Source organism: Oryctolagus cuniculus, chromosome 11 (assembly GCF_964237555.1).
Source record: "Oryctolagus cuniculus chromosome 11, mOryCun1.1, whole genome shotgun sequence".
Taxonomy (NCBI): domain Eukaryota; kingdom Metazoa; phylum Chordata; class Mammalia; order Lagomorpha; family Leporidae; genus Oryctolagus; species Oryctolagus cuniculus.
The window spans coordinates 10,724,566-10,830,475 of NC_091442.1; the positions used below are offsets into that span (position 1 = coordinate 10,724,566).

Genomic DNA, 105,910 nt, shown 5'->3' on the forward strand with positions numbered 1-105,910 from the left:
GGTGCAGGGGCCCAAGCACTTGGGCACCTTCTACTGCTGTCCCAGGCCACAGCAGAGAGCTGGGTCGGAAGTGCAGCAGCCGGGACAAACCAGTGCCTGTGTGGGTCACCGCAGGCGGCAGCTTTCCCCGCCCCGCCGCAGCGCCGGCCCCACGTTCAGTTCTAACGCTGGGACCCATCGGCAGCTCTGAGGCACGCGCGGGTGCTCGGCCGGGAACCCGACGCTCCACGCTCCACACTGGACGCGCTGCGTTCCCTGAGTGCTGTCAGGATCCCCGTCTCCCAGATGGCCAGACAGGCACACGGAGCTCAGCGGTGGTGCCCGAGGGTGGCGTGGTCGAGTCCAGGGGGAGTGACGTGGGGCGGGGAGGACGAGGCACAGAAGCATGTTTCGAGTTGTTTCTGCGGTGTTGTCTTGAGCACAGACGGGTCAGGCTCAGCCCGCGGGGGCTGCGGCGGTTCAGGCCATTCCAGTCTTCGCTTACAGCACTGATAGTCTTGAGATCTGTGAACGCTAAAGGTCCGGCAGGGAGGGAGGGAGAGAGGGCGAGGTCAGTCGTCCGTCTGCTGTCCACTCTCCAAACTGCAGCGTCGGTCGGGGCTCGGCCAGATGGAAGCCAGGAACCTGGACCTCGAGCCATCCCCCACCTGGGCGGCAGGCGCTGGAGGTGGTGTGCTGTCGCATCCCCCTCCCACAGTGTATCCATCCTCTGGCGCGCACACGTTCTCCTGCCTGCAGTGTGGTACTTGCCGGCGTCCCCTGGGGCAGGGTGGGCGGAGCGTGCCCCCCCCCCCCCCCGATGTCCAGAGCACCGACGCCGCTGGGCTTCCCGGGGGCCAGGCGGGTCCCTCAGCAGCGAGAGTCCGTCTGACCGCCGCACTGACAGTGCGGATCTCTCTCGGCACAGATTTGACTTTCCTCTCATTCCACGGCAGGAAATACTGCTGTGATTTTTCCAAGATTTCAAAATGTAAAAAGAATCCTCATTGTCCCGAGGGGCACCACAGAGGCAGGAGCAGGCAGGTGTAGGACTGGCACGGGCCTGGCAGAGGAGGGACACGGGGCAGGGCTGCCACGGCCCGCCGCCAGCGCCGTTCCACGGTGCTCCGAGTGCCCTCCGCGGGCACCAGGCTGCTCCGGGCACGCATCGCTCTAGTCTTGGTGCTGTGGCTCCGTGGGGGCCGTGGCTCCATGGGGGCAGTGGCACCGTGGGTGTTGTGGTGCCGTGGCTCCGTGGGGGCCGTGGCACTGCAGCCGTTTGCGACGCTGGCACCCGCACGGCAGTCCTGTTCTGAGCCCCAGCTGCCCTGCCCCGTCCAGGTCCCCGCTGACGTGCCTGGGAAGGTGGCGGAAGGTGGCCGGGTTTGGGGCCCCTGCTCCCTAAGTGGGAGACCTGCGTGGAGTTGTGGGCTCCTGGCTTTGGTCCGGTGTAGCCCTGGCTGTTGCAGATGTTTGGGGATTAAACCAGTGGATGGAAGATCTCTATTGCTCTGCCTTTCAAACAAGTACATCATTTTTAAAAGGAAAAGAAAATCCATGCAAACAGCAAGTGTTTTTTTGTTTGTTTCTTATGCCTGCGGGATGCTGTCGTTGGGCCAGGAGCTTCACCCGTGTGGGTGGTCGGCTTCCACTGCCTTCCCAGGCACATCAGGAGGGAGCTGGGTCGGAAGGGGAGCAGCCGGGACTCACAGGTGCCCTGATGGACGCCGGCGTCGCAGGCAGCGGCTGTACCTGCTGTGTGCGCCACAGCGCCGGGCCCAGCGGCGAGGCTGTAAAAGTCACCTAGAACCCTGCCCCTCGGAGCCGAAGCCAAAACTTGGCATCTGGCCTTGCAGATCTTGTCCTACATATACACATACCGCTGATTTCATTTTTTTTTTAAATATTTATTTGAAAGAGGAGCGACAGAACTCTTCCACCGCTGCTTCACTCCCCAAATGCCACAATGGCTGGGGCTCGGTCAGGTCGAGGCCAGGAGCCGGGGGCTTCATCGGGGTCTCCCACACAGGTGCAGGGGCCCAAGCACCGGGGCCGTCCTCCGCTGCCTTCCCACGCGCACTGGTAGGGAGCGGAGTCGGAAGTGGAGCAGCCGGGACTTGAACCGGCGCCCGCAGGGATGCCGGCACTGCAGGCGGGGGCTTAGCCTGCTGCCCACAGTGCCAGCCCCACGCACTCACGCTGTGGAGGCGGGTGCTGCGAGGCTGTCTTTCACCGCGTGGAGCTGTAGTTGCGGCATAAGACCCAGCCCGCAGAGCAGAGCCAGGACGTGTCCTGTCTCACACGCCGAGGGTCCCGGAAGGCCAGTGCCTGTATCGCGGGTTCACTGGCCCGGCCGCGTTAGTACAAGCTCCAGGCCTTGTCTTGCTGTCCTGCTGCCCTCTGCACGCTGGCCTCCACTTCCTCCTGGGCTCAGAGTGGCTGCAGGGGTCCAGGCATTACTTCCTCAGGTAAGGGAGCACAGGCCTGAGCGGCCAGAGGGCGCTTTCCTCCCTGACAGCAGCTCTGGAAATCTGCAAGGAGGGCCCGGCCTCAGGCCAGTGCTGGACTGGGAACCTGCCGACCCGCGAGGCGGACGGGCCGCAGGGCCGCCGCGCTGGAGATGAGTGGGCTGGGTGGCCACTGGGGGCGGGGCTGTGTGTGTTTTATGAAGCAGGCGCTAACATGTCTGCTTGTCATTCCGAGAGGGTAAAGTGTTGATGTCGCTAAGCTGACGAGACGCTGCCCAAAGCATCCTGGTATCCATGTCCTTAAGTCTTCCGGCGGCCTTCACGCCCGCCGCCCCCATGGCGAGAGGGGCGCCTGCATCGGCACTCATGGCGCCAAGATGGCTGCCCCGGGGGGCCGAGTTCCCGCCTCCATCTCCACCTCCACGTGCGGTCACCGCGGGCCTCGGCTGGCAGATGGCAGCTTCCGTCTGTCTCTGCCACGAAATCAACCACACTTTGGGGCCCAGGAGCAGCGACCTGTCTCCTTCCACGTCGGGGTGTCAGCCGGCAGCTGCCTAGCTGTCCCGGGGCCCAGCCCCAACCCCAGTGCCTCCGGGTTTGCCAGGCGCCCCCCAGGCACTGGCCGTGACGCCTGCCCTCCCTGCCTGCCCTCTGCACCAGGCGAGGTCGAGCTGCCCCCCCCACCCCCTGCAGACGGGGTGGGGATCCAGGGCCTCGACTTGGTAGCGGCCGTTGCCTCCTTCCCCAGCTCCCTGGCCTCTGAGGACGCTTCTCCCCAGGCTCGCGCCCTCCTCCCTGGAGCTTCTCCTAGGAGCCAGATGCGAGTGGCAAACGCCCAGTTCCCTGCCAGGAATCTGGTGCCCCCGCCCTCGGGCAACTGGGGCGATCCCACTGTCCGTGGCTGCCGTCCCCGTCACCCGGGGGCCCTCGGCACTGCGGCCACCCGCAGTCACTGCTCGCCCCGCGGTCTTATCATGGGAGAGAAATCCACCCCCAGACGCAGGCTCTGTTCCGAGTGGGCGTCCCCAGCTGGTTCCACGCCTGTGGCCACGGGCGCTGGGCCAGCCCAGGCCAGGTGTCGTCATCACCCACTCCTCTGCCGGCGACAGGGGCGGGAGGGAGTCCCAGGGCTGGAAGGAGGAGGGCAGGTCCCCTGCCTGGTTGGCCTGCGCCGCACGCACTTGGTGCTGTCAGTGCGGGAGGCCCTGGCGCCTGCGCACACACGCCCCCCACCCCCCGCTCCTGCAGGTGGGGGTGAACGGGACCAGCTCCCTGTGTCACCATGGCCACAGCCCTGCAGGGCTCAGCTGGAACAGAACCAGTGGGAGACAGGCTCCTAGCACCCATTGGGAAAAGCCATGGCCCTGCTGGGGCTCAGCCCAGCTCCTCCCTCGGCCTCACCTGCTCCTCACTGAGAACCAAAGGCAGGAACCAGACCCAGAGCCCACGCCCCTGACCACTGCGCTTCCCAGCTACTGGACGCTGGGCTGGGGCGGGGCCTGGAGGGCACAGCCCACACCACCGCAAAGCCCTGTGAACAGAACTCAGGAGCCGGCTCCCGTCCAGCGGCTTCCACCTTTATTTCTAAACGAGGATCCAGTGGCGTGACTGACGAGGTAGCGTCCACCTCTGGGCCCTGCCCAACCCAGAGCCCATCAGGAAGAGCAGCAAGTACAGCTCGGGCTCATGCGGCCCCACAAGCGCCCCTCAAGCTCGCCGGGGCCTTAACAGCAAGCCCACCCCCCTTAACAGTCCTTAAGCCAAAAGCCAGCCCTTAAAAACGCCGGTTTTACACAGAAAACGAATGCACGATTCCGATCAACAAATCAAGCTTCGCAGGAGGCAGGAGGCGCAGGCGGAGCGGCCGCGGGCCACAGCGCAGCAGGAGCCTCCGGCCGCGCCTCTGCCGCCCCCCCCCGCCCCGCCCAGCTGGCACGTGGCTCCTCCTGGCCTGGGGCTTGCAGATCCTGCCCTCGCACCCCTCCGCCCTGAGAAAGCTCGCGCGGAGCCCGGAGAAGCCCCGCTCCTGAGGACGCGGGCCCCCCACGCTGGAGCAAGTTCTGAAACACCTGGCTGCTCTGGGGCTGCTTCCCACTTGGTCCCCAGCCCCTCATCGGGGAGACACAGGGCACTGGGGGGCTGCTCTTAAAGCCCTCCTGGGTGGCACAGGACTGCCGGGAGCCCCCCCACCCCCACTGCAGCTGCCGCAGCTCGTCTCAGCCAGAGCCAGAGCCGCGGCAGCCCCGGGCGCCCGCCACAGGTGCTCCCAGAGGGGCCGCCCTGGCCCACCTAGCAGCAGCGCCTGCACGCACACCTGCGGGCGACACCAGCCCAGGCTCTCCCCTGCTTGAGGTCAGAGCACCAGAGACAGGGCTGAGCCACTGAGCCCGGCCCCTCCCTGCCTGTACCCCATCCCCCAGGCTGCTCCAGCCACGGAGGGCACGCGAGTGAGTCTAGAGGGGTCTTAGTCGCAGGCCTGGGTGGCACATCCCGGTGCACGGCTGAAGGGCCGGCACCCCCAAGGCACTGCCGCCACAGCCTGCACCTGGCTTGAAGCCCCCTGCTGCGCTGCGTGCTCCTGGCCGTGGCCTAGACCTAAGGGGGGGGCCTCACGGGCCGGCCGTCTTCCTGCCTCCTCGCACTCACTCTCCCCCACGTGGGAGGGCGGGGTGTGCTCAAAAGTGGACAGCAGCGAGCTGGGCTCCCCAGGCAGCCATCTTAAATCAACTCCACCAGGAGCAGCTGTTGGGAACATTCCACCAGAAGGGCACCTCCTCGGCCTTTTGCTGGTTAAAGGCCAGCGAGATGGCTGAGGGCCGACTCCCAGGGCTAAGCCCACACTCGGCCAGCAGGGGGCGGAGCCGGCTCACGGGAGATCCCGGCGGCCTTGGCACCTCCCAGGCAGGGCGCCCGAGCCCTGAGCAGTGACGAGGGGCCGTCTGAACTGAGAAGGTCACTTTTCATCGCTCAGTCTGTGGAGTGAAGGCTTGAAAGAGGAGAGAAATCCCGGCAAGCCGCGGGGTTTGCACAGCAGCTCCCATCCGCCGTCGGGCTCTGGCTCAGGAGCTCCGAGCTGGGCTGAGCGCGCCCTGCGGTCCCCGCGCCCTGAGGCCAGCATCCTGCAGGCAAAGGCTTGCGGGTGCGGAGAGCAGACGGGTCACTGTTGAGTGCTGCCAAGTGCAAGTTCACTTCTCATGCGTGGAAGCGGCAAGGCAGGCTGAGGGCTGGGGCCTGAAGCCCCGAGTCCTGAGGTGACTCCTCCCTACCACCCAGAGCCACGCCCCTGAGGGGGGGGCGGAGATGCCACCACACCTGCTCCACCCGGGGACTCTAGGGAGAACCAAGGATGTGCACCTGATGGAGGAGACCACCCGCAGGAGCCAGGGCCACAAGTGGAGGCTGCCAGGGCCCACGGAGGGCAAAGCGGAGCGGCGTGGGGAAGGGCGGAGCGGCAGGGGAGCGGGCGGCCCCCGCATGTCACCAGGACACGGCTGGCAGCTCCCGGCCCGCGATGGCCATGGAGGCTACCGGGGCGCGTGTGCTACGCTGCAGACCCCAGGATTCCTGCGTGGGGACAAACAGGACCAGGATGGCGGGGGCCCAGTGGTGAGTGGCACCAGCGGGTGGAAGGCACCCAGGCCCTCGCTGCTTTGTTCAGCACAGCCCTGGCTGCAGGCTCAGCCTGTAACCTCGCTTCTCCCTCGAGGGCATGGTGGCCCCGCGGAAAGGCCGCCCCCACCCTGCTTCCACGGCGGGGTGGGCACCTGAGGAGCACTCCCTGTGCAGGGCAGGAGCGGCCGCCCAGGGAGCACACGAGGCGGCCCGGGGTTCCGGGCCCAGCCAGAGGCCCCGGCACCTTGAAGACGCAAGGCAAACGGCAGCTGACCCTGGCCCCGGGGCGACGCCCATTCCAGAGGGGCAGGGGCTGCGGCCTGGGGCGGGGCCGAGGTGGGGGCCGTGGAGGGGCGCGGACCCAAACTCGCACTCCCTCGCTCCCGAGCGGTCCGGGCCGGCGCTCAGTGGGCCGCTTCCTCCCGCGGGCAGGTGCCTGCTCCCCTGGCTGCTGTGGCGATGCACGCGTGGCCACTTGGCCTGGCTCAGTGGGGAGAGGACACACGTTTCCCAAGAGGCCAGTTGGCTCCAAAGGCCTGGAAAGTTCCAAGTTCAACTTCTCCCGCTGCCTTCTATCCCGGCGAGGCTGCCGACGCACGCGCCTCCGAAGGCCGTGCCGGGCGTCTGCGGGCAGCGACTGCCCGGGCTGGCCTGGCCCTGCCGCAGCCTGGGCGCCGTCACAGCAGCTCCTGCTCGTCGTCCTCGGAGCCCGAGGGGCCCTGGCGCACCTCCTCATACCACTTGTTGGTCAGGGTCTTCATCTGGATGCGCCCGTGGTGCAGGTCCTGGGGCGGGAGACACGGCCAGGCCTTCCTTAGTGGGCGCGGTCACGGCAGACGGAGCTGCACCTCGGGGTGGGGGGAGGGGCGGGGGGTGGCCACAGGTGCTCCAGACCGAAAGCCACCAAGTGCAGGCGGCACTGAGGGGGCTTGAAGGTAAAACCGTGGCCTCCGCTCCCAGCTCTGCCTGGCACTGCTGCCTGTGTGGCCTCGGCCTCCCCCTGGAGGTGCGGACGCTGGAGAGCAGAGGAGACCCGCCCACGGACGTCACGGAAGGCCTCCGTGTGCTGCCTGGCGCCACGGCTGTGACCACCCGGGGACCCAGCCTACAGCCTCCAGACTCCAGCCTCCAGACTCCGCAGCCAACTGGCGTCCTGAGCTGATCACCCGGGGACACCAAAGTGCGGGAGCGCATCTGGCATCAACCAGCTGCACAGGCGGCACTGGAGGTCAAACAGCAGGCGCTGAGCTCCATGCCCCGCCCCCCGCCCCGCCCGCAGCCTGGGGGAAGGAGGCAAGGGCCCCGCTGACCTCCTGCGTCAGCCTGCGGGTGAAGAAGGGGTTCAGGTACTTGGCGTCCAGCCACATGAAGCCCTTGAGGTCCTGCCGCCTCACGTAGTGGGCTTCGTACTCCTCCTCGGTGAGCTCCGACAAGTGCTCCGACTCGATGGTGTTGCCCTGGCACGGGGGAGGCAGCCGGGATGCTGTCAGCTGGCACCGAAGCGCCCGCACCACCCAGGCCTACCAGCAGCAGCGTTCCCACCCCTAACTGCACAGTGCAGGCGACCAAGGCCCCAAGGGGCTCCCGGGAGCCCACAGGGAGGCAGGAAGGTCCCCAGAGCAAGTGGGTGCCTGGGGCCCCGCCTCGTGACACTAAGTCAGGCCTGGGGGCACTGGGGCTGATCCAAGCTCTTCCTGGGACCCTGGTGTGCAGCCAGGACAGGGACCGCCGTTCTAGGCACTTTCCCCACCACAGATCCACAAGGGCGCCGCCTCGTGTCGCTCTGTGTGGCGGCTCCAGTCGCCGCGGTCCCACTGTGCGCAGGGGAGGGCGGGGACAACCGCCAGGGCCTGCTGCAGTTTCTGGCCCAGTTGGCCTAGGGTGACGCCCAAGAATGTGCAGAGCTGGCAAGTCCCGGGGACACTGCTGACCCCCCCCCCCCGGTCCTCCCGCGAGAGCCCTGCAGAGGGGCTGGGGCGGAGAGGGCGCACCGAGTCTATGCGACCTCAGCGGTCTGAGAGAGTCTTCCATCTGCTGGTTCACTCCCCAAATGGCCACAATGGCTGGAGCTACGCCGATCCGAAGCCAGGAGCCAGGAGCTTCTTCCAGGTCTCACGCATGGTCGCAGGGGCCCAAGGACTTGGGCCATCCTTCACTGCTTTCCCAGGCCACAGCAGAGAGCTGGACGGGAAGTGGAGCAGCTGGGACTCGAACCTGCGCTCATAGGGATGCCGGCACCTCAGGCAATGGCTTTACCTGCCACGCCACAGCACTGGCCCCTGCTCCACGTCTGATCCAGCTCCCCGCTGACACGCCTGGGGCAGCAGTGAAGACGGCCGATGTGGTCGGGGGACCCGGGTGGAGTTCCTGGCTCCTGGCTTCAGCCTGGCCCACCTCTGGCTGTTGTGGGCACTCGGGGAGTGAACTCCGAGGACAGAGGACCTCTCTCCCTCTCCCCTGTTCCTCTGTCCCTCTCTCTCTGTCCCTCTCCCTCTCTCTCTCCCTCTCTCTCTCTCTCTCCCTCTCCTCTGTTCCTCTGTCCCTCTCTCTCTCTGTCCCTCCCTCTCTCTCTGTCCCTCTCCCTCTCTCTCCCTCCCTCTCCTCCTCTCTCCTTCCCTCTCTCCCTCTCTTCTGTTCCTCTGTCCCTCTCTCTGTCCCTTTCTCCCTCTCTCTCTCCCTCCCTCTCTCCCTCCCTCTCCTCTGTTCCTCTGTCCCTCTCTCTCTCTGTCCCTCCCTCTCTCTCTGTCCCTCTCCCTCTCTCTCCCTCCCTCTCCTCCTCTCTCCCTCCCTCTCTCCCTCTCTTCTGTTCCTCTGTCCCTCTCTCTGTCCCTTTCTCCCTCTCTCTCTCCCTCTCTTCTGTTCCTCTGTCCCTCTCTCTCTCTGTCCCTCTCTCCCTCTCTCTCTGTCCCTCTCCCTCCCTCTCTCCCTCCCTCTCCTCCTCTCTCCCTCCCTCTCTCCCGCCCCGCCCCCCTCACTCCGCCCCCCCCCCCAAGGCCGGCACTCACCATCTTCTCCGTCTTGCTGAGGTTCACGTCCTTCTTGCTGCGGCGGCGCGCCCGGGCGTCCTCGATGTCCACGAGGCGGATGAGGGGCATGGTGCTGCCGCCCAGCAGCAGGATGGTGAAGAGCACGATGATGATGGTGGTGGTGCCCACGAGCTGCCGCTTCTCCATGGGCTCCAGGTCCAGGTGCAGGCTCAGGGCGTAGGGGATGGCCCCCCGCAGGCCTGGGCAGGGACAGGGACGGACAGGAGAAGGCAGAGGCCAGGTCGCCTGGGGAGCTCGGCCTGGCCCACACGTTCTCTGGCAGACCACTGAGCGCGCTCACTCCAGGGAGCCCCGGGGAGTGAGGGCGGCAGGGTGCAGAGGAGGGGGCCCAGGCCCCTGGTCTCTCCCCTCCCCCTTTGCAGGCTGGCTGGGCAGGTCGGGTCGGGTAGCCTGGGCAGACAATACTGCCCAGTGCCCGTGGGGGGGGGGGGTGTCTGTGGGCCGCTGGCCGCCCCAGGCAACCCCGCAGGTGCTGCGACTCCGCACGGCAGACAGCGACTCTGCATGAAGACAGCACAGAACCTAGGACCGAGCCCAAGAGTACAGGGTGTAGCCGGGGCTGCCGGAGCTCTGGCTGCGGGGACGCAGGCCACGTGGGGAGATGGCAAATCCCCAGTCAGAAGTGCCCCAGCTGGGGCCAGCGCTGTGGCACAGCGGGTTAACGCCCTGGCCTGCAGTGCCGGCATCCCATATGGGCATCAGTTCAAGTCCCAGCTGCTCCACTTCTGATCCAGCTCTCTGCTACGGCCTGGGAAAGCAGTGGCAGATGGCCCAAGTGCTTAGGCCCCTGCACCCATGTGGGAGACCCGGAAGAGGCTCCTGGCTCCTGGCTTCGGATTGGCCTGCCTCTGCCATTGTGGCCATTTGGGGAGTGAACTAGCAGCTGGAGGATCTCTTTCTGTCTCTCCCTCTCTCTGTCTGTGGCTCTGCCTTGCAAATAAATAAATAAAATCTTAAAAAAAAAAAGATGGACATCTGAGATAGTGACAAAGGCGCTGCTGGCGAGAGGACAGGAGCGGCCCCGCCCAGCCCCGCGGGAACGCTGTGCACAGGGAGGCCTGCAGAGCTGGCGGGCAGGGCGGGCGCCGGGGCACAGCAGGCTAAGCCGCTGCTTGGGAAGCACGCATTCCGCATGTGAGCACCGATTTGAGCCCCGGCTGCTCCACTTCCCACCCAGCTCCCTGCTGACGCGCCTGGGAAAGCGGCCGAGGACGGCCCGGTGCGTGGACCCTGCACCACCTGGGGGGCCTGGATGGAGTTCCTGGCTCTTGGCTTTGGCCTGGCCCAGCCCTGGCCATTGGGGACGTTTGGGGAGTGAATCAGTGGACAGAAGATCTGTCTCTCTGCCTTTCAAAATAAATGAATAAATAAATAAACAAACAAACCAAAACACAACACCTCTGTGTTGCTCAAAAATAAACGTAAAGATGCAGAAGGATTTATGAAATCATCCCCATCGTGGGAAAAGCAGAGAAACAGGATAAAACCGCGGCTAAAGTAATGCGAGTCAAACCACCAGAGCCTCACGCCAGAAGGGAACCGAGGACTCAGACTGGCATGTGGACAAAAACTGTCCCAACCTGCACCTGTCTGACTTGGCGCCCACGACTCCCCCAGGCTGCTCGCACCGTCCTCCAGGAAACGGAGGCCGGGGAGGCAAACCCTGGCTCCGCCTGCGGGATCACACGATCCCCAACGAGGCCTCTGCTCTCTCTTTGAAGCCAGGCTCCCTCATCTGTAGAGCGACCATGGAGGGGCACCGCTGAGTGGGCGCGCCCATGGTTCCGGGCCCTCTGTGCACGGGGTCCTTCCTCCAGGTCTCGGCGCCCCCGGGGCGGTCAGGAGGGGCTTACCACTGAGCCACATGATGAACATCATCTTCGGGGTGATCTTGTGATCGCGGAAGAAATTCAGGAGGTAGGAGAGGGGGAAGATGTTCACGGCTCTGCCGAACAGCACAAGCACCTGTTCACGGCAACGGAGCGAGTCTCAGGTGAAACCGCCTGGCTCTGCGGGCGGACGCCTGTCAGCTAATGCCGAGCGCGCCACGCGCCCGCCGCCAGGGCAGGGCGGCCCGCAGCCGGGGGGTGTGCTGCTGGCGACGCCTGCTCCCAAGGTGCACCTTGCGTTTCAGTGAGGGAAAGAGAAGGCTAACAAGGTGTCCGTGAGGGCTCCAGTGAAGACAGCAGAACAAAGCGAGGGCCGAGAGGCCGTGCAGAAGTGTCCAGAGGTTAATTTAAGGCACCCTGATTCCAGAGGTGCCCCGGGGGACAGGCCTGTGCTGACCCCCCCACAGGCTAGCTGTGCAGGGCCAGGCAAGGTGCTTCCAGCGCCCCCGTGGCCCACAGGAGGAGAGGCTGCTACGGGCCCTCCCAGGCATGGAAGGGAACACGTGGGAGGTTCTACAGGAGGCCGGACACGGGGCCTAGCTGGTGGCTGCTACAGCTTTTGGCTCCCACCACCTGCAAAGGTGTGGCAGTCGTAACTGGGGCAGGATGTAGCTGAAGTCACGTCCCGGTGGATTCTCAGGCCCATTTATCAATTTGCTTTCATCTTCTTCCTCTTGGTTCTCACCAGGACTTGAAAAGGATGCCATTCACCTGTGTGTTCTTTAGCTTCAAGTTAATTCTTTGGGGCCGGCGCCGTGGTGTAGTGGGTAAAGCCGCCGGTCTGAGTCCCGGCTGCTCCACTCCTGATCCAGCTCCCTCTACTGCACCTGGGAAAGCAGCAGAGGCTGGCCCGAGTGCCTGGGTTCCTGCTCGCATGTGGGAGACCCAGAAGAAGCTCCTGGCTCCTGACTTTGGCCTGGCCCAGCCCCAGCCATTGCAGCTATCTGAGAAGCGAGCCAGCAGATGGAAAATCTCTCTCTCTCTCTCTCTCTCTGTGTAACTCTGCCTTTCAAATAAATAAATAAATCTTTGAAAAACAAAAGGTTAATTCTTTAGCGAGTGAGACTGGAGCATGCCTTGGGCAGCGTGCTGGGCAGAGTCGAGTCGGCAGGGACTGCCACCCAGTGCGACATTTCCAGGCCACGCAGCGGGCGCTGGCTTTCCACCTGTGCTGTGCTGCTAACTTTAACCCTTATGACGCCCTTACACTGTGTAAGGTCCGTGTTATGGCCTCCATTTTACAGACAAGGAAGCTGGGGCATAGACAGTGTAAGGAAAAGGTCCCAGCGGTCAGGAAGGCGGTGGCAGATCCAACCAAGTCTTTCAGCCTGGGTCAGAATCAAGGCCCCAGCTGTTGAGCGCGGGGCAGAACCTGGAGGGTGGGACCAGGACGTGTGACGAGCATGGGTGCTCCCACGCAGGGCCAGCCTGGGCCCAGGAGCTCAGGGAAACTGAGTTTCCCCCCAGGGCGGCCTCTCCCCTTCCTCCCCTTCCTGTTCCGGCACTGAAATCCCATCTCCCGTTGCCAGACTTGCGTTTCAGGTTTGACCGCAGGTGGCCCCTTTCGCCCAGTGAGCACACTAAGGACCACTGTGCTTCTGTGAAAGACACCCCCGACCCTGAAGTCCTGGACCCCGAGCCTGGACAGGTAACAGAGACAGGCAGCGCGGCGGCCCAGACCGCAGCGGGAGCGACTTCCCCCGGCCCCTCCTCTGGTCTCAGTGTCCCCAGATGCAAACAGCTGGGCACACAGGTGACAGCACCACACAGAACCCCTGCAGCTATGCTTGCTAAGGGCAGCTGGCAATAAAAGCTAACTGACGACAAGTCACAAGTCAGGACGCTAGGGAGCAGCCATGGGCCTCCATGTGCCTTCAGGGAACAGAGGGTACAAAAGGACAACACGGAGATCCACTTAGGGACAAGGGCGGGCATTCAGCGGGAGCAGACCGTCAGGAAGGGGGGCTGGGAGCCCTGGCGGAACCGAGCTTCCGTGGGAAGCCTGGGCAGAGTGGCGCCTTCCGTGGGACGCGCACTATCCCCACTGCACTCCCCCAAAGCGGGGACTCTGTGGCAGTGACTCCATTACAGGCCTCCCTTTGGTCAAGGGGCGTGAGGCCAATCACACTGCCCCGTCACAGCTTCCTCTGGGCTGACCCTGCAGCATGGATGTAATCTGTTTTTTAAAGATGTTATTTATTTGAGAGGTAGAGTTACAGACAGAGAGGAACACAGAGAGAGAGTCTTCCATCTGCTGGTTCACTCCCCAAAAGGCTGCAATGGCTGGAGCTGGGCTGATCCAAAGCCAGGAACTAGGAGTTTCTTCCGGGTCTCTCACGTGGGTGCAGGGGCCCAAGTGCTTGGGCCATCCTCCACTGCTTTCCCAGGCCATAGCAGAGAACTGGACCAGAAGTGGAGCAGCTGGGACTCACTGGCACTGCAGGCGGCGGCTTTACCCACTATGCCACAGCACCCCTCCCCCCGCCCCGGACTTAATCCTAAACCCGGCGTCCGGGGTCAGGCTTTGCAACAGACAGCTCGGAGGAGCCGTGCTAGGATGGCCAGCACCTTCACGCTGGATCACCCGGGAAGGATGGAGAAGAGAAAGGAACGGTGCCCAGCTGCACGGCCACTGAGCACGTGGCTCCCTGCCTGGCATGGCTCCGCTCTTCTACACGGAGTATTTCTGCGTGGTTGTGACCACTCAGAGTCAGTTCTGAAATCTGCCTTTACACGTGAACTTGTACTTCTTAGAAAGACCCTCACACTAGGGATGTTGAAAATTACCTTTCCCCCCTTATATGTCTGTGACTTTTTTTTAAGCAAAAGAAACATTACACAGAAGAGTGTCTATGTAGCTGTTGACTCTGGACAGTTGACAGTTACATAAGGAATCTGGAACGCATGGTTATTGACCTACAAATCAGTAGTTAAATAAAAAACAAGCAAAATACTCACGATGCACCAGATGACAAAGGAAATTTCAAACTTGTGAGGGAAACTAAAGATGGACAGGCCGAGGAACGCAAACACGCACGTCTCTGAAACAGACCAAAGGTGGATTACCCAGCCGCCCGCGCCCTTCCACGTGGCACCGAGCCGCTCCGTGAGCGAACACCCAGCAGTCAGGGTCTCGTTTTCCGGGAAGCCCTGCAGCTGCCATCTCGGTCAGGCTCGTACTCCCAGTCCACCTCCCTGCTGGTGAGACCCTCCCAGTGCAATGCACCAGCTGGCAAATCCCTCGGCAAACGCGCACGCTCCCCCCGGGGAAGACGATAAACACGGGAATCTGCCCATTTGCTGATCACTGTGATTAGCCAGGATTCCCGCAGACGGCGCCGCCGCGGGAGGAGTGGGAACGCGCCCTTGTCACTCTCCTGCCAAGGACGGCCGTCCTGGACGCTGCCGCCAAGTTTAGAGCGGGCTCCAAACCAGGCAGAGACGTTTCTGTCTCCTGCCTCCACCGCGCGAGCCAGAAGAGCTGAGCAGTGGCCTGTGTGGTCTAAGAACACCTCACGCGTTCCTCGGCTCCGCTTCAACCACGACGTGCCCAGCCCGGCCCAGCAAGTCTGGGGACAAAGGCTGTGTCCGAGCGGCCCAGCCGCGCCAACGGCAGAGCTTCGCCTTCCATCGGGGGTCTCCGCACACAGATCCGCCAGCTTCCTCAGTGGAATTTTTTCCTATCTGGTAAATATTTGTGTGATCTTTCCGAATTGGCACATTGGGAACACACTCCATTCTTTATGCTTCTCCCGGCAGCATGAATCCTAGGACTTCAGACACGGCGTAACCAACCCTCTGGGGCTGGGCGGTTAGGTGGCCCGTATTCTTGCTACTACGAGCTCTAGCTAACATCCCCGGATGTTCCGGGTGACCTGCTGAGTAAAGGGTGCACATGCAAACGGCATGGTGCTGGCACACGCCCGTCACCAAGGCGTGACTCCTACACCCCAGTGCCAGAGTGGCTATCACCAAACCGCAACTCCGCCAATAAGATGGTTACAGAACAGCACTGGGTGCCATTTGCGGGCCATTAGCTACGGTGAGGTCAGGGTCCAAATCTGGAGTCCCGTTTTGAGAGAGCAGGTATGGAAAAATGACTGGCACGGAAACAAAGCCCTGGCTTCCAGACCTGCTTCTCGGCCACGAGACCGGGCAGGTCACCTGCGCTCTCTTCACTTAAGGTTCCGCGTGGCCAGGCCCTGCCTGCAAGCCTGGACCAGCGTGTGACAGGGCTTCAAAGTGAGGCAAGCCGCTCGGAACGCAGGGCAGATGCTGTGGTGACGGCCAGGGCACAGCCACATGGGGCCCGCCTGAAGGGACAGTGTCAGTGGCTCTTTCACCCCCACGCAGAAACTGGGGGGAGGGGCGGGGGGAGGTCCGAGTGTGGAGGAAGTAAGAGCTCAAAGAGAAGTGGCTTAAAAGCAAAATGTGCCATGGTCTACGCCAGCCCAGTAAGTGATGCCTCCAACACAGACTCCCCCAAGGTCAAGTTTGCAAGGATGCTCTGTGAACCGGGAGCTCTGAGGCCAAGTCTGGGGAATGCCGGAACTTCACCCCCCTGGAAGTCCCACTGCCCGGTCACTGCAACATCTGCAGTTGATGACTTTGTTAACTCGATTTAACCCAGGATTTTCAACTCCTTTTTTTTTTTTTTAACTCTGGAGCCTTTTACATGCAACCTCACCAGTGTCCTTTCCAAGGAATATGTTTTTGGAAATGTTTCCTGCATACGTGACAAATGCACATCTAAGACGTTCGCGGTCAGTTGCGCTCCTCATTTTGGGTCTTAAAATCCCAAGTGTCGAATGTCCCACTTCCGGGTGTTAGGCTTGCTTTACAGAACTGCAAAGCCAGGGAACAGAGCAGCGTTTGGCCCCGAGGGACTCTGCTGCCAGGGAGAATCTCGGCAGCGCCGAGGACAGGGCACGGGCAGGCGACTGCCCTGGGGAGGCCACGGCCAGCACCAAGGACAGGGCACGGGCAGGCGACTGCCCTGGGGAGGCCACGGCCAGCACCAAGGATGGGGCGCGGGCAGGCGACTGTCCTGGGGAGGCCACGGCCAGCGCCGAGGACGGGGCGCGGGCAGGCGACTGCCCTGGGGAGGCCACGGCCAGCGCCGAGGGGCGACTCACCGCACAGGAAGGCCACGGTCCGCAGGGTCTGCTGCATGAGGATCTGGGTGACCGGGGAGAGGTTGTGGTGCGTGTAGTGCGACATCACGATGCCAGAGAACAGGATGGCCATGATGCCTGCAGGGGACGGGGCAGAGCGCAGACGTGAGCAGACCAAGGAGCACCTGCCGCCCGACCCCAGGTCACACGGCCCCGCAGCCCGAGGGGCTCAGGAAAACGCCCAGGGCCCCCGCTCTGCTGGCTTGGCTGGCGGGCGGTCCAAGTTACGCCCCTCCCCCAGCCTGTTTTCTCATCTGTACGGTGGAACCAATAGGACCCGCTGGTGCTCCCGTGGGGAGAGAAAGCAGAGAGAAGCTGTGTCCGCGCCCTTCACGGCACCAGGGCTGAACAGGCGTGTGCGGGCGCTGGCGCTGGCCCCGGCAGACGCGGGGACAGAGAAACCACTCGGGGGCTGACGCGGAGCATTAAGAATCTGGACTCGGAGTGCAGCGAGATGCCGATGGCCTTTTTAAACACCTTACCTTCCGATTTTCCCTTAATCACGCGTTACTGTTATACTAGAAAAGGATGCCATTTTGTTTTTAAAGCTTATTTATTTATTTAAAATTTATTTCTTTTTCTTTTTTTTGACAGGCAGAGTGGACAGTGAGGGAGAGACAGAGAGAAAGGTCTTCCTTTTGCCGTTGGTTCACCCTCCAATGGCCGCTGCAGCTGGCGCGCTGCGGCCGGCGCACCGCGCTGATCCGATAGCAGGAGCCAGGTACTTCTCCTGGTCTCCCATGGGGTGCAGGGCCCAAGCACTTGGGCCATCCTCCACTGCCTTCCCGGGCCACAGAAGAGAGCTGGACAGGAAGAGGGGCAACCGGGACAGAATCCGGTGCCCTGACCGGGACTAGAACCCAGTGTGCCGGCGCCGCAAGGCGGAGGATTAGCCTAGTGAGCCACGGCGCCGGCCCAAAATTTCTTTCTTATTTATTAGAAAAGCAGAGATTTTCCATCTGCTGGTTCATTCCACAAACCCCAACATGGCTGGGGCTGGGCCAGGCTGAAGCCAGGAGCTTCATTTTGGACAAACACTACTATACATACTGCCCTACATGGCCTGCTGTATGCACACTGCCCTACACGGCCTGCTGTATGCACACTGCCCTACCACAGCCTATTGTATACACACTGCCCTACACAGCCTGCTGTATGCACACTGCCCTACATGGCCTGCTGTATGCACACTGCCCTACACGGCCTGCTGTATGCACACTGCCCTACCATGGCCTATTGTATACACACTGCCCTATACAGTCTGCTGTACATTCACTGCCCTACATGGCCTGCTGTATGCACACTGCCCTAACGTGGCCTGCTGTATACACAGTACCCACACAGCCTACTGCATGCATACTACCCTACAAGACCTACTGTATGCACACTACCCTACAGGAGTGCAGGCAACCTGCTCTTGGTGTCGCCCAGCACGTGTGTGCTGGCCGGGTGATAGCAGAAACTGGCACACTTCCTCTCCCAGCTTCTGAGGACACGGCAAACTCCTCCGCTCTTTCGTGTTCCCTACAAAGGAGTCCAGACCAGGAGCCTGGGGCAGCGCTTCCCCTCAGACCGCAGGGCGGCGCAGGTACGTGGGAGGGGCGGGAGGCGCTCACTGGCTCCGGGTACCGCGCAGACAGCCAGGAGCTCGAGCGGGCTCCGGAGCCCTGCGCTACCAGCAGCAAAGCCACTCCCGACGGCGGGGACCTTCAGCCTGGCTCTGAATTCCTTTGTTCCTCTCTGCCCATTCCTGCAGGTGACCGCAGGACAGCTGACCCTTCCCGACCCTGCAACACCAGGCGAGTACGCACGCCATTAAAAATACAAGGGGGGAGACCACCATCGGGCCTGGACCTCACCCGGTCGGCAGGGACCCGGCTGACAGCACGGCTGGGGCTCACTTCCAGAAACACGGGGCTTGCACGTGGTGCAGGGAGTTAAGTCGCAGCCTGCAATGCTGGCAGCCCATTAGGGATGCTGGTTAGAGTCGCGGCTGCTCTGCTCCTGATCCTGCTCCCTGCTAAAGCACCTGAGAAAGCAGCAGAGGACGTCTAAGTGCCTGGGCCCCTGTGCACACGTGGGAAACCCAGAATGGAGTTCTTGGCTCCTGGCTTTAGCCTGGCCCAACTCCAGCTCTTGCAGCCATCTGGGGAGTGAAACAGTGGATGGGAGACAGGGTGTTATTAACTCATCCTGCTGGGAGACAGAACGCTGGACCAAGGGCAAGCCGGGGCCTCTCGTGGCCGCCCTCTCGTTCACCTGCCTAGGCCTGCCCCCTTATGGCGCCTACGCTAGGACCCAGGAAGTGGATACGCAGAGTGCTGTGTCTGTAGTTTGAGGTCACACAGCTAATGAGAACAAGAGCCGAGACTCACCCCTGGCTGTCTGGCTCCGGCAGCGCCTCAGCCCTGACATTACGTGCTTAGCTAGCCCGTGATTCGGGACCCCAGTGGGGAAGTCCTGCGTGGGGCCACTCACCACTGGTCCTTTGTGATGGTCAGGAAAAGGGGCAGCCGATAGGCAAGAAACAGCAAAACCACCGCGCTTCCCACTCGCATGCTCCTGCCACTAGGAGGCGCCTCTCCACAGACTCTGGATGACACTCTCCCAGGGCCAATGTGGCTGCTTCCTCCCCCAGGCGCCGCCCCTGCTGCTGGCCTGCGTGGCTCTCTCTGTCCCCAGTGTGGGCAGCAAGGCGCCTAAGGAAATGGGATCTTGCTGACAGAAAGCCCGGCTGCCCAGAAGGAAAAACAAGAAAGCCCACCCCTTGTCTTCCTCACAAATCCCAAATGGGGCCGGAGTACACACGTCCTTGCCAACAGGTGCTCACGGATCATCTCAAGGGCGGGAGACCGCACAGACCGCGGTAGGACAGCGGGGCTGGGTGGGTGACTCGCGGGTGAGGTTTACCGAAGTCAACCTAAGGGGGAGGCTGGTGGAGGACCCTGGATGAAACGGCCAGCGAGCTGGCTCAGGCTTAGAAACACACCCCACGGGACAGAGCTTTCTCCAGTGACAACAGCCAGTCCCCTCTGCTTCCTCCTTGGCAAGACCTGCTTGCAGAGGGCCCTGGGTGACCCCAGACGGAGCTGCAGCAGAGAGTACTCCGTCTGTCTGAGGCACAAGAACCACCGGGACTCTCGCTGAGCCCAGGAAGATAATTGCTACGCAAATCGCTGTGCCGCCAGAAACAACGAGGAGCGCTGGCAGTTCTCTGACTCTGGACAAAAGGGAAGCAAACAGGGTGGCCACTCTGCTGCGGCCCCTTGCTGGGCTTCCGGCCTGCGGGCAGATCACAGTGGGGCTCAGTGCCAGTGTCCAGGGGCCCACAGCCTGTGTGGCTGCGCCAAGGGGCCCGGCGCTGGGCCAGCAGCCTGGGACCAGTGCTGGTCTGCACGCGTGGGGGATGCACACACACAAAGCTGGATGAAGAAACACCCAAGGCGGCTCGGGGCAGGAGCAGTCTGGGTCCCCCTCCGCCAGAGTGGGGCGTGAAATGTTGGGGCTCAGAGAAATGACACCCCAAGTGTGGTTCTTGGGTGTGCCTGAGAACCAGTGTTCCCCCTCCACTCTCACCTCCTGAGCCTCTCCCCCGTGCGGGTGGGGAGGCCCCTGATTCTTGTTTCTGCCTTCACACTGGACCGGCCAGAGGACGCAGAGGACACAGCTGTCCCCCACCTGCCCCTGAAGTGTCAGCTCCCGCGGAGGAGACCGAGGCTGCAGCCACACTGAGCCCACCCGTCACAGGTAACGACCGTCCCCAGACGGCAGATCCGGACGTCAACTCCGAGCTACTTTCTCACGCCTCCAGCAATCTCTCCCCCCTCCCCTTCCCTGCGAAGAGGCCGTTTAAGCGTCAACCATCTGGACCCCCTTGGAGTCGCACACTGTGCACGGGGCTCCCGCACGGACCTCCCACTCGGTGGTCTGCTGTCAGGTCCCTGCGGGAGCCTCCACACAGCCACACTTCACTCCCGCGGGGAAGCCGCGGAAAGAGCTCTGGAGGTCAGCAGCAAAGCGCCCTTGAATCTCTGGCTGAGTGACTTGTGTGCGAGGGACAAAATCCCAGCAGCTGGGGAGAATGCGGCGGGGCCCGCAACCCAGGGGAGATGGCGGCAGGGACCGCGACCTGGGGGAGAACTCAGCAGGGCCCGCGACCCGGGGAGAACTCGGGGAGAACGTGGCAGGGCCCTGTGACCCGGGGGAGAACTCGGGGAGAACGCGGCGGGGGCCCTGTGACCTGGGGAGAACTCGGGGAGAACGCGGCGGGGCCCTGTGACCTGGGGAGAACTCGGGGAGAGCGCGGCAGGGCACTGCCTCAGCAAGTGCTGCTCTGGACCCGCTCGCCCTGCGTCCAAAGGCAAACCTCAAACGGATTCACCTGATCCCGAGGGACTTCCGTACGCACGGAAAGAAATGGCCAGAACTCACAAACAATACGAGATCTCACGCTCAGCAGCAGTGCCTGGCATCCAATCAAAAGTCGGATGCAAAATGCAAAGACCAGGAGTAGAAGAAAAGTTAACGGACAGAACGCGTGTGGGATTGACGCAGATGGCGCAGGTAGGGGACGAGGTATCTGAATAGCTGTTACACGGATGCTCCCGGGCCCAAGGATATGGAGGAGCGAGACGTGGAGGCTGCAGCAATGACCCGGAGGGCATCTCTGTGTGTGAACGCGAAAGCTGAAATGAGATTAACAGGAGACCCCGCACAGCACAAGAAAAGCTCAGCGAACTTGAAGACACAGCAAGAGACGCTAAGCAAAACAAATCACGCAGCAAACAGTCACGGACGTCATGGGTCAGCGGGAGACCACCTTCAAAGCTGGACAACTAACAGTAAATGCATCAGTGTCCAAATCTGGAAACACCCAATGTCCTTCGAACGGCCACACGACCCATCCGCTGTGCCGCAACGAGAAAGTAAGAACTCCGAGATGCGTGCAAACATGGCATCCTCACCATCAATTTAAGAAACTGGGTGCAGACTTGCCCGCCCACTTGTGGGTGGGGACACCGACTAAGCCCAGTCTGGTGGCCCAGGGCTGAGCGGCCAGCCGGGAGCTGGTGCGCACTGTCCTCGCCGGGCACCAGCTCTGACGCAGGGCACTGCCAGCCTCCTCCCCAGGTGCAACGCAAGGCACCGGGCCACACGGTCCACCCCGAATCTCACTGCCCCTGCACCCTGAGCGCATGTCACCTTCTTAGGATCTCAGGAATGTTACGTCAAATACAGGGGCAGGCGCTGTGGCGTACCGGGTAAAGGAGCTGCCTGCAGTGCCGCATCCCATGTGGGTGCCGGTTCAAGTCCCGGCTGCTCCCCTTCTGATCCAGCTCCCTGCTAATGCACCTGGGAAAGCAGTGGAAGATGGCCCAAGTGCTTGGGCCCCTGCACTCTGGCTCGTGAACCAGTGGATCAAAGATCTCTCTCTCTCTCTCTCTCTCTGTAACTCTGCCTTTCAAATAAATAAAATAAATCTTAAAAAAAAAAAAAAAAAGCCGACTGCAGGCCAGGTGTGTCCCACAGACGCCACCTTCATATCCTTGGGCTGCCGCCACCCCCTGCCTGCCCCTCTGGGTTTTGGAGGGAGCTGTGTTAGAGGGGCTGGTGGGTGCCAGTTCATGAGTCAAAGACAGCGGGTGAGAATGCAGCTGTGACCTTGTGCAGCGTATTTCCGCTCTCTTGGCAGGGGTTTTCTCATCAGTAAACGGGGTGGGGGGGACTTCCCGGGCTGAACCTCCCGCCCACGTCGTGCAGCTGACGAGGGGAAATGAGAGGAGGCGGGAGGGACAAAACGTGGCCACGACACCAACGACACCAACGGAGTGAGCGAGCCCCCGGATCCGGCGGCCCTGCCCCCAGATGTATCCCCCCTCTCCGGCTTGCGCTCTTCTGAGCTCTGATTGGCTCTGGCGACCGGGAGTGACCCCGCCCACAGAAGCCCTTCTATCCGGCCTGACAGCGCAGTTCCAGGCCTCTGTCACCCACCTGAGAGCGAGATCCCTTCCGCGAGCCCATATGGCAGGTACGCGAAAATGATCATCATGCCGAACTCCAGGGACGGCGTCTTCCTCAAGTCGATGTGCTTCAGCACGTGGGCCAGCGTCAAGGAAAGAGAAGCGAGCGCCAGCCGGCGGCAGACAGAAGTCACAGACGGCTGTCTTCGCAAGCTAAACAACAGGTACCAGGATCCTGGGACACCCTAGGTTGCGAGGGAGGACTCGTCCCTATGGGGCTTTCTCTGCAGGGAGCCCGTCACTAAAGCAAGGGGATCCGACAGAACACTGAGACACTAAAGCCCGGAGACAAACACTGGGCAGAATGAGAATCAGCCCAAGTTGACTCATTTGAAGATGCTGACTTAGGGCGGGTGTACGGCGTGGCGGGTACACGCTGTGTGGGACCCTGCGTCCCGTACCAGAGCCTGGTTCAAGTCCCAGCTCCACTCTGGATTCCAGCGTCCTGTCGATGTGCACCCTGGGAGGCAGCAGGTGATGGCTCAAGGACCTGGGTCCCTGCCACCCACTGGGGTCTGAGACCCAGACTGAGTCCATGACTCCCCGGCAAGCCTGGCCCAGACCTGGCTGTTGCAGGCATTTGGAAAATAAACCAGCAGAGATGTGGGAGATCTCTGTCTCTCCTTTCAAATTAAAGAATGAAAGAACTTTCTTTTAAAAAACACTGGACTGGAAAGCAGCAGCAGATGGCCCAAGTACTTAGGCCTCCGCCGCTCTCGGGGGGAGACCTGGAAGAGGCTCCGGGCTCCTGGATCCAGCCTGGCACAGCCCCGGCCATTGAGGCCATTTGGAGAGCGAACCAGCAGATGGAAGACCTCTCCCCATATCTTTCCTTCTCTTTCTCTGTAACTGCCTTTGAAATAAATAAATAAATAAATCTTAAAAAAGAAAAATTGCTGACTTAGAGGACTGGGAATGTGTCGGGGGCCCGGGGAGTGGAGCAAGCTCCTTGGCTCTGCGTCGGTCATGTTAGAAGGATTTTTTTTTTTTTTTTTTTTTTTTTACAGGCAGAGTGGACAGTGAGAGAGAGAGAGAGCCAGAGAGAAAGGTCTTCCTTTGCCATTGGTTCACCCTCCAATGGCCGCCGCGGCCGGCGCACCGCGCTGATCCGATGGCAGGAGCCAGGTGCTTCTCCTGGTCTCCCATGGGGTGCAGGGCCCAAGCACTTGGGCCATCCTCCACTGCACTCCCTGGCCACAGCAGAGAGCTGGCCTGGAAGAGGGGCAACCGGGACAGAATCCGGCACCCCGACCGGAACTAGAACCCGGTGTGCCGGCGCCGCAAGGCGGAGGATTAGCCTAGTGAGCCACGGCGCCGGCCTGTTAGAAGGATATTAACGCTGAGACTAAGCCAGAGAGAGGACCAGCCCCCGCTGCCAGGGCCCCTCAGCGCTGTCACCCCCACCTGAGGACATCAGACAGAGCACGGATGGGCACCGCCCTGACTTCCTCTCGCTGGGGTTCAATGTCCCAGTTCAGTGTCCCGTGACGAGGTTTGGGCACTGACTCCGCCCCGACCTCACTCACGGTGCGTGCACGGGGCTCGGGCACTGACTCCGTCCCGACCTCGCTCACGGTGCGTGCACGGGGCTCGGGCACTGACTCTGCACGGGGCTCGGGCACTGACTCCGTCCCGACCTCGCTCACGGTGCATGCATGGGGCTCGGGCACTGACTCTGCCCCGACCTCGCTCACGGTGCATGCATGGGGCTCGGGCACTGACTCCGTCCCGACCTCGCTCACGGTGCATGCACGGGGCTCGGGCACTGACTCTGCCCCGACCTCGCTCACGGTGCATGCACGGGGCTTGGGCACTGACTCTGCCCCGACCTCAGTCACGGTGCATGCACGGGGCTCAGGCACTGACTCCGCCCCGACTTTGCTCACAGTGCGTGCACGGGGCTTGGGCACTGACTCTGCCCCGACTTTGCTCACGGTGCGTGCACGCTCAGGGCACTCCACTAGGTTATGAGGCACGAAGGAAAACGCTCAACTGGAACCGAGTTTTCTCCTTTCTTCCTTCTGCCTATTGGCACAACAGGAGAAGCTGTCAGCCTTCAGACTTCGGGGTGAAGGAGCTGACGGCAGGAACACATGCCCGCAAAAGGCCAAGAGTTTCTGCAGGCCATCAGTGGGGCAAACTGCGCATGGACAAAGCCACGTCTCTCCTTGACACGGGCTTAGGCGCCGCGGAATGCTGGGGTGGGGCCTGCTCCTAGGTTAAACAGAACGAACTTTCTCCAGCACTAACGGCGTCAGTGGCCTTAACAAGCCTCTTAGTGGCTGGCAAAGCTCATGGGAGGTGAAGCGCCCAAACTGCCGCAAAGGACCTGGCCGGAGCTCGGAGCCGGAGCACGCTGGGAGCCCTCTTCAGCCCTTCAATGTTTTTTTTTTTTTTTTAGAAGGCTGGTCTTTGAGCCTCTTTTTTTTTTTTTTTTTTTTTTTTTTGACAGGCAGAGTGGACAGTGAGAGAGAGAGACAGAGAGAGAAAGGTCTTCCTTTGCCGTTGGTTCACCCTCCAATGGCCGCCGCTGCAGCTGGCGCACCGCGCTGATCCGATGGCAGGAGCCAGGATCCAGGTGCTTTTCCTGGTCTCCCATGGGGTGCAGGGCCCAAGCACCTGGGCCATCCTCCACTGCACTCCCTGGCCATAGCAGAGAGCTGGCCTGGAAGAGGGGCAACCGGGACAGAATCCGGCGCCCCGACCGGGACTAGAACCCGGTGTGCCGGCGCCGCAAGGTGGAGGATTAGCCTATTGAGCCACGGCGCCGGCCTAGCCCTTCAATGTTTTCAAAGGCAATTCATTTCCAACTTTCTGCCCAGGAGCCTGAGTTAGCGGGAGGGGAAAATCACACCTGGTGGCCCACATCCCGGATGCTCTCAGCAGGGCTCGGGTTGAAAACTGACACCCTGGCACAGTGGGTTAATCCTCCGCCTGCAGCCGGCATCCCATATGGGTGCCGGTTCTAGTCCCCGCTGCTCCACTTCCGATCCAGCCCTCTCCCATGGCCTGGGAAAGCAGTGGAGGATGGCCCCTGCACCCACGTGGGAGACCTGGAAGAAGCTCCTGGCTCCTGGCTTCCGATCGGCTCAGCTCCGGCCATTGCGGCCATCTGGGGGGTGAACCAGCGGACGGAAGACCTTTCTCTCTCTCTCTCTCTCTCTCTGTAACTCTACTTCTCAAATAAATAAATAAATAAAATATTTAAAAAGAAAACTGACACCCTCTAGTGCACCTGCTGCATTTTAAATCCTTGAGTTGGGCGTTTCCCACCCCAAAGCTAGGCATAGTGCTCCTCTTTTCCACAAAACCGGAGGTTACAACGGGCTGGGCTCCTTGAGGGCCGGAGAACCGGCCAGAGCTCGGCCTGCTCAGAGCCGCCACCGCCGCGCCTGCGCCTCCGGCAAAGGATATCAGCGCAGAGATCAGGCCCGTCAGCGTGCCGAGCGCCGCCGAGCCGAAGAACATCTTCAGGAAGTAGCCGAGGGCCTGCAGGAAGGTCTGCCACCCGCTGACGTCTGACATGTTTTTCCTTGTTAAACCTTCAGCTGTGCTAGGAAATAAACGGAAGCAGAAGTCAAAATGTGATGGACGCGGTTCTCGAGGGGCCCCGGGGCTCCCGGCGCCCAGCGCATCCTCTCACTCAGCCATCACTGATCAGTCCCAGGCTGACTGTCCCCTCCTCTGGCCCGACTGCCGCAGCTGCCAGGCACTCTGAGGTGAGGGCCACGGCCCTGGTGCCCCCCGTCCGCCAAGTGAGAACGGGGCGGGGTGGGGGAGCGGACAGCCTGGGGGAAGGGCCCAGGCCGAGGACCCACCCGAGGGCCAGCGGACAGCCTGGGGGTGTGTGACGATGTGTGAGCCGGGCTTGGTTACCAGGGGAGGAGACAAGGGAAAGCGCCCGTGGGTGAGGGAGCAGCATGTTTAAAGCAGGGAGCCCAAACACGCGGCCTGGCGTGGGAACTCAGTGCGGGTTCCCGGAGCTGAGCCTGGCGGTGGCCAGGCAGGGGGACGGCGACAGGGGCTGGGGGCTGAGGAGGGCTCTGGCAGTGCATCCTGAAGCCAGGGGCTCAGTGGGAATCCTGTGATAAACCTGAAATGGAGGCAGAGAAGGGAGCCGCCGGAGAAGCACCGTCAGACGGTGGGCCGACGGGAGGGCGCTGGGAGGCATTAGAGAGGAAGGCTGGGGAGGACGTCCCTCTCACTGCAACAGAGCACAGTCAACGGCAGTCATGAAGCAGTCGCTGGGCTTATTCCCACAGGGAAAGCCATCATCACTCCACTGCGGGGGCTCTTCCCGTGGCTCTGCCTCCCAGCTCTCTAATCCACCTGCTTCCCCCTCCCTCACCCCTCCTCCCAGGGCTGGGCCTTGCTCACCTCGGTCTGTCCCTGCCTCCTCCACGCGGCAGCTTAAACTATGCCTTACGACGCACCACCTGTGCTGACGTGCCTCCCCACCACTGCTCTCCGGCCTCTCCTCCTCGCGTGGGGCAGGGCCACAGTGTCACTGGCACCTCCCTGTAGGGTCCTCCTTCTCCCTTGCCCCAGTTAGCTCCCTATCCATCCCTCAAACCCAGGGCCAGTCCACGCTCTCCAGGCGCCTGGCCCTTCAGCAGCCTCTCGTGGGCCTGACTTGTTGATCACAGCACGTGAAAACCATGCCTGTGTCCCTCCTGGTCACAGCCACGTGGCCACAGCCCGAGGCAGATCCAGCACGCACAGGACACTCAGTGCGGTTCTGCTGAACAGGGAATGGAACCAGGAGCAGTGCATGGGACACCCAGCACTTCCTTTTCAAGCAGGATGGTCTCGGGTGGGAGAGTGGCTTGGTCACACCCAGGAAACCGACAGCGCAGGTCAAGGTGGGACACGGCAGAACGAAGGCTCCGAGAAGCCCTGCAAAGAGGAAGCCAACTTTCTCCTCCCATCTCCTTGCTCTCCCAGGAGAGCCAGCAAGGGCCCTCATGGGAAAGGTGCGTGGGAAGGCCACGGCCACCCACCGTTCCCATCGTGTGCAGCACCCCCCCACAGGGCTCCGACTCCACTGCCTTCTCCCCGCCAGGAGGAGGCCAAGGCCCAGAGAGGGTGAGGAGTGCGGTGAGGTCACTTGGGGTCGGCAGCAGAACCAGGCTGGCCAATGGTTTTGCGCTCAAGAAAAATGAGGGCAGATGGGGGCCGGCACTGTGGCGCAGCAGGTTAACGCCCTGGCCTGAAGCGCCAGCATCCCATATGGGCGCCAGTTCTAGTCCCGGCTGCTCCTCTTCCCATCCAGCTCTCTGCTATGGTCTGGGAAAGCAGAAGATGGCCCCAGTCCTCGGGCCCTGCACCCGCGTGGGGAACCAGGAAGAAGCTCCTGGCTTTGAATTGTCACAGCTTCAGCTGCTGTGGCCATCTGGGGAGTGAGCCAGCGGATGGAAGACCTCTCTCTCTCTGTCTACCTCTCTCTGTAACTCTTTCAAATAAATAAAAATAAAACTTAAAAAAGAAAAATGAGGGCAGAATCGGGACTCTGTCTGGACTGGCAATTTGCTACATGTATTATTATTTTTTTAATTTATTTAATTGAAAGGCAGAGTGAGAGAGAGAAAGGGAGACGCAGCGACAAAAAGATCTCCCAACCCCTGGCTCACTCCCCAGATGCCCACAACAGCCAGGGCTGGGCCAGGCCAGAGCCAGGAGCCAGGACTCCATCCTGGTCTTCCACGTGGGTGGCAGGGACCCGAGGCCTCAGGTCAGCCCCAGCTGCCTTTCAGGGGCCCTGGTAGGTGCTAGAGCAGCAGTGGGGGAGGAGCTCGGCCCCGGTGCTCCGGTAGGGGCTGCACCTCACCTCCCCCCCCCCGCTCACACCCTAAGGAATGAGACAACACTGCCTCCACATCCGTTCACACATGTCAGCAGCAGCTGGGGAAAACCAGAAGTCTCGTCCACAGCAAGGAGTTTGCGAATTGTCATCGCAGAAGTCAAAGTCACAGCAACTCAGGCTAATGCAGAAACAGAAGACGGTTCCCTTTCTGGCACTTAAGGAGATGACATTCAAAGGGGTCACTCGCTCGCACATTCAGCTGCAAGGACAAACGCATCACTCCCGTGAGGAGCCTGGAAGCTTCGCCCTCCACAGGCTGACTCCCCTGACAACCCAGGGAGTGCGAAGGCAGCGCCGGGCTGCGGGGCAGAGCACCCCGGTGGGGCCCGTGGGAGCCCCCGGCTGCAGCCTGGCCCAGCCTTGGGGAGTGAACCAGCACACGGAAGAGCTCTCTCCCTCCCCAACCCCACTGCTCTGCCTTTCAAATACATAACTTTTTAAAAAGACAGCTAGCAGCCCCCTGCCCCAGCTCCTGGGCTCTGCACACAACGGGGGAGGAGCCCTGCTCGGTCCTTCCTGGCTGTGTTCCCCTGGTCCACTCCTCCACGCAGCTGTCACCGTGCCGACTGAGCCCCTCACATCCCCTGGTCTCAGAGGCATCCGGCGCACAGGGCCCTCCCCCGAGGATGACGGACAGCGACCCCGGCCTGTGGCATCTTTGCAGAGGGTGGGAGCTCATCCCTAAGTCAGCCGGCTCTCCGCAGTGCAGGGGGTGCAAGAGCAGGTGCTGACAGCGCTGTGGGCACGGGTGCCCAGGTCCCGCCGTGGGAACACCGCCACAGGTGAGCCCCGTCTCCAAAGGTGCCTTTCCAGGTAGGGCCTCGGGCTACTCACAGTAGTGCTGGTAGTGGCGCTGTTATAAACGAAGATCTCGGTGTGGCAGGTGAAGCCGCTGCCTGCCACGCCAGCATCTCACGTGGGTGCTGGTCTGTGTCCCGGCTGCTCCCTGCTAATGGCCTGGGAACCTCAGTGGAAGATGGCCCGAGGGTGTGGGCCCTGCCACCCACGGGGGAGACCCAGGTGACGCTCCAGGCTCTTGGCTTTGGCCTGACTCAACCCTGGCCATTGTGGTCATCTAGGGGAGTGTACCAATGCATGGAAGATTTTCTCTCTGACTTTCAAAATAAATAAATCTTAAAAAAAAAAAAAAAGAAACGATCTCATCTTGGGCCCTTTGTGCAGCAAAGAAATGTGGAAAAGGCCCAGAAGCAGTCCTACTTCTGACAGATTTCTGATCTTTAAATAAATCAGAGACAAAGCTTTTGAGTTTAGCTCCTAATGTACAAAAATAGCTCATGATGTCACCTCCAAGTTGGGCGCAAGTCCTTATCACAAATGTTCAGTCTGTGCAGCCAGGATGTGAGAGAAAAGCAACAAGCAGAAGGCTGAGCAGCTTTCAGAGTGGATCCCAGAGGAGAAATGCTGCCATCAGGGTTTTCAAAGGCCTTGCGGCACGATGGATGCTAACTTCCTATCAGTGGTACAGAAATTCTGCTAAGAGAAACAGAAAAAGCCAGCAACAGGGACCTGGTGCGATCGGTCAGCGTACAACCAGGAACATGATGGAATAACCAGCAACACGATGGTGCAGAGGGCGACCGACACTCCGAGGGCATGAGCCCACTTAAGTACCCGCGCGCTCGCCCCAATGAGGAGCCACAATCAGCTCCAGGCAGCAGCAGTGTGTGAACACTTCTCCCTTTGTGCTTGCATTTTTCTTTCTAAATTTTACATGAATACACGGATTACCTTTAGAATAACAAAGTATTTTAGAGTTTGTTTTTTTGGCTTGGCTTTTTGTTAAGGTCTGGGGAGCATCCCTGCAACCAGCGTCTGGTAGGCTCTTCCCGCAGTTAGGGCAACACCGGGGCCCACGTGGCCAAAAGGTGGCTGGGGGATGGGCTTGGGTGCCACGTGGTATACGGCAGTGCCGTGCAACTCTTCATTCCTCCTGTCCGGGCCCAGGCTGAGGCAGCATCACCCTCACTTTATGGCTCAGGAACTCACAGCCCAGAGAGCCAGAGCCAGAGCCGGCCCAGGGTCACACAGCGGCGGGTGGCGTCTCTGTGGCCTGCATGCAAGTCTGGACTCTCTTCACTATAAAATGTTTTCTAGTCTGCAATCAGCTCTCAGGAAAACGCTAACCACCGCAGAGTGGTCGTGCTTGGCCAGGAACGCCCCAGAGGACAGACCGTTCTACAGCGCCAGACCGGCCTCTCCAAGTCTCTCGGCTCGTCTCTGACAACACCAGGGCTCTCTTCCCCACTTCCTTGATGGACTGTGCCGTTTCTGGCACAGCTCCCCAGGCCCCCCGGCTTCCCCACGTGTTACGGCCACCACAGAAAGCAGAGTGCAAGGAATCGCCCTGCAGCGAGGAAAGTTATCTGAGATGCATTTCCTTTCCCCTGCGACTTCTTGACACTGTATGGCTCATCTTTCACGTCTCAGATCCCAGCAAGCAGGGCAGCAACGCCCGGGAGCCCGGGAAGAGACCTGCGGCTTACCAAGCGGCTCCCACACAGCAGGCCCTGGAGGCGGGCCAGCCGTTAGTGTGACTGCCCCGCCGCACAGCTGTGAAATGGCTCTGCCCATGCTGCCCAGACACAGGCCCCTCAGTGGGCCGCTGCGTCAACATCCGGGGCCCCTGCCTCAACCCCACGGCCTTGGGACTCGTCCCAGACCCACTGAATCCCAAGTTCCGAGGGCGGGGCCGGAAGCCACACTTAGTAAGCACCCTCCTTGACGCTGGTGACGTCGGGGCTCAGCAAGCACTAACGGCGAGCTCTCCTCTCTGAAGCACCCTGGACCCTGACATATTCCTGTGGCCCGACGTGGCCTGCCAGGGCAGACGCACAGGGAAGGACCCGGGGGAGCCCCGCCCCCCGAGGACAGGCCACTGCTCCCGCAACCGGGGTAAACGCCCGAGCCTCTGGTCTAGGGACTCTGGATTCTGCGCTCGAGGAGGGCGGCCTGCTCTCTCCTCCCCACGCTTACTTGGTCAGGACGATGGAGACGGCGTCATTGAGGATGCTCTCTCCAAAGACCAACATGTTGAGCACGGGGTCCACGTGCAGTGCGTTGAAAATAGCAATCGTGGCCACGGGGTCGACTGCAGATATCAGGGAGCCAAACGCGAAACTGCAAGAAGAGAGAAGGCTGGGGATCTTAACCCGCACCGGCCGGTCCACGCGGGAAAGCACTAAAGCCAAGGACGGGACGGGACGGAACAGGGCGCGCTGCAGTGGAGTAGCGACAGGAGACGGTGCGATTTCCCCACTGTCTGCTGGCTGACACGGTGGACGGCACTGCGCAAGGCCCACTCGAGAGCGAGTGGCTAGCAACGGCTACCCACCAGCAGCACTGAGACTTGACTTTGACCAAACACGGATGGAAGATATTCACTTAAACACATCATACAGTGGCCAGGCCTCTTGGCCAGGGCGGCTGGAGCCCAGGAGCTGCTGGCTTTGCCAAACATCGCAGTGCCATCTGGGACCCAGCCTCATTTCCACTCCGATCAGCAACGTCCCAGACTGCCCAACGCCATCTCCTAGCCAGGCCCGAGGGTCTTGCTGAGAGCACCCGTGAAGATCGATCAGCTGCCTACGGGGTCTCAGGCACTGAGGCGAACTGAGGCTGCAAAGCTCTCCATGGCACGCACCGCGCCCAGGCGCTGACCCGGCACTCGTCACAGAGCACCTCGATGACCCACACCGCAACTGCAGGACACAACACTGCCACCGTCCCAGGGACACAGCAGGACGCTGAGGGACACGAGAGGACGCAGCCCGTCCAAGGTCAGTCAGGTAGCAAGTGGCAGACCAGGGCTACAGGCAGGCTCGCGTCCTTGCTCTCACCACCACGGTGGCCACGGCCATACCCAGGGACTCAGACACACCTAGAGAACGCGAGAGTGACCTGGGCAATAGATCAGGGTGGCATGAGACAGAGTAGCCCTGGTCACCTTGAAGGGGGGAGGGGTCAGTGTCAAGAAAGAGGTGACACTTATCTAAGCAAGAACCTACGTGACAGGAAGCCGCCGGCCAGGCTGAGGTAACAGCAAGCAACCCGAGGAGGCAGCGAGCTTGGCTGCCCGACGAGCGGACGGCCGGTGTCGCGTGCGGCAGCAGGTGAGCAGGCGACACAGGCAGGGGAGGTGCACGTGAGCCTGAGGGCTCCTCCCTTAGACACTGTCCCTCCTCTTCCCTCAGACTGTACCAAGCTCGGCTTTCCCCTCGCTCAGCAGAGAGCTCTGCCCTCTTCCACTACACCTGAGACAAAACATGGCCAGCCCGCGGGGATGGCCCTGCAAGTCACAAGCCAGAGACTGCACACGGCCCGCAGGCACTGCGCTCTGCAGTGGGCAGCCGGGGAGGGGCACACAGGCCCCGCACAGGCCCCGCACAGGCTGAGCACAGCCCGGCCTGGCCGTCCTGTCAATAGCGCTCTCTCCCGAGATCGGGTAACTGGAGCCACAGTTTCCATGGTAGCTCCCTGGGGGTGGGATTACATGAATTCGCCCAGGAGGGCCTGTGGACCCCACAGATGATCTCTGTCCAGACCTCAGTGCGCAGATCCCAGCTGTCCTCTCGGAGGTGAGCACGCCCGTGAGCGTGCACAGGTGTGTTCCCGGGATCTGTGCTGAGCGCGGTCAGACACTGCAGAGGGTGGCAGCGGGAGGAAGGCATAGCCCCCCGCTGGGACTGGCCCTGGGACCTCATGCTGAGCCGGGACACGGAGCTTCTCGCCTTTGCTCACCCTCACCACCTACAGCAACATCATGAGGGCTGCGAAGGATGCCGGGACCGTCCAGCCCGCAGGCCTGGGAGGTGGCGGCAGGCCCGGGAAGGGCTGCGTGCATGCCTGTGGGCCTCGGCGGCCCTCCCATTCCCAAGGGAAGTACGGGAGGTGGCCGCCACGCTTCTCTCTGCTCGGCAGCCCCCGGGCTTGGCGACAGCACCCAGTCTGTCCCAGGGGCCATCCCTGCAATCACAGTCACACTGGGCTCTGGGCACAGGCATGGGGCCCAGGCTGGGTCAGTGAGGGTCACTGGGGGCAGGCTGGCTGAATGAGGATGACATGAGCCTGGAGCCATCGGTGCTGCCATGTGGGGTGAGCGTGCCGAGGACGAAGCCAGTCAGGGCAGAGCTGGGCTGCGGCCCAGTGGGAGAACTACCACAGAGCCCCTGGAGGCTGTCCTGCAGGAAGCCACCACCTGGCGCCGCCACAGTCCTGTGTCAACAAGCTTCTCTTAAAAAAAAAAAAACAAGGCCGGCGCCGTGGCTCAATAGGCTAATCCTCCACCTTGCGGCGCCGGCACACCGGGTTCTAGTCCCGGTCGGGGCGCCGGATTCTGTCCCGGTTGCCCCTCTTCCAGGCCAGCTTTCTGCTATGGCCAGGGAGTGCAGTGGAGGATGGCCCAGGTGCTTGGGCCCTGCACCCCATGGGAGACCAGGAAAAGCACCTGGCTCCTGGCTCCTGCCATCGGATCAGCACGGTGCGCCGGCTGCAGCGGCGGCCATTGGAGGGTGAACCAACGGCAAAAGGAAGACCTTTCTCTCTCTGTCTCTCTCTCTCACTGTCCACTCTGCCTGTCAAAAAAAAAAAAAAAAAAAAAAAAAAAAAAAAAAAACAAAACAGGCTGGCGCTGCAGCTCAATAGGCTAATCCTCCGCCTTGCGGCGCCAGCACACCGGGTTCTAGTCCCGGTCGGGGTGCCAGATTCTGTCCCGGTTGCCCCTCTTCCAGGCCAGCTCTCTGCTGTGGCCAGGGAGTGCAGTGGAGGATGGCCCAAGTGCTTGGACCCTGCACCCCATGGGAGACCAGGAGAAGCACCTGGCTCCTGGCTCCTGCCATCAGATCAGCGTGGTGCGCTGGCCGCAGCACACCGGCCGCGGCAGCCATTGGAGGGTGAACCAACGGCAAAGGAAGACCTTTCTCTCTGTTTCTCTCTCACTGTCCACTCTGCTTGTCAAAAACAACAACAACAACAACAAAACCAACGAGCCTGTGTTGGGTTTGAGATGTACAGAACTCAAGGCCTGGTGGATGCTTGGCCATAATCCTGAGGCACCTGAACTGGCAGTCGGGGCAGGAACTGTAGGACCAACCAACAGAGAGGGAGGAACTGTAGGACCAACCAACAGAGAGGGAGGGACAGGGGACGCCCCGCCCAGTGGAACGGAGACTGCAGGGTCTCGGGGTGGCCGTGGGCGAGTGACTGGGCTCTGGGCACAGGGAGAATAGCCCCACCCGGTGGAACGGAGACTGCAGGGTCTCGGGGTGGCCGTGGGCGAGTGACTGCTCTGTGTTGCGCCTCTTCTGCGTGTTTGACATGTTTCATAACAAAAGGCCAGGGGGAAGCTCCTTGTACGTCATTAAACACAGCCGGCTTTCTTGGGAGTCAAACGAGGGCAGCGGATTCCTGCCAGGGAATCTGGGACGTCTGAATCGGGGGCTGTCTCTACACCGGGAGGTGCACACCGAGGGCTCACAGCCTGCTGGGCACACTGCCCAGCTCCGTGGCTCCGTGCTCAGGAGGCCAGAAGCCACGGGTGCAACCTGCAGACACGCTTTCTTTCCTGCGTCACCTCAACAGGTAGCAAGCCTGACAAACGGAAGACAAACAGACCGGATAGAGAACACTTCAGGTGTCCAGGAGTGGAATCGTTCTCCAGCAGAAATATCACCAAGACAAAACTCTGTGCGTCCAAGTTATTGTTTTGTTTTCTAGAGCGCAGAGTTGCAGTGAGTGGTCTGTGAGTCTCATGTTTGGCCCGAATGGTGTTTTTGCAAAACTTATTAAATTGCCAACATTTAAAATCTGGAAAACTCCTTATAAAAGTATACAAGTCTTGGTTCTTTTGAAAAAAAAAAAAAAAAAGTTAACTGTCGAGCACGTCTGGGCCCTTGCTTCCACACGGTAATCACTGGGGGGGCTGGGGCGTGGCCCGTCCGACAGCTGTGCTCTCTGCTGGCCACTGTCCGCCTGTCTCACACCTGGCCGGCTCTGCGCTGCCAAGCGCTCTGCCAGGCCCTCAGCTCTGTGGTTTCGGGCCTCCAAAGCAGTCCTCCTCTGGGGTACAGTTCCTGACAGGAAATGGGGCACAGGGAGCACCTGTGTGAGCAGGAAGACACGCTACCTGCGCATGTCAAGCCAGGCTCATCCTCTCCCTCCTCAACACTCCAGCCACCGGGTCAATTCAACTGCACAGACATCTACTCGCGTTAAAGCAAAAAGGGAGTGCGTGCTTAGCCTGGTGATTAAGACCCCTTGTCCCACACTGGAGCTGCTGGGTTTAATTCCTGGCTCCGGTTCCTGACTCCAGCTTCCTGCCAATGCAGACCCTGGGAGGCAGTGGTGACAGCTCCAAGAATCGCGATTTTGCCAACCACATGGGAGACCTGAATTGCATTCCTAGCTCCCAGCTTCAGCCTTGGCCCAGCCCCTGTCACTGCACACACTTGGGGGAGTGACCCAGCGGATGGGAACGCCATCTCTCTGGCACTCCAATCAATCAATCAATTTTACTATCTGGGTGGGCATTTGACCTCACAGGATGCCTGCCTCCCATATCAGAGTACCTACGTTCCCTACCCGGCTCTGGCTTCTGACTCCAGCTTCCTGCTAATGCAGACCCTGAGAGGGAAGTGAAGCCAAGTAACCGGGTTCCCGCCACACGTAAGAGAGACCTGCACTGAGCTCTTGGCGGCCAGCTCAGCCCAACCCAAACCGGGTCACTGCAGGCGTCTGGGGGAGTGAACCAGTGGGTAAGAGCACGCTCTCCGCCTCTCAAGGTAAAATAAGCTATAGAAACTTTGCAGCACTGTCTGGATCTCTGGCCGGCTGCTCCTCAATGTGCTGAAGGCTTGAGTCTGCGAGGCCTCCCTTACGTCCGGGGCACTTCCTTTCACTTGAAAATAGCTGCAAAAGCGGGGCCTAAGCTCTGCTCTACATCCAGTTCCTGGCTCTGAGTGCTCCTGTACACAGACGCTCCTTGGTGCCCTCCGGCGGGGACACTAAGCTCCCCATATAAAGTGGTGGAGATCGGCACGTCACCTACACATCCTCCTGTGGACTGTACCGCACCCCTGCACTGCCATGCGGCTAACACAACACGAACACTACGTCCACGATGTTGTACTGGCCTGTGCAGGGAGCAATGAGGAGAAACGATGAGCCCGCACATGTCCAATGCAGACACGCCTCTTTTTCCAGCTATTTCTGATCTGTGATTGGTTGGATCCCTGGACGTGGAACCCATGGAGTTGGAGGATTGACTATCTATAACAATTGCCTTATAACAAACAAAAGCTCCAAAAATTCATGACCAGGGCGGGGACAGGGGTGGGACTGGGATGGACTTGCTATCAGGGACACATTTCCCAGGGAAAGGGTTCTAAGATTCTACTCGCCAGTCGCTAAGCTGCTGCTAAGCACCGGAAGCGCTGGCTGGCTGGCTGGGCCATGGAGGGATGTGGGGCTAAAGCCCGCGGCCTCACTCCCCAGCCCCCAGCTGTGCCATCAGAACGGGCCGGGCGCTAAGGGATGCAGGAACACCAAGCAAAGCTGCATGGGGCACTTCCCAGCGAGGGGCAGCGGGCAGGACTCGGCCAGCTCCCCTGTCCAGCCGCCCGGGACACAGCTGTCTAGGTTGCTTCTCGCTAAGCCCGTTGTGGAAACTCCGAGACAGGTCTCCCAGATGGCTCTCACTAGACAGTGCTCCCGGGAGCTCTGGACGCAGAGGGAGAGCCAGAGAGCTCCCTGGCCCTGCCTGCTCCGCGACCCCGGCGTGGTGGGAACGCCAGAGCAGAGCTCCGCCTCGCCCCCACCCCCACCCCGGATCTCCCAAGAAGACACAGCTGTCGTCAGGGCCGGGGAAAGACCCGAAGGTGACTCTCGATATGGGGCAGCGGGACAGTACGTGGACAGGGTGGGCGGCTGACCGAGCGCAGGTCTTCCCTGTAAGCTTAAACCAAACGAATCACTTCAGTCAGAGGTGCTCTAGGGGTCTCCCAAAAGCCTCAAAGGACTTTTTATTCATTTCAGAGACACAGATTAGATTCGCGTGGAGTAAATTCCACAGCAGAAATCACCAGCGGCAGCAGGGACAGAGAGAACCACACCAGGGAGCGACGTGGAGAAAGTCTCCCCAGTCTGCAAAGCGGTCTCATAGTGTCACGGGATGAGGCATTTACCTGTCTGTCATGTTGAGCTTAGAGATTACATCAGCCTGTAAAATAGAACACACAGACACACAGACACAAAAACCCCTGGAGAACAGTGGAGAAGATGAAATGCCCGTCAGCATCTCATCACACGAATGCGGACATCACCTCCTCCGCCCAAACCACTTGAGAAATAAAGAACACGCCTTCGCTTCATCTGAACCTGCGTTTGGTCAGCACACAACGCAAGTATGAGCGGGAATGCTGCGTGTCCCAAGCCCGACCAACGCGGTTTCCTTCTCCCACGTTTCCGTGTTTGAGCAATGCACCAAGCTGCAGACTGCCTGGGTGCCATGGAGGCGGAAACACAGGTGAAAATCGGGCGGCGTGGGCTTCAGCCGTCACGAGAAGACAGCTGGCCCACGTGAGCGATCCGCCGCTTACCTGGGCCTGACCCTCAACTTAGTTTTCAGAACTGGGGCAGGCAATCTCTCTGCAACTGACACCGAAGGAAAAGCGCTGCGACACGCATGGCCGTGCGTGATGTGAAGCCACAGATCTGACTGTCCTGCCTAGGTCTGCTCTAAATTCATTTAAAGTAATCTGAAGTCTCAAGTATGGGACTTTCAATTGATGCCACTGGGAAGTGGCTTTGGCACGGAGCAGAATCCAGAGTATAAAATCCTACAGATAGGGGCCGGCGCTGTGGTGTAGCAGGTAAAGCCATCGCCTGCAGTGCCAGCATCCCTTATGGGCGCCTGTTTGAGTCCCAGCTGCTCCTCTTCCAATCCAGCTCTCTGCTGTGGCCTGGGAAGGCAGTGGAGGGTGGCCCAAGTCCTTGAGCCCCTGCACCTGCATGAGAGACCTGGAAGAAGCTCCTGGCTCCTGGCTTCGGATTGGCGCAGCTCCGGCCGTTGCGGCCAATTGGGGAGTGAACCAGTGGATGGAAGACCTCTCTCTCTCTCTCTCTCTACCTCTCTTTTTAACTCTGTCTTTCAAATAAATAAAAAAAATCTTTTTAAAAAATACAAATAAATAAATAAATCTTTAAAAAATCCTACAGGCAGACAGCTTAGAATGGAGTGAACAGATTCAGAATTATCTTTGATTTTAAAATGCAAATCTTAATTAAAAAACTCTTCAACTCTGATTTGGCCCACCTGACAACCCAAGTAATACCGTTACAGTCTGAAGATCTTGATGCTATGTATTTTTAGGCATCCAATTTCACACAGTGATGGCTTGCAAATAAAATCAAATACTTTAGGGATTACAGAAAAGATCGACCCAATTCCAAAGTTCTGGGAGGATACCTGGAAACAGTTTCCCATGCCTTCCTGTGCCTCCTGTGGCCTGGGGCTTCCTTCTGGGGTGTTTACCCTGAAAGTGAAACCCAGGCCCCATGAGATGGCCCCACCCAGCCCTGCCTCCCTGCACTCGCTCTAAGGATATGATTCCCAAGTGTTAAAAAAAAAATGTTTTTCTTACCTGGCCCAGAAAATAAATTCCTCCACCTACTACAAAAGCAGAGATGGCCGTGCCAAAAACAGCGAACAGGGTGATGGAACCAATGTTTTGAAAGAAGTTACCCTGTTCGAAAGAACGGAAATCAGAAACGATTAGAAAGGCCGGCCCAGCAGTGAGGCTGGCTCTGGGCGCAGGCCTGGCTCGGTGACGGTGCAGCACTGCCCTGTCTGGGAAGCCCTCACTCCACACAGACTGCAGCGCCCCACGCCACGCACAGCATCCCTCAGCTGGACGTGGCCACAGCGCCCAGGAGGCTCTTCCCGGCTGCCCTCGTCCCTTTGCCTTCTCCAGAGGAACCTTCCAAAGGACAAACCTGACTGTGCCGCCCCCACTCCGCCCCCTTCCACTGGAGAAGCAGCTGCACCTAACCTGCCTGTGCCGCCCCCACTCCGCCCCCTTCCACTGGAGAAGCAGCTGCACCTAACCTGCCTGTGCCGCCCCCACTCCACCCCCCACTGGAGATGCAGCTGCACCTAACCTGACTGTGCTTCCCCCCACTCTGCCCCCCACTGGAGATGCAGCTGCACCTAACCTGACTGTGCCGCCCCCACTCCACCCCCCACTGGAGATGCAGCTGCACCTAACGGAACGGAGTGACCCTGTGGCGCCCTCTGGTACCGAGCTGCCTTTTGTCTCTCCTGGTGAACACCAAGCATCCCAAGACCTCAGGGCATCTCCCCTCTTCCCGACCATGGAGACAGCTTCCAGCTCAGACCCTGCTCCAGGCTCTCAACACGCAGCAATCCTCTGCTGGTCTCATCTGACACGGCTGAGGTCTTCCATTTATTTCTGCATCTGTTTGATGGATGTCTGTCTTCCCAATGAGGCTGCAGGCTCAGTGGGGCAATGGCCACACCTGCCTCTGCACAGTGGTCACTGCCACGCTGCCTGTCAGATGGCAGACGACCAACAAGCAGGAACTGGAAGAATGAACTGTTTTTCATGTTTGATCAAAACCCTGAATCTGGGGTGAATGTCTGACACAGTGGCTAAGATGCCACTTAGGACACCCTGTAACAAATAGGTCCCAGGTTCAAGTCCTGGCTCGACTTCCGATCCGTCTCCCTGCTAACGGGCACCCTGCCACCCACATGGGAGACCCAGGTGGAGTGACCAGCCCCAGCTGTTACAAGCATGCCTTTGAGAATGAACTAGAGACTCAAACAAACAAAAAACCCCAAAATCTATCTATTGTTTTTCACTTAATTAAGAAAAGGTGCATTGTTACAAAGAACATCTAGAGAATAGGTTATACTACTACCAAAATTTCCTTTTTCTTGTTCAGGACTTTTAAATAATTTTATTTCCCTCTATTAGTATCATCATCAAGTATGACAGACAAAGTATGCTTCTATCTACACTTCACAGCAATTAAGAGAAAATATTTGAGTCTAAGGAACATGGCTACCTCTTCCAAAGTTAAGGAGATCAAGCTGTCTCTTAGAACCATACTGATCGACTCAGGGGCCTGGTGGGCCTTGGGTGCCAGCGTGGACGGGGTCTGCTGTTTGACCGCTCACTTCAGAGGAGTGAGTGTACTGACAGCCCCACTAAGCCACGCTCCTGCAGGAAACTCCTTTGTAGACTGGCTCAGCGGCTCGTGATCGGATGTTCACTTCCTTTGGTTGGCCTATCAATCTTCAGTGCACAAAGGATTTTAAAATAACTCAAGGCAAACACAATGATTTGTTTTTTTCTAAACCAAGGGCTTTTGTCTATGATTTTTTCTTTGCGAATACCTGCTTTATTTTGTTATTTAAAAACACATTAGACTAACTGGCCTTGTACTGTTTACAGGGATCTAATTCAGATATAAATTATGTCGTTGGTTAGTATTAACCTTGATACTAAAACTTTCCCAAATTACAGTTACCCCACTAAAAGAACACCCCTCTGCCACACAGAGCACACTTACCTCTCTCTCCAACTTCCGATTCTTATACAACATTTACAATCTGATTAACAGTAGCTCGACTGCCATTGTGGCACAGTGGGTAAAGCTGCTGCCTACAACACCAGCATCCTATACGGGCACCGGTCTGAGTCCCGGCTGCTCCACATCCGATCCAGCTCCCTGCTAATGTGCCTGGGAAAGCAGTGGAAGATGGCTCAAGGTCTTGGGCTTCTGCACCCATGTGGGAGACCTGGAAGAAGCTCCTGGCTCCTGGCTGTGGCCTGGCCATTGCAGCCATTTAGGGGATGAGCCAGCGGATGGAAGAGCTCTCTCTCTGTAACTCTGCTTTTCAAATAAATAAAATAAATCTTAAAAAACAAAAAACAAAACCAGTAGCTGTCTACTTAATGCATAATGACTGATGATTGTGTTCCTGAAATGTATATTTATATGAGCAAGTGCGCCAACACTAAGATAAAACATTAAATTCAAAGTCACTGCCTAACTCCTTTATAGGAGGGCAGGAAGGACAAACAAATGAACTGGGATTCCAGTTCACATCTGTCCCTGCCACACCCTGTCACATGTGTTTGAAACATTTTCAAAACCTGGCTACAAAGCCTGTTTACAAAATGAAAGTGCAGAGATGTTGACCTTCAACTCCTTTTGTCTGTTTTTTTCTTTTTTAATAATTATCTGACATCAGTAACTGTAAGATCTGTTTTTTTTTTTACATTATGCTTTCCCCCCCACATTTTCTTTAAATAGATGCCCAAGAAAATAAGAACTTAAAAAAATCTGAACTAAAAATGTTAAAATATCTTTGTTTTAATATCCAGGTAGAAAACTAAAAATTTAATTTGTATGTTTTTACCAAAACTTTGTGACAAATTCAAGGTTAACTTAATGAGCTGAGACTCCTGCTCCTGGTGACCCTGACGCTGTTAATCACAAGGACGGAGCACTCCCTTCACTGGGTGTGGTGGGCGGGGCGCTGCCCACATCCTTTCACCCCGTGTAAACCCCAAAGCCACCCAGGAAGCGGGGTTTGGGGTTGTCTGGGTTTAGTCTTTAATTTCCACTCTACTAAAATGGAACCTGCAGGGGGCAGCGCGTGACCAGACCCACACCTCTCTGGCTCCAAAGTCCAGGTTCCTTCCTCTCTATCCTTCAAGGTGTTTTACTACATACACAAAATAAATGCTGTATTATTAGTATTTTAAGTTGAAATTACCTTATTTTAAAACTTAAATATTTTTATATTCAAAGGAAATTTACAGACCAGGAAAAAGCCATGCAACACACAAGCTTAAAGTGAGAAGTTCCTGGGCAGGCAGAAGGAGCGACTCTGGGAAGACAGAGACCAGCAAAGCCAAGACAGACCGGCAGGGGCCGCGGCCACGGCTCACTGTCCCGGCCGGGACAGCGACACCAGGCAGAGCGGCTCTGGGCCCCAGTGCCGCAGCCTCCGCACTGGACGACTGGGGCAGGATGGCTCGGGCCTGGGGGGCAGCGGGGCATGGAGTAGGCAGGAGAGGAGAAGGCTGGGGGATGGGCACAGAGAGGGGACCAGGAAGGACGGCCGGCCGAGGAGGGAGGGAGGCCCTGCGGGGTGAGTGAGAGAAGCCAAGGCCTGGGGCGCATGTCCCTGTTGTCCCAAGACAGGCTGTCCTGTTGACCTGTGTCAGTCTGTCCAACAAGATGAGCTAAGGTTTCATCCGTGTGCCACTTAGGTTTAATCTGGCCAACTTCCTCTATGGAGAACACGGGGTGGACTGGCCACACAGCAGCCAATCTATTGCGTTTGGACCCCACTGCACACGACGGAACACAGACGCGCCCCTGCTGGACGGGCGGCCACGCTAAGGACCCTGCCTCCCCGACACGAGAAGGCGCCTGAGCCTCACCTTGTGCAGCGAGTAGCCAGACTCAAAGATGATAGGCGGGAGCAGGAGGAGGAAAAACATGTTGGGGCGGAACATTTCTTCTTCCTGTAAACACAAAATGGGTATTTTCAGAGGCACGGCTTTGTGTAGTTAATAAACGGATTTACCAATGACGAGCTGAAACGATCCTCGGGGCCCAGCCCAGCGGGGACGCGGAGATGACTACCTGACCACAAATGCAAGCAGGAGAGCCCCTCACCCGAAACCCACCCCCAAACTAAACTGCGTTTTAAAATGCAGGCCAGGAGATTTTAAAAGGCAACCCACAAAGAAAGAGCACAGTGAACTGCTTCCACACACTCGGGACACGGTTCTTGTTGCTTAGGAAAGAAAATTAAAGTAGAAAGTTTTGATTCATAATGAGCAGTTTGAAAAACAAGTGCACAAACACACCCCGTGCTGCCACCTTCCTAAGTCCGTCTGCAAGGAGACAGTCCCCAGCTGACCCCCTGGGAACCGGGGGTGTGGCCCTGAAGCCAGCCCCTTGCCATGCTTTTGATTCAAATATTCAGACATTTAGTGCCACTCTGAAAGGCACTCCTAGAGGAGAACCTCATGCTCTGTATTAACCTGTGTCTAACTGCTGTGAGACCAGGGAATGAGTCTGTCGCGGCCCTTAGACCCCAGCAGTGACCTGTAGGAGTCTCCCTCATCTCACAGTCAGCGCTCTGTCACGTGAACAGCTCCGTGCCACCATCTCGACAGTCTGATTTCTTATCAAAACCCCTACTCAGAGGGATGACTAAATGTCATCTCGCAAATGTACAGCTGTTACCACAAAGACCAAAATAACATCAAAAAAGGCTCAAAATGGAAGCAAATGATGACTTCTGAAAAATGCCTTGTTACGTCTCAAAATAACGGCATGATAAGCTCAGACTCAGCCGGGGCCACGTGAAGAGGAAGAGGCTAAGCGCTGTGATTGTGGGGCCGCTACTTTTGGGGTCTGTCCAGTGGGAGCACCGCACAGATCCTATTTCAAACACCAGATTCCCCGGGGGAATGGAGAGCCTACTTGTAGTGGGGCTGCACAGGGCACCTCACCCCAACCCATGCCCTGGGGCCCCCAGCACGTGGCCTTGCGTGGCGACTGTGCCTGCAGCTGTGATTAAGGTAAGGATGGGACGAGATCATGCGACATCCAAGAGAAGGGCACTTGTAAGGGACAGAAAAGGACCGCGGACCAAGGAGCAGGCCTAAGACCCGGCCGAGTCGCAGGCCGTGAGTGCCGGGGCCCCGGGACTGTGAGGGAACGAATCCGTGTCTTAAGCCGCAGCTACCGGTCCTTTGTTTGCAGCCTTGAAGTGAGTCCCTTTCCCCCACCTCTCAGGGAAGCTGTCACAGAGAAGGCCCAGGCTCTCGTGGCGCCGTCTCCCCTAAATGGGGGGGAGTGGCTTTAGGCGCTACATGAGCCGTGTGCATCCAGTACCGCTCACCGCACAGACTGAGGAAGCCAAGCCCCTGCCCTTCTTTTTCAATCCCAAATAAATCGGACAACTGAGCTCAGCACTGCCATGCTAAAGCTCTTTCCAACGTGCCGATCCCCAGGGCCATGGCGGACATCACTGTATTTATGAAAACAGACTTGGTTCCTGACTTAAATTAAGATTTCATGGTATCCAATGTCCACAGCAGCTCTATTCAAAGTAGCTGAGGGGCCGGCGCCCGTGGCTCACTAGGTTAATCCTCCGCCTGCGGCGCCGCCATCCCATATGGGTGCCGGATTCTGTCCCGGTTGCTCCTCTTCCAGGCCAGCTCTCTGCTGTGGCCCCAGAAGGCAGTGGAGGATGGCCCAAGTGCTTGGGCCCTGCACCCGCATGGGAGACCAGGAGGAAGCACCTGGCTCCTGGCTTCAGATCGGCGTAGTTCTGGCCGTAGCGGCCATTTGGGGGGTGAACCAACGGAAGGAAGACCTTTCTCCCTGTCTCTCTCTCACTGTCTAACTCTACCTGTCAAATAAAAAATTTAAAAAAAAAGTAGCTGAAAAGTGGAAAACAGCCCATGGCTCCATCAAGAGATGAATGGAGAGGCAAACTGCGGCACATACTTCAAAATAAGGACCATCCACCCACAAAAAGAAACCAAATTCTCAGACCTGCTGTGGCAAGCGGGAAACATCACGCTAGTAAATATGCCAGGACAAACACTGTATGATTTTACTGATATGTGGTACTGAGCAGGCAGACTCATAGCGGTGGGAAGTAGGTTAAAGGTGCTGGGGGTGTTGGTTATGGGGAAATGGGCAGTTACTGCTCGTGGACACAGAGTTTCTGCTTGGGATGGTGAAAAATTCTGGAAATAGACAGTTTGATGGGTGCTCAACACTGTGAAAATATTGAACGTTACTGAATGACACACTTAAAATTGCTAAAACTAAATGTCATGCTATGTGCACTTTACCATAATAAAAAGGGGGGAGCTGTTTGGCCATTAGGGTGCTGGGTTGGGACACCCAGATCCCATAACGGGGTACCTGCATTCAAGTCCCAGCTCTGCTCCCAATGTCCGCTTCCTGCTAATGCTGGGTCCCTGCCACCCACACGGGCCAGCTTCAGCCTGGCCCAACCCTGCTGTTACAGACATTCGGGGAGTGCAACAGCAGGTGGAACTCTCTCTTTGCCTCTCAACTAAATAAACGAATAAAATCCTTTTTAAAACTGCTAAAAACACACATAAGTAAAACAGCAAGTTCATATAAAGAAGTGTGTTGCACATAGACAGTGGAGATGGAGGTGGCCCCGAGGGCAGTTTGGAAGCGGAGCTTCACGCTGGTTTCTGTCTCCTGCTGCTCCTGCTCCTGAGTTCCCAGACCGATGCCCTCTTTCCACCCTGCTCTCCACAGATGCCTGCTCCTCCAGGAGGCTGGCCCCAGCCTCCCAGCCTAGAAACCCCGCCTTTCCCCAGGTCAGGCCCTGGCTGCCCGAATGGCTCTTCAGGCATTTAAACTGCCCGTCAACTCTGGTTCAGCTGCTGATCACGTTACCATGCTGTACACATTACTATGATTTTATCTTGCAAAGTCACATCTGTGGGGCAATCAGTAACACTGAAGCACATTAAACTAAAAGCGAGAGATACCTGCCCATCCCTCCTGCTACCGCTCAGGGCAGGGCTCACCGATGCCAGGTTTCCTGGGGCCACGCTGCCAGACCAGGGGCACAGCCACGGCTCAGGGTCTCTGGTTTTTTCTTTCTTTCTTCTTTTTTTTTTTTTTTTAAGATTTATTTATTTACTTGAAAGTCAAGAGTTACACAGAGAGAGGAGAGGCAGAGAGAGAGAGAGAGAGAGAGAGAGAGAGAACAATAGCTGCAAGGGCAGGAGCTGTGCCGATCCAGAGCCAGGAGCCAGGAGCTTCTTCCAGGTCTCCCACGTGGGTGCAGGGGCCCAAGGACTTGGGCCATCTTCTACTGCTTTCCCAGGTCATAGCAGAGAGCTGGACCAGAAGTGGAGCAGCAGGGACTTGTACCGGTGCCCATATGGGATGACTGCACTACAGGCAGCGACTTTACCAGCTACGCCATACGCTGGTCCATGGGTCTCTTTTGGTGGGCCTAATGTTAAAAGAGCTTCGCTTTTTCAAGAAAAGCTAGAAGTTCAGATTTTTATGTGAAATTGCCAAATTTTATATAGATTAATAGTATTTTAAAATCAAACTAAAAATCTGAACTGTTTTCTATATCAATTCAAATTTTGAACAACTGATTTCAAATCAAATCAAATAGATTAATGGGTAATAATTACCCATCGGGCTATATCTAGCCTAGAACTAGAGAAAGGGATTTCGGATCCCCACTATTAGGGCAGTTAAAACTTTATTATTACTGTTTTTTAAGATTTATTTGATTCTATTTGAAAGGCAGAGTTACAGAGAGAGGGAGAGAGAGCTTCCATCCTCTGGTTCACTCCCTCAAATGGCCACAACAGCCGGGGCCAGGCAAGGCAGAAGCCAGGGCCCTAGAGCTTCATCCGGGTCTCCCACACGGGTGCCATCTGCTGCTTTCCCAGGCGCATTAGCAGGGAGCTGGATGTGAAGTGGTGCAGCCGGGGCTGGTGTTGCAGACGGTGGCTTCACCTGCTCTGTCACAGGAACAGCCCAGGGCGGTTAAAACAGAACCAAGTTGGGGGCTCAGTGTGATGGTTTTAGCCATTTAGTGCTTGATTACTTTGGAATGGACCTTATTTTCCTCCACAAATTGAATTTTCCAACACGTCTACTAATATCGCTCTGATCTATAGAATGCTCAAGTTTAAGTTGAATTTTGAGCTGCTGTTGGTCCGTGTATTCCAGGATGACGCTCACCCGCTAGTAAGCACTGTGTCAACACAAGGCTATGGAATCAGCGACCTGTGCCAGCTGGTATGCTGGTGAACACACTGCCCGTTCAGGCTGGACAGCCTGGACACGAGACTCAACCTGGCTGTGACACTGCACACGCCCCAGCCTCTCTGAGTGCCACTCTCTTCCTCTGGAAAAATGAGGTGTGCAGCACCTGGCTATCTCACAAGGCTGTCATGAGGACATCAGCTAATGTGTCTTTTTTTTTTTTTTTTTAATTATTTATTTGACAGATAGAGTTAGATAGTGAGAGAGAGACGGAGAGAAAGGTCTTCCTTCCATTGGTTCACCCCCCAAATGACTGCCATGGCTGGCGCGCTGCACTGATCCAAAGCCAGGAGCCAGGTGCTTCCTCCTGGTCTCCCATGCGGGTGCAGGGCCCAAGCACTTGGGCCATCCTCCACTGCCCTTCCGGGCAGAGAGCTGGACTAGAAGAGGAGCAACCAGGACTAGAACCCAGCGCCCATATGGGATGGTGGCGCCGCAGGCGGAGGATTAACCAAGTGAGCCACGGCGCTGGCTCCAGCTCATGTGTCTTAAGTAAATTAAGCGCTACAGTGCCAGATGAACAGGCAGCTGTCCTTACCTGTCAGAGTGGCCCTGGGAGCAGTAAACACTGCTTCATGTTTAATGCTAATTAGCCTCTTCCCCTATCAATTAGAAGCATAAGGATTATAAAAATGCAAACAACAAATAAACATTGTGTGCTCTCATGTTTATTCACACCAGTGTGAGAGTCATGCTTGCCCTAAAATCTCAGATGTAAAGGTATCAACCTGAGAATGTTCAAAAGCAATGGGACAGCATAAACAACTTCACTGACAGTCAAGTAACGATCAGAAAGCCAGTATAACCATCAGTGTGAAAACCAAAGCTTGTGATTATGTTTAAAAATGCAGTTAGGCAAACCTACCTTCCAATTCGCCAGTTTTTTGAACTCTATAATTTTTATAACTGCTCCCATAAGAATACCTAGAAGAGAAAACAAAGTTTAACATAAACATAAGATATGGGAAAGATTGCTTCGGTTTATTTTTCCAGAGAAGCTGAACATTATTCACTGTGTCTGTAAATGGTTGTCACGGAGTTCTGGCAAATTTTACGTCTGAAAATCTAATGGAAATGAGTGTGGGGTTTTATGAGCCATGCATTTCTCACTTGCATCTCAGGCAAACACCCTATAATGAAGTCAACACAATTCTGGGGGAAGGAAAAGCTTACCAGGCAAGACACAAGGATACTCAGCTTGGCATGGAAGATATTTTCTTCCGATTCTTTAAAAATATATATATATTTATATATATATATATTTAAAGAAAAAGAAGAAAATATCAATTTCAAATATATTTCAAACATATATTTTATATATATATATATATTTCAAAGGCAGGGAGAGAGAGAGAGAGAGCAAGAGAGCACTATCTTCCATCTGCTTGTTCATTCCCCGTGTGGCCCCCTCAGCCGAGGCTGGACCAGGCTGAAGCCAGGAATTCCGTCTGGGTCTCCCACATGGGTGGCAGTGACCAAGTCCTGGAGCCATCATTGCTGCCTCCCAAGGCTGTGTGTTAGCAGGAAGCTGGAACTGGAAGCAGAACTGGGGTTGAACCCTGGCACTCTGATACAGGATGTGGGCATCCCAAAGTGGTGACCTCAGCACTAGGCCCACTGCCCACCCTGCATGGAGGACTGACACCTGTCAATTCTGTGACATCCACTCACGGTCCACGTGAAATGGCAGAAAGTTTACAAGTTTGCTCTGTAGCCACCATTTCCAAAAAAGAACCAAAATTGCATTCTTAGCCTCAGATGCTGCTCTACATTCAGTGTTGATTAAAGATAAAACATCAGTGCTGAGAACAACCTGAAGTAACAGCTGTTTGAAATTCCTGGAAGAACACTGACCCTCAAAGCTCACCCTGCCCCAGAGCAGCCAGGCTCACAGCCCTCCCGGGAAGTACCCACCACAAAGAATTATCCGATGGCTCCTCCCTTCCTTCCTTCCTCCCTCCCTCTCTTTCTCTTCTCTTCTCTTCTCTTCTCTTCTCTTCTCTTCTCTTCTCTTCTCTTCTCTTCTCTTCTCTTCTCTTCTCTTCTCTTCTCTTCTCTTGTCTTTTTCTTTTCTTTTCTTTTCTTTTCTTTTCTTTTCTTTTCTTTTCTTTTCTTTTCTCTTTTCTTTTTTCTCTTCTCTTCTTTTCTTTTCTTTCTAAATTTATTTATTTGATAGGTAGAGTTACAGACAGAGAGAGACAGAGAGAAAGGTCTTCCTTCCGTAGGTTCACCCCCCAAATGGCCACTAAAGGCCGGCGCACTGCACCGATCCGAAGCCAGGAGCCAGGTGCTTCTCCTGGTCTCCCATGCGGGTGCAGGGCCCAAGGACCTGGGCCATCCTCCACTGCCTTCCGGGGCCACAGCAGAGAGCTGGACTGGAAGAGGGGCAACCAGGACAGAACCTGGCGCCCATATGGGATGCCAGCGCTGCAGGCGGAGAATTAGCCAAGTGAGCCACGGTGCTGGCCCCTCTTTTTCTTTTCTTTTCTTTTCCTTTCCTTTTCTCTTTTCTTTTTTCTCTGTCTCCCTCCCTCCCTCCTTCTCCTTTTTTCTTTTCTTTTCTTTTTTTTTTCTTTTTTATTTATTTTTGACAGGCAGAGTGGACAGTGAGAGAGAGAGACAGAGAGAAAGGTCTTCCTTTGCCATTGGTTCACCCTCCAATGGCCGCCGCGGCCGGCGCACTGCGGCCGGCGCACCGCGCTGATCCGATGGCAGGAGCCAGGAGCCAGGTGCTTTTCCTGGTCTCCCATGGGGTGCAGGGCCCAAGCACCTGGGCCATCCTCCACTGCACTCCCTGGCCACAGCAGAGGGCTGGCCTGGAAGAGGGGCAACCAGGACAGAATCCGGCGCCCCGACCGGGACTAGAACCCGGTGTGCTGGCGCCGCTAGGTGGAGGATTAGCCTAGTGAGCCGCGGCGCCGGCTTTTTTTTTTTTTTTTTTTTAATATTTATTTCTTCAAAGCAGAGTGAGAGACAGAGAGGTCTTCCATCTGCTGGGTCACTCCGCAAATGGCCACAACAGCCAGAGATGGGCCCATACAAAGCCAGCAGCCAGGGGTTCTTCCAGGTCTCCCACGTGGATGCAGGAGCCCAAGGACTTGGACCATTTTCCGCTGCTTTCCCAGGCACGTTAGCAGGGAACTGGATTGGAAGAGGAGTAGCTGGGACTTGAACCAGCATCCATGTGAGATGCCAGTGCCAAAGGCAGCGGCTTTACCCGCTACACCACAGAGCTGGCCCCAATGGTCACGCTTCCTAATGGCCCCATCAGGCCCCAGATGCACAACTCCTCACCACTGGGCCCATTCAAATTGGCTCGGAGCCTGTTCTGACAAAGACGCCCAAGCAGAATGCCGCAACCTCTGGGAGGCGGGACACAAAGGCAGCCTGTGCACCAGTGCAGGGACCTTAAGCATCACACAGGACCTGGCTCCCCGGACAACACAAGGCTGCGGAGTCCACCTAGGACTGGAGGCAAGTTCATCAGAAAAAGGGCTGCACTGCACGGAGAGCTCTGTGTGGGGAGGGGTGTGGTTCGAGGTAAACAGAGAATAAGTTTAACTTTATAAATCTCCACACTATTGACATTTGTATGTATTATTTTGGGATAGAAAAAGTAACCAAGACAAAATACAGCCACGGTATTAAGAGAGTCAAGGAATACACTTTCATTTTTTTCCCCCCAGAGATTTTTTTTTTTATTATTATTTGAAAGTCAAGAGTTATGGGGCGGGATGGAGGGATAGCTTCCAGCCACTGGTTCATTCCCCAGAGGACCACAATGGCCAGGGCTGGACCAGAGCGAAGCCAGGAGTTTCATCCAGCTCTCCTACATGGGTGTAGGGACCAAGGACTTGGGCCATCTTGCTGCTTTTCCCAGGCCATTAGCAGGGCACTGGATCAGAAGTGGAAGAGCCAGGACATGAACCAGCACCTATATGGGATGCCAGCATTGTAGGCGGTGGCTTTACCCACGACACAACACCAGACCCAGAACATTCACCTGCTAGACAATATGGAGCATACATTATTCTTCAAAGAATTTTTCTTAATGAATTAATTTGAGAGTGAGAGTGAGAGACAGAGAGAGACAGAGAGAGAGAGAGGTGCATTTCCCATTTGCTGGTTCATTTCCTGAATGCCTGCAACAGTCCCAGCTGGCCCAGTCTAAAATCAGGAGCCTAGAATTCAATTCAGGTCTCCCACATAGGTGGGAAGAAATTGAGTACCTGGGCCATCACCGGCTGCCTCCCAAAGTGTGTATGAGAAGGAAGTTGGATCAATAGCAGAGACTCAAACCCAGGTGCTGTCACATAGGATGCGGTGTCCAAGCAGTGCCCTAACCACTGCACCACACACCTGCTCCCCCAAGCTCATCCTTGTCCTCTCTTTCCCTGCCCCAAGATAATTTAACTACCTTGGTAGTTTGGGGGAATATTCTACCAGACCCTTCTCTATCCTTTTACATATACATATACACATATCTTGCACATGTATATGTAGATATACATGTATATATATGTATAAATAAGTCTATATTTAAACACTTGGCACTGGTGTATGTGTGCATATGTACACAAAAGGCACTCCTGAGTGTAATCTACATGAAATTTGTGGTATTGGAATGCATCATTCTACTACTTGCTATTTTGCGCAGTGTTACATCTTAAAGATCTAGCCAGAGATTATTATTTTTTTAAGATTTATTTTATTTATTTGAAAGACAGAGTTACAGAGAGAGATAGAGACAGAGAGAAAGGTCTTCCATCTGTTGGTTAACTCCCCAGATGGCTGCAAAGGCCAGAGCTGAGCTGATCTGAAGCCAGGAGTCAGGGGCTTCTTCCGGGTCTCCCACATGGGTGCAGGGACCCGAGGACTTGGGCCATCTTCTACTGCTTTCCCAGGCCACAGCAGAGAGCTGGATCAGAAGAGGAGCAGCCAGGACATGAACCGGCGCCCATATGGGATGCCGGCACTGCAGGCCAGGGCTTTAACCCGCTGCGCCACAGCGCCGGCCCCTTTCAGACAGATGCTTCGTTCTTTTAACAGCTCTACGGCACAGCACAAAAATGACACAACCTGATGAGGTATTTCTCTCAAGAAGATACGCAAGTAGCCGATAATCACAAGTTCAACTTCATCAGACATCAGGGAATCGCAAGTCAAAACCATCACAAGACACCACTTCACATCCCGCAAGATGGGAGAATGTAAGAAGTGGCCAAGCACGAGCACTGCTGTGGGCAGAGACGAGACCCCTCCCACATCTCTGGTGGGAACGCGAAGAGGTGCAGCTGCCGAGGAAAACAGTGCGGCAACCCCCAAACGGCTGGGTGACCCCAGGACCCAGCAATGCCGCCAGGAGAACTGAAAAGGTTCTCACACAAAACGAGGTACTCAGATGTTCAGGACAGCATCCTTCCCAACGGCTCGGTGCAGAGGGCCCACACGTCCACCGGGCAGTGAGCGGGTAAACACCCTGCGCCGGAGGCCTGCTTGGCAGTACGGAACTACGAAGCACTGCCGGCTGCTGCAACAGGGATTCGTCTCGGGAACCCAGACGCAAAGACCATGGGTCTTACCTTCCTATTGTATCCAATGCCCTGGTTAGGTCAATCCACGGAGACAGAAATGGTGAGGAAGGACAGGGTTAGGGATGACAGCCAAAGCCTCCGGGGGTTCTTTTTGGGGTGATGAAAGCATTCTATAATTAATCATAGTAATGGCTGCACAGCTCTGTAAATATTCCACAAAATCACTGAATCGTACATTTAAAATGGGTGAATTTTGTGCTACGTGAACTAAATCTCAAAGCTGTTCCCCCCCGACTTTTTTTAATAGTCACAGATTGTATGGTTCCACTTTTTTTTTTTTTTTTTTTTTTTTGACTGGCAGAGTTAGACAGTGAGAGAGAGAGACAGGTCTTCTTTTTTCAGTTGGTTCACCCCCCAAATGGCCACTACGGCCGGAACACTGTACCGATCCGAAGCCAGGAGCCAGGTGCTTCCTCCTGGTCTTCCATGCTGGTGCAGGGCCCAAGGACTTGGGCCATCCTCCACTGCCTTCCCAGGCCACAGCAGAAAGCTGGACTGGAAGAGGAGCAACCGGGACAGAACCGGTGCCCCAACCGGGACTAGAACCCGGTGTGCCAGCGCCGCAAGGCAGAGAATTAGCCTAGTGAGCCGTGGTGCCGGCCAACAGTTCCACTTATATGGACTGTCTAGAAGAGGCAAATTCAGGGGTAGAAAGTAGGTAAGTGGTTTTGAGGGGCTGGGAGCAGGGCGAAATGTTAATGGGTATGGGGTTTCTTTCTGAGGTGAGGAAAAAGTTCTACAATCAATGGTGATGTCTGCACAACTCTAAATATACTAAAAGCCACACAATTGTATACTTTCAAATGAAGTTCATGGTATATTAATTATATTTCAATTTTTAAAAGACTCAGTCTTTTTAACCATTCCTCTCTGTCTGTTGTAAACAGTCGTGGGGAACAAATCAGCCAGCCTGTGTCTGCGTGTAAGGACCCTCCCACGTGCGCGAGGGCTGATGCAGGCAGGAATGTGGGGACACAGCACGGTCACCCTCCTTTCTGAAAATGTTGCCAAATTACCCTCCCGAGTGGCTGTACCCACTTAGATCTCCATCGGAAAGCACCCCCCCCCCCCAGCACTGGGAATGGGCAGTCAGCAGACGCCAACATTTCTGCCAATGTGCGGGCAAAACTGTACTTTAAACACTTCAACTTAAGGAGGAGGAAAGAAGAGAATAACATTGCCTCCGCCAAGCCCCCAGCCGGGGAAAAAACTTTAAAAATACATTTCAATTTGGATTTGGATTCAGTTTCTATAGTGATCATTCTCGTTACTCGGTGAGGGGAACCCCCTTCTCTGCAGGCAGATGTCATTGTTAAAGTGTTTTTCTATTCTACTAAAACCTAAACCTCTTCCTTGGTTAATGTATAACAAACTGCAATATCACAATGAACACTTCTGTAGTCACACATGAAGCAGTCATTCTTCTGCTCTGAGTCACTGGAAAGCTTCGTAAAACACCATGCGTTGCTACTGTTATTAGTGTTACTTGAGTCATCTATTTTTTTTTTTTAAGAATTATATATTTATTTGAAAGTCAGAGTTACACAGAGAGAAGGAGAGACAGAGATCTTCCATCTCACTGGTTCACTCCCCAGATGGCCACAACAGCCAGGGCTGGGTCTGGCCGAAGCCAAAAGCCTCTTCCAGGTTTCCCATGTGGACAGCAGGGGTCTGAACATTTGGGCCATCTTCTGCTGCTTTTCCCAGGCCATTAGCAAGGGGCAGGATGGGAAGTGCAGCAGCAAAGACTTGAGCCAGCACCTCTATGGGATGCCAGTGTCACAGGCAGTGGCTTAATTCCTCTATACCACAACCTGGGTCTCGAGTTATCCTTTTGAGATTGGTCTGGGACTAATCTATTGTGCAGCATTCAATTTAGACTGAAGAGGGAGGGGCCAGCGTTGTGGTGCAGTGGGTTAAACCACTGCCTGCAATGCCAGTACCAGTTTGAGTCCCAGCTGTTCCAATTCCAATCCAGCTCCCTGCTCACGCACAAGGAAAAGCAGCAGAAGATGCCCAAGTACTTGGGCTCCTGTCATCCATTTGAGACCTGGATGGTGTTCCCGGCTCCGGGCTTTGGCCCTGCCTGGCCCTGGCCACTGCAGTCATTTGGGGAGCGAACCAGTACATGGAAGCCCGCTCTCTCTCTCCTCTATAATTGCATTTCAGATAAATAGATAAATCTTAAAGTAAATGAATAAATTAAGACTGAAGTTCAAAGTGAAATTTCATCAATTTGCTCTACAGGGGAAATTTATTTATATCACACAATTGGCCTCAGAAGGCAAATACTGCTTTAATTATAATTCTAGATAAAAGGAACTGGAGCAAGGACCCTCAGGTTACAAACTTTTATTTATTACTGATTTTATGAAAGTGTCAATGCATGGAGCTGGTGTTGTGGCATAATGCGTTAAGCCACTACCCACAATGCTGCATCCCATATGGGTGACAGTTCGTGTCCCGGATGCTTCAGATCCAGCTCCCTGCTAATAGCCTGGGGAAAGCAGTGGAAGATGGCCCAAGTGTCTGGGGCCCCTGCCACCCACATAAGAGGCCTGGATGAAGCTCCTGGCTCCTGGCTCCTGGCTCCTGGCTCCAGCCTGGCCCAGCGCTGGCTGATGTGGTGTCACCAAGAGAGTGAAACAGTGGACAGAAGACCGCTCTCTCTGTCTCTCCTTTCAAATAAATAAATAAATAAATCTTTAAAAAGAATCATTGTATATTTAAAAATATACCCAAAAATAAAGCTTATAAAGTAGTGAGATTTAAAAATAAAACAGAGGGGCCAGTGCTGTGGCGTAGCAGGTAAAGCCACCGCCTGCAGTGCCGGCACCCCTTCTGGGTGCCGGTTCTAGTCCCAGCTGCTCCTCTTCTGACCCAGCTCTCTGCTATGGCCTGGGAAAGCAACAAAACACAGCCCAAGTCCTTGGGCCCCTGCACCCACGTGGGAGACCCGGAAGCAGCTCCTGGCTTCGGATCGGCAAAGTTCCAGCCGTTGGAGCCATCTGGGGAGTGAACCAGCGGATGGAAGACCTCTCTCTCTCTGTCTCTACCTCTCTCTGTAACTCTGACTTTAAAATAAGTAAAAATAAATCTAAAAAAAAAAAAAAATGACACCTAAACAGAAGCACAGTTCTGTTATCTTCTTCTGTCATGCACACGTCAGCATGGACACCCCGGTCTCACCCAGAGCATTGGGGACAACTGATGGGAGGCTGATGGGAGTCTGTGGAGCCTCTGGTCCAGGATCTGTCACTTTAAATCATTTCCAGTCCTCAAGGGACCACTGCAGGGAGGAAGGCTCAGGGGGTTTAAGCAGCTTAGCTCAGAGCTAAGAGCCCGGAGGTGGCAAAGGCCTGCAGGCTGCCAGGCACTCCCTACAAGCTCATGATGCTAAAGACCCTGGGAGACTGCCCGGCTAATGCTCTTCTCACACCCAGGGCACTGCTGGGCCCCCAGCATCACTGTCAAGTACTGTTCCTGATCGTTACGGTTCCAGGGGCAAGGCCTCCCATGTATTAATAGTAAGGTTACAAACACCACGCAGAGCATGGCCCTCCTAGCTCCCTTGAACGTATACATGTGCACACACACGCATACACACACATACATGTAGATTTGCACTGTGCTAAAAATATACACACATCAATATTGCATGTCTGGGGCCAGCGCTGTAGTGTAGTTGGCTAAGCTTCCACCTGCGGTGCCAGCACCCCATATGGGTACTGGTTCGAGTCCTGACTGCTCCACTTCCGATCCAGCTCTCTGCTATGGTCTGGGAAAGCAGCAGAAGACGGTCCAAGTCCTTGGGTCCCTGCACCCACGTAGGAGACCCAGAAGAAGCCCCTGGCTCCTGATTTCGGATTGACCCAGCTCCAACCATTGTGGCCATCTGGGAAGTGAACCAGCGGATGGAAGGCCTTTCTTTCTCTCTCTGTAACTCTATCTCTCAAATAAAATTTTTTAAAAATCTTTAAAAAAAACCTGCAGGTCAAGCACAGTGCTAATGGGTATTATCACCATTATTTTAGTTCATTCTCATAACAACCCTACAAAACCATAATAATGCAGGTGATAATTTTTAATTAAAGATTTATTTATTTATTTGAAAGACCGAGTTACAGAAGGATAGATCTTCCATCTGCTGGTTCACTCCCCAAATGGTCACAATGGCTGGACCTGGGCCAGTCCAAAGCCAAGAGCCAGGAGCTTGATTCAGTCTCCCACATGGGTGCAGGGGCCCAAGGACTCGGGCCATCTTCTGCTGCTTTCCCAGGTGCATCAGCAGGGATCTGGATCAGAAGTGGAAAAGCCAGGACTCACACCAGTGCCCATACAGGATGCCAGCACTGCAGGTGGCAGCCTAACGTGCTGCACTACAGCGCCACCTCTAGATGATAATATTAATAGCAGCAGCAGGGGCCAGCGCTGTCCCATCTGCAGCACTGGCATCCCACATGGGCACCGGCTCACATGCTGGCTGTTGCACTTTTCTTTTAAGGTAGGGAAGCAAGTTTTTTTGGTGTTTTTTTTTTTTTTTTTTTTTTTTAGCTTTTAAAATTATTTATTTGCGATAGTTACAGAGAGAGAAACAGAGAGAGAGGTCTTCCATCTACTGGTTCACTCCCCAAATGACCACAATGGCCAGAGCTGAGCCAATCCAAACCCAGAAACCAGGAGCTTCTTCAGGAACTCCCACGCAGGTGCAGAGGCCCAAGCACGGGGGCCATCTTCTACTGCTTTCCCAGGCCACAGCAGAGAGCTGGATAGGAAGAGGAGCAGCCGGGATATGAACTGGTGCCCACGTGGGATGCTAGCACCACAGGCAGAGGCTTAGTCCACTACACCACAGCGCCAGCCCCCAGCTCCCTGCTGTACCTGGGAAAGCCCTGGAGGAGGGCCCGTGTGCATGGGTTCCTGTACCCATGTGGAAAACTGCATGAGGCTCCTGGCTCCTGCCTGGCCCAGCCCTGGTTATTGTGGCCACTTAGGGACTGAATTAGCGGATAGAATATCTCTCTCTTCTGTCTCTCCCTCTCTCACTGTAATGCTCACTTTCAAATAGATAAATAAATCTTAAAAAAAAAATTGCAGCAGAGGCCCGGCGCTGTGGTGTAGCTGACCTATGCCTGCAGCACCAGCATCCCATATGGGTGCCAGTTCACGTCCCAGCTACTCCTCCAATCCAGCTCTCTGCTGTGGCCTGGGAAAGCAGAGGATGGCCCCAGCACTTGGGGCCCTGCATCTGGGTGGGAGACCTGGAAGAAGCTGCTGGCTTCAGGTCTGCTCAGCTCCAGCTGTCGCAGCCATTTGGGGAGTGAATCAGCGGATGGAAGCCCTCTCTCTCTCCATCCTCCCTTCCTCTCTGTAACTCTACCTCTCAAATAAATAAATCTTAAAAAAAAAAAAAGAAAAAAGCAGCAGCAGCTATTGATTACTTAGCAGCCGGGCACTGTAAGTGATGTGTGAACATCACCTGTCTGACGTCTCATCCTGTGGGGTCACCTGTGTTTTACAGATGAGGAAGTGTGGCCGCCCAGCCTACTCAGCTAGTGTTCAGCAGATCCAGAATTGCCTTAAAAAGGAATTATTTTATTTTTACTTGATTACGTAAGAGATGCACATGGTACAAAATTTAAAAGGTACAGGAATATAAAAAGCATACAAAAAGGGTGGGCGTTTGGCCTACCAGTTAGGATGCCGTTACGACACCTGCACCCCACATCTGAGCGCCCAGGTCCAGTATCGGGCTCCACTCCTGATCTCAGCAGACCCTGGGGGCAGCAGTGATGGCCTCAAATGGCTGGGTCCCTGCCACCCACGCGGGAGACCTGGGTGGAGTTCCTGACTCCCAGTCCTGGGTTGTAGGCACATGGCGAGTAAACCAGCAGACGGGCTTTCTCTCTCTCAAATAAATAACTAAATAGTGAGCATGCAGTGAGGACTCGAGTCTCCTCCCACGCCTGTTTCCGTTCCTCCTTTCCAGAGGACCCAGCGCCCCAGTCCTTGGTAACTGCACACTTCCTCGAGGCCAGCCCCCAGCCCTCTCCCACCTTAAATCTATGATCACGTATGCACACATCGAGTCAATTCTAAGACAAGTGGCAGGACAGCATTCACATGTCCCTGATTCGCTTTTAACGCTCTCTGGGAAACCACTCCAGGGAAGCCGGGGAAGCTTCCGTCCTGCCGCACGTCAAACACGTACAGGCCGAGGCGGTTCCAGGCTTTTCACTACACTGCCGTCGCCGTCGCCACCCGAGTAAAGGGCATTTCACCCACGTGAACGCGTCCCAGCAACTCCTGGCCGGCGGGGCCGGGGCGGGGAGGCTTGCTGGCTCAAGGTAGGGTATCTTTCATTCTGTGAAGTTTGCCAGTTGCCTCCTGGGGGAGACTCACTCATGAGGCCCCGCCCCAGCTGCTGAGAGTGCTGGCGGCTAAATGCTCACCACCGCCCCCGTCTCCAGAGATGTGCTCAGCGGTGCAGGGCACCTCACGGCAGAAGCTGTGCACACCTTACACCAGCCAGTGCCCAACGGCCTCCCTCCCTCAGGCTCATCGCCACCAGAGACACATCCGTGTTGGGCTCCTTCCCTGTTCTTGTCTCCCTTCCCTACAGTCCGATCCCTGCAGAGTAAATTACAGGTCCCCAAAGCCGTCCCAGACTGCTTCTGAAACAGCCGGCACCAGGAAAGGGGTGGCCGTCACAGGAAGGCGGCCGGCAGCGTGGGGACCGTGGGGAAGCGCCGCTGCTCACTCCCGTGGGCGCAGAGCCACTGTGAGTCGGACACTGGGGAGGGAAGCGCACCTGCTCAGGCAGTAGCCCTAGGAAGGAGAGGCTCATGGGAAATCAAAAGTCTAAGGATGTGGCACTGTGTGGTGTCGCTGAGCTGAGACAATCACCACTTTGGGCAAAGGACAAGGCTGGGGGAGGCCCCCGGATGCCATTCCAGACCCTCCCTGCAGCTGGGGGCTTACAGAGCTGGAGGCCAGCACAGGACTTAAACAGAAATGCAGAGCTCTTCTGAAAAAGCTCAGTTCACGCAGACAAATCCCCGGTGCCTTCTGTCAGGGAAGGAGGGGACCCCGGACTTGGGACGGGGATCTGGGGGGTGCACAGGAGCACCTGTAGCTTCCGGACTCGCGTGGCCCAGCTCCTTGATGGAATTCAGAGCTGTGCAGGCTGTTTCAAGATTACAAAGAAGCCCCAAATGAGGCGAGTTCCCTACAAGACGAAGATCAGTCCTCACCCTCCCTCCCTCACCAGAGACCAAGAACGAGGGCTGTCTTGTAGTGCTGGGTCTGCTAAGGGGAGAGGGATGCACACCAAAGGACCTGCAGGGCCGGCCTAGCACACGGCGGCTGGCAGGTGTGCCCGGGAGGAGATGCTGAGGTCCTAGACCAAAGATGGGGAGGGGCACAGCAGAAAGCAGGGGCTGCTCATCCGTAGGCCCAGGGCCGTAACTCAGTGCTGACAGCACCCCTGGGTGCTTGGAACAAGCAATGGGTGCATTAAAGGAAGCAGAGACCAGGGAGGGCTGGGAGGTTCAGAGGGACTGGGCACTGGCACAGCGGCTGGGCCATCACTTGGGGGGCCCACATCCCACACTGGAAGTGTCTCGGTTCCGATCCAGCTTCCTGTTAATGAGCACCCTGGGAGGCAGTGGGTGATGGTCCCAGTACTTGGGCCTCTGCCACTCACATGGGAGCCCAGGATGGAGTTCTGGGTTCCTGATTTCAGTCTGGCCTGCCCTAGCTATTGTGTGCATTGGGGAGTGAACCAGCAGATGGAGGATCTGATCTGTCAAATAAAATGACAATTAAAATTTTTTTCTGGGGGGTAGGAGGCTGGGGTTGTGGCACAGCAGGTTAAGCTGCCACCTGCAACACCAACATCCCATATGGATGGCAGTTTAAGTCCCAGCTGCTCCACCTCTGATCCAGCTCCTTGTTAATGCACCTGGGACAGCAGCAGAGGATGCCCCAGTGCTTGGGCCCCCACACCCACATGGGAGACCCGAATGAAGCTCCGGGCTCCTGACTTCGGCCTGGCCCAGCCCTGGCTGTTGCGGCCATCTGGGGAGTGAACCAGTTCATGGAAAATCTGTCTCTCTCTCTATATGTAACTCTGCCTTTCAATAAATAAATAAATCTGAAACAAAAAAAGTTAGGGTTCAGAGAAGTGGGTATGCAAAGAAGGATCTACTGTACAGGACTGGAAAACTCACATGGTGACTACTTTCCTGAGGGGAGGGGGGCGGGGAGCTGCAGGACCAAGCAACCAGGAACGCCCTGGCCAAAGGACGCTGTTTTCTACGAGGGTTAGCAGGACCCACTATTCTGAAGACAGGCTTCCCAGAGGCACTCGGGGTGACAGAACTCCGGGAAGGCAGAGGCAAGTGGCAAACACATGGCGCCAACTGAAGTCTGACCTGCAGGGGCCACGGAGGTCCTGGCTGTACGATCAGAAAGAGCAAGCGGGAAGCTAAGGTCAGCCACCCCAGCGCAAAGTCAAACCCGCTGTCCTGCTTCCAGACCAGGGCCAGCTCCCAGACCAGACCCCGCAGGTTCAGGGCAAAGCCAGGTCCTGGCAAGGGTCAACAGTCAGCGGCTACCCATTCCTCCCAGAGCCGGGAGCCATTCAGCCAGCAGTTACGGACAGGGGAGGAGGAACACTCGGGGCGCGCAGGGAGCAGGCCTCCGATCCGAGGCAGCACCCTCTGGAGCAGCGAGCGACTGCACGCCCGGGCCTAGGCCCGTCAGCCGCGGTGCCCTCATGGGCGTGCCCTCAGTCCCAGGGACACTTCCAGCAGTTGGCAGAGCTCTCACATCAGCTCCTGACCCACCAGGTCAGAGTTATTCCAGCAGGAAAGGTGAGGGAGGAGTGCCTACAACCCCACACCGCCCCGTAGCTCTCTGGCCGAAGCCGCGGATGGAACCAACACAGCATCCCGGAGGGGAGGGGAGGGAAGGGGAGGGGAGGGGAGGGGAGGGGAGGGGAGGGCAGAGCCTCCTGCTGCCCTCACACACGAGCGGAGCCCAAGCACAGTGAGCCCCACCTAGTGTGCTGCTCTGGCCAGCCCAAACTGGCAGGTGCAGCAGACTGACGCAAACCGACCCGAGTGCTTGTCCCAAACTGTGCTGTGGGCTCTCCAGGGAAGGCGTCTTACCAGCAAGTGAAGAGGCCAGGCAGGCCCAGCAGCCATCCAATTTTAAGATCAAAGTGTCCAGGAGATCAGACCTGCACAGGTGTGCTGTGTGACTCCTCCCACTGTCACACCAACACCGCTCTTCTCCCCCCACATTCTGCCTTGCTGGGCACCTTTTGAACAACTGACAGAGAAGGAAAATACAAGCCCGGTTCATGGCTGATGGCTCAGCCAGCTCTGGCCTTGGTGGTTTGTGTGTCTGTGCAATGTTCTCCAAACACAGCCGCCACATGGCAGAGATGGAAGCCACGCACAGGCCCCAGCATGAACTCCCTCTCGCGAGGCTGATGCGCGACTGGACAGCCCTAGAGACTGAAACGCAGTCTCTGCCATGGCACCCTCCCCGGAGAAGCCCCGCCTGCCGCACCCCTGCCATCCAGCAGAGGGCACAGCCCATTCCGAGGCTGACACATACACTGCCTGGTGCCTGTGTGGACCAGCGCCCCCGTTCAAGGGCCCCCATGTGTCAAAGCCACCACCGTGGGATCCTGCATAGCGGTGTGTCAAACCTAGAGTCCCTAGAGTCACACAACAGTGGCCATGTGGCCAGACTCCTCAGTGTCTTACGTCACACACCACATCTCCTGGAAACCACCAACCACCCAGAGAGGTAAACCAGCCCCTGAAAGACAGAGTTGAGGCACTGGCTCAGAGATAACACCCTGTGGGGATGGGAAGCAGGATGCACTCACTCCGTGAGCCAACGGCCGTGGTATGGTGTGGCTTGTCTCCACCAGGTAAGCAGAGGCAGGACCAAGTGGACAGAAGTAGAGGTGACCCCCTTGGGCGCGAGGGCTCCTGCTGGGGGAAGCGCCGCTCCCTTAGCCTGGGCTCAGTGGTCAAGAGGTCCTGGCTCCCGGAAGGCTACGTTTCTGCCAGGTTCACCCAGGAAGTCACGACGGCGGCTGTCTGGGCCCTCTGGGTTCCTTGGACTCTTTTGGACAGACCAGTAGGCCTAGAAACCGAAGACCAGACTGGCAGGATACTGGACTCCGCAGCATGAGGAGTGAGGTCTGCTGTGACGTAACGGAGACAAGAAATTAGGGAACAGGGACCAGAGCTGTGGTGCAGCGGTTACGCTGCTGCTGGGGGCATCGGCACCTGCGTCAGCACCTGTTCCCGCCCCGGGCCTGGCAGATCCCTTCCACCCAGCTCTCTGCGAAGATTCTGGGAAGACAGAGAAGATGGCCCAAGTGCTCGGGGTCCTGCTCCCACACAGGGGACCCGGAGGAGTCCCAAACTCCTGGCTTCAGCCTGGCCCAGCCCCAGCTGTTGTAGCCATTTTGGGAGTGAACCCGCATATGGAAGATCTCTCTCTCGATCTCTCTCTCTCTCTCTGACTTTCAAATAAATAAGTCTTTATATATATATATATATGTATATATGTATATGTATGTATGTGTGTGTATATATATATATATATATACAAAAACTTTGTAACCAACCACAAATAACTCTTTGAAAATAGTTTTTACACTCAGGACCCTTAACATTAATAGCTTTTTAAAAGTATGTTTTGGGGCCAGCACTGTGGCATAAGGCGCCAGTGTAAGTCCCGGCTGCTCCACTTCTGATCCAGCTCCCTACTAATGTGCCTGTGAATGCAACAAAACACGGCCCAAGTCCTTGGGCCCCTGCATCCACGGGGGAGACCCATAAGAAGCTCCTGGCTCCTGGCTTCAGACTGGCTCAGCTCTGGCCATTGCAGCCATTTGGGGAGTGAACCAGTGGATGGAAGATCTCTCTCTCTGTCTCTGTAATTCTGCCCCTTAAATAAATAAATCTTAAAAAAAAAAAAAAAAAAGAACTCACGAGCAGTTTAAGCTGCATCAACATTAGTTAGACTCTGATAGTCTAAAAAGCAATCAAAGTTGTTGTAACACATTAGGATTTTTCTTTGGTAAGCTTTAAAAATTTTTCAGGGGCCGGCGCTGTAGCATAGTGAGTTACTCCTCTGCCTGCGGTGCCGGCATCCCATATGGATGTGGGTTCTAGTCCCGGCTTCTCCTCTTCCAATCCAGCTCTCTGCTGTGGCCTGGGAAAGTAGCAGCAGATGCCCAAGCCCCTGGGCCCTGCACCCACATGGGAGACCTGGAAGAAGCTCCTGGCTCCTGGCTTCAGATCAGCACAGCTCTGGCTGTTGCGGGCATTTGGGGAGTGAACCAACGGAAGGAAGACCTTTCTCTCTGTCTCTCTCTCTCACTGTCTGTAACTCTACCTCTCAAATAAATAAATGAAATCTTTCAAAAAATGTTTTTCAACACTTAAGAACCATGAGAACACAATTACTGGATCCGCTTTTCCCAGAACTACTTTTAGTCAGGGTTTTTCCACCTAAAACCCTTCCTGCTGTGCATATTCCCGGCAGAGCAGGAAGCTGGATCAGAAGTGGAGCCGGGACCACACCCAGGGACTCTGACACGGGACACAGGCGTGCCGACGGCATCCCAGCCCTGCCCCAGCGACGCTTCTGTGAGAGTGAGAAGACGGCTCACGCTCACGCGGAAACTCAATGAGCTGCAGAGGGAACGCGCTCCTACAGTGCCCATGGTCCTCTTTTGTGCCAGCCTGACCCTTGCGCCAGAGGACGACAGACAGGAGCTTCTGGGGGCTGGTGTGCAGGGCGGCGGGAGAGCTGCTGCTGGCATCCCACAGGGGCACCGGGTCGCATCCCAGCTGCCCCACTTCCAATCCAGCTCCTGGGAATGGCCTGGGAAAAGCAGCGGAAGACGGCCCAAGTATTTGGGCCCCTGCCACCCACCAGAGAGACCCAGATAAAGCTCCTGGCTTTGGCCTGGCCCAGCCTTGGCCATTGCAGCCATCTGGGGAGTCTCTCCCCCTTTCTCTGCAACTCTTCAAATAAATAAATAAACCTTTAAAAAATAAAAAAAAAAAACTTCCGGCTGGGAGAGGCAGGTTAAGAAAATTTACTCCTGAAAGAGTGAAAGCCCACTTTCTCTGAGTTTCATCTGGATTGTTTTTAGGCACAAAAGCTGGACAGCCTCAAAACAGTGGATACCTCAGTATTGTGCTACAGCTGACTCCATTGGAGAAAAGTGTCCCTTCAATTTCTCTTGCTCCGATAAAGAACTATTCCGACCACTCTGCCAGCATCCGAGTCCTACCCAAACATCCTCTAATACACTGGTACTTTCTGGACCCCAGTACAAGAAGTGCTCTTATGCTTCCAAACCACCTGAGTTAGCAAACAGCTACAGGAAGCAGGAAACAAAAAAGCAAGCACTACTGAGCCCGGGGACGTGGAGTCCAGGAGCCTTCGTCTGGCCACGTCTGAAGCAGACCCCTTCTGCAGTGTTTTTGGTTCTGTGAGCCAATAGGCAGGGACCCATCTCCACCAATCTGCGTTCTGGGAATCAATCTGAACCGGGTTTTCCCCTCCCTTGAGTTCCACATTAGCTGCAAGTGCAAGAGCACCTGCCTAAACAGGGGATGTTCATCAGGCGACGGTAGAGCGAGGTGGGCAGCTCCCGTGCTATCAATTCAACAAAACAACAATGCAAGCAAGAATCTGAGCTTCTCACCCACCCCCTGGCAATTTTTAGCATTCTGGCATCTGTCTTTGAGTCACACTGGTTTCAAGTTGACTACCAGCGCTGCGGACATCACTTCCTCATTCCGCAGCATCGGAGGAAGGAGGGGCAGGTTTCTATTGAGAGGACCCGTCATCTCAGCAGTCGCCAGACCCAGGTTTCACACCACCTTGCTGCCTTTACCCCCCAGCCCATCACAGGCAAAGGAAAGCGGAAATATTCCAATGACTAAGACTGTAGGTGCCCAGCACGCTTGAGCGCACTGAGGCAAGACACTGAGCAGAATCAGGCGTGCGGCAGCAGGCATGGTGTCCGAGTCCCCTATCAGAGTGCCGGGACTGGACTCCTGGCCCTGGCTCCCATCTCCAACCTTCCACCAACACCTGGCCTAGCAGCAGGGGTCGCGGTGCCCCAAGGGGAGTCCTCCGAGCAGCAGAGGCTGAAGAAAGGGGAGCTTAGACAGGCTTCCACAGGGGTGTTTGGGTGAGGAGGCAGCCACCCTTCTCCGGGTCCCCGGCCCTCCTCTGAGAGACGGGATCCTAATACCCCGGAATCAGTGCGATCAGGCGACGGGACTCTCACGGGCCCTGGCACTGGGGAGGCACGCAGGCTGGATGTCACGGTGACTGCTTTTACGACGGGAATCACCGCGAGCACTTACCCAGAGAAACCACAGCCACGCTCTCCGGCAGGAAATGCAGTCTGTACCTGATGAGCAAGTGCACCAGTATGATGCAGATAGCTGCAGGGAGAAGAACACGCTGTCAGAAAAGTACAGCCCAATCCTGAAGACAGAGTTACAGAGAGAGGCAGAGGCAGAGGGAGAGGTCCTCCATCCGCTGGTTCACTCCCCAGATGGCCTCAATATTTGGAGCTACAGTGATCTGAAGCCAGGAGCCAGGAGCTTCTTCCCGGTCTCCTATGCTGGCGTAGGGGCCCAAGGACTTGGGCCATCTTCCACTGCTTTCCCAGGCCACAGCAGAGAGCTGGAGCAGAAGAGGAGCAGCCGGGACTAGAACCGGCACCTATATGGTGGGATGCCGGCGATTTAGGCCAGGGCTTTAACCCACTGCGCCACAACGCCAGACCCAATATCTTATTTCTTAACTTGGGGGTAGACATACAGAGTTCATTATATTTTCTCTATACTTCTGTGTGCCTTAACCATAGTTCACTTTCTTTTTTTTTAATTAATTATTTATTTATTTATTTATTTTTTGACAGGCAGAGTAGACAGTGAGAGAGAGAGAGAGAGAGAGACAGAGAGAAAGGTCTTCCTTTGCCGTTGGTTCACCCTCCAATGGCTGCTGCGGCTGGCGTGCTGCGGCCAGCGCACCACGATGATCCGAAGGCAGGAGCCAGGTGCCTCTTCCTGGTCTCCCATGGGGTGCAGGGCCCAAGTACGTGGGTCATCCTCCACTGTACCCCCTGGCCACAGCAGAGAGCTGGCCTGGAAAAGGGGCAACTGGGACAGAATCCGGCGCCCCGACTGGGACTAGAACCCGGTGTGCCGGTGCCACAAGGCGGAGGATTAGCCTAGTGAGCCGTGGCGCCGGCCCCATAGTTCACTTTCCAGTGGTTACTGGAGGAGGAACAGAAATCTAATTGAGGCCCCGGTCAGCACATGGTGTCCTGCATCAGGGTGTTTGGGCCTCTGCCACCCACCTGGGAGAACTGAACCGACTTCCCAGCGTCCCCACCGCGAGCCTCTGGGGAGTAAACCAGCAGGTGGGGGATCTCTCTCTCTCTCAAATAAACAAATACAGTTTTAAAAAAGATTTACTTATTTATTTGAAAGACAGAGAGAGAGGTCTTCCATCTGCTGCTTCACTTCCCAAATGGCCACAATGGCTAGGGCGGGCACAGGCTGAAGCCAGGAGCTCCATCTAAGTCTCCCGTGTGGGTGCAGGGACCCAAGCACTTAGGCCATCTTCGGCTGCTTTCCCAGGCACATGAGCAGGGAGCTGAACTGGAAGCAGAGCACTCAGGACTCCAACCAGCACTCACAGGGGCGCCGGCATCACAGCTGTGACTCAACCTGCGGCCCCAGTCCCAATAACATTTTTTATTTTAAATGAAATCCTTTAAAAACATTTCGGGGAGTGAATCAGTGAATGGAAGACCTTTCTCTCTCTCTCTCTCTGCCTCTCTGTAATTCTGCCTTTCAAATAAATAAATAAATCTTTTTTTTTTTTTTTTTTGACAGGCAGAGTGGACAGTGAGAGAGAGAGACAGAGAGAAAGGTCTTCCTTTGCCGTTGGTTCACCCTCCAATGGCCGCCGCGGCCGGCGCGCTGCGGCCGGCGCACCGCACCGATCCGGTGGCAGGAGCCAGGAGCCAGGAGCCAGGTGCTTTTCCTGGTCTCCCATGAGGTGCAGGGCCCAAGCACCTGGGCCATCCTCCACTGCACTCCCGGGCCACAGCAGAGAGCTGGCCTGGGAGAGGGGCAACCGGGACAGAATCCGGCGCCCCGACCGGGACTAGAACCTGATGTGCCGGCGCCGCTAGGCGGAGGATTAGCCTAGTGAGCCGCGGCGCCAGCCCAAATAAATAAATCTTAAAAAATATTTAAAATTATTCAAAACTTCCTGATTCTGCTAAAAGATTCTCAATTGTTTTGAAGCAATTGCCAAGGAGAACTCTAAAAGGTAAGGAGAGAGTCACGTACGTCAATCTAATAGCTGACAGGAGGTCCTGGCCCGTGTGACTGGCTCTCTAACACAGAAGGAAGTAAAGGCGTCTACAAACAGGTGAAAGCAGGTGCTTGGGTTTGGTGACAAGGACATCAGAGAGAGGTGGAGACGGGACACTCCTGCTCTCTAACCGGGTGCACCTCTCCCCCCGGGGCACCTGGGAGTCAGGACTCTGCCCAAGACTGTCTCACTCAACCCCTCAGTGCCCAGCGAACCAGCCATGACTACCATTATCTGCTGTGGGTAGAGATGAAGGAAGTGGGCTTGCCTGCACAGCACGGCAGGTGTCACTGCCATAGTGACTCCGCCCCCCACTCACCCCCACTGGCTGCCTTCACCGCTCACCTCCCACAGACCACGAGGCCTGAGAGAGAAGTGGAGCTGACAGAAAGAACTACATGAAAGGAGTATTTCTGGACAAAAAAAAAAAAAAAAAAAAAAAAACAAAAAACAAAAAACACACACACACACAAAAAAAGCGCACTTTGGTATAAATCATTCCTGAGTGTAATCTCTCAGTCCAAACACTGGTGTGTGTGTCTCTGTCAGTCAGGCACCTGGGTGGTAGTACTAGCTGATCAACTACAGGATTATCTTGATGGTACTAAAAATAATTGTGTGAGTTTCTTTTAAGAGGAAAAAAAATTTTTTTTTTTTGGACAGGTAGTTATAGACAGTGAGAGAGAGACACAGAGAAAAGGTCTTCCTTCTGTTGGTTCACCCCCCAAATGGCCGCTACGGCCGGAGCTATGCCGATCCGAAGCCATGCAGGTACAGGGCCCAAGCACTTGGGCCATCCTCCACTGCCTTCCCGGGCCACAGCAGAGCTGGACTGGAAAAGGAGTAGCCGGGACAGAATCCAGCGCCCCAACCGGGACTAGAACCAGGGGTGCCGGCGCCACAGGCGGAGGATTAGCCTAGTGAGCAGCGGCGCCGGCCAGAGGAAATTTTAAACAGTCTGCGTGGGCTGTCTGCTGGCCACCGCGGAGCCCACGCTGGCAAACTGGAGTCCTCAATCCCAGCAGGAAGCGCCAGGTGGCCAGAGAGAGGCAGCAGTTGTAAATATGGAAATCGTGGCCCCCTCTCATTCTGGCTTTGAACTATCAATCTGTGGTGCTACTTTAACATAAATATTTAACCTAGTTAGGGAGCCCTGCTCTAAACACCCAGAGCAAGACAAACGCGACACAGAAGCACGACTCGGGCCCAGGAAGGCTCCGCACACCTGGAAACATGGAGAGGCGGCCCCAGGGTGTGAGCACTTGGGACAAGAGGGTCGGGGACCGGTCGGCCTCTGCTCCTCGGTGCAGCAGCGGGGTCCTACGGATTAACCGAGACATCAACCAGACAGCCACCGCGGCCTTCAGAGCACACGGCAAACTGCCTGTCCGTGGACAGCACTGAACGTGAGGTTCAACACCAGCTAAAGGCCTTCAGTCCCCACAAAGATCACGGTGTGAAAAGGACCTTTAGAACAGGAGAAAAGACCTGCAAATCCTCTCCGAGGAAGGCCCGGTAGCCAGAACATAAAACTCAACAGCTAAGAGACAAACAACCCAACCTCAGAACGGACCAGGGACGGAATGGACTTCTCCAGAGGACGGGCAGGCGGTTGGGGGCTCAGCGCCACCAGCGGCAGCAATGATCATCACCGGGGAAAGGCACCTGCAAACCGGGCTCGGGCCGCACACCCACATGGACGCAGGCTATAATTTAAGACACAACGACAAGAATCTGAAGAGATTGGGGCCAGTGCCGTGGCATAGCGGGTAAAGCCGCTGCCTACAGTGCCAGCAGCCCATATGGGCGCTGGTTCGAGTCCAGGCTGTTCCACTTCTGATTCAGATCTCTGCTATGGCCTGGGAAAACAGTAGAAGATGGCCCAAGTCCTTGGGCCCCTGCACCTGCGTGGGAGACCGGGAAGAAGCTCCTGGCTCCTGGCTTCAGATCAGCGCAGCTCCGGCCATTATGGTCAATTGGGGAGTGAACCAGCGGATGGAAGACCTCTCTCGCTCTCTGCATCTCCTCTCTGTGTAACTCTGACTTTCAAATAAATACATAAATCTTTCTTTGAAAAGAAAAAAAAAAAGAATCTGAAGAGAATGACAGCCTTATAAGACACTGCAGATCGGGCAACAGTTTACCAGCTCGGGAGAAAGTTAAATATAGAATAACCACCAGAATTGCACTCCTAGGTATGCATCCCTGAGAAATAACACCCCAGTACTGGCACACTGGCACCCACGTGCTCCTAACAGCACTATTGACAACAGCCGGAGGGGGAATCAACCCAAACGCTCGCCAAGGGATTGACGATAAACCGAAAGCAAAGCAGCCTATCTACATGGCGCAACGTTTCTCAGCCGAAAGGAGCGCGTGCCGACCCACGCTACCACGTGCACGGACCCTGCAGACATGCCAGGGAGAAAACCAGTCGTAAAGGCACCAACTGCACGCCTCCACTGTGAAAGAGCACAGACAGGCAAATTCGAGAGAGCAAGCCGAAGGACAGCTGCCGTGGAAGAGGGCGTTGAGGAGCGCGTGCCTGCAGCGGCCCGAGCCACGGGTGCCTACCTACTCAGCTGGGAGGCAGAGGGAGCTCCCATCTGCGGGTTCACTCCCCACACGCCCCGGACAGCCAGCACTGGGCCTGGCCGAGGGTGGGAGCAGGAACTCAACCCAAGGAAGTCTCCCATGTGGGTGGCAGGGACCCCGGGACGTGAGCCATCACCGGCTGCTTCCCAGGGGCACGTGAACAGGAAGCTGGATTGGGAGCAGAGCCAGCACTTGAAACCAGGCACTCTGATGTGGGGGCATCCCACGTGTTAAGCCACATGCCCTCCCTCAACCATGGTTTCAATGGTTTCCTTCTGTGGTGATGAAAATGTTCTAGACCAAGTCCACAGTTGACAGTTGCACAGTATCGTAAAGGACCTAAGCGCTGCTGAATGGTCATACTTCAAAGTGATTTCAATGGTAAATTTTATGTTGTGTATATGTTAGCACAGTAATAATAGTAATACAAAAAGGAAGGCCGGCGCCACGGCTCACTAGGCTAATCCTCCGCCTTGCGGCGCCGGCACACCGGGTTCTAGTCCCGGTCAGGGCGCCGGATTCTGTCCCGGTTGCTCCTCTTCCAGGCCAGCTCTCTGCTGTGGCCAGGGAGTGCAGTGGAGGATGGCCCAAGTGCTTGGGCCCTGCACCCCATGGGAGACCAGGAGAAGTACCTGGCTCCTGCCATCAGATCAGCGCAGTGCACCGGCTGTGGCGGCCATTGGAGGGTGAACCAACGGCAAAGGAAGACCTTTCTCTCTGTCTCTCTCTCTCTCTCTGCCTGTCAAAAAAATTTAAAAAATAAAAAAAAGAGTAATACAAAAAGGAAGACGTGGATATAAAAACACCAACACGGAAAGATCTCTAAGACGTTCTGTGAGAGGAAAACGTATGTTAGGGGAGCCCATGTATGTTAAGACAAACAAACTCCAGGCCACAGGCACCTGTATGTGCTCAGACTATGTACATATGTGCAGTGTGTACATACGATCACAGGCTCCCTATGAGCAACACATACATACAAGCACACGGCTCCACATGCACATATGTACATCCGAGCACATGCTCCATACGAACAACACATACATACAAGCACACGGCTCCACATGTACATACGTACATACAAGCACACGCTCCATATGAACATGTACACACAAGCACATGACTCCACATGTACATATGTACATACAAGCACACGGCTCCACATGAACATATGTACATCTGAGCACAGGCTCCATATGAACATGTACATACAAGCACACGGCTCCACACGCACATATGTACATCCGAGCACAGGGCTCCACATGTACATATGTACATATGAACACAGGCTCCATATGAACACATACATACAAGCACACGTCTCCACATGTACATATGTACATACAAGCACAGGCTCCATATGAACATGTACATACAAGCGCACGGCTCCATATGTATATATGAGCACATGCTCCATATGAACATGTACATACGAACACACGGCTCCACATGTATGTATGTATATACGAGCACACGGCTCCACATGTACACATGTACATATGATCACACGACTCCACATGTACGTATGTACATACAAGCACACGGCTCCACATGTATGTATGTATATACGAGCACAGGGCTCCACATGTATGTATGTATATACGAGCACAGGGCTCCAAAGATACTTGGAAACAACAGAGCAAGAAGGCACAAACACTCCCGTGTGGCACAGGGGTAAATCCACCACAATCAGTGTGCTTCTAATTCTCCACTTGAAGCAGTAATCATGCAAAACACACAAACGCACACATGCCAGTGTCCGTAACGCCACTACCTTCACACACAGAAAGCCCGCGAGCCGAGTGGTGTTACCAGTTAAGTCCCCGTAAGTCACCGGCGATGACGCACCAGTTGCTTGCGGAGTCAGAGCAGCCGGGATGACACACTCAGCACACTGGTGAGCCGAGTGCTGCCGTCCCCTCTCGGCAGGACTGCCCCACGGCACGCTCACGGACACAACGGTCGTAACCACAGTCGTCAACTGTGGGGAGCAATCCGGACTAGACTAAGTTACTCGAATTAAGACTTATTCTATGCATCTGCTCTCCCACAATATGGCGCTGGGAGAGAAGTAAACAGCTTCCGCACAGCTGCCTCCAGTTCAACCAATAAACTGTAGGACTTGCTACTGATTGGAGGAGAGCAGCGTACTCGGCGTGTGGGCAGCCGAGTTGGGATTGGCGGAGGAGGACTATAAAGGAGGAGAGAGACGGCATGCACCAGGAACATCTAAGGGGAACATCTGAGGGAACACCTGTGCAGCCCCCGAGAAAGCCGGCCGGCGGTGTGCCGCTCCCCTGCGGAAGTGGGGAATGTGGCCAGGGGGAACTGCCCTTCCACGGAGGTGGAAGGGATAGTAGCCAACCCGGGAAGAACCAGCAGCAAACCCGGGGAGGGCCGAGCAGACGAAAGAACAGCGCAGGGTCCTGTGTTGCTCCTCCACGAAGAGGGGGAGCGACATAATGGTGCCGTGACTCGGATATGAAGCCTAGGCAGGGCTTAGTGTCGTTCCTCCACGAAGAGGGGGAGCGACATAGTGGTGCCGTGACTCGGATAGGAAACCTAGGACGGATAGGAAACTTAGGAGGGAAGAAACGGGAAGAACTGGGAAATTACCGGAGAGAGAGATTAGCAAACAGCCTAGGGAAAAGCCGGACGAAAAAGGAGCCGGAAGAAGCTATTGAAAGCCTAGGCATAGACTCGGATACGGACTACGGGGGGAAGCTGGGAGAAATCTCTAAGGTCGAAAGCGAAAGTGAAAGCTAGAACAAACAGACTCGGACGCGGACTGTGGGGAGAGGCCAGGAGAAATGAGGGAGGAATATCGTTGGAGGAAAGTTTGGGGAAACATACCGGGTAGAGAAAAATGTTAGGGAAATTGAAGCCGCGGGGGGCAGGCCGAGGCGGAAACGAAAGCCACTTTGGGGTTCTCAAGTTAGCCCGGGAATAGGGGGCGAAAAGTTGAAACCAGAAGCTGAGACGTAAGCCAGATTGGGATCCGTCTGATTAGCCCGGGGAGCAAAGGACGGGAAGCCAAATCGTGGGGCGGAGACGTACGCTGAGTTGAATTCGCCAGGCTAGCCCGGGGAACTTAGATTGAATCCTAGTGGCGGAGACGCAAGCTACGCTGTGTTACTCGCGGAAGCCGCCGCGTGCAGAGAGAGCACGGGGCGTGAATAGATAGGGAACGCTGGCGTAGGCCGTGGTTCAGACGCGAAAGGGTTAAGCGCGAGACCGCGGAGTGTGCGCGCAAAGCCGAGCCGCGCAAAGCCGGGAAGCTGCGCAGATGAGAGAGGCGCGCGGGCTGAAGCGGCGCAGAGCCGGGAACCCGCCGGCGGGGCGAGGTGCCGGAAAGCTGCGGGGATAAGAGAAACAGAAGTTTAGAAGTAAAAGAGAAATAGGAATGTTGGCAGACAGAAGTAAAATGGGAGAAATAGAAATGCCCGGAGATAGAGAAATAGAGAAAAATAAGGCCTCCCCTCAACATGGCAATTAGGAGGCTTGGATTCGGTCTGCCTGATTTAAGGCGGTAAGCGCCAGCAAAGCTCGACCAGAGTATGAGCTGCAGGTCACCGAAGATAGGCACAAACCAACACTAATAAGTCTCCCCCACAATACGGCAATGAGAAGGCTTGGATTCGGTTTGCCTGATAGGTTTTGTAAACACCTGCAGGCAGTTCTAGCAGAGCAGAGTATGCGCTGCAGGGCACCGAACACAGGCACGCATCAGCGCCTAAAAACCTCCTCACAACATGGCGAAGAGAGGACCCGGATTCGGTTTGCCTGATGGATAGGACTTGTAAGAGCCTGTGGCAACTCTAGTGTGTGCCGCGGGACACCGAAGACAGGCGCGTATCAACGCCAAAAATAAAAAGAAAGGGGGATCTGTGGGGAGCAATCCGGACTAGACTAAGTTACTCGAATTAAGACTTATTCTATGCATCTGCTCTCCCACAATATGGCGCTGGGAGAGAAGTAAACAGCTTCCGCACAGCTGCCTCCAGTTCAACCAATTAACTGTAGGACTTGCTCCTGATTGGAGAGCAGCGTACTCGGCGTGTGGGCAGCCGAGTTGGGATTGGCAGAGAAGGACTATAAAGGAGGAGAGAAACGGCATGCACCGGGAACATCTATGGGGAACATCTAAGGGAACCCGTGCAGCCCCCGAGAGAACCGGCCGGTGGTGTGCCGCTCCCCTGCGGAAGTGGGGAATGCGGCCAGGGGGAACTGCCCTTCCACGGAGGTGGAAGGGATAGTAGCCAACCCGGGAAGAACCAGCAGCAAACCCGGGGAGGGCCGAGCAGACGAAAGAACAGCGCAGGGTCCTGTGTTGCTCCTCCACGAAGAGGGGGAGCGACATAATGGTGCCGTGACTCGGATATGAAGCCTAGGCAGGGCTTAGTGTCGTTCCTCCACGAAGAGGGGGAGCGACAGTCAACCAAGTGCCAACCGTGCTCCAGGCGGGGGCTTCCGAGACCTGGATAATGACGGGCTAGCATTCCCACAGCAACTATGGCTCGGGTACGGTCTGCAGTCAATCAACAAGCGGCCTGTTAACAGTAACTGACTTTATGTCTCAGGTTGACACCGTTTGGACACACAATCAGGAATAAATGGTAACCATAAGTGTACTTAAAGCAAGCACCAGGCGTTTGGCACGATGGCCCAGACGCCGCCTGGGGAGCCACTTCCCGCACTGGAGCACCCGGGGCTGCCCCCGAGTCCAGCTCCCTTCCTATGCGCGCCCTGGGAGGCAGCAGGGAGGCTCCCGTAGATGGGTTCCTGCCTCCCACCTGGGAGACCTGCACTGCTTGCCAGCTCCTGGCTGGCCCACCCGGGCTGCTGCAGGCATTTTGCGGAGTGAATCGGGATGAGAGCCCTCCCTCTCCCTAAGCCAGCATCATTTTATTCTGCTAATGCATGCTGGCCCACAAGTAAGTGGGCAGAAAGTCCCAAAGTCTCATGAAAACAAAACCATGGATCAAAAGAAAAATCAGGAATGCAACTCCAGGAACCAGGTTTGTGATCTGTCTGAAGAGCAGACAATAAAAGGGAAACGTGTCACCTTCAGATACAGCTCAGCCCTGTCTGAGCCCCAAAGCACCAGGCAGGATTCCGCCCGGACTAGAAAGCACACAATGACACCCTGTTCTGTAGTCTCCAGGACAGGTGAACCCTAACTGCGCCACACCCGACAGTCACTGAGAAGGTCGTCCCACCGTCCCTCCCCCGCCTTTGTGCGCTCACACTCGCCATCCCGCCCACAGCCACGGAGAGACTGTCGGACTCCAATCCTGGAGGGAGACCTCAGAAAAGAACTGCTCTCTTCACCGGTTCAGCCACGGCAGCCAACGTCGACGGAACACAGCGGAGCCCGGCTGGTGGAGCGGCCCCCGAGACGCAGCCTCACCCTACACAGGGCAGGCGCGTGGAGAGCCTTCCCCTCTGTGTCCTTGCTCAGTGCTCAATGTAAAAGCTTTAGAAACTCAGACACGTGGATGGAGCTTACGATTCCCATCACAATCACTTCCCTAGGTGAAACAGGCGGACTTCTCCTTGAAAACGCCTTCCCAGCCATCCGAGGAACAGTCCAGAAAACTCGGCTCCACCTCTCTCCGGTCTGAGAAGACTCACTTTGACAAGAAACGTGACTTCTCATAAACAAGAGTGTTAATTTGTTAAGTCAACAACAGGAGTCATTGTGCACTTACTCCTCATGTAGGACCTCTGTCCTTAATGTGTTGTTCAATGTGAATTAATGCTATAACTTGTACTCAAACAGTATTTTACACTTTATGTTCTGTGTGAGTGCAAACTGTTGAAATCTTTACTTAATATATGCTAAATTGATCTTCTGTATATAAAGATAATTGAAAATGAATCTTGATGTGAATGGAATGGGAGAGGGAGTGGGAGTTGGGAGGGTTGCGGGTGGGAAGGAAGTTGTGGGGGGGGGAAGCCATTGTAACCCATAAACTGTACTTTGGAAATTTATATTTGCTAAATAAAAGTTAAAAAGAAAGAAACGTGACTTCAGTATCCTCAAATGTGACCGGGCCACCTTCACTCTCAAGGGAGAGTGTGGATGAGGAATTTGGCCCGACCCCAAGCCACTTCCCCAGACAGTGACTCCAAAGAGGCTGCGCAGAGCCCACAGGACCTCTTTTGTCTAAGGGTTTTCTATCATCTGCCGCCCCCAGGGGACACGGAAGGGCCCGGCTTTTATCTCAACCTCCCTGGCAGCCTGGATTTCGCTCTCCGGCTCCCACCAGACAGGCGCGCCGCCTCGTGACCTCTCCAGGCCCGTACTTCCTCTCCCCCTCGACGTGAAGGCTGAACACCGTGGGGTCTCAGGACCGAGTGGCTCCAGGAAATGGCCGTCCGGCAGAACAGCACAGGCAGCCCACGGCACAGCGAGGCTCATGACCACCGCTCACGCTCACCGCAAAGACAGGGGCTGGGAGAGAGCTCGGGCAGCGCCTCCCTGACCCACTCGGCAGTAAGACCTTTAACTAGGGGCCGGCGCTGTGGCATCGTGGGTAAGGCCGCCCCCTGCAGTGCCGGCATCCCACATGAGCGCTGGTTTGTGTCCCAGCTGCTCCACTTCCGATCCGTCTGCCTGCTAATGTGCCTGGGAAAGCAGCAGAAGAGGGGCCCCTGCACCCACGTGAGAGACCCAGAAGATGCTCCAGGCTCCTGGCTTCAGATTGGCGCAGCTCTAGCTGTTGCGGCCATTTGGAGAGTGAACCAGCGGATGGAAGACCTCTCTCTCTCTCTGCCTCTCAAATAAATAAATAAATAAATCTTAAAAACAAAAACAAAAACACCTTTAGCTAAATACGTTGCACAGAAACCAAACGCAGCTCTGATAGAAGCTGGGATACTGGCGGCGCCGCGGCTCACTAGGCTAATCCTCCGCCTTACGGCGCCGGCACCCCGGGTTCTAGTCCCGGTCGGGGCGCCGGATTCTGTCCCGGTTGCCCCTCTTCCAGGCCAGCTCTCTGCTGAGGCCTGGGAGTACAGTGGAGGATGGCCCAAGTGCTTGGGCCCTACACCCCATGGGAGACCAGGAGAAGTACCTGGCTCCTGCCATCGGATCAGCGCAGTGTGCCGGCCGTGCTGGCCATTGTAGGGTGAACCAACGGCAAAGGAAGACCTTTCTCTCTGTCTCTCTCTCTTTCACTGTCCACTCTGCCTGTAAAAAAAAAAAAAAAGAAGCTGGGATGCCCTCCCACGGACTCGCCCACGTCTTGGCACCACTGCCACCCCGCCCCAGGCTCCTGCGATCAGAATGCAAAACGCACGACATTAGATGTCCAAGCTCCTTTGCAGGTCAAAGTCTTTCCCTGCACGCTGTTGAGGGCCTTCCCCGGAGCCTCTTCCGACTTACTAAGCCGTGGTTTTCTAAAGAAAAGAGAGGCTCCTGTTGCGGCGCCAGGAACTGAAGAGGGAACCCAACCGGAGGAAGACGCAGCACGCGGCGGGGACACAGGGACAGAGCAGGCGCGCCCGGCAGTCACCTAGGCGGGGACACAGGGACAGAGCAGGCACGGCAGTCACCTAGGCGGGGACACAGGGACAGAGCAGGCGCGGCAGTCACCTAGGCGGGGACACAGGGACAGAGCAGGCGCGGCAGTCACCTAGGCGGGGACACAGGGACAGAGCAGGCACGGCAGTCACCTAGGCGGGGACACAGGGACAGAGCAGGTGCGCGGCAGTCACCTAGGCAGGGACACAGGGCCAGAGTAGGTGCGCGGCAGTCACCTAGGCGGGGACACAGGGACAGAGCAGGCGCGCCCGCAGTCACCTAGGCGGGGACACAGGGACAGAGCAGGCGCGTGGCAGTCACCTAGGCGGGGACACAGGGACAGAGCAGGCGCCGGCAGTCACCTAGGACGAGCAGGCTGAAGAAGATGGTCATGCCGCTGGACTGCTCCTCCTGCTGCGCCTGCTCCCCGGTCTGCACCGGGAGGATGGGCTTGGCGGCGGTCGGCAGCACCAGCCGCGTCGTGGCAGCCAGGGTGCTGCGCAGGGTGACATTGACGCCCTCGTGAGTTGCATTGGGGAACCTGTTGGAGGACAGGAAAAGCAGCAGAATCAAGACAGCGCCGAAGCCTCGGGCTCCCGACCTCAAACCAGAGACCCCGGCACAGAGCTCCACGGAGCTCACAAGTCTCGCGAACAGTGCACAGGGCCCGGGGAAGGGGCGCTTTGGGTGTGGGCGCACGGACGGGGTGAACAGAGGGGACCAGGCTGCAGGAGAAACGCTGCCCGCTCTCTGGCACCTACTGGGGGGGCACCTAGGCTCTCTCACCCCATTCCCGGGTCCAGCGCTCCATTTAGCACCTTGATTTCTCGGGCTCATGGATCCCGCCTGTGCCCGGTTGCTGCTGAGGTCAGATGTCTCACCGCACCCCACCCTCCAAAATCCTCCTGAGACGTCGAAAGTCTTAGTTAACTCTTCTGTAACAGCCCACTCCGCCCCCATTCATCCAGCCCTCGGCTTAAATTCTTACTCATTGTGCTGGGGCCGTGGGCTAGCCCACTGGTGGAACACTGCTGGGACCGTGAGCTAGCCCACTGGTGAAACACTGCTGGGACCGTGGGCTAGCCCACTGGTGAAACACTGCTGGGGCCGTGGGCTAGCCCACCGGTGGAACACTGCTGGGGCCGTGGGCTAGCCCACCGGTGGAACACTGCTGGGCCGTGGGCTAGCCCACCGGTGGAACACCGCTGGGGCCGTGGGCTAGCCCACCGGTGGAACACCGCTGGGGCCGTGGGCTAGCCCACTGGTGGAACACTGCTAATTGTGACTGTCACCCTTCATCTTACTGAGCACTGCTTCAGCCCGGGACCAGCTAACACACCTCTGGCTGAACACGCCGAGGTGGGCTCTGAATTTCCGTTTACCCGTGCCGTGCGTCGCCAAGCCGGACACGTTCTGCAACCCGGCCAACATCTCAGCCAGCCCGCCGCCCACTCCAGCCTCCAACCTAAGAATCCCTAAGAACCACGGGGCGGTCCCAGCTCTTGCCCTGGCTCTGCCGAGGTCCGGGCTGATGTCTGGGACAGAGAGGTGGCTCAGGGAGTGACTTACACGGGGCGACCCCCACTGGGCTGTCACTCAGGGGCTCCCCCTGGACCCGCACACTCTGCGTACACAAACAGCGGACAATGGAGGGTGACAGCTGGCGCCGCAGCCAGGCCGCCCCTCTTATCAGTCCCCGCATCCCGGATCCCGCACGGACTCCCGGGGGAGCGCGGATCCGAGGCGGGGCACCGTGTTCCTGTCCGTGGTCTTTCCCCACCACAGTGGAAGCTCCCCGGGGCCCCTCCCAGGCCGGCCTCCTGCACGGCGCAGTGCCCGGGGCCCGCAACTGAGCGGATGGCCAACAGCCAATGAATGAATGAAACGGTGGAGGCGACAGACACACAAACTGCTCGCTACCGAGGAGGAGGCGACTGGCCAAGGGCTGGGGGGTGGAAGTGCGGGACCGGGAAGGCTTCCAGGAGGAGGAGGCAGAGCTGAGTAACCTTCAGATGATCCAAAACTGGGAAAGCGGGAAAGCGGGTCACGGCTGCCGCAACACGGCTCTCGGGGCGTGCGCTGAGCGGCACATACGCCAGCCCCAGGGTCCGCGCGACCTCCGAGAGGCTGTGCGGCCCTAGGGGGCCCTAGGGGGCCCGGGCCCGCCCATCCCTCCCTGCTCTTCGGCGCCGGCAGGGTCAGCCCTGGCCCACGGGCACAAGGAGTCCCGCACTGAGGGGCCAGAGGGCGATCTGAGGAGCTCGCTGTCACGCGCCTGGGCCCAGCCCTGCCTCCGCCTCCGCCGCCCCGGAAAAAGCCCACTCACTCCTCTTCCGCCATCTTCTCCCCCATTCTGCGGAGCCTCCAAGACCACCGAGTTCGGAGCCACGGGGCTAGCAGGACCTGCTGTTGCTTCCGGCTTCCGCTGGAGGCGCCGGCGGCCCGGCGAGCAGGGGGGCGGGGTCTCAGCCGCGCGAGGGCGACTCTCTGTCCCTTCGTCTCGCTGGCGTGAGGGTGGGAGGAAGCGCGTGGGAGGACCCTCTCGCGCGGCCGCTGGAAAGTCTGGCTTCTCCCGAGCGTGAGCCCCGGGCGATACGGGGGAAAGTGCTGCGGGTCGCTGTGACGCACGCTCCACCAGCGCCCTGGGGTCCTCCGTGCTGAATTGAGGACGGACACTCAGCTTCTGCCCTGGGCCGCACCGACTGACCCCAGGGGGGCGTGTCCCCTGAGCCTCAGTTTCCCTCAGCTCTACGGGGCCATAACCACGTGGACTTTGCCAGACTGTTCAGTGTCCCATGTGTAAACGTTTCCTGAGTGTAGGCTGTGCGCCTGGCATTAACGTAGCTGCTGAAGGTCCAGGAGTGGATCGCTCATTCATTTGTTCACTGACTGAACAACTGCTGACACCAGTCAGTAGCACCTAGCAGTGGCCTGTGGGGCCCCGGATGTAAGCGAGGCCGGAGGGGTCAGTGGTACCCACCGGGCGGGCTAGTGCCTAGCTAAGAGCTTCCGTGTGATTGGCCGCGTCTCGCCTGGTAGCCACAGTGACACCCTGGCACATCCTGCGGGGTCCCTGGTCTGCCATTGTGCCCTGGGGTCTTGCACAGAGGGCTGAGAGGGTTAACAGCCTCAGGCCCTCCCCTGCAGAATCTAACACCTTCCTGCCTCAGAGAAAGCCTTGGGCAGCGGCAGATTTCAGCCCTGCAACCGCCACCACCCCCACCCCACCCCCGCATTCCCCCTGTTGTCACAGGTCCTCTCTGTGCCCCACACGCCAGGACGGTTCCACCTGTGCTCTGGCTCAGATCCTTTGTCCAGAATGCTCTGCCCTTACCCAGCCTTTGGCCCGCCGTTGCCACCTCCGGGCTTTTGTTGAGCAATTACCCTGTGTGCTGGAGCCCCACGGCTCAAACCCCGCGGGCTCCAGCTTCCGTGGGTCTACCCCGCCTGACGTGGCACGTGCTGTTTGCTTGACTTGTAGATGCGTCGTGTCTCACCCTTCTCGTTTTATCTGTTACCTAGAACACTCCCTGGAGTATCAGCATCCCTTCAACAAGAAGCAGTCATACTGAGAGAACAAGTACTTCCGTTAGTGACTTCCAGGGGCGTTAGGAAGCCACAGAAGGGCCTGGAACAGGGGCGAGACGTGGACCTGTGGAAGGCTGGCTGGCGGTGGGTGAGTGACAGCGGAAGCCTGGAGGCCTTGGCCGTGACCTGGGTGGGAGCTGATGGAGTCTGGATGAAGGTGATTTCGTGGAGGTGCCGGGATGCCTGGGCTGCGAGTGCATGTGGAAGGCAGGGCTTGCTGACTGAACGTGGCAGGTTAGAAACAGGAGTCTAGGGTGAGGTCAGGGCTTTAAACCGGGTGGAGAAGGGACCTGGCCAGCTCCAACCCGGAGTTCTCCACCCTCCCAGGCTTCTGTCAAAGCCAACAGGGGCTGTGGTTAGGATCCGCCAAGGTTTATTGAAGCCTTCCTGTGGGTGTGGTGCCGGGCTGTTGTCCGCTTAATTCCTACCAGATCTCCCTGGCAGGTACTGGCATTGTCCACTGGCTGAAATGCAGACAGGCCAGGGCTCTTGCCCGCTGTCACCCAGCTAGCGAACGTTGACACTAGGCTTTGGGCGCAGGGTTTGTTTTCACCCTGTAGCTCCGTTGCTCTCAACTGCCTTGATTTTTCTGGCTCTAAAATGGGGCCAGTACCTACTTACAGCCCTCAGTGTGGATCTGGTGGGAGAAGAAGTGGCCCGTAGGGGACTGAGAGCCAGGTTCTCCCTGGCCACACCTATTAACTGAGGGCTCGGGACCCCTACTCTTTCTCCTACCCCGAGAACCCCCTTCTGGCTAGAATTCCCCAAGGGCTGCCCCAGCCCCTGCCAGCAAAGCCCACTCAGTGCCATGGAGATGCTGAGCTTCTGGTCTTGGCTTCCTGACAACAAAGTGGCTGCAGAGCACCTGCTCCCAGCTCTCCCACGTACGGGTCCCAGGCTCTCCTCACCCAGTCCTGGGAATGAGTCTCAAATCCCAGGTCGTTGCCCTAGGAAGGAAATAGAGGCATTCAACATACAGTGCCTCGGGCTCCTGCTCTGTGCCAAGCAAGGACAGGGCCAGCAAAGGGCGCAGCAAGTTTGGGCACCAGGCGGTCCTGCTCCCAACCCTGGGAGGCCTCAGCCCCCTAGGCCTCAGCCCCCAGGCATTTTCCATCAGAGCCCGTCTCCCGAAGTCTGTTGTGGGATGAGCAAACCCCTGTCGTTCTCTGCTGTGACTGCTCCGCCCACCTGTCCCAGTCTTCCTTTTCTGTCTTCAGGTCTCGGCCTAGATGTCACCTCCCCGGCTACTGAGCCGGAAGCGAGGGTCAGCAGACTCTTCTGAGATGCTGCAGGCTCTGCTGGCCTTGCGGCCTCTGTGCGTCAGCTCAGCCCCCAGTGTGAAGCAGCCACAGGAGGACTCGAGCCCGGTCTTCCGCGTGGGTGGCAGGGGCCCAAGCTCCTGGGCCGTCCTCTGGTGCTCCGCTTCCGATCCAGCTCCCTGCTGATGGCCTGGGAAAGCAGCGGAGGAGGGCTGGAGTGCACTATGTAAGATGAGCCAGTGAGGCTTCTGGGAAAGGTGGAGGAACTCACAACGTTTCTGCTTTCCCTGCGCTCCTAAGCCCCACTACATTCACAATACAGGGACTTATTTTTTATTGTTCTCTCAACTTGTTTCTTTCACATTTTTCTCTTTTTAAAAAAGAGATGTATTTATTTATTTGAAAGGTAGAGAGAAAGGCAGAAAGAGGGGCCTGGTGTTGTGGCATAGCAAGTAAAATTGCCACCTGCAGTGCCGGCATCCCATGTGGGCACCGGTCCGTGTCCTGGCTGCTCCACTTCCAATCCAGCTCCCTGCTAATGGCCTGGGAAAGCAGTAGACGATGGCCCAAGTGCTCGGGCCCCTGCACCCACGTGGGAGACGCAGAGGAAGCTCCTGGCTTCGCCTGGCCTAGCCCTGGCTGTTGCAGGCATGTGCGGAATGAACCAGAGGAAGGAAGATCTCTCTGTCTTTCTCTCTCTCTGTGTGTGTGACTTTGACTTTCAAATATATAAATAAATCTTAGGTGAAAAAAAAAAAGAAAGAGATCCTCCATCTGCTGGTTCACTTCCCAAATGCTCACCACAGCGACAGGGCCAAGCAGAAGCCCGGAGCCAGCACCGCACTCCCCACCTCGCACCTGTGTGCAGGAACCCAAGTCCTGGAGCCGTCAGCGGCTGTTTCCCAGGGTGTGCATGAACAGGAAGCTGGGTGGAAGTGCAGGAGCCGGGACTCCAAGCCAGGTGCTCCGATGTGGGGGGCCGGTGACACCTGCCCTCGGGCTTACCTTGTGAAGGCGCAAACCTGGAGAATAGGCGAGGAGGCAATAGTCAGGACGTTTTGGAAGATGGAGAGCAAATGGGTTACCCGGAAAACGACTCGTCAGAGCCGGGAAAGCTGACTCTTCAGCCAGCACTGGGGAAAGCCAAGATCAACCCGATTCATCTCCCAGATTCCATAAACCAATGGTGCCTCTGAAAGCAGAAGCGAAATGGGGAGGGGGCCCTGATGAGGAGAGGAGGGAAATAAGAAAGCTACAAATAGGGGCAGGCGCCGTGGCTCACTTGGTTAATCCCCCGCCTGCAGCGCCAGCATCCCATGTGGACTCCAGTTCTAGTCCCGGTTGCTCCTCTTCCAGGCCAGCTCTCTGCTGTGGCCCGGGAGTGCAGTGGAGGATGGCCCAAGTGCTTGGGCCCTGCACCCCATGGGAGACCAGGAGAAGCACCTGGCTCCAGGCTTCAGACCAGCGCAGCACCGGTGGTAGCGGCCATTTGGGGAGTGAATCAACGGAAGGAAGACCTTTCTCTCTCTCTCTCTCTCACTGTCTACAACTCTGCCTGTCAAATAAAAAAAAAAAAAAAGAAAAAGAAAAAGAAAAAGAAAGCTACAAGTCAATCTGGGAAGCAAACAGGCTGGCAGATCCCACCAGAAAAGTCAGTGTGGCAGCAAAACACTGAGCTTGGAGACCCTGCCAACCTCCGGAAGACAGAGGGAAGGCAGGTCAGGTTTGCTTGTTTGTTTAAGATTTATTTACATGAAAGGCAGAATTACAGAGAGAGAGAAAGTCTTCTATCCACTGGTTCACTCCTCAAATGGCCACAACGGCCAGAGCTGCGCTGATCTGAAGCCAGGAGCCTGGAGCTCCTTCTGGGTTTCCCACGTGGGTGCAGGAGCCCAAGCACTTGGGCTATCCTCTGCTGCTTTCCCAGGCTCATTAGCAGGGAGCTGGATCGGAAGTAGAACAGCTAGGACTCGAACTGGTGACCCTATGGGATGCCAGCACTGCAGGCGGCAGCTTAACCCACTACACCACAGCGCCGGCCCCAGCAGGTCCTGTTACAGGCTCAGAACAACTGAGCCTGGCAGTAAGAAAGCGATCAAGTCATGTCTGAAATTCTGAAGGAAAATGATTTCCAGCGGAGAATTCTATACCCAGCCAAGCACCAGCAAAGAAACAGAGGATCCGGAAAGCATTTTCACATATAAAAGTCTCAAGCTCTCAGGGCCGGCGCTGTGGCGCAGCGGGTTAACATGCTGGCCTGAAGCACCGGCATCCCATATGGCTGCCAGTTCTAGTCCCAGCTGCTCCACTTCTGATCCAGCTCTCTGCTATGGCCTGGGAAAGCAGTGGAAGATGGCCCAAGTGCTTGGGCCCCTGCACCCACGTGGGAGACCCGGAGGAAGCTCCTGGCTCCTGGCTTCGGATCGGTGCAGCTCCAGCCGTTGCAACCAGTTGGGGAGTGAACCATCAGGTGGAAGATATCTCTCTCTCTCTCTCTCTCTCTGCCTCTACTCTCTCTGTGTAACTCTGACTTTCAAATAAATAAATCAATCTTTAAAAAAAAAAAGTCTCAAGCTCTCTACTCTCCCTCCTCCCTGCCTCCTGCCAGTTTGAGGCTGTGCTGCCCCACAAGGAGGGGAGCCGGCTGAGGAGGAGTCAGACACATGACCCAGGAAATGGAAACACAGCAGGGAGAGAAGTAAAAGGATCCCTGGATGTCGGTGGGGGAGAGCCGGGCAGGAAGCTTGCTCCTCCTGTCCAGATGGGGGCAGGTCTGGGCTCCAGGGAACTGTCGTCCAGGGGGTGACTGCACAGTTTCTGAGGCCCTGAACAGGGTTGAGAGACCTGGACCAGAGGCCAAGACGCTGGAGCTGAACCTGACAACAAACATTGGGAATACTAGGTCGGGGCGGGGGACAGGGCGGCGGGGAGGAGGAGCAGGACAATTATTAACTAAGGAAAAATAAAGCTAGCTGTGCAGAAAGCAAAGGGCAGGGTAGTTTGCCACGGAGCTTGGCTGTGCATGGTATTTAAGTAATGTAAATAGAACCTACTACAGTCTCAGGTTACCGTGCAACTGCATTGTGCGGGCGGGGGAGGAGGCGGCGGTGGGGGGAAGAGGAGTGTGCCGGGGTAGGACCCTCCAGGGCTGCACTGAAACTGCAAAGTTACAAAGTGGCAAGACAAGTGTGTTCTTTAGGTACAGACTTAAAGACTAAAAATGTCAACTCAGAGAAGTCAAAGTGGTTGTCGGCCGTCCTCTGCCTTGCGGCACCGGCAAACCCGGTTCTAGTCCCAGTTGGGGCGCCGGATTCTGTCCTGGTTGCCCCCCCTTCCAGGCCAGCTCTCTGCTGTGGCCAGGGAGTGCAGTGGAGGATGGCCCAAGTGCTTGGGCCCTGCACCCCATGGGAGACCAGGAGAAGTACCTGGCTCCTGCCTTCAGATCAGCGCGGTGTGCTGGCGGCCACTGGAGGGTGAACCAACGGCAAAGAAAGACCTTTCTCTCTCTGTCTCTCTCTCTCTCACTGTCCACTCTGCCTGTCAAAAAAAAAAAAAAAAAAAAAAAAAGACCAAAGTGGTTGTCTCCGGGGAGCAGGAAATGGGAGGAGGGGGGAGTGGGGATTTATGTTTTTAGAAAATCTGACTCTTCGGCTTACATCTGTGTGTGACCTCAATGCAGATGAAATCTCAAACCAAGACCTAAAAGAGGCTACCGCGTCATCTCCGAGTCAGCGCTGACTTGTGGCTCGCGCTGTTCCTGTGCTCGTTTGTAGTTTTGAATAATTTTCGTGCAGGTGACACGCAGTGTGCCATAAGAGTCGGGTTTGTCTCAAAGGACAATGAAAAGGGTAGCCTGTGTTTGCTTCTGTGTCCAGGCCTCAGGGTGGGGACGGTGGCAAGGGTGCAAAGGCGACCAGCAGGTGGGGGCAGGTGGGGGCGGGTGGGGATTGGCGGGGCTTGGTGACTCACCCACAGCAAGATGAGTGCCAAGACAGAAATATCAAAGTGCCCATGGCCTTGACTTCCTGTGTGTAAATAAACACAAGCTGGCAGCTCCTGGTTTACAAACCATGACTGGCAGCCACCGAGTGTTGCTATTTGAAGACGCGGCGTCGAAGGGATCGCTGACACTTTCTGCTCCCGATCTGACCTGCCCACGACGAACTTCCCATCACAGTGCACGTGGTCTTTTTGGTTTTGAGGTGGTTTTTTTTTTTTTTGGCTGTTAATTTATTTCATTTTTAAAAGCAGACCTACATTTAAAAGATTTTATTTAGTTATTTATTTTTATTTAAAAGACAGAGAGAGAGAGTGAAAGTGACAGAGTGAGAAAGAGACAAACAGACAGAAATCTTCCATCCGCTGGGTCACTCCCCAAATACCTGCAACAGCCGAGGCTGGGCCAGGCCGGAGCCGCGAGCTGGGAACGCAGTGCGGGTCCCGCGTGTGGGTGCAGGGATCCACGCACTTGAACCACCATTTGCTGCCTCCCAGGGTGCACGTTAGAAGGAAGCTGGACTGGAAGCAGAGGGGTTGGCGCTTCGGTATGGGAAGCTAATACAGCATCCCAATTGCTGTGCTAAACGCCCCCCCCCCCCCTTCTCCTGTTAAACTCCCTTCCTCTTGTCTGCCATCCCGTGAAGCTCTCAGGGGCTCTGGTTCCTGGAACAGCACCTGGCCGGGTGCACGGAATAGGTTTTTTTTCCTTTTTTTTAAGACTTATTTCAGGGTCCGAAAGCCGTGGCTCACTAAGTTAATCCTACACCTGCTGCACTGACATCCCATATGGGCGCTGGTTCTAGTCCTGGCTGCTCCTCTTCCAATCCAGCTCTCTGCTGTGGCCTGGGAAAGCAGGCCTTCTTTCTTCCTTCCTTTCTTTTCTTTCTTTCTTTTCTTTCTTTCTTTCTTATCTTTCTTTTCTTTCTTTCTTATCTTTCTTTTCCTTCCTTCCTTCCTTCCTTCCTTCCTTCCTTCCTTCCTTCCTTCCTTCCTTCCTTTTTTAATCTTTTTTTTTTTGACAGGCAGAGTGGACAGAGAGAGAGAGACAGAGAGAAAGGTCTTCCTTTTGCTGTTGGTTCATCCTCCAATGGCCGCCGCGGCCGGCACGCTATGGCCGGTGCACTGCGCTGATCCGAAGGCAGGAGCCAGGTACTTATCCTGGTCTCCCATGGGGTGCAGGGCCCAAGCACTCGGGCCATCCTCCACTGCACTCCTGGGCCACATCAGAGAGCTGGCCTGGAAGAGGGGCAACCGGGACAGAATCTGGCGCCCCGACCAGGACTAGAACCCGGTGTGCCGGCGCTGCAGGCGGAGGATTAGCCTAGTGAGCCGCGGCGCCGGCCTATTTATAGTTTTAAGATTTTATCTATTTATTTGAGAAGTAGAGTTACAGACAGTGAGAGGGAGAGACAGAGAGAAAGGTCTTCTGTCCACTGGTTCACTCCCCAATGGCCACAATGGCCAGAGCTGCGCCAATACGAAGCCAGGATCCAGGTGCTTCCTCTTGATCTCCCATGAAGGTGCAGGGTCCCAAACACTTGGGCCATCTTCTACTGCTTTCCTAGGCCATTAGCAGAGAGTTGGATGGGAAGTGGAGAAGCCAGGACTCAAACTGTCACCCATATGGGATGCCGGCATCACAGGTGGTAGCTTTACCCACTACGCCACAATGTCAATCCCAGTACTGGGTAAATCTTAGCTCTTACTGTTAAATAAAGAGTGCAGATTCACTTTTTAAAAAAATATTTATTTATTTATTTGAAAGTCAGTTACACAGAGAGAGGAGAGGCAGAGAGAGAGAGAGAGAGAGAGAGAGAGAGGTCTTCCATCTAATGGTTCACTCCCCAATTGGCCACAATGGCTGGAGCTGCACCGGTCCGAAGCCAGGAGCCAGGAGCTTCCTCTAGGTCTCCCACATGGGTGCAGGGGTCCAAGGACCTGGGCCATCTTCTACTGCTTTCCCAGGCCATAGCAGAGAGCTGGATCGGAAGTGGAGCAGCCAGGTCTTGAACCAGCGCCCATGTGGGATGCTGGCGCTTCAGGCCAGGACATCAACCCACTGCACCACAGTGCCGGCCCCAGATTCACTTTTGAATTTAAATATATACATGGAAAAAAAGCTGAGATCATTTACAAAATGCTCTAAAATTGCTGTTTTTCTCTGTCTTCTATATTGTTTGACCAAAAAAAAAAAGAATTCCTTATAATGAGCCAATACTACTTTTATAAGTAGAATAAAACTACATTAACTCCATCCGGGGGTGGGGGGTCAGCAACCCTGCCCTCCGGGGGCGGGGGGTCAGCTCCTCTTGGCGGGTGTGGGGCTGCTTTGCCTGGGTAATTCTTGCTTGGGCGTGAAGGCCCCTTCGCTTGCTTTCGTCCCTCCCTGCGAATCACGAGGGGCTGCCTGATGGAGGGGCGGCTTCTGCTCCCCACCGCCTTGACCGTTGTTTCGGGAGTGGAGGCATGACTCTCCCATCACCCAGCTCCTGTGACCATTTACTTTGCCCACAATCAGTCAAGAGGGTTTGGGAAACAAACATGGCTTTTCCAATCAATAGATTGCTATGTATTTGTCTCAAAGATCAAGGCAGATCCCTATCTATTACCCTGGAAAAGTCCTTTGATGCGTTCAATTAAAACAAACACGCCAGGGTGGGTGCTTGGTGCAGGGCATAAGTCCCTGCTTGCAATGTCTGCCACCCATGTTGGACTGCCTGGGGTTGAGTCCTGGCTCCACTTCCCACTCCACTTCCTGCTACTGCACACCCTAGGGGGTGGCATGTGATGGCCCAAGTTTTGGGTCCTTGCCACCCACGTGGGAAAACTACATTGGATTTCAGGGTCCTGGCTTCAGCCTAGATCAACCCTGGCTATTGTAGGCATCTGGGGAGTGAACCAGCAGGTAGAAGATTCTCTCTCTCTCTCCCTCCCCCCTCTTCTCTCTCTTTCATTGTCTCTCTCTGTCTTTCAAATAAAAACAAAATTAAAACAGACAACTGCAGAATGATGCTTATCCAACAAACACGATTTGGATGCCTGGCAGTCGGTTCAAGGCACCGAGACGCAGCAAAGAACTGCTGCTCCCGGGGAGCTGGCGGTCTGGTAGGAGAGCAGGCGCAGGAGAAAACAAAATCAGTTCACGTAGGAGAGGAAGGCGCTGTGGCACCGAGAGCCTGAGGGAGGCCGAGGGGCCTCTGACGTCCCGAGGAGGAAGTATTTGAGCCGAAGATGCAGCCTGCAGTTGCGTTTTCCTCTGCGTGGAAAGTCTGTGCCTCTCCAGCGTAAAAGTCTGGGGTCACCAGGCTGCTTGGGCGTTGAGTGGCAGGTGCTTCTGGCGTGCGCGCCTGGGCAAAACTCTCAGGTGCCACGTGGACTCAGGCCAGCACGGTGCTGCGCCTTTCTTTTCTAAAAATATTTATTCATCTTTTTATTAAAAGATTTATTTATTTATTTGAACAGCAGAGTTAGAGAGAGAGAGAGAGAGAGAGAGATTTTCTATCCACTGATCCACTTCCCAACTGGCTGCAATGAACAAAGCTGGACCAATCCAAAGCCAGGAGCCAGGAGCTTCTTCCAAGTCTCCCAAGCAAGTGCAGGGGCCCAAGGACTTGGGCCATCTTCCACTGCTTTCCTAGGCACATCAGCAGGGAGCTGGATCGGAAGTGGAGCAGCCGGGACTCAAACACGCATCCACATGGGATGCCGGTGCTGCAGGCTGCAGCTTTACCTGCTATGCCACAGCGCCGGCCCCGCTGCACCCTTCCCAATGCCTCAAATCAGGTGGGTTTGGACGCCATCGCCTCGACAGAGCGTGATCCAAAAACAGGACCGTGCTGGTCCACCTCTCCCGGGCGGGCTCTCCCCATAAGGGGATCAGGGTGGTCTCCAGCAGTCCCCGCCCTCTCCTTCCAGCTCAGGGGTCCCACAGAACACAGAGCACCCCTCTCCCTGCCGGAATCTAGGGCTGCTGCCATTGGTCCAGCTGGGATCCTGTGCCCTCTGTGAACCGGTCCTATTGAGAAGGATGCCGGGAACTGAGTGGCGATAATGAGTCCTCCCCTGGAGCCCGAAGGGAGGGCCTCCCTCACTGAGCCGCACCTACGCAGGCTGGAGAACCCGGGGTTCCACTGGAGCTTCCCCTGTTGAGGGGGAAGCTGCTCCGGGTAATAGGAGGAGCGGGAACTGTGATTTGTTGAACACCTACTGTGTGCTAAGCCTGTAAGCCCAGCCTCATTCCATTCCCCCGGCAATGACCATGGTGCCGACTCCTTGACATCTGTCCCAGCCCAGCCACAGGCTCAGACTCAGCCTGGGCCACCCCTTGGCAGGCATCCTTTGGCCAGAGACTGGCCAAGGAATGGGCACATGAGCCGCATCTGGCCAGGAGAAGTGAGGAGACGTTGTCCAGGTGCATCTCGGGAAGGTCTTCCTCCCTCTCCAGAGAGGCCCCCGAGTGAGTTTGTGTCCCTGCTGGACATGGACGGCCTGTGACCACGGCGGGAAAGCCTGGGGACGAGCCGGGCACTGTGGACGGAGGGGCGGAAAGAACCCGTGTCCTCGGTGGCCTTGGTGGGCTGCCGGATGCCCCCTCTCCTGCCTGGTGTTTGTCCGATGCGGGGAGCTGGGGCTGTCCACTCTGGCTCAGTCTCTGAGCTTTATCACCGTCTTTTTAGCAAAAGGCGTCCTAGAGGCCTGAGGAGGTATTTTTATTATCTTTATTTCACAAATGAGTAAACATAGGCTCAGAGAGATCAAGTGACTTACCTGAGGTCCCCCAGGCACGGTTCTGCCCGCTAACAGCCTGCCTCCCGCCAGGTGCTTTTAAAGCACCCGTGATGCTGAATGCGTGGGAAGTGAATCTTGTGTTGTCCCATTTTGCAGATGAGAAATGTCTACGGGCCGGGGAGGCAGTGTGGATCAGAGGCGTTGCTCGTCAGGCTTAGGACTGAGCGCCAGGAGCGGACCATGGCGAGACTGGAGGGGGGGCTGGCGTGGGGAGCGATCCTGGAGGTTGTGAAGTGCTAGGGTCTCGTTCTGAGCCCTGAGAAATGGGAAACAGACCCAGAAACATCTGTCCTTTCTCGGGATTGGCTCTTTTTTTTTTTTTTTTTTTTTTTTTTTTTTTTTTTTTTTTTTGACAGGCAGAGTGGACAGTGAGAGAGAGAGAGACAGAGAGAAAGGTCTTCCTTTTGCCGTTGGTTCACCCTCCAATGGCCGCCGCGGCCGGCGCGCTGCGGCCGGCGCACCGCGCTGATCCGATGGCAGGAGCCAGGAGCCAGGTGCTTTTCCTGGTCTCCCATGGGGTGCAGGGCCCAAGCACCTGGGCCATCCTCCACTGCACTCCCTGGCCACAGCAGAGAGCTGGCCTGGAAGAGGGGCAACCGGGACAGAATCCGGCGCCCCTACCGGGACTAGAACCCGGTGTGCCAGCGCCGCTAGGCGGAGGATTAGCCTAGTGAGCCGCGGCGCCGGCCGAATTGGCTCTTAATTCACTTTGAGTGCTGGCTCAGTCACTGGGACGCTGGAGTAACACCTCTGAGGGCCTGGGTTCGATCCCTGGTTCTGGCTCCTGACTCCCTGCTGCTGTACACCCTGGCAAGCAGCGCTGATGACTTCTGGACTTGCGTCCCTGCTCCGACCTGGGAGATCTGGGTTGAGTTCCCCGTTTCCATCCTGGGGCTCTGCCCCAGCCCCAGCTGCTGTAGGAATCTGGGCGGTGAGCCAGCGAGTGGCCATTCTCTCTCTCTCTCTCTCCAATAAATACATTGAAAAAAAGCAGAAATCATGTAGGGAGTACATCATCATCGTAGAAAACACTGGAAATGCAGGCACATGATAAGATGCCCTCCTTCGGCCAGCGCCGTGGCTCACTAGGCTAATCCTCCGCCTTGCGGCACCGGCACACCGGGCTCTAGTCCCGGTCAGGGTGCCGGATTCTGTCCCGGTTGCCCCTCTTCCAGGCCAGCTCTCTGCTGTGGCCCGGGAGTGCAGTGGAGGATGGCCCAAGTGCTTGGGCCCTGCACCCCATGGGAGACCAGGAGAAGCACCTGGCTCCTGCCTTCGGATCAGCGTGGAGCGCCTGCCGCAGCGCGCCGGCTGCGGCGGCCATTGGAGGGTGAACCAATGGCAAAAGGAAGACCTTTCTCTCTGTCTCTCTCTCTCTTTCACTGTCCACTCTCCCTGTCAAAAAAAAAAAAAATGCCCTCCTTCAATGGTCCTGCCAAGGCAGCCGCTGCGAGCCTGTGGCTGTTCATGTCTGGGTCTGCCTGTGCTTCCTCCCGCGGAGGGACTGGGGGTGGCATTTGAGTTGAGTTCCCGAGGAGGAGACGCAGCCGCCACAGGAAGCGTGTTCCAGGCAGCGGAAGCTGCACGTGTGACAGCGGCCAATTGAAGGGGCAGGAGGACCGCATAAGAAACAAGGGTGGGGGAGCTGAGGGAGGTGAGGTCAGCCAGGCAGACCACGGTGTGGCCACGGAGCGGGGAATGCCTGTGGGCCAGGAGGTGAGCAGCGTCTGTTAAGCGGCTTCAGGCTCCGAGGAGGAAGGGAAAGGAGACGCTGCCACTCAGGCCGGTCCATCTTGACCACGTGTCCACTCTGCGCCAGGCCCTGCCCGAGGCCTGGCCTCCAGCAGGGTTTGCTTTGAACATGGGAACTCCAGGGCCAGCCAGGACTCCAGAGAGGCATTTTCCAAAGCAGACACCCGACTGGCCAGCCATGGGAAGAGTCCCAAGGTCCCTACTAAGAGGCAACAAACTCGGAGACATTCCCCAGCCCTGCACTGGCTGCAGCTCATAAATGCCAGGGTCTGAAAGCGTAACTAGCAGCCCAGGCTCTGGGTTCATGCCACTCTGCCATTTCCCGCTGGGTGACCTCGGGTTAGTCGCTTCACCTCTCTGAGCCTCCACGAACAAAACAGTCCCTAAACCGGGTTAAAGGAGTTCAGCCAGGTCAGATGCCTTGGGTGGGAACCGATGCCACTGTGAGTGCGGGATGGGGTGGGGGTGGGGCAGTATTCCCCCTGGTGGGAACAAGGCCCTCAGGCCCTGTCCTTTGGCAGCAGCTCCGCTCCCGGGGATGGGCCCTGGGGTGGCTCTGAAATGTGCAGCACGGACGGGCGACTTCACACATCCTTAGAGGTCAAAGGTGGGACCGTCTGAACAGGTGCCCGCAGAGACACTCTCTCAAACAGGTGAGCCCACCAGGGAGGATGAGTGACCTCCATCTGAATACCTCCTGTGGAATGAGAAAGGGAGCTCGCCAACGTCAGCATTCCGTGTGACACCCCTATGTCAATGTCAAAGCCACAAAACCACGTCATCCGTGCCTCAGCACGGGGGTGAGCGTGAAACGCTTAGTACCTGCCCCAGAACAGGCTGGCCGTGTGGACCCCCCCCCCCCCGGCCCCCGCTCCCACGGCTCTGAGGCAACAGATGTGGCTTCCCAGTGCTCCCGAGCCTCCGTCCTCGCCGTCCTGCACCCTGTTGGCTCTGTGACCTCAGCAGGTTGGTCTGTCTCCCTGGACTCCAGCTTTCTCATCGATAAGGTGGGACTAACGGTAGCGAAGGTTAACACACTCACGTCCATCCTCACGTCATCCTGCCGACGCTGCGTCGGGCTGTGTTAGTACTCCCATTGTCTGTAGGAGGAAACAGGCCAGAGTAGCCGGCTCGTTTGCTCATCGTCTGTAGAATCTTACTTCTGGGTGGTTGCAGGCACATATTCAATGACACACGATGGCGGGCTAGGAAAAGGTCTGATACGAGATAAACGCTCAACCAACATGTGCGTTTCTGCGGGGGCGATGGGGAAGTTCCCACAGCGGGTCCCTGGCCTCCCAGGTCCCGCACAGAGGCAGCAGTGGCCGCAGAGAGCTCCGGTTGGGACGCTTGAGCAGTGGCGGTGAGTGTTTGTCCTGCCTCGGATGCCCCGGGCTGCACCTGATACCTCTAAGGAGTCCCTGTTCTGTGGCCCGCAGGTTAGCACGCCTTGGCCAAGCCCTCAATAAATGTGTTCAATGGATGACTGGCGACCTCGTAGGAACCTCTGTGTTTCCACTGCTTCTGTCTCCAGGAAGGACCATGTAAGGTTGAGCGCGCCAAGCATGGGGGGGGGGGGGGCAGGGCTCTGGTGGAGGTCAGGGGCAGGGAGACTGCGAGGATGTCCTCATCGCAGGACAGAGCACGGAGGCAGTGGGGGCGGGGCTGATCCTGGGGCTGGATGGGGAGCTAGCAGGGCGTCAGACTGAATGGCCTGGGGAGCGGCTGGGATATGAGGAAGAGGAAGCGGCCAGGGTGGGTCACCCTGGGGGGATTCCCATGCTGTGTCCCCTTTCTGCTGAGCGCACCGGTCAGTCTCCTCGCTGAGTGCGTGCCCTGTTTGTCAGCTGAATAGTGTGTTGGAAAAACGTGAGGCAAATTGTTTTTAAAGATTTATTTTATTTATTTGAAAGACAGAGCTACAGAGAGAGGTAGAACCATAGAGAGAGAGGTCTTCCATTCCACTGGTTCACTCCCAAAATGATCGCAATGGCCAGAGCTGAATTGATCCGAAGCCAGGAGCCAGGAGCTTCTTCCGGGTCTCCCACGTGGGTGCAGGGGCCCAGGGACTCAGGTCATCTTTCCACTGCTTTCCCAGGCCACAGCAGAGAGCTGGATCAGAAATGAAGCAGCCGGGACTCGAACTGCTACCCACAAGGGATGCTGGCACCACAGGCTGGGGCTTTAACCCGCTTCGCCACAGTACCGGCCCCATGAGGCAAACTTTTAAGGATTTGTTTAATTATTTGAAAGACACCGTTATGGAGGAAAAGGGAGAGACAGAGAAATCTTCCATCCTCTGGTTCACTCCCCAAATGGCAGCAACTGCCAGGGCTGAGCCATGCAGGAGCCAGGAGCTTCTTCCGGGTTTCCCACATGGGTGCAGGGGCCCAGGTAATTGGGCCGTCTTCTGCTGCTTTTCCAGGTGCATTAGCAGGGAGCTGGATTGGAAGTGGAGCAGCCGGGACTCGAACCAGTGCCGCTGTGGGAAGCCAGTGTCACAGGCGTCGGCTTGTGAGGCACACAGTTTACGTGTGCGTGGACTATGTGTGGTTCAGAGCAGTTCTCGCTGTGCACAACAGAAGAGTGAGCTCAGAACACGCTTAGGCTGGGTTCCCGCAGAAGCACATCGGAGACGGGATCTGTGCGCTACTTGCTTGTTTGGAAGCAGATCCCAAGAAGCTCTGGCGGGGAAGTGGGAAGTGAGACAGGGAAGAGAAAAAGCCAGGATCAGGTGAGTCCCTGGGCAGGCGATCGCTCTGGGTGACGGGGCTCAGCGAGGAAAGGGAGGCTCACACCCCAACCCCGGCGCGGCACGTCGTTGGTTAGGGGCTGCTCGGCTGCTCCTAGGGGACGGGGAGGGGGTGTGCTCAGTGCAGGGGGACTGAGCCCGCAGGCAGAGTGCACAGGGGCTGGGAGCCGTCAGGTCACTGCGCGTGAAAATGATGAAGGCGGGGATATGGATGGCGACATCTTCTGCCCAGCAAGGCACCGTGCAGGCTCCAGGAGAGCCACGTGTTCAGGAATCTGCTGCCGCCTCCGCTACAGCCAGGGTCAGGGGCTCACGGTCTCACTCTCCAAGCAGCTGCCACCTCTGAGCTTTAGGCCCCATCACACGGGCCTCGCACAGCAGAAAGAGAACTGTGCTTCCCCAGTCACCGCGGGAAAAGCCCAGGGGCGGAGGCACCGGCCCAGGGGGCCACCACCCATGCCGAGCCAAGCCCTGGGGTAGAAGTTGTGCTGTTTGGCCAGCATGAGCCATTGGCCCCGTGGCACCACCTGCCCCACGTGGACAGGGAGTAAAACAGGGGGCTTCCGGGGAAATTGGGGTGCTAAGATGAGAAGACAGGGCGGTTTTCATCGAGTAGACAAAACCAAGAAGACGCACGCGCAAACTCCCCTAGTGCAGAAACCCAGAAGTGGCCACCCAAGGCCGTCCCTGGGACAGCAGCGACCCGACTTGCTGTCCTCAGTGTCTCTGTCCAGGAGTCAGTGGTCTGTCCTTAAACAGTGCTGTTGGGGCTGGTGTTGTGGCGCTGCGGGTTAAGCCACCGTTCGCGGTGTTGGCACCTTATATGGGAGCACGGGCTCGGGTCCCGGCTGCTCCACTTCCCATCCAGCTCCCTGCTGATGCACTGGAGAAGCAGCGGAAGATGACCCAAGTTTTGGGCCCCTGCTGCCCACGTGGGAGACCTGAATGGACCTCCTGGTTCCTGGCTTCAGCCTGGCCCAGCCCTGGCTGTTGCAGGCATTTGGGGAGTGAACCAGCGGGTAGGAGTTCCCTACCTCCATCTCCATCTCTGTTACTCTACCTTTCAAATTTAACAATTATGTAATTCAATGAAAAACCATTTTTAAATTTTCTTTTTAAAGTCTTCCTTGGAATTGTGCGGGGTCCATGCTCTGGGGCCAGGAGGGCAGGGCTGCCCGGGACGCGGGCTCAGGCTCCCTCTCTGTTGCTCTTCCATCCCTAGAGGCGTCCTTGTCCCTGTGACCCAGGACAGCGAGCAGCGCCGGGTCTGCCATTTTAGCCGGCAGGAAGGGGAGTGTGAAGGCAAGGGCGTGGCTCGCATCTCCCAGAAGTGGTGTGGGGGAGGAGCTGTAATGCAGTCACATGACCTTGCTTAGCTGGGATACATAGAACACCCATGGGGAACCATAGGTCAAACTAAAGATTAGGAAAACAAAGAACAGAAATTGGGGCTGGCACCATGGCGCTGCAGGTAAATCCACCGCCTGCAGTGCCTTCATCCCATGTGGGCACTGGTTCGAGTCCTGGCTGCTCTACTTCCAATCCAGTTCCCTGCTAATGGCCTGGAAAAGCAGTGGAAGACGGCCCAAGCCCTTGGGCACCAAGTAGGAGACCTGGAGGAAGCTCTCAGCTCCTGGCTTCTGACTTGGCCCTGATCATCGCGATTACTTGGGGGAGGAACCAGCAGATGGAAGACCTCTCTTTCTCTCTCTCTCTCACTCTATAATTTTGACTTACAAATAAATAAATAAATCTTTATATATGAAAAAGAACAAAAGTTAGATAATCGCCTGCAAGCTTTGCCCAGAACACCTGATTCAGAAGCACCGCAAAGATAATGGCTGTTGTCATTGTCTCTTCTTTCAAACACATTCAGGAGACACAGTTGAAAGGCGCATGCAGTCGACAGGTGCTAGTGTCATCCTATACTCACTTGGGGGTCAATGCAATAGGAGTCGTTATTTTATCTTATTTGAATGGCAGAGACAGAGATACAGTGATCTGCTGGATGACTTCCCGAATGTCTGCAACAGCTGGGGCTGGGCCAGGCCAAAGCCAAGAGCCCAGAATTCAGTCTGGGTCTCCCACGTGGGTGGCAGGGACCCAAGTGCTTGAGCCATCCCTCGCTGTTTCCCAAGTGCACGTTAGTGGGAAGCTGGAATTGGGAGCAGAGCGGGAGCTTGAACCCAGGCACTTCGACGTGGGATGTATGCAGGCTTCCTAAGTGGTTTAGCAGTTGTGCCAGGCACCCGCCTCCAGCGGAATCTAAATCTTTATTTCATGCCTTCCGAGGCTGTGAGACCTTGGCTGGGCTTCTAAACCTTCGGCATGCTTCCAGTGTCGGCTGAGCAGAGGTCTTGGTGTGATACTCCTGTAGGGAGTGGGAAAACCACGTGAGACGATGGACACAGAGCTCTGAGCGAGTGCCCAGCCCGGAGAGGGGGCTCGGGAAGTGGCCACTCTTCTGGCAGACCCCAGCGTGAGCTTGGGGAGCGGACACACTGCGTTCGGTTCCAGCCCTCCCACTTCCTGGCTGGGCGAATTCTCGAACCTCTCTGTGCCTTGTGGCAACTTCCACCTGTGACATGGAAGCAGTGACGCCGCAGCCCCCGGGACCAATGGCGGCTGTGCAGCAAAGGGAGCGGCTGCTGGGCCCCTTCCCTCGCTGGACTTCAGGAAGGCCCGCACGCCAATCAGCAGTTTGCAGCAAAAGCGTCCCAGGGGTTAGAACTGGGGCTCCGTGATGCCATTTCAGCAGTGGGCAAAACTAACCGGGCGACTGGCCTCGGGGCACGGGCAGTCCCTGAGGATGGAGAAGGCTGGGAGGAAGCTCTGTGAGGGGCTGCTGCCCCCAGGGTGCTGCTGCCTGCGTGAAATGACAGAGCTGTCCCTCTGCGCGCACCTTGCTGCACACGTGTTACACTTCAATGGCAAAGCTTCCCCTCCGAAGAATCTGTGGTCCGCTGAGGCCGGCAGTGGCTCAGGGGCCGCGGGGCACAGGTGGGGTCAAACCTTCCTCGCCCGGCCACCACAGTTTCTGTTTCAGCCAGCTACAGGCGTCAGCTTCCTCTCCAAATATTCCACTTGGCGCCCACCCCTGGAGCCTCTGACCACAGAGTTCTCCTTGCCCCAGTACTGTGGCCTGTTTACCACATCCGGGTCCAGACTGGTGCCAGCCGGCCTGGCTGTCTGTGTTATCAGCCGGGAGACTGTGGGAGAGAGTTGTTTAGACAGGGAAATTTCCATCAGCGGCAACTTCAGATCCACCAGGGAGTGAACGCACACGTGGGGTTGGAGCTGTTCCTTCTTCTATTTGTTAATCCAACCAACACTATTTGGGCACCAAATACGTACATGGCTTTAGGCAAGGCTCCTGGTTGATACAAAGGTGCTCCCTTCACTCGTGCAATGAACATGAACTGAGCACCTGCTAGGCACCGTGGTGCTGGGGATGCAACCGTGCAGACAGCAGGCCTGGTCCCTGCTCTCCTGCGGCTGACTTGATAGCAAAGGGGCAGACGACAGCCAAACCACTGTGTTAGACGCTGTGAGTGCTACAGAGAAAGACGAAGCCGAGACAGGGAGCTGGGGTGCAAGACAGGTGTTGGAGCGGGGGGGTTGCAGTTTTTAAGAGCGTGTTCAGAAAAGGATTCCCTGAGAACGGATCATTCGAAAATGCAGCCTGAGGAGTAGCAATCTTCGTTAAAGAGATGCTGACTGGGGCGAGTGGTTAGTAGCTAAGATGTGTGCCTTCCCCAGTGGGGGAGCTGGGCTCAACGCCTGGCTCCAGCTCCTGGCTCCAGCTTCCTGCTAACGCAGACCCTGGGAGGTAGCAGTGACTGAGTGAAGACTCAAAGAATTGGGCCCCTGCCACTCATGTGAGTTCCCCGCTCCCAGCTTTGGCCGGGTCCAGCCTCAGCTGTTGTAGACCTTTGGGGAGTGAACCAGCAGAACAGATCACCCTGTCTGTGTCTCAAATACATATAACATTAAAAAAGAAAATGCGGCAAAACATTGAACGTAGGTGATTCTGGGCATATTGTCAACTGAAAGTCTCTGAATTATTCTTGCAACGTTCCTGTGTGAATCCTGTGAGCGGGATTGCATCTGGGGAGGGGATTGGCCTGGGAGAGGAACAGGGCGGGAGACTCATTTTTTACCCTTTTGGAATTTTTCGAAGTGTAGAATAAAATAGACTGGAAAGCAGCCGTTCGTTTGTTAGACCCGGGTTCCAGGCACGGTGCTGAGCCAGTGAGCAGGAGACGGTTCTCGGCTCTCGTTGTTCCTCTCAGCTCTGCTCCTTACCGGGAGAAGGCAGCGGAGGCTGGGAGGGGAGGGCTCAGCCTCGGCACAGCCCGCAGTGGGGAGTGCGCCGGGCATCCCCACTCCAGAGGCCTCTGTGCTCTGCCGGAGGGATCTGTGTCTTTATGAAGAGGGCGATTTTCTTTTTTCTTCCTTTTTTTTTTTTTTAAAGATCTATTTATTTATCTGAAAGTCAGAGCTAAACAGAGAGAGAGAGGAGAGGCAGAGAGAGAGAGAGAGAGAGAGAGAGAGAGAGAGGTCTTCTATCCACTGGCTCACTCCCCAGTTGGCTGCAACGGCCGGAGCTCACCAATCTGAAGCTAGGAGCCAGGAGCCTCTTCCGGGTCTCCAATGTGGGTGCAGGGGCCCAAGGACTTGGGCTATCTTCTACTGCTTTCCCAGGCGACAGCAGAGAGCTGGATCGGAAGTAGAGCAGCTGGGACTCGAACCGGCTTCCATATGGGATGTCGGCACTGCAGGTGGCGGCTTTACCCGCTACACCACAGCTCTGGGCCCATGATTTTCTTTTTTCTTTCTTTCTTTTTTTTTTTTTTTTTTTTTTTTTTTGACAGGCAGAGTGGACAGTGAGAGAGAGAGAGAGACAGAGAGAAAGGTCTTCCTTTGCTGTTGGTTCACCCTCCAATGGCCGGCGCGGCCGGTGCGCTGTGGCCGGCGCATCGCGCTGATCCAATGGCAGGAGCCAGGTGCTTCTCCTGGTCTCCCATGGGGTGCAGGGCCCAAGCACTTGGGCCATCCTCCACTGCACTCCCTGGCCACAGCAGAGAGCTGGCCTGGAAGAGGGGCAACCAGAAAAGAATCTGGCACCCCAACCGGGACTAGAACCCGGTGTGCCGGTGCCGCAAGGTGGAGGATTAGCCTAGTGAGCCGCGGCGCCGGCTCCACGATTTTCTTAAAACTCTCTTTGTTGAAAGAAAGGAAGGAAGAAAGGAAGAAACCAAAAACAAAAACCAAGCTTGTGGTGCTTAGCTTCGTGGGTGTGGACTGTCCCTTAGAAAGAACAGTCTGGGGCCAGCGCCGCGGCTCACTAGGCTAATCCTCCACCTTGCGGCGCCGGCACACCAGGTTCTAGAGTCCTGGTCAGGGCGCCGGATTCTGTCCCGGTTACCCCTCTTCCAGGCCAGCTCTCTGCTGTGGCCCGGGAGTGCAGTGGAGGATGGCCCAAGTGCTTGGGCCCTGCACCCCATGGGAGACCAGGAGAAGTACCTGGCTCCTGCCATCGGATCAGCACGGTGCGCCGGCTGCAGTGCACCAGCCGCGGCAGCCATTGGAGGGTAAACCAACGGCAGAGGAAGACCTTTCTCTCTGTCTCTCTCTCTCACTGTCCACTCTGCATGTCAAAAAAAAAAAAAAAAAAAAAAAAAAAGAGCAGTCTGGAATGCAGCCGTCTGACCAGGGAGTCACTCAGCAGATCCTTCCAGCACATACCGGAAAGTCTTATGGGGCTCCCGGGCAGACTGAACACGCTTTACCTGTGCTGGGTGGTGCTGGGAGTTCCCAGTGCTCTGGGGTGAGGGCAGGTGGCTGCTCTTCTGTGTCAGCACTCCAGAAATTTGCCTACAGACTCTCAGAAGAAAGTTGTTTTGTTTTTATTTATTTGACAGGTAGGTACAGAGACAGGGAGAGAGAGAGAGAAAGGTCTTCCATCCGCTGGTTCACTCCCCAAAAGGCAGCAATGGCTTAAAACTGGGCCGATCTGAGGCCAGGAGCCTCCTCTGGGTCTCCCATATGGCCGCAAGGGCCCAAGCATCTGGGCCATCCTCCCCTGCTTTCCCAGGCCACAGCAGAGAGCTGGGTCAGAAGAGGAGCAGCCAGGACTCGAACCGGCGCTCTTATGGGATGCCAGTATCACAGGCGGAGGATTACCTACTGTGCCACAGCACCGGCCCCATGAAAGGATTTTTACCTTCTAACTTTGTCAGTGGATTCTTTCTTACTATTTCATGTTCACAGCTTTGTATTTCTTCCAAAATTACATGAACGTCACTCTGCCTGCAAGCCGTAGGGCATTTCAGCTGCTTCCACTTTGGACACTAATGAGTAATATGTCACCTCGACCCTTCCTGAGGGCGTGGACCCGTGCTCTCCATTCTTCTTATTTTTTTTTTTAAGATTAGTTTATTTGAATGGCAGAGTTACAGAGAGAGAGAGAGAGACAGACAGACGTATCTTCCACCCACTTGTTCACTCCCTAAGTGGCCACAACAGCTAAAGCCAGGCCAAAGCCTGGGTCTCCCACGTGGGTGCAGGGGCCCAAGCACCTGGGCCATCTTCTGCTGCTTTCCCAGGCCACAGCAGAGAGCTGGATTGGAGGCGGAGCAGCCGAGACACGAACCAGCACCCATATAGCATGCCAGTGTCGTAAACGTTGGCTTCCCCCGCTGTGACACAACGCGGGCCCCCACGAGTTCCATGGTGGAAAGTGTGCAGCCAGCAGTGGCATTGCCGGGTGACGGAGCCCTGCCCTTAACCACGTGAAGGAACCGCTGCTCTCTCCCCCAAAGCAGCTGCGCACGGTTCATCCCACCAATAGTAGATGAGTACTTGCTTATTTTTTAAAAATATTTATTTATTTATTGAAACAGAGTTAGAGAGAGAGAGAGAAGAGAGAGAGAGAGAAGAGAGAGAGAGGGGAGAGAGAGAGGAGAGAAAGAGAGAGAGAGAGAGATCTTCCATGCACTGGTTTGGATGCCATCATTGCAAACAGCGCTTTACCTGCTGTGCCACAGTGCAGGCCCCTACTTCTTTATTTAAAAGGCAGAGTGAGAGAAAGTCATCTCCCATCCGCCAGTGAACACAGTGGCTCAGGCCAGGCCGAGGCCAGGAGCCAGGAACTCCATCCAGGTCTCCCATATGAGTGGCAAGGGTCCAAGCACTTGGGCCGTCTTCCACTACTTTCCCTGGCACGTTAGCAGGGAGCTGGGTTGGAAGTGGAGCAGCCGGGGCTCTACCTGGCACTCTGACAGGGGATGCCAGCGGTGCAAACTGTGGCTTACCTGACCGTGCCACACTGCCAGCCCCCACGTCCTGGCAAGGTGTCTCAACTCTGTTTTTCTGCATCTTGAATAGGGCTGCAGTTACGAAGTGCCAACACCTCCCAGCACTGCGAACTCTGCCTTTGGACCCAATAAAGATTCTCAGTACCTGTCAAACGACTGACATATAGAGCTCATATAGAGCTACACCCTCGAATGTTCTTTACAATGGACAACACACACCCACAAAGCTAAGAGTCAGGTGCTTGGTTTTATTTTTGTTTTTTTCTTACACAATGAAGGCAGTTCCAAGCACTCTCCTCTCCTTAAAGGCAAGGATTAAAAAGAGATGATGTGAGTGGGATTTGAGGGAACTGGCCTGCCTTTTTCTCAGTTCTCATCCGTAAAACGGAGCTAGCAAAATCCCTTCCCATACACATTTCTTCTGCTGGGCAAATAGCCTCGGTGGCCAGGGACATCCACAGGGAGCAGCAGTGGACACAGACTTAATTCTTTTTTTTTTTTTAAGATTTAATTATTTTATTTGAAAGTCAGAGTTACACAGAGAGAGGAGAGGCAGAGAGAGAGAGAGAGAAAGAGAGGTCTTCCATCTGTTGCTTCACTCCCCAGTTGGCCGCGATGGCCAGAGCTGCGCCGATCCGAAGCCAGGAGGCAGGAGCTTCTTCCAGGTCTCCCACGTGGGTGCAGGGGCCCAAGGACTTGGGCCATCTTCTGCTGCTTTCCCAGGCCATAGTGGAGAGCTGGACTGGAAGAGGAGCAGCCAGGACTAGAACCGGTGCCCGTATGGGATGCTGGCATTGCAGGCGGTGGCTTTACCTGCTACACCACAGCGCCGGCCCCCAGACTTAATTCTAATGCAGTCTCTTCTTTCCCATTAAACAGAATTGACCGGAATATCTGGGGACTGAAAGCCCAGCGGTATTTATCAATGCTTCCTTGATGTTCAAGTTAGCGTAATGCAGTCTCTTCTTTCCCATTAAACAGAATTGACCGGAATATCTGGGGACTGAAAGCCCAGCGGTATTTATCAATGCTTCCTTGATGTTCAAGTTAGCATTCCTCTGCCCTGTGCAAAGTTTTTGTGGTCCAGCTGAGGATCAGCTGACATTCCGGAACCATGGTGAGTATGCCCAGGGTGACGGGATCTGCTGGTGAGTGACACATTGGCCAAACTGCAAGGGTTGTGCCAGGCCTGAGGGTGTCAGTGTGAAAACCGCATGACTGAGTCACGGTGCCAGGAGTGGGGTGAGCGTGGGGGAGGTGTGGGAAGGGGCTGGCTGAGGTCGCCGTACCCCGCTCGGTTTCCAGCCTTTCTCACAGGCCTCATCACTTTCTCCCCTCCTCCCACGGTGTCGGTCTGAGTCACTGGCATTTTCCGGAACAAGAGGTGGCCCTCAGACCTTTGTACTCGCTTCTATCTTTGCCCAGAGCACCTTTTCTGGTCATTTCCTCCTTGTCACCTGGCAGAGCCACAATACCCTTGAGGCTTTAGCTTGAAGGTCAGCTCATCCAGGAAGCTTCCTGCGGTGCAGATCTGCCTTGGCGGGCGGCGTTTTTGTTCTCCGGCTCAGAAGTTGGCATCTTGGTTCCTCCTTTGGGGAGCCATTCCCTCTCCCACTCCTGTTGGGAGGGGTTTGGGTGGGACCCCTGACTGCACTGGGAGCCCGACCCGTCAGCATGGTCCGTGCCCCTGCCATAAGGACTGGTGAGATGGGTGAGATGCCTGCCTGGCACCGGCATTGGGCTCCCTGTCACTGAGGCTGCTGACTGTCCCATCAGAGCCAGCTTGAGTTGCTGCTGCCATGGGGAGAGACCCTCAAAATAAATCCACACCGAGGAATGCAGGGCTGAGAGGGAGAGAGAGAAGGAAGGGAAGGGGAAGGGGAGGGGAGGAGAAGGAGGGGAGGGGAGAGAGGGGAGGGGAGAGGAGGGGAGGGAAGGGAAGGGGAGGGAGGGGAGGGAAGGGAGGCGAGGGGAGGGGAGGGGAGGGGAGGGGAAAACGGGGAGGGGAGAGAGGGAGGGGCAGATGGAGAGAGGTTTTTGGGTGCGTGATTTGAACCTCTGGGTCTTGAAGGCAGTCTGTCTTCACGATTTCTCCGTAGATGAACCAATTCGTCTCCTTTCCCTTGTACCTATTTCTTGAGTTCGGTTGGTGTTCTGTCACTTAGACCCTGACACTCCCAGGACGCTCCCCAGGCTGGTGGGGGCGCGCACGCGGCTGCGTCCCCTGGGCCCCCACTCTGCCTGTTGGGCTGCATTTGTCTCCCCCCAGGCTCGAGGAGCAGTGCTCCCTGGCTTCACTGCTGTGTCTCC

The 105,910-nt window shown here is 56.5% G+C and overlaps 1 protein-coding gene and 1 long non-coding RNA gene across 3 annotated transcripts; one reads left to right on the forward strand and one right to left on the reverse strand.

Moving 5' to 3' along the window:
• Positions 1-4,003: 4,003 nt before the first annotated feature.
• On the reverse strand, positions 4,004-80,616 carry SLC9A8 (solute carrier family 9 member A8). Of its 2 annotated transcripts, XM_051844933.2 has the most exons (16): positions 80,470-80,616; positions 78,506-78,684; positions 65,989-66,069; positions 47,836-47,894; positions 42,548-42,631; positions 38,708-38,809; positions 37,250-37,284; positions 31,047-31,190; positions 25,604-25,742; positions 22,161-22,266; positions 16,131-16,247; positions 13,954-14,036; positions 10,960-11,071; positions 9,065-9,285; positions 7,370-7,516; positions 4,004-6,844 (listed from the first exon to the last, which is right to left on the reverse strand). In XM_051844933.2, the coding sequence occupies exons 1-16, from the start codon at positions 80,493-80,495 to the stop codon at positions 6,737-6,739; spliced, it is 1,743 nt and encodes a 580-aa protein (XP_051700893.2). In that variant the 5' UTR covers positions 80,496-80,616; the 3' UTR covers positions 4,004-6,736. The 2 variants fall into 2 exon arrangements, with proteins under 2 accessions (XP_051700893.2, XP_069907808.1); XM_070051707.1 differs by lacking the exon at positions 65,989-66,069.
• LOC138844280 (uncharacterized) lies at positions 16,244-21,669 on the forward strand. The gene is made up of 2 exons (XR_011379841.1): positions 16,244-17,757; positions 17,926-21,669. It is a non-coding gene; the product is annotated as an uncharacterized lncRNA (long non-coding RNA).
• Positions 80,617-105,910: the final 25,294 nt, after the last annotated feature.

Coding starts and splice junctions, on each gene's coding strand:
- SLC9A8 (XM_051844933.2), bottom strand. CDS start 80,495: ATGGGGGAGAAGATGGCGGAAGAGGA. Junction 38,810..42,547: donor CTGGCTACTCGCTGCACAAG/GTGAGGCTCAGG, acceptor TCTTTCGAACAG/GGTAACTTCTTTCAAAACAT. Junction 25,743..31,046: donor GTCTCCATCGTCCTGACCAA/GTAAGCGTGGGG, acceptor TTTATTTCCTAG/CACAGCTGAAGGTTTAACAA.